General features: G+C 47.0%; 2 protein-coding genes across 4 annotated transcripts; one reads left to right on the top strand and one right to left on the bottom strand.

Annotated features, from left to right (window-relative positions):
- Window positions 1-7,617: 7,617 nt before the first annotated feature.
- On the bottom strand, window positions 7,618-8,661 carry LOC138267265 (solute carrier family 35 member G3-like). The gene has a single exon (XM_069216124.1). It carries the CDS (start codon window positions 8,659-8,661, stop codon window positions 7,618-7,620), a length of 1,044 nt encoding a protein of 347 aa, XP_069072225.1.
- Window positions 8,662-50,515: 41,854 nt separating this feature from the next.
- ZBTB4 (zinc finger and BTB domain containing 4) lies at window positions 50,516-110,562 on the top strand. 3 transcript variants are annotated; one of them, XM_069218732.1, is made up of 3 exons: window positions 50,516-50,745; window positions 53,627-53,695; window positions 95,348-110,562. In XM_069218732.1, exon 3 carries the CDS (start codon window positions 95,363-95,365, stop codon window positions 100,142-100,144), a length of 4,782 nt encoding a protein of 1,593 aa, XP_069074833.1. In that variant the 5' UTR covers window positions 50,516-50,745; window positions 53,627-53,695; window positions 95,348-95,362; the 3' UTR covers window positions 100,145-110,562. The 3 variants fall into 3 exon arrangements, with proteins under 3 accessions (XP_069074833.1, XP_069074831.1, XP_069074832.1); XM_069218730.1 differs by lacking the exon at window positions 50,516-50,745 and adding an exon at window positions 50,820-50,929; XM_069218731.1 differs by lacking the exon at window positions 50,516-50,745 and adding an exon at window positions 51,039-51,295.
- The last annotated feature ends 11,334 nt before the right edge of the window (window positions 110,563-121,896 follow it).

A 121,896-nucleotide genomic window follows, 5' to 3' on the forward strand; every position in this document is an offset into this window, starting at 1 on the left:
ATATTTATTTAGGTATATATGTACATATATAAAAAAAATATTTTTGGACAAGGCAGGATGTTGTGAACAACAGAAACTTTCATTTGAAGTTTGCCTACTTCAAAGACAAATTGGTATAAGTAGTGGATTTTCAGATTACGTCTGGAACCAAGAGAAACCTCTGCCAAGGAGAAGAGCTGAAGAGCTGGAGGAGTACTGCCCCTTTTCCCGTGACTGTGCTTTGCTGGGTTGGCCTGCTGTTGTTGCTTCTGCCTGAAAGAGGACAACCAGCTGGTTCTTTTGAACAGGACTTGGTATATGCTCTTGACTCAGAAGTGCGTCATACGGTTAATCAAGCTTTAGCTCAAGTTATCAAACCCATTAAGCACCACCTTTTGGGTTTTGCAGCGCAACAAGGCTGGGTAGCCCCGTCGGGCATTCAATCCATTATGGAACCTTCACTACCTGCGAATACCCAAGCCTCTAAAGCAGAGTACTAATATGCATTCCGCGGACTTTGAAAGCCTTATTAGGAATATGGCAAGGGAGCATGATTATAATTCAGGATCGCAAAAGAAAGCTGCAAGTGACCCAGCTTCTTCTTCTTCTGAACATTCCTCCGAGCAGGGAGATGACCCCCCTCGCAAGCGCAAAAAGAAGGCTCATCAACAGGAAGCTCCTACTCCTAGGGTCCTGACATTTGAGCCGGAAGACATTGTACACCCCAGGTCTTCACTTTGGCTACCACCTCCTGAAGTGGCAGATTATGTGGAATCCCACATTAGGCATAGCTTTGACAAGGAGGTTCGCTCCAGGCTGTGGTCGGAATGCCCCAGACTGGATTTCCCTTCCAAGGTGACTGAGACCCCCGAACTGGATCCTCCTCTTGTCACTTTCCTTAAAAAATCTGCCAAGGATCCAAAGAAAGGTATAGATCACGCCTGGCGTGGGTGTCAAGATAAGCTGTTGGACGTTTCCGGTCCACTAACAAAGATTTTAGACTTGGCTTTTTAAGCCAAGGAGTCGGGAGAGCCCATTAACCCTGACATTCTTGTGGGTTGGGCTCAACTAGCGCTTTGCTTCCTAGGCAATGCCAATTGCGCCATATCTTCAGAGCGTCTCCGCTCCGTTTTGATGAAGTTAGACCCCAAGTTGGCAGATCTGGCTACCTCTGAATCAGGCCCTGTGGCTCAGGGTTTACTGTTTGGTTCCCCCTTCATAAAGGAACTTTTGAAATTTGTTTCAACATACGCAAGTTTGGACAGGGCCCAAGGTTCAATAAGACGGGTGCTGCGTCCACTTTTTAGAGGGGCTGGACGCTACAGAGGGCGTGCCTTCGGCCGCTTCAACCAACAAGGCCCTCAACGTGGTTACTACCATCAAGGAAGAGGTGGTTTTCAGGAGTACGACTCCTCCTCTTCAACATTCTACCCATCACGTCCGAGGTCTGGTCGGTCCAGGTTCCGCAGAGGGAGATCCAAAGGCCATCAGTCTTTCTCCCAGGAGTCAGGATCCACAGGTGCAATTGATTGCAAGTTCACATGTAATGTTGGGGGGCAGAACTTAGAATTTTCTGCAAGCATGGGGTCTGATTACTTCAGATGCTTGGGTCTTAGAGGCTGTTCAGGGGTTCAAAATATCATTTTACGAGTCCCCGTCCCAGCTGTGCCCTCCTCGTCCAACATATTTTTCCCTTCAGGAACACAGTCTCATCTCCGCAGAAATCTCTGCGCTGATAACAAAAGGTGTCGTCATCAAGGTACCGAAACACCCTTCAGGGTTTATCAGTCCAGTGTTTCTAGTGGACAAAAAAGGGGGTGGTTCTCGTCTGGTTTTAAACTTAAAAGACTTCAACGGTTTTTTACTGTACCGTCATTTCAAGATGGAGGGCATTCACTTATTGAGAGACATTCTCCAAGAGGGAGACTGGATGGTCCGTTTAGATTTGAAGGACGCTTACCCGACCATTCCTATTTTTCCTCTGCATCGGAGATTTCTTCAATTCCTTTGGGAAGGCGAGTATTACAAGTACAAAGTTCTTCCCTTTGGCCTGTCTTCTGCCCCCTGGTGCTTCACGGAGGTGATGCGGCCATTTGTAGAGTTCCTTCGTTCTCAAGGGGTCCGTCTAATAATTTATCTAGACGACATTCTGATTGTGGCCCAGAATCAGGACCTTCTGCATTCCCACCTGGGGTGCACGGTGTCTCTACTTCAGAGCTTGGGTTTTATAATCAATGCCCAGAAATCCATTCTGTCCCCCTCACAACGGATGGACTTTCTGGATTTCCAGATAGACTCGGTTCGATCCCAATTGGCTCTTCCCCATGGGAAGATTCAGTCGATCAAGACTGAGTTGAGGTCTCTATTATCCAAACAGACTGTATCATTGAGGGCGATTGCCCGCATGGTGGGCCTGCTCTCTTCGATCCAAGCGATTTTTCCGGGTCCTCTACACTACCGAGCCCTTCAACGATTAAAGATCTCACATATTCAAAGGGGTCTCAGTTATGCGGACCAAGTTCTCCTCTCAGAGGAATCTCGTGCAGAGATGATTTGGTGATTAGAGCATATAGAGGCTTGGAACGGTAGAGCTATTTTCAGCTCGTCCCCGGATGTAGTGATAGAGTCTGATGCCAGTCATTGGGGCTGGGGAGCCCGTTACGGATCAGTCTCCACGGGAGGCAGATGGTCCCACACGGAGCTGAACCTTCCCATCAATTGTTTGGAGCTCCTAGCTGGCTCATTTGCGATCAAGAGTCTCTCCCCACCTCAAGGCGAACCGTTGTATCCTTATACGCATGGACAATATCTCAACGGTGAATTATGTCAACAAGTTGGGGGGAACTCGTTCCCGCATTTTAGCGGAGATCGCTAAGGAATTTTGGCACTTTTGCCTTCAGCACAGGATTTCAGTAGTCGCGGAGTACCTTCCAGGGACCAGCAACCTGGTGGTGGACTGGAACTCGCGACACCTGAGAGATTACAGCGATTGAAGACTGCACCCCAGAATTTTCCGGGCACTCTCTGCTCGGTGGGGCCCCTTCTCGATAGACTTGTTTGCGTCTCGCCTCAATCTGCAGATCAAACGTTTTATCAGTTGGAGGCCGGATCCGGAAGCAGCGAACACGGATGCTTTTCTTCAGAACTGGTCTCAAGAACAGGGGTACGCCTTTCCCCCCTTCTTGATGATCCCCAGGGTATTGGCCCAGATCAGACGTCAGCAAGCGGATCTGGTTCTGGTGACGCCTCTTTGGAGGTCACAGGCATGGTTTCCGTTGGCGATGGAGTTGAGTTGCGATCATCCGATCCTGCTTCCCTTCCAAGAGAATCTACTCCAGGACCCACTGGGTCTTCTGCATCCGTTGGTCCTGTCGGGTCAGTTTTCTCTGGTGGCGTGGCGTCTTTCAGGGAAAGATGGAGTATCCCAGGGCTTTCGCAGGAGTCTTCCGATTTCATTGCAGGTTCCTGGTCCTCCAGTACTCACAAGAGATACGCTTCGGCTTGGAAGCGCTGGAGTTCTTGGTGTGGTGCTAGGGGTGCGAATCCTTCTTCAGCAGATTGCTGTGTGGTCCTAAATTTTTATCTTCTTTAGCTGCATCAGGTCTAGCTTATCGAACTATTAATAATTATCGGTCTGCTATTTCGGCAGGTCATCTGCCTATTGAGGGCAAACCTATTGGAGAGTTTTCCATTGTTTGTAAATTAATGAGAGGTATCAGATTGGCCAATCCTCCTCGCCCTCGCTACTCTTCCCTTTGTGATGTGAACATTGTTCTTCGTTTTTTAGAGTCATGGCCTCCCAATAGATTTTTATCTAGGAAACAACTTTCAGCCAAACTCACGATGTTGTTATGTTTACTGTCGTGTAAGATAGTATCAGATGTTAGAGCGCTGGATTTAGCAGGGAGAGAGTTTTCCCCTGATGGAGTAACTTTTTCTATTTCACGTAGAATTAAATGTAATCTAAAGTCAGTTTCGTATCCCTGTTTTGTGGACAATCCCAAACTTTGTGTAGTACCGTGTCTTAGAGCTTATGAGGTGAGTACAGAAGAGTTTTGTTCTGATATGGGGGGTCAATTGCTCATTTCCTTGGTTAAGCCTTATCATCCTGTTTCATCGGCCACCCTGCCTAGATGGATGCGATGGTTCTTGAATGAAGCAGGTATTGATGTTTCTAAATTTGGTGCTCACTCTTCCAGAGGTGCTATGGCTTCAAAGGCTTTTGCTTTGGGTTCTCGTATGGAAGACAATCTAAGGGCGGCGGACTGGTCTTCCCCCTCTATGTTTAAAACTTTCTACTGTAAACCTATTGTGGATATTGCATCGGTGGTAGTGAATCAGCTTTAAACAAGCATAATCTGAGCCTCCTGGTCCTGACATAGAATAAAAAAATGTCTAGCATTTGCGTTAAGAATTTTTCAATTCTATTAAGGAAACGGAGGCGAGGATTATCCCACCGCACTGTATGTATATGTTATCTTGTTGTACATCATGTTAATATTAAGCTTATGTACAAATTGTACTGTATTTCAGTGCTACCCCACCCTATTTGGTAGTATATATAAGTATCATTTTATGATGATCAATTTTTATAGTCTGAATTTGACTTTTTTCCTAGGAAATGACAAGACGTAATTTCCAATTCGTTTGGTCTCCGTTCAAGTTTCCAGGAGGGTTGTAGCCATATTTTTCATTCTCCAGGTCATCTTCTTCCAGGATTGTGTTTTCAGGATTCATGTTTAAGACTGTGACTTTAATCTGTTGCGAATATTTGGCAAAGAAAGAGGAGTGGATGGGTGTGAAGCAACACTTTATAGGCGTCCTCCTCTATGGTTACCACGTGACATATCAGACTTTGGGATATGTAGTTTTTTGTTTTCCATGGTTTTGATTGGCTGCTGTTAAAATAAAGAGCATGGAAAGAGAAGCATAATCCTCGCCTCCTCCTTAATAGAATTGAAAAACTCTTAACGCAAATGCTAGAAAACAATTTTGGGACAGCTCTCCTCAAGGTGGAATTACAGTTGAGGCATTAAGGAATTAAATAAAATATATTTTTTAAACAGCATCAGTATCACACATGTTTATTGGATTGCTTTCTGGTAACACCTTCTAATTAGTGCTGCTTTGGAACACATCAAAACGTGGCCTTTTTGTTTTCAGTCACCACTTTCTGAAAACTGACCAAATTTGCTGAAATCTGCCAGGACAGCTTATGAAATACCAGGACTCTCCCAGGAAATTCGTGACGCCTGGTCACCTTAATTTTGTGTGTTTTCCCTCTCTTACTCTTGGGAAATGTCAGATGAGGGGGAAAAATTGCTGGTCCCCATAAATGAGTGCAATTGGGCCCAACAGGCAACTACGGGCAAGTACTGGCCCTCACTGTTCTTCTTTTTTTATAAAAGCAACATAATCAGTCTGTTAATGTGCTTTTATTTCGGTGTATTTCAGGAAGAGTTCTTTGTGGACACTTTTCATAGATATTTGTGACTTTACAGGATATATGTTCTCCCTGGCTCAAAGCATGTTCTCACCACACCGGATGGACAGAAATTTCAAACCTTTTGCTACATCAGACTCCAACTTTGGTCTTGCAGTGCCACCTGCAGGCTGTGAATAGGAGTGCTGGTACAGTATCAGTTACATTTGAAGGAGAATCGTGTCACCTGCGAGCCAGATATGGCAGTGCTGCTGAATTCACGACAAAAGTATTTCTGTAAATATTGAGAGTTGCTTGGTAGAGCTCGGAGTGTACCTGAGGAGGAAGAGTTAAACACTTCACTTACAACGGTCCCTGCAAGCCAGAGCGGGAGCACCTCTGAAATAAACATTTATCTAGCGATGACCCAAAGTGGCCATTGCTGAAAGTTCTTTCCCTCCCCTGAGGAAAGTGGAAATACAGGCACTGCTCATTCAGAGGCACCCGCTGACAGGGCTGGGAGTGTTGCTTAAAAAGCACATCCTGGGAGTACTGCTTCAATAGTGACACCTGCTGGACGGGGATAGGTATGTTTCTGAGTTCACAAAAAGAGACACAGGGGTCACTTACCGCTATCACTTCTGCTCTGGGCTGGCAGTGTTGCAGAATTAACAGTGCATTGTTAGTAGGAGCCAAGCATTGCTCCTACAGTGGCGCCTTCTGCACAGGGCTGGGGTTGCTGCTGTTGTAACAGCCCGGACACAGTCAGAATCAATGACTCCTCTTGCAGGCCCATCTGCTGTCCAATGCCAGGAGTGCAGCTGAAGCTGCACTGTGACTAGCAGCACTGTTGATGTGGATCAGCCAGAACAACTAGATGCATGAATAAGGGCCTCACTTAGATATTGATGAACAAGTTACTCCGTGCTGACGGATAGCTCGTTCGCAGAAACATAAGTCCCATTATATCGTATGGGATTTAGATTTCAGCTGACACAATATCTGTCACCGGTGTGATGGAGTAACTCGCCTGCCAATAACTAAATCAGGCCCTAGGTCACAAAGTGACACCTGTTAGTCTTTAGTGACATTTAAAGCTGAAGTAGCAAACCCTGGAAAGATCCGAGGAGTTGGAGACAAACACTGCACTTGGTACCCGTCACTCACTGGATAAAGAGCAATATAAGAACAAACCGATGACCAGGTATTGTGTAATAAAGACATAATAGATATATAAACGGTACAATAAATATTGGCCCTGGGGGCAGATGCATGCATGTAGTTTAGGCCTGTGGCACAGTGACAGCAGTTCGAGGTGCAAACTGTGCTGTAAGATGTATTTCTTGATTAGGTGAAGTTTGGAATGGTTCTAAATGCAAAATATACCAGCAACAAAAATGACACAATGTAACAAAGCAAAGAAAGTGTGAAAATCTATTTCAGTGGGAGACTGGGGGGCGGAGAAGAAGTGGGCAGTCGTGATCCATCCTATCTTCTTTCGGTGTTCTATCAGTTTCTTGTCCCTCCATCCTTAGGAGACTGTTTGATGCGGTCACTGCTGCCTTAGACTATTTTTTGTCACTACTGGAGATCTCCCACTGCTGCGACTAGACTCTCTGTGGTGCCGCTCAAAACTCCCCCCGCCCCAACTCTGCCCACTTCATGCTTCCATCGCAGGAGACCACCAGTGCTCCTGCTACACTTCATGATGTTCTTCTGGCACTTCCTGGTGCCCCGCCTGATGGCATCCTCGTCCTGCTTCTACAGACTTCCTGTAACAGCTGATGAAGACTTTCTCGTGCCCCTGTTGGACGTGGCTACCAGTGACGTTCCATTATTGTTGCAAGAGAATCCCTGTTACTGCTGATGCCTTTCTGTTGCTGTTGAATACTTCCGGCTTCTGCTGACGCCCTCCTGCTGCTGTGGAATACTTCCTGCTCCTTCTGATGCCTTCCTGCTGCTGTGTAACACGTCCTGCTCCTTCTGATGCCTTCCGGCTGCTGTGTAACACTTCCTGCTCCTTCTGATGCCTTCCTGCTGCTGGAGACTTCTTGCTGCTGCAGATGACTTGCTGCAGCTGCCGGAACATACTGTACCTCCACAGGAGACATGCTGGTACTTCACCTGATTGGGCACTCACTGATCTCTCACAGAGGTGGTGATGGTGATCACTACATTCCATAAAATGCAGGTGCAGAATGAGGCAGGTGTGGTGGTTATTCTTGTTCGTGGATGACCACATCCGTGTCACAGCTGATGTTCTGAGCTGTGATGATTGAGATGCTACCAATGATGACCCACGCCCCAACAATGTCATAGGGGGACACCTCCTCGCACAGCATGTAGTACTGGAAAGCCATGGTGACCACCACCTCGGAATGCAGCACGGCACAGACCAGAGCGGGGTGAGTCTTGGTGACAGCATAGCTGGCACAGATGAAGGACAACAGGGCCAGGAGGCTTATGCCCACCACGCAGGTCCAGGTGAGCGGGTCTCGTGGCAGGATGGGCCGTTGCATGATGAACATGAAGAGTCCACTAAGGATGCTGCCGACCACCCCGAACACGAAGGCAGCAGTCAGCAGCTTGGACTTGAATTCGAGCCTGCGGAACTTCACAAGGCCAAGGGCCAGGGAAAGACCCCCCAGGGAGGCCAGAATGTAGCCAACGATGTCATTAGCCCTGGTTTTTGCATCCATCTCCAACAAACTGGGCACCACAATGATCATCAGTCCCACCATACTGCCAAGAAGGCCAAAGCAGTTGAAACCGGTGAGCTTGTCCTTCTCAACTATCAGGGCTAACAGTGTAGAGGAGACCGTGGAGGAGCCCTTGCGTACTGTGGCAGCGTTGCCCGTGGGCACAACCATGAAGGACCAGTAGGCACAGCCAATAGAGATCACATTCACCACTGCATGAACAAAAACTTGCTTCCTGGCTCCAGGAGGCCCAAAGATGGGCAGTTTTTTGTAGCGCATGCATATTATGAAGGAGAGGTGGAAGAGGCAACGGAAGAGAAGAATTTCCAAGGACGGGATGTTAGAAGCACCGTTGGCCATCCGGGAAAATGGGGCCACCAAACCTGCTGGTACTCCCCCACCAAAGAGAGCCACAAGGAGTCCTTTCATGCTATCAGACAGGCGGCAGAGTCCCCTAATGCTCTCAGAGAATGGGTCCTTCCTAGAAATGTCATCACTCCTTTCTGTGCTTGATGGCAAGTCCAACAGTGCCACACCTGTCATCGAAGTGGTTTCAGCCATTATCCCTAGGTATTGTGCTTTGGTACGCTCTCTTCGCTCACACAACGGGCACCGAGTCACGCGAAAGTGATACCTTCAAGAAAGGAAAAGGAGAAGTAAGAATACTTGCAGAGTATTACATTACATAACAATGCCAATAAAACCAATCACTGACAGTCATCTTGTTTTAATTGGATCTATATCATCTAGAGACAGAGGTCAAATGTACAGACAGTGTTGGCATCAGCATTCCCCAAAGTTGTTTTTTCCTCATTAAAACAGTTTGTGTAGTTTTCCTGACATCTGAACTATTCTCAAACAGTCAGGCTAGAGTTACCCAGCATGGGGAGGATCAGAGGGGTGACCTCATGTACTGTTGTTTTCTAAGTGGACACAAAGTTAGGTGTGCTTGGTGTGGATAGGGATAAATGGTCAGGGATCGGAATACAGTACTGTAATAAATGTGATGCAGGGCATCAACAGCAACCAGAGGTTACTGGGCCCCAGTTGTATCAATGTGTGTTTTTTTACTGCTGGTCTCCTCGGTCCACCATACTACAGACCCTCAAACTTGAAACCAAGTACCCCTTTTACCACGTGACTATCAGGATTTTGAGACAAAGCAGTCCAAGGCTGTTGAAGAGGGGTGTTGTGGCAAGAAACCCAGAGCACTGAAGTGCAGAACATTAACACTAAACAAATTAATGTCCAGCCAGTGCTTTTACTTTTGAGAGTATTTTCATGTACACATAACTCAATACAACGCCACATTATACATATGTAAAATTTTCAGTGTGTTTAGAAGATTGGAACACTTCTACGGGAGCCTCTCAGAAACACTAGGGTGCCAAACACCTACCATAAAGATTTATCACCCCATCTCCTGCCTTTGTCTGTGAGGTTCTGTGTGGCAATTTATGTGCCAGCAGAGTTTAGAGTTAAAAACCAAAAAAACTCTCTTAAAGGTTATTAACCCCAGCAGTTGGCTTATTTGCTTTTAGAGGGTAGGTCAACAGAATCGAGTTTTACATAAAATAAGGATAATCACAACATTTATTTTGAATCACTCCAGAGAACAAAATACAATTGTAATAAAAATGTCTTTCTGGAACATATTTATTGTTCCTCTTCTCACATTCTATGAATTAATCTTCTTGTTTTTAATCTCTTTCTGCTTTGGACTCGTGTGTGATACCTCAGCCAACATATACTTCAGTCTGTAAAGGCGGAGAAGTCAAGGGCTTTTTTAAAGGCTCAAAATGTTACCGTAATAGCGCAATTAACAATCAGTGTTCGGGCAGAAGAATAGTAGAATACAAAACCATAAAATCTTTCTTTTTATTTATTGAAATTGACTCACTGACGAAACTCTAAGAAAGTAGAAGACAGCAACTGGAGAGACATCACCAAGATACATTATGAGATCCTGATTAGTCATTGGTAACTTTGAGGAAGATATTACAGAATCGATAAATCGGAATTTCAGGAGGGAGCAGTTGGGCTACCAACTAGGATGGGTATATACCGTACCAGAACAATCCATCATCCTTTCCATCATCGTCATCATCGCAATCAGACATTGGCTCAAAATGTAGTGCATTAGAGGAGGCTTTCACGTCAAAATCAAAAATCATAGTATTTTTTTTTTTTAAAGGAAGGCAGAAGACACCCACTTGGATACAGCACGTGTAACAAGCTAAACAGAAATATACCAGATACTGGAACAAATACTACATGCATAAACTGAATACAAAACCAGGGAGTAGAAACACAAACATCCAGGAAGTAAATGCAGAAAGATCAAACCTCACCTCAACTAAATTGTCAGTAAAGTTCTCAACAACAACTCTTAATGAAACTGAAATTGCTATCTCAAGAAGGGACTCTCAGTTTCCACCTGCACATTGGAAACTAACTGAATTAAGATTGATCTGTACACATTCATAAGAAAATACACATTACATTGAGTACAAACATAGAACAGCAACGCAGACTACCAAACCTTAAATACAACATTTAAAAAGAAACAAATTGACTAATCACCTTATGGTAACTGCCAAGAAAAAAAAGAGCATTAAAAGTAGTCAGTACTTTTTTTTAGGAGCAAGATGGTGGAGGGGTAGAGAGGACGCAGCCTTGCGGCCACGCCTACCCCGACTTTGGACGCCGGCGCGAGAGCACGGAGGAGCAAGGACGCGGCTACGGACGTGGAGAGCAGTGAGAGGGGAAGCCCCCCCTCTCTAGGAACTTCCAGGCTATGCCATGACCTGGGTCGGCTGAGAGGAGCGCGCCGGGGGCAGCCCCGAGGGCCTAATCGGAGCCGGAGAACGTTTCTCCGGCTGTTGGCCTCGATCTCTGGCATGACAAATCGCACAGAGTGAAAACTACATGGGGGGAAGCACCGGCCTCCCCCCAGGAATTTTTGGAAAGCAGGGGAAGACAAGTGGAAGTAGCCCTGACGGCTACCCCCAGTTAACTGCTCCCTGCAGTTTTATGCTGAATAATACACTTAGGAAAAGGAAAAGAAGTACCTAGAAAGAAAGGAGAAGCAGTCTGCCATCTTTGCCAGCCTGCTCTGCGCTTTCAACTATAGACTCTGCAAGAAGGAGGAGCAGTAACCTCAAGCAACCTCAAGTAAGCTAAGGGGGGGAGAGTGGTCTGAATGATTGACTGAGACTCCTGAAAATACGTTAGCTTAGACTCACTTCCCTTCTCAAATATATAAAAGGGGGGGGGGAAATAAAACCCTATCAGATTCTAAGGTATTTATGATTGTAGATCCGGATTACAGAGGGTCCATGGTGAGCGGCATCTGCAAACTAGGGCCCCCCCAATGTCATTAATCACGGAGGCGAATATTAATCACTCATGTACCCATTCCTGGACTACTAAGGGCATTATTAAAAGTGCGATTTACGACGCAGCATACAATTTGATAGCAGCAATAGTAGGGCTAGCCAGCTTGGTGAAATCATTCCCCCATTTTGTAAAAGTAAGGATGGCGCCTAAAATGCCTCGGAACCCTGGAGATAAGAATGACAATGCTAAAACATTGCGCTCAGGAAAAGATAAAGGGGACTTGGCCGGGGCAAACAGACGGCCCACCTCAATAGTGGGGAGGCAACCAGGGAGAGCGCTACTGGCCAAAGTAAAGATCTTAAATTGGATGATAACATAACCCTCCCTGCGGAAAATAGGGGGAAGAGCAAAACTCAGGCTACTATCACTTCTTTCTTGGCAGGAGTGGCACAAGAAAGTGAAACTACACTTTTAACTCCCATGTCGGGAAGGGAACAAATCTCTACAGAAAGTACACATGGGGGGGCCTTTAGCGAAAAGTCCGGAAAGGAAAGATCATCCCAACCGGGAATTATAAGGTCTGACAGTTGCATGATGGAGAAAAATCACGAACCTCCCCCGGCGCAGCAGCATGTGCCCGAAATAAAAGGAGGAGACTTGAGTAATATAAAGCAAACACGGGGCAGCGCAGAAGAGCAAGGCAGGCCGCAGAGTTTAAGAGAAAGTGATAAGAGCAGTGGGAAGGAGATGAAAATCTTGAACGGGTCGAAAGATGCTGGGGATACATTTTATTCATTAACAGAGGAATCGGAATTCAGAAGCGCTGAGGGGCACAGCCTTAGTGACTCTGGTAGCAGCATATCCTCGGAAGAGGGGAATGCTTCATCGAATAACGAACTCACAGTGTGGCAGAGGCGGCGCCAGCGCAAATGCACCAAAACAAGGTCTGGATCACAGGAGGGTACCGAATTCTCCGCATCTAGCGGGAACAGGACTTTGAAATGGGATTACTCCAGTATCAATTTAACAGATGTAGCCCGCACAACGAATAAGTCAAATATGGGCGATCAGCAGCTGCCGGGGGGTAACAACAGAGGAGATGATATTGAGGTTGCAAAGAGCGATATATGCGCAGCGAACGCAGACTCTGGGATGCTACAATCAATATTCAATTCAATCAAAGAATTTCAAACGGAAACTCGGATAGAAAGTCGTCGAGCCAGAGTGGCTACAAAACGGCTGCAAGGATCAGTGCGTAAGGTTGCAAAATCATGCACTAAGATAGAATCTAAGCTATGTACAATGGAAGGGAGGATAGTAGCAGTCGAAGAGGAAGTTGATACGCTGAAACAACAGAATGCTATGCAGGAAAGCCAAATGACTGACATGATGTGGAAACTGGAAGATTTGGAGAACCGGCATAGAAGGAATAATCTACGCTTTTTGGGCATAGAGGAAGGGCGGCAAGGAAATGACATTCGGGGCTACATGATCAAGCTTTTGCAGGGGGCTTTTCCCGAACTGAACCATTGGGATTGGAATAATGAGATTCAGCTGGTTCATAGATTTCCCCCGACCAGGAGGGAGGGGGCGCACCCAGCCCCCTCAAAATATCCTAGAGCCATTTTGGTGTTTTTTGGGAATTTTTTACTGCGTCAGGCAGTTTTTGATAAAGCACGCCCTAATACCCCGCAACAGGTGGAAGGGGTAACCTTTTTCACGCCACCAGACTTTTGTCATACAGCTGTGGAGCGGAGATGGCGGCTCCGACAGTTGATCAAACCCTTTGTCGATAAGGGAGGAGAGGCTTACTTGATTTCCCCCGCTCGGTTGAAAACAGTGGTTAATGGGAAAGTGAGGTGGTTTACGTCAGAGATTCAGGCAAAGGAATATTTGACGGAGTTGAAATAATGATGTATTTTTAGATTTAAATGAGTTCGGTGGTGGACAGGGCACCCTGCATCTACACTTCGCCAACACTTGGGCCAAGGGGGCTCGATTGCTCTACAAGAAAGGGGGGGGCTGGCTGAGAGGGGTGGCCCCCAGCCAGCCCTCGAGGGGAGGGAGGGGGGTAGATGGGTGTGTGGTGGGTGGGGGGGGGGCCTGGAGGGGATGAGAGGCGGGAAGGAGGGGGGGAAGGGGAAGGAAGGGGCTAAAAGATTGAAACAGAAACAGAATATAAGGACCAGAGAGAGGGAGAGGAAGCAAGGTCTGCGTAAGAGTATATACAGTTGGTGTAAAAGGCCAAACAGAAAGATTGGGAGGCGGAGAAAGTGGGGGGAGGGTAGAAAGAGCTAAAAATGACCAGACTCCGTATAGCTTCTATTAATATCTGTGGTCTAAATGATCCCTGGAAAAGAAGGAAAGTTATGGAAGAGCTAAAAACTCTCAGGGCAGATATCTTCTGTTTGCAGGAAACTCATGTAGAATATAGGAATCGAGGGATACTAGGGCCACTTGGCATGAAAGTGATAGTATGTTCAACACAAGAGGTGAAAACTAAAGGGGTGGCGATATTGGATCGGAGCAATAAAGTGAAATTTGCTAGGCAGAAGGTGGATAAGAATGGAAGATGGGTAATTGTAGAATGCCTATATAGGGAAGGTAGCTTTACGCTGTGTTCTATATATGGGGCAGTATTAGATGATCCAACGGTAATTGACACCATGGCTGTAGAATTAACTGGCTGGCCGACCCTGTATATTTTATGCGGACTTTAACTTTAATGGGTCCTGGGACGGTTTACAGGATCTCTTAGAGCCCGTAGTGAAGAAATATCAGGGGCGGAAGCCTCGAGTATTTAAGGCAATGGTGGGATTGCAAAAGGAGCTAGGTCTGGTGGATGCTTGGGCCGAGCAGCGCGATCCAGATCCGGGGTACACTTATTTTTCTGCCCCTCATGTGAAACTGGCCCGACTAGATTTTTTTCTGATAATTTCTGAATGGTTGTCGCAGGCTAGCATGGAGTTATATCCACGAGTCATGTCGGATCATAATCCACTGGTTTTGGACTTGGAATTAGATGGTCTAGAACATAAAACCAGGAGATGGACCTTTGAAATGGGGCTTCTCAATGACTCTGAATATATGAGGGACTGGATAGTGGAATTTCTAGAGATTAACAGAGGTTCTGCTCCTATAGAAATAGTATGGGATACTCTGAAAGCAGGGATACGGGGAGCAACCCTAAGCTTCAGTCTGAGTAAACAAGGAAAGGCCCAAAGGAAAATTAGAGATTCCCATCTGAAGCTTAGAGATCTAGAAATACAGCTGATTACAGTTATAGAGAGGGGGGAAGACACGAAGAACATCCAGTAGCGAATTGCTATAGCAAGAGCAGCAATAAACAAGGGTAATGCAGATAGAGTAGCTGGGAAATATCTTGCGCAACGATCTGAGAGGTACGAGTATGGTGAAAGAAATGGCCACCTGTTGGCAGTAAGGGCAAGCCATAAAGCCGCAGCAGGGGTGATCCGAGAGATTCAAGACCAACAGGGACAAATAGTGACAGATAATGACAGTATTAGGAAAGTGTTCCAGGGGTATTATACCGATCTATATAATGACACCGCTGGATTCTCGACAATAGAGATGCAGGAATTTCTTTGCCCCATCAGGTTTAATACAATCTAAGGAGAAGATAACTCGCAACTGGAGGGTCAGATCGGCAGTTTAGAAATAGATAAGGCATTTAGTGAACTAGCCGCCGGCAAAGCATCCGGCCCGATGCAATTCCATTAGAGTTCTACAAAATCTTTAAATTAGAGCTACACGCTCTGATGCTCAAGCTGTTTATTCAGGTACAGAGTGGTGGAAAGACCCCGCCCTCTTGGGGAATGGCTAATATGTTAGTTTTCCTTAAGAAAGGGATGGCCCCGCAGAATCCGGCCTCATATCGGCCGATAACATTAATTAATAGTGATGCCAAATTATATTCTAAAATATTTGCTGCACGCTTATCCTTAGTAATCAGGAATTGGTAATGCCCCGGCAACACAGATTTGTCCCTGGTAGAGATACGGCAGAATATATTCAAAGAGTTATTGCGCTGTTTGATGCAGCAGAAGTAGCGGAGGAACCTATGGCGGTGGCCCTACTTGACGCAGAGAAAGAATTTGACCGAGTCAGTTGGAAATACCTTTGGGAGGTCATGGGGAAATATGGCTTTCGAGAACAATTCATAGTGGCAATAAAGGCCATGTATAAGTCACCGGGAGTAAGAATCCAACTAATGGGAGGGCAGTCCGATTGCATCCAAGTAGGGAGAGGCACTACTCTACTCTGTTTGCTCTATATATAGACCCTCTGCTCAGACAGCTCGAAGAAAACAAGCAGATTATTCCAGTACAAAGATATGGGTGGGACACAAAAGTCCTGGCCTATGCAGATGATATTGCCATTATAAGTTCCAATCTGGATACGGCACTGAAAGAAATCGAAGAGATCACTACTAAGTTTGGGTCATTCTCTGGGTGTTTATTAAATAGGACCAAAACTCAGCTATTGGTTAATCAATTTACGAAATCACAGGACAATCGGAGGGTGGAGCAGGCAGTATACATTGGTATTAGTATTTCGCCAAGGGTTTGAGAAATTGTCAGCATGAATCTGGATCCAATAATGGTTAAAGCTAGAAACGATATGCACAGATGGAACAACTTGCACATGACCATAATAGGGAGGTGTAACATGGTCAAAATTATTTTGCTTCCCAAATTACTGTACCTATTCCGGACCATACCTCTGATCTTTACAAAAACTCGGTTTGAAGACCTAGAACGGATAATTATGAGATTCATCTGGGCATATGGCAAGTGCAGAAGGACGGCCAAGTTTATGTCCTTACCTCGCGAAAGGGGGGGTGGGCTTTGCCTAACTTGAAGCTATACCAATTGGCAACTGCATTCCAATATATGCGCCCACTATGGGGGGATAGACCAGGGGAGAGTAAGGGGGAAAGCACCCCCTATATCCCAAATATATACGAATTGCTTGTGGGCTCTGCCTCAAAGGGGTGCTTGCTGACTTTTCACGAACCAGGGTACTATAAGAAAACACGGTACAAGGTACTAGAGGTTGGCGGCCCTGGCGAACAAAGAATGGGCTTGGGAGATTTAACTACTATACCCTAATCAAGAATAACCCGTCACTCCCCGACATTTTTAAAGATAGCTATATGACAAAATGGGCCTCCAAAGGGGCAGCGAGGCTAGGGGACTTTTTTGATGATGCTGGAATCAAGACATTCACGAGTCTCCAAGAACGGTTTGCTTTAGAACAAAGGGATTTTTTTAAATTCTTACAGGTGCGAGACTTTCTGAGCAAGAAAACGGTTGGGCCACAAGGGTTTAAAAGCAATCAACTGTTAAAACACATTGTGGGAGAATCGAATCTGACTATCAAAGTAATTTACTCCTTGTTAATGGTAGAGCAACCTGATGATTTGGAGAAGCATAGTGAATGGTGGAGCGGAAAATTGGTTGATGGAAGTGTCAACTTTTTTAATTCACTCGAGTTAGGTCATACTGTGCTACTATCCTCGTCTCTACAGGCACAACATTATAAAACTGTGTTTAACTTGTATTATACACCAGCCCACCTTGCTAAGTGGGGGGGGGTCACGAGGAATCAATTGTCCAAGGTGTGGGGATCATGCAACAGATCTAATACATATGTTTGCCACCTGCAGAGAATTAAAGACACTGATAGATGGGATGCAACTTGTAATAAAATAAATTTTGGGGTACGAGGTGGTTCTTACCCCGGAAATTCTGGTTCTAGGGGCGGCAGAACAAACAAGGGGTCGACAGAGGGCATTCATTTTTCTTGCTATGGCAGTGTACCGTTTATGTATCTCCTCTGTATGGTTGAGCATATTACCACCATCTTGGCAGCAGTGTCTGGGCAGGTTAATATCCGTATATCATCTGGAGATCTCCCTGTATGAGCGGAAGGGAAAATTGGCCAGAAGGAAAGGGAATGTGGTCTGGGGTCAATTTCGGAACTGGCTCATGGCTAATGACTGATGTATTAAGTCAATATTCCCTTTTGTTATGATTCCTTGTGTAGGGACAAATGGAGGAAATGTATCTATCTTTCCAACTGAAGAAGGTCTAATTGTATATTGTATCTGTTTATTTGCTTTTGAAAACAATTTAAAAAAAAATAATACTCAGTACTAATCAGGACATCATTATGTGTAATTACACTTAATTGCATTTAATTTTTCTGAAATTTTGTGTAATTAAGCAAAAACAAGGTGAATTTCACACACCTCTATTATTAATCCTTTAAAAAAATCAGCTCTTGGGTCTGGCTACCACTACATCTTAGCTTATAAGATGCATACTTACCAACATGCTATATTTTGAATTAGGGACAAGACAGTCTCTTTCCTGATAAACCAGCCAAAGAACATTTGTTACCAGTGGCTATTCCTGTTGAACAATGATGGTGAGCTGTAGTGCAAGTTTTGTATTACGTTTATGTCAAGATCTGTGTGAGAAACTTCTTTATCAATTTCTATACATTGCTGTACTCATGACAAGATCAGTGATATTCTCAATTTTACATAAATTATTAATATTTTGGATTGCACTGTGTAACTTTTTTCTCATTTTTTTATTAAATTAATTATTCTGTTAGTTGTAAGATATTTTGTCTACTTTACTCAAGCTGAACATGTTGAATGACACCTTTAGCTATGTATTCTATCTCAAGCTTGTATTGTTTAGTGCCATTTAAAGATGGCTTACCCTGTATCTGTACTCTGTTAGATTCTAAGGCACAATTAAGCATGTGTTAGAAACAGACTTAGCCCAGCCTACAGCCTGTACTAACACGATGACAGGTCTAGAGTTTTATAGGACCTACGCCTAAGCTTATTTTTTGGCACAACATATTTTAGCTTGTTATTTTGTACTTTCAATATGGCCACTTCATGGACATGCAGCCTATGGTGACTCTCCATCCCATCCGCATACACTGTCCCCTGTACAAGTTAAAAAACGTGAGTCATAGATATGGACAGTAGACCACATGACCAAGCACACTGTCTCAAAATAACAGTCTGACGTTTTAGCTCACAGTAAACCCTGACATACCATGCCACATGCAGAACCCTGAAGACCTTTAGAGAGTGCCGTAGCTATGTATTAGTAATGTTTTCATCTAGACCTTAAAAGACACATCCACACACAATGATTTTATCACTGTCTCACCTTACCCAGATCACAGAACTGCCATGACCATGGCTTACGTCTCTACAGTCTGTCACCACATATGCATCATACTTTGAATGCACTCATGTTTGTCCAGTCAAAGGAAGGAAAGACTGGAGCTGGACAAGGAATGTCATTTGGTGAAATACTTTGCATCTTCGGAGGACAAAATATGCAACAGCAATGAGAATGAACGACATCCCCATGATTTCTGAACTTTCATCTTCTTCGGTAATAGCATTGGACATCTTTGATGTTGAGTTTAAGTTTCCTCATGTTCCATGGGGTCTTTACTAGGCAACCAAGATGTTTAGTTGACGCAAGCAGGATTTTGTTATTTGAAACCCACCACAACCTGAGAAGAGTTGTTTTCACTTACTCCTCACATTCTGGAACACATCACTATGTTCAGAGAAGCATTCTAAGTATGCAGTCATGTTAAGGAACTAACTTTGAACATTTAAATTCAGAGACAATTCGTTTTTAATGAGTTGTGAACTAGAAACAACACATTGCCCTAAAAAGCTAAAATTTGAATATATTTCCTATTAATGCTCAAAATTCTTAATCAGTGTAAGAAAATAAGTCAGGTATGTGAGTGAAACACAATCAGCAGCAGCCTGTCAATTGATTCTCCAGTGTACCACTGCAGCTTCACCATAGTCGTATAGTGAACAACTAGAAAGCTAATAACCTGGATATTATAAAATTGTGGCACACTTGAACACCATCTTGGTTAAATTGAAGCTGTAAAACTGGATGCATTTCCTTTAGAAATGAACATAACGAGGGGTTCATTTATGTTATAGAATTTATGTTTAGTGCCCTATAAGGCTAAAATCAAGATACATTTTCTTTAACTTCTCAAATAGCTTTTTTCATCAATTTCAGAAACAAGTGTGGTATGCCGAGTGACATATGTACTTCCAGCTGCAGCAGCAGCCTGTCAGTTGATTCCCCAGTGCTCTACTGCAGCTTCACCACAGTTCAGTAATGAACCACTAGCATAAAAAAAAATCTGTATTCAAGCCAAAACTGTGGCACACCTGGACGCCATCCTGATGGATTGAAATCTTTAAAACTCAAAGCATCTCTTTCTAGAGAACTGCAGTAAGGAAACAAAATGAGGGATGTTTAGGTAAAATCATTTCCTGCAACTTCTCAATTGTCTTCATCATCTCTGTCCGTAAAACATTCTGACGTGCAGAGTGAAACACGTACTTCCAACACCAGCAGCAGTCTGCCAGCTAACGTCTAGGGAACAGCTGAAACCTCACCACAAAGACCCAATGAGCAACTAGAGCCCTCACATTTTGTATTCAAGACAAAAGTGAGGCACTCATAAATGGGATTTTGTTAAATAGCAGCTGTTGAATGTCACGATTTCACGAAGAGCAGGCTGAAGTAATTGGGCATTCAGATGGTAATGCAGCAGGCATGGAACCAGTGTGATAAAAATGTGAGGGGATGCATACATTTTAGTCATTTGAGTCATAATGTTTTTTTTAAGAGGCTAAAAATAGACAAATGTCTACATAAGTACAGAATCCTCATCTGTTTACTCACCCGATCTATCTTTTCAGTGGTTTGACAGCTCTATAATTTTAATATAGTAAACTTTTGGTAAACGAACTTTGTGTGCAGTGGGAGTTGGCCAATGGCACAGGGTTGGGTGCTGGGCCTATTTAAAATATGATTAAAAAACCCAAAGATTTACTGAAAAAAGTGAAGTTAATGGTACTTTAGGTGCTAAGACCTTAACAAAAGAAAGAAACAACCCCTACAAATTCACAAAAAAGGTTAAAATGATGTTATAATTAGGTGCTGAATTGAGACTAGATTTAAGAATGAATGTTAAAAACCCAAAAACCACTGACGTATGCCAGTTGAAGTTTAGTCAACTAACTATAACCTTCATCCCATCATGTGAATCCACTGAGCTGTGGTTGTGGATACAGTGATACGTGGAAGCGTACCTCGCTCACATTGGATTCAAACAGCAGCATTAGTACTCTGACAAGATTCAAACTTTCCATCATCTGGTAAATTGAGGCTGCTCTTCTATAATCTCACGCCCTGGAATGGCTAGGGCTCAAATGGCGATGTCCATCACCTGCCCCTGTTTTTCCAAGATGAGAATGAGGGATGTATTTACCTATAATCTCTTTATATTCCTGTGATATAAAGTCCCCCTGCCTACTTTCTATACTTATAACTGATCAATAAAGGTACTACTTTATTCAGTTGTAAAGTAATATGGCAATGGATAAATTACGTGTGACTTTTAAGGAAAATAGAAGTTCTATATATCTTTGTAACATGTGCTTCATGCCTGCATCAATTTGTCTTCTGACAGATTCTGAGTGCCTCATGTTTGCTGCATTTCACCAGCATTAAAATCACAAGAAGTAAGATTTTATATTTAATTATTGCATTGTCCTAACCTCGTGAATGTTAATTGTCTTTTTGTTCGCTGATGTGCTTCAGCATAAACTTTTGGATTATCACAACATTCTGGTATTTCACACTCAACTATCTATGATTTCTACACCCTGGAGGGCCCAACTCATGCCACATAAGAATGCCCTTTACCACCAGATTAATTGCCTTTGGTAATAAGTATATTGTAGCATTACGTCTTGGGACCCTTAGTCTTACCTCTTACTGCAGAATTTGTAAGTTGTTTCACAATTCAAAAGAAAGTCTTTAAACCATGTTTTTAGTAGTTAGTAACACAAGACTACAGGCTTTAGCAAAAAGTTTAAGTCCCTTTCCAGAGAAATTTCAAGCAACACCAAGGTAGACTTAACACATTATGAAACATACATTTTCCTGTGGAGACCTAACCATTAAATTCAATTACACGTAATTTTTTGATTTAGGGCTCTCGCTCTGCAGCCTGCAAGCTGCCTTGTTTAGCGACTGCTTAGAAACCTGTAGAAATTAATTTGCTTAAAATGAAAATGAAAGATGTGCCCTCTGTCTATTTGAGTTATCTGTGTCAGTATTGCTTCACTTTTTCTTTCCCACTTAACACCTGCTTCAGTGGGAGTTCAATATTTTTCTCTCCCGGATGCCCATGTCTCCAGGGTTACCCATTAATACTCTTACCCGAGGCACAAGTGAGGCATTTTGCCTTGGTTCGTTGCCCCTGCCCAACTGTGAGGCACCCATGCACTTCACCACTCGATGATATATAAGGGCAACTTGCCTCTACAGTCAGGGGGTTGAGCAGTCTAACCTCCTCAGTTCTACTTTCCTTTTCTCCAAGCCCAGGGGGAGATGAGATGACAGGTGGTGGTTCCAGTGCTCGAGGGGAAACCCACAGGGGATCATGGAAAGCTGCAGGGCTTCCGCTGGGCAGTGAAGCCGTTCTTCAGGCCATACAGACCTCAGCGGCAGGTATACAGACATAGACCATGGCAGCACTCGCATGTACTATGGTCTCCCGGAGACACAGGCCACCTAGGGGAGGAGATCCCAGTGGCCATTCACAGCAGTGGCATTTTTTTCCCCACAACCCACTTGAAAAGGCCTTATCTCTTCAAATGCAATTGTGGATGTGATTTGATGAGGCCCGTGGCTCTCCTAAAGCTGCACGTGGTTGGCAAATTCAGACTACAATATCTTGTTTTTTTCTGGACCAAGTTGGGGTATTTGCCTGCAGCTTGAGGCCCTCTTGCCCACGAGATTACCTGAATCTTTTTCTCCATCCTCGCCACAGCCTCTAGCACCAGTATTTCCACATCCTGAAAGCAGCCGCTACACCATGAGGGCACTGTGCTTCACCTCTATGCCAGCTCTCATGATTTCCTGACCTGAAAGATCCCCCATTGCAGATCACCCACTTTTAACTACGTTTTTGAGGGAACTCCTTGACCCCTCGGACCAAGCCTTGTTCCTGTACACACGATGCCTGCACCACAAGAAATACTGGCACCCCTAGCAAGTACTGGGCACAGATTATGGTCAGAGGCTATGTCCTTTGCACTGTATCCTGCAAGGCTTGGCCTCACGTCCTACTCTGCCATAACTATCTCCAGAACCTGTGCCCCTACAGGCGTGGTTAACATATTGCATCGCCTGTGGCCATCTTCATTTGTACTTTCCATGCACAATCCAGGGACTTTGACCCTGTGCTCAGGGCCCTTCTAAATTGTTTATGATTTGCAATTTTGAATCTCAAATCATAGATCCATGTAGTATGTTGGCTCCCTCTAAATGTGAATGAGTGGTGCACTTGTACACATCTGACTGCAAGCTGAGTAAGGGGGGTTTAATTCTTCCTTTTTTGGCACAGAATGTCATTTTCTACATGTAGGGTGGGTGTGTCCTGAACCCACTTAGGGTGGGATGTGCTCTCCCTGCCTTCATATTGTCACAATATATTTTCAGGTCAATATCTGCAAATGCCAAAATGGCAAACATGCAGCTAATTAGATTCCAAGCTCAAATTTAAATTCAAACTCACAAACTGATTCAGAAATAAACCACCAAACCATCTATAATTTTGGTCCTTTTCTTTTTGATGTTATTTCAAGAAACCTTGTTCAGAAATTCCCCAAACCACAAAAACAAAAAAGCCTTGGACCAAACGCCAACTTGAGATCCAAGACATCAGACCATGTTCTATCTCAGTGAACTCATCATTGTGGAACTGGGGCCTTAGAGGTGCACTTGACTCTTTTAAGAGTACTTGTATTCTGCAGCCTGACTGATCATCAGAAACACAATAAAATCACTCCTAGTCCCAGAGTACTCCCCTATTTCCTGTATCCCATTCAAAACCAGCTGTGTTGCCTACATGGCCCTCAACCAGAGGCCACGCCATACACGCAGAGCCCACTGTCCACGGCAACAGGCTGTGCTTAAGAGACTCTCAGTGAGCAAGTCTTGTGCAAGAGACTGTACTCAATGGATACTTTGCCCAGGCACACCCAACAAAATCATTTAAAACATCTGCCTTAAGGAAAATTATACTTCTTTCTACACATCGTAAATATCATAAAAACATACAATTCCCCTATAACACTTCAGTTGAAGGGACATTAGGATCACAATAAAAAATGTAAAAACCAATGAAGATGACAGGTTATGGTGATCTGAGCAACCATGATCCGAATGCATGGCCTCACACATGACATCAATGATGACATCCCATAAGACATCAGATACATCTTTGGTGATATATCACCGTTGACATACTTGATAAAATCACTGAAGCTTTAAATTTTAATTGTGGCTGCCTCTGTAGTATTGGACCTTAAATGTAGCCTAATGTCAATGTGTGCACCCCTCGAGTAACAGATGTATCAAACGTAATAAACTGAAATCTTTTTTATATCCTTTAGGACATATAATTATGTATCTTTGCGAACAATCTTTCTTTATCCATTGAGAATGATTCCATTGGGACACAGGCCTGATGATATCATTGGAAAGTAGGAACTGAAATCATTGGAAGGAGATAACATTGGCATTTGTGTGAGTTTTACGGTCACATTTGTGGTTGATTTCATTGAGTTGTCCTCTTTGATTTTTGTGTCAAGATATATGTTACAGAGTCACGAAGTTTCTGAGGCTGACTGTCTCTGGGTCTTGGAGTTTGGTCATTATTTTTTGAAGTTTCTTTGATGGGCAGGCGGCTTCTGAGATGCACCAAAAGTAACAGGATTTCTTTTGCATTTTTGGTTTATTGTCATTTGGATACATCTGAATACTCACTAAATGAATAAAAAAGCTTGTTTGTAAAGATAAAGCGAGACATGTATGAAATAATCTTTAAATATGTACCTTAGTTTATTTCCTTTGATTCATCTGTTACTCTAGCTTGGTGATCAGTACCGCGTGGGAGGCTAAGGGGCTCAGTCGCAGGGGACCCCGGGTTAGCCAAGGCTGATCTTCATATTAGGTCATAACTGCAGGAACTTTGGAAAATGTTTCTGAGTAGGATGCAGTCAAAGTGTATTGTCCCGAATGGTGCTCGCCTACGCACTCAGCACAGGAAGGCCTGGAGCACAGTGTTAATATATTTGCCGAATGCCCAGTGGTAAGCCCTGCCTTGCTCAAGGTGAGGACCTACACCCGGATGGCTGAGAGCTGAGGGAAGTAGTACTTGGCACAGCACCTCGCTGAAGGCTAAGTCCAGTGCTTAATTTGTTTTCCCAATACCAGCTGAGGGGATCTTTTTCTCATTCTCATCCTCTCTCCACTTTCAACATGTGGTTACTTTGTCACAAATGTTTTTAATTTGGAAATGTAACCAGGAGATATCTAATAACTATGTACCCAAGAGTCCACGTCATAACCACCTCTACCAATAGTCTTTTGTTTCTGTAGCCATCTGGCCACTAAAAAGATAGATGCTTGTATTCATCCGCTCGGCTCTTAAAAGAGTAAACAAACAGCAGATTCAAACTTTTACCACAATACCTTATTTCCCTTTTAAAAAACATTGCAAAGATGCTCATCAACAGAGCACATTTAATGACATTTTGAATTTTCAAAGCACATTATGGGGGTCATTCTGACCCTGGCGGCCGGCGGTATGTTGGCGGTAAAACCGCCAACAGGCTGGTGGTGTTCCGCCAGCAATTCTGACCGTGGCGGAAAAGCCACGGTCAGACTGCCGGCCCCTCCACTTTCCCGCCAGGCTTCCGCCTGGCGGGCATAATCCCCAGGGCAGCCCTGGGGATTATGAGTCCCCGACCGCCAGCCTGTCCGTGGCGGTAAACACCGCCATTGTAAGGCTGGGGGTAAGGGGACTGGGGGTGCCCCTGGGGGCCCCTGCACTGCCCATGCACTTTTCATGGGCAGTGCAGGGGCCCCCAGGCATAGCCCCATCGCGCATTTCACTGCCCGAATTTCGGGCAGTGAAATGCGCAACTGGTGCTAGTGCACCCACTGCACATCAACATTGCCGCCGGCTCTATTACGAGCCGGCGGCAATGTTGATGTGCCATTTCCGCTGGGCCAGCGGACGGTAACGCTGTTACCGTCCGCTGGCCCAGCGGAAATGTCGGAATAGGGAGGCATGAATACCGCCGGCAATGGCGGTATTCTGTCTCCCCCGGCCTCGGCGGTCTGAAGAAAAGACCGCCGAGGTCGGAATGACCACCTATGTCTGGTACATTGTCCAAAACCAATTATTTTTAAGGTACTTTCGCCAATAACCTATTGATTTTCAGAGACAATTTTGAGGTGGGTGTGATAGTCCCCTAGCACTTTTTTATGGAGAGCCTCCCCATGCCACCCAGTACGTTTCTCCATGCTATCCAATACCATGTCACCCATATTAATTGCTTATTTGTTGTACTCCACACAATTCTGTGCCGATTTGCCCTTTATACACATTCAACAGCACATGGCACTGGTGCCCAATTTAAAGGTACCCATTGTTTGTGCCTCTGAAGCTTGAAAGGCTGCCATGGTCCTCTTGGTACTTGAACTCAGAATCTGCTGGACACATACAGATATTTACTGCAAGTGCTTGACTCACTGAGGTGTCTTGCAGGCCTTCATTGGAGTAAAGGCCACTGAGGAAGGGTGTTTCAAGTCTGGAATTGGGTAACATACATCAAGGCAAAGGAATTCAGGCTGCCTGTTGGGTCTGAGTATCAAAATAGTGGGTGCACATCTGATGTTTTTTTACTATTTTTACTATTCGACTACTTTAAGAGAGTCCTTCACACCTCAGATTAGTTCACAGGACTATTTCTTTCTCACCATCTTCTACATTTGATGATACTGCACCACAGAAGATTTTGCATGTTTGCACCAAATAGTGTTTCCATGCCACTGCTGATGTTGCATCAAGGGAGACTTTGCAGATAAAGCAGTTTTTTGCTCTAAATAATTCACACATTGATGTTGCTCACGGGTTGATTTTGTACCTAAATATGTGTAGGAAAATGCCACTGTTGGCATATTCACCCCCCACTTTTTGCCTAGTGTTGATACCAGCTCTGCTAACCAGGCCCCAGCACCAGTGTTCTTTACCTAAAACTGTACCTTTGTCTCCACAATTGGTACAGCCATGGCACACAGTTAAGTCCCTTGTAAAAGGTACCCCTGGTACCAAGGGCCCTGTGGCCAGGAAAGGTCCCTAAGGGCTGCAGCATGTATTATGCCGCCCTAAGGGACCACTCACTCAGTGCATGCACACTGCTTTGTAGCTTGTGTGTGCTGGTGGGGAGAAAAGACAAAGTCGACATGGCACTCCCCTCAGAGTGCCATGCCCACAAACCAATGCCTTTGGCATAGGTAAGTCACCCCTCTAGCAGGCCTTACAGCCCTAAGGCAGGGTGCACTATACCACACCGGAGGGCATAGCTGCATGAGCACTATGCCCCTACAGTGTCTAAGTCAATTCTCAGACATACTGAGTGTATGGTCTGGGAGTTTGTCATTACGAACTCCACAGCACCATAATGGCTACACTGAATACTGGGAAGTTTGGTATCAAACTTCTCAGCACAATAAACCAACACTGATGCTAGTGTGGGGTGTATTGTAAAATGCACACAGAGGGCATCTTAGAAATGCCCCTGTATGTTAGCCCAACTGCCAGTGCAAGGCTGACCGGTCTGTGCCAGCCTGCCACTTCCAGACGGGGTGAGTGCCTTTGTGCACTCTGTGGTCAGAAACAAAGCTTGTCCTGGGTGGAGGTGCTTCACCCACCGCCCCCTCCCCGCCGGAACTATAACACCTGGCAGTGAGCCTCAAAGGCTCAAGCTTGGTGCTACAAGGCCCAAGGGCACTCTAGCTAGCAGAGATGCCCGTCCCCGGACGAATCCCCACTTTTGGATGCAAGTCCGGAGGGATAATGAGAAAAACAAGATGGAGTCACCCCCTCAGCCAGGTCCACCCCTAAGGTGACCAGAGCTGAAGTGACCCCCTCCTTCAGAAGTCCTCCATCTTGCTTTGGAGGATTAAGACCAATAGGGATAGGGATGTGCTCCCCTCCCCAGAGGGAGTGGGCACAGAGAGGGTGTAGCCACCCTCAGGGACAGTAGACATTGGCTACTGCCCTCTAACCCTAACACACCCCTAAATTTAGTATTTAGGGGTGACCCTAAACCCAGCTCTTCTGATTCCTGACAAACTCACAAGAAGAAGAAGAAGGACTACTGAGCTGAAAACCCCGCAGAGAAGAAAAGGAGCTGACAACTGACTTGGCCCCAGCCCGACCAGCCTGTCTCCTGCTTCAAAGACCCTGCAACCGAAAAGCGATGCGTTCTGCAGGACCAGCAACCACTGAAAAGCCTCCTGTGGACTGCCTGCATCGCCAAGGACCAAAAAGTCCTGTGGGCAGCGGCTCTGCTCAACCAGAAGAAAAGGCATCCATCTTTAAAGAGACTCCCACCTTACTCCAGAAGCGTGAGTTCCCACGACTCTGCACCCAAGATCCCCGGCCCGTGTCCAGAGAAACCAACTATCCAGAGAGGACCTCCAGATGACTCTGGCGACGTGGCCTCCCTGAGCTGACCTCCTAGCACCCCCATGACGATGCCTGCAGAGGGAATCCTGATGACCCCTCTGACCACGACTGCCCGGGACGAAGATATCTGACGCCTGGAGAAGCACTGCACCCCCAGGCCCTTGAGAAACCGGCCACCGGTGCAGCAACGACCAGCAGGCGGCCCTCACCCTTGACCAGTCGGTGGCTTGCCCAAGAGGCCTCCCAGTGCCTGGCCTGCAGCGCCTAAGTGACCCCGGGTCCCTCCAAAGAGTTCTGTTGAGAACTCAACTCCCTATCTGCACACTGCACCTGGCTGCCCCTGTGCCACTGAGGGTGTCGTTTGTGTACCTACTTGGGAACCCTTCAATACTCCTCCAAACACCCCTGGTCTGCGCTTCGACAACGCGGGTACTTACCCGCAAGCAGACTGGAACCAGAGTACCCCCTGTCTCCATAGGTGCCCACATTATTTTGGCTTCTGTTTGAACGCAGCACCTGACCGGCCCTTTGTTGCTGGTGCTGGGTGCTTGGGGTTGTCTTGAACCCCCAACGGTGGGCTACCTATGCTCCAGAGATTGAACCCGTAAGTGTGGTAGATACCTCTGAAACTGTACTGTACTTACCTCCCCAGGAACTGTTGAAAATTGCACAGTGTCCACTTTTAAAGTAGATTTTTGACATTCTAATGAAAACTGTGTACAATATTAAATCTATTCAAAGTCTCAACTATCACTATGCAAAGTCCCTTTCATTTAATGTGATTCGCTGGGCGGTGTTCTGTTGGCGTGGCGGTGCAGGTGGAGCAACCTCCACTTCCCCGCCTCCCGCCAGTATGGCTGTTGGCGGCTCTCCGTCCGTAAAAGGACAGAGAGCTGCCAACGGTCATAATAGGCCGAGCGGCAAACCAACTGGCAGTCTTCCGCACAGCGGTCCCTCAGCGGTCTTGTAAAAAGACTGCTGAGGTTGTAATGACCACCTATATCTCATGTTGATATAGTATATACAGAGGCTGCTTCCTGCAATAAGTTTTTCCTCCTAAATGTTATTTGTGCTTCTTCTTAAATGTGTTTTTGCATTCTTCTTGATTTTGCACTATGGGTGAGTTACACTTAAATGTGATTGTACACCTAAGTATTGTTTTTCTTCTGGGCACACTTTGCACTCCTAAACATGTTTCCACCCCTCTGCTAAGATTACATCAGGGGCCGTTTGCACTTTGCAACTAAATATAATTTTACACCAAAATGTTAGTTTGCTCCTAAATGTGATACTACAGCCTAGCTTACTTGACACCATGGAGGATTTTGAGCCTAAATTGAGTATCTAAATATAGTTTATTTTCCTCAAGGGTTTCCACACTCTTCTTGATTTTATATGGACGTTCGCTTTGCACTAAATGTGAATTTGCATCTAAATGTGATATTGCTCCTCAGTAATATCAGAATGCTGCTTACTTTGCAGAGAGAAACACTGTGGCTGCCAGGTGTTAGATTTCAGCTGTTGAAGTTTGAAAAAAGTAACAGAAGAGAAACTAGAATAAATACATTAATTGTGTGAATCTGGAATTTTGCATTGATAGTGACCCAAAAAAGTTAGTTGCTACCCCATTCAGTCCTGAAAAAGAAAGTCCCCAGGCCATCTCAGTTACTGAAAAGTCATAAAGACATGACTGCTGCCTCTCATGTCTGAACCTTGGAAAGCCACCATTCACTAACCAATGACTTATTAAGTGGGACGAAAGCTTTGCATAATGCTCCAGTGCAAGAGATATGAAGGGCATGCAAAAGAATATTCTCATCACAAGGACTGTCACAGGAGATGTAGTAATTAAAAAAAAAACACACCTCCTGTAACCTCACACTGCATAAATAGATCTAGGCACAGTGAGACGCTCAAAGCAACAAAAACAAAGCACCCCATAGGACCTCACACATAACACCCAACGCTTCCCACAGAGGAGATCATTTAACCACACACTCCATGAAATTTGAATACAAACCCCAGCTTGCGTCAAAATAAACAAGGACTAAACTGTCTGATGTGACTATGCGCTTGATGCACTAACATTAGGAATACCGATTTGGAGAGAATGACAATTAGGAAATTAGTATTTCTAATGTACGAAAATCCTTTGTTTCATTAGCGATTCCTAGTGGGTTGGAAATAGTCCTACCTCATTCATATTAATGAGGTAGGCCGCAATTTGCGTTCCATTAGGAATCAAAGCCATCACAGGGATGGTGGCCTGCTGAAGTCTGAAGACCACCATGTCTGTGCTCACTATTTCATAAAGCAATCTTTGTTTCTTTTAAATGCAGCCCATTTTCTTAAAGGGAACATGAGAGACGTTTAAGAAGAAAAAAGTGAAACTTTGCAGTTTCATTTTTTTAAGAGTAGGTGGTGGTCTGTGGGCCATTGCCTGATCTTAGAAAATATTTTTTATTACATTCTCAAGTGAGAAGGGGTCCCATGGGGACCACTGCCCCTTTGCCTATGGATTACCCCCAGTTTTAAACTGGTGGTAAACTATTATTGTTTTGTGACCAGAATTCATTTGCAAAACAGTAATGCATACCATACTGATTCATTATTTGCAAGGGATGCACTACACACGCCCTTTCTAAAACCAAATCACAAGTGCATTATGTGATTCGATAACAAGTTACCGGATTGCATTTAGCATTTTGTGTATTAGAAAAGGCATTTTTCTGGTTGTAAATAAGTTGATTCTATGAATTGAGCCGTTTGCAACCAGAAAAATGCTTTGTACATCTGGCCCTATATTGATTATACACTAACTGGAATTAATAAAAATTCCAAATACAACAATTATACATGACAATATCACCTCATTCTCATGGAATTTAAATCTTACTTCTATCCTGCTCATTGTGGTACTTGAATCTCTCCATTGCATCTACTCTCTCCTTGTGTTACTAAAATCTTTGTATTCATTTACACTCCCAGCTTTGGATAGGTCTATATCTTCAATCTCCCTGAGATACTTAGATGTTATATCTGTAACCCCCATCCCCGCTCCCTCTAATGCATCCTAGCCCTCCATAATGTCTCCTCTCTTCCTTACATATTTGAATGTCTCTTCTAACTCCATTCCCTCTCCTCTATTCTAGATTATACAGGAGCAAACCAGTCATGCTCTGAATCTAAGTATGTGGCGTTTATATAGAATGTTCCTAGTCAAAAGGCAGAGGAGCTCTGTAGAGGGTCATAGTTACGTATAAAGTCAATAAGTGATGGGAGAGGTAGATTCTGGTAGCAGAAGTGTACTATTACCGCATTGTGAATGGCATTCTTTAAAGAGGTGAGTTTTCAGCCAACTCTTTCCCGATTTGGAGCGCAGTCCTGGTGGATATGGGGATATTGTTCCAGATCCTTGATGCATAGATGCAAAAGGCATGCTGTCTTGTTTAAAAAATTTTAGACTCTAGTCTCCAGTCTGATGGTGTCCTGGCTGCATGTGTGCCGAATGCCACCAGAGATAGGGACTTTCGGCACTTGTATGCAAGATAACTGGGGGTGCTGGCTTTGTAAATGGCGCTGGTTGTTTTCAATATGCAGCAGGCCGACTGGGGAAGCCAGTGGAGTTCCATCAGGATGAGGGCGATGTTATTATGTTTCTTCTTCCCTGGATAAGAAGTGCTGCAGTGTGTACCTTTTCTTTGTGGGGCAGGGCATCACAATGTGGAGTTTGGGAAAATTAGTGCTTGAACTGGAGTTATGAAGTTATTTCCTGAAGAAACAGTCTCATTTTCTCTAGAAGAGAGATCTGGTGCCAAGATGTACTTGTTTTTGGCATTGTTTTTCCTTGAGGGTGAGTTGGACTTCAGAGAAAGTTGGAAATCGAAAAAGTCAAGGTTCATATGGAGCCAAGTTATTACTATGCATTGGGTGATCTTGGAAAATAACAAGGAGGCTGTCCGTTAGGGTTGAGTTTCAGGTAAGTGCTGGACATCCAGGTCCGCATGACATGCAGGCAGTGCTTGAGCATTGGCAGAGACTTTTTAAGGCATGGGCGAAGTGAGCACTGGCCCTGACCCAGCCTTTCACGGAGGCCCTGGATAGAGTTAGCTTTGTTCTGCAGAGAGTCTTGCAATGATGACCTTAAATAATTATTCAACAAATTGTTTTAAATACATTTTTCTTTTAATTTATTTTGAAGGTGGGTGATCTGTGGGAAATATTGTATTAATGTTTCATGCAACATAAAAAAACACAAATTAAATGTTTATTTTAGAGCAAAACAGCACCTTACATAGGAGAAATGGAAGGGGGGTCACATATATTATTTGTATTAATATTAGTGAGCTGTTACTGTGTTACAATATTGAAACCACATGTCACTATGTCTGAATTAGATGTAAATTTGGACATCTCTGCCTGTACATTGCTAGTGACCTCACCAAAGAGGGTATGAAAGAGCTGAAATTGGATAATAAATTCAAAGCTTTTCTGAACAAGGTCCCTAAAATATTTTTGGCCCAGGGCCCCACGAATACTTAAGATGTCCCTGGGCATTGACTTTCTGAAGTGAAGGAGATGTGTATCATTGGCATATTGGCAAATGTTGATGCTGCTATCTGTGAGCAGTGCCCCTAGAGACTCAATGTGGAGGTTGAAGATGACAAAGGACAGTATGAAACCCTGAGAACTCCACAGGTGATGGCAATCTTTGGGATCTAGAAGTGCCCTTGAATGATCTGGTGTCAGTTGGAAAGTTCGGAGTACCAGTGAAGGACATTGTCAGTAAACCTCATTTCAGACTCCATGAACTAGGTAAGGGTGGGATGGTCCACTATGTCGGAGAAGCTAGGAGTTGCATCAATATCAGGAGGGCATTACCTGTGATAAGTAAGGTAGCAGTCTTCATGCAGCAACATGATCAGAAGCAAGATCGGTAGTCATGCAGGAGATGGTTAGCACTGAAGTGATCTTGGATTTGAGCCTAGACTGATGATCTCGCCAATGAAAGGTAGGTCAGTGATGAGTGGTAGTTGCCCAGAAAATCACGGTCCAGCATAGGCATCTTTAGGAGTAGAAGGGTCTGGCCTGTCTTGGGATCTTCTGGGATGATGCCATGCGTGAGGATGGCATTGACAATGGTGAGTGGAGATGCGATTGCTTTCTTGGAGAGAGCGTTTATGACTAATGAGGGTAGGGCATCATCTTCATTGAGTGGCTTTGAGGGAGGTGAATATGTTGGCAATATCTGCAAGAGATAGGTCTATGACGGATGACAATTGCAGGATTCCACGTGAAGGGGTGTGTATGAAATGAGAAGCAGGCTTGGTGTTTGATGGTATTGTACTCGCCTTCAGAGTGTGGGATAAGAGAGATGGGCAGGGTGTTGATCCAGTGCTTCTTTACCTTGAAGAGTGTTCTGCTCCTGTTGGTGGCTTAATTGACTGTGATAGTATAGTACTTTGCTTTAGTTGATGCGATGGGCTGGCTGCATGTTGTGCAGAGGAGCTTCATTATCATGAGGTCATCTGGAGTTCTGTTTTTCCTCCATTTTCTTCCCTGTCTGCGACTGGTGTGTTTATTGTAAGAAATATCTTAAGAGTATTAGGGTGCTGAAGGTTCTGGCTTGCATCTGTGCATTTAGTGGGAGGGCAGATGTTCACATAGGGGTCAAAAGGGTGTTAGTGTCAAACGTAGAGTTGGCAGGGTGAGAGATGAGATTAACGTAGGTTGATGACGAAGGAGTCTTTGAAGAATCTTGAAGTTTGGTCTTCTATTTTTAGTTGACCTCAGTGTAGAGATGGTGAAGTGGGCAGTCCAATCGAGGGGTATGGTGGTTAGCATTGGATTGTTGGTGATGTTGAGAAGACTAGGTCGAGGATGAGACCTTTGGAGAATGTTGACTGGGCGATGTACTCTACCATTTTGACTGTGTTGGTGAGGTTGGAAGGGCATCTCTTGTTTTTTTTTTGTTGATGTTGGGTTTTTTTGTGGTTTTTTTTGCCTCTTGGGGGTAGAAGTTACCCTGGAGGGTGGTCTTGGTGTGTCAAGCAGATGAGGTGGCTAGGAGATCTGAGAATTCATCAAAGAAGTCGTTGTTCTACCCAGTGGCCTCTAGATGAAATGGAGGGTGGCAGTATTATTTGCAGAGTGAGTTGGGAGTCTGGAGTCCCATTAAAGTGGGTATCACTACCTTGCCCAGGATGCAGGAGCCAAAGGACTTATGAATGACAGTGAGGCCTTCTCCCTTTTGCTTTGCCTGGTCTACAAGTGTCTTACTTGTAGCCCAGGCCTGTGAGAAGAACAGTGAATAGGATGTGCACATGAACCATTTTTCTGTAACGAAGAGGACATCAAGCTTGTGAGAGATGATGAGATCTGTGATGTCAGGTGCACAGTGAGGCAGAGCAAGCATTAATGAGCATGATATGGAATGTGTGCTCTGTAAGTTGAAAGTGTGGTACTTGACAAGATGTGTGTGAGGTTGAGTCTGTATTGTGAGGAGACTACTTGATTGAGCTGCGTTTTTTTGTTTAGATCTTGGTGAGAATGTGGGGAGGGGTGGAAGTATGGGGAGCTAGGTGGTTAGGTTTCAGTGGAATTGGGGATCTAGCCCAAGGCCCTTGTAGGGCCAAACAGTCAATGCCCTTTCTGTGCCCACACTTTGCTGGGGATGCCCAGAAAGTGGGACAAGCAGTTTAAGGAAAAGGCAGGAGGTGATGTCACTTTCTGCACATTAGGATGCAGGGTAATGCTGTAAAGTCATTCCTTAATGAGATGGGTGCTAGTCATTTAGTTGCCCGACTTCTTTTAAAACTAGTTTCTGATGGATACAACTACCTGTGGATTCCTCACCTAAAGAATTTTCCCCTCGCGCCAGCTTTCGACGGAAATTTTCTTCTAGCTCTGCATGTCGACGATGACGTCACAGTTGCCCGACTCCACGCGACGCCGTATTACATCATCCAGGCAATAAGAAGCCCTCATCGACGTGCAGACGTCAGTTCCCTTTTTTCCGTGCCTTCCAGTAACGTTTTTTCTTCAAGGCTACCAGGGAGCTACAGTTTCACTTCGGTGTAACTATGTTGCAGCCGAGGAAGTCGGGTTTTAAACCCTGTAAGCAGTGCGGAGGTCGCATGTCGGTCACGGACTCACATGACAATTGTTTGTGGTGCCTTAGTTCCGACCATGAAGTCGAGTTGTGCGGTTCATGCCAAAGCATGAATCCTAAGGCCCTGAAAGAACGGGAGGCTACGTTGTTTCTTGCTCGATCCAAGAAGAGGAAGGAGAAGCATCATCATAGAGAGTCTTCTTCAAAATCCTCGAAGTCTCATCTGTGGCATCGGGACTCTCGGCGCCGGCATGGATCACTGCGCCGATCGAGCAGAGACAGCTCCCGTTCGAGGTCGCCATCGGCTCGGAGCCGACCGACGTGGGAGATCAGCCCAACTGTGAGGCCTCCACCTCCGATGACTCCAGTTTCACCGACGTCTCCACTATCGGTGTATGAAGTGGATCCGCATCAGGAGCCGAGGGCTTCTCCGGAGCAGGAGATGCCTGGGCCGTCATCGGCTTCACCTCCAGCACCCGCTCTACAAGGTTATCCGGCTTTCCCGGCACCGGGCACAGACCCTGCAGCATTTCTTAATGCTATGTTTAATATCTTTGCCACCATGGCGCCTGGAGGTGTGCATGCGGGCCGTCAGGTCCTTTGGCCTTTGACATGGGTGCACCCTTTATGCCCTTTCTTCCTTCGGGAAGTACCGCTTCAGCGCCGATGCCTTTGGCATCGCCCAGAAGACCAGTGACGCCGACGACGTCCACCGTCCCGGCGCCGATGGATTCCCCATGGATCCAGTCAACCTTGAAGATGCCTGTGGCGCCGGGGGATCACGCGTCGGATGGCTCCGAGGATCGACGCCATCGCAGGTCTTTGGCGTCGGCTTATGCCTTATCGACGCCAGGGATCGAGTCCAGGCTCCGCTCCAGGAAGTTGGCTCTGAGGCTTCTGGAAGAACAAGAATATGAGAAGCAGCACTTAGAGGAAGGAGAGATCACGGAGCCTTCAGGGGACCTGCAAGGCTTGGACACTGCAAGCGGCCTAGACACTTCCCCGGAATGGGACTTAGCATCTCCGGGGGAGTATACAGAGGAGGCTGCCTCTTTTCATGCTGTGGTGCGGAAGGCAGCAGACTTTTTGGACCTTCCACTTCCTGCTGTGGATGTGAAGACCAACATCCTTACTGAGGTGTTGCATCCAGCATCAGATGTGGCGGAGCCCCTTCTTCCTTTTAATGAGGCTCTTATGGACCCTATTAGGGAAGTTTGGAAGAAGCCAGTGACTTCGGCTGCCGTAAACAGAGCGGTGGCGAGACGCTATCGAGTGGCCCCAGGTGATCCAGACTTTTTGTCCAAGCACCCGACTCCGGAGAGTTTGGTCGTACAAGCGTCGTGCTCCTCCCGTTCTGCTCCTGGATCGTTTCCAGGAGTTCCAGCAGACAGGGAGTCTAAGAGAATGGACCAGTCAGCTAAAAAGGCCTTCTCGTCATGTAGCATGGCTTTGAAATCCACAAATGCTACTTGCATTTTGGGACGTTACATTTATGCCCTTATGGATGAGGGTAAGGGGCCACAGGAGGCCCGGGATTGCCACAGGAGGTGCTGAACCTTTTGTCGGACGCTCATGCGGCGACCCAGGTGATTCAATCTGGGCTGGACACCTCGGACTCTGTGGCCAGGGCTATGGGCACGTCCATAGCGACGAGGCGGCATGCCTGGCTGGGATCGTCAGGGTTCTCCCCTGATGTTCAGACCACTCTGCTTGACCTGCCATTTGATGGGGACAAACTTTTTGGATTGAAAGCCGTCTCTGCCTTGGAACGATGTAAGGAGAGTAGAGCCACGGCGAGATCCTTGGGACTGCAAGCAGCCACATCCTCTTCTTTGAGATCATTTAGAAGGTTTAGAGGATGTGGTTGTGGCGCTTCCTTTCGTGGCACACTCCATGTGGCAGGACAGCAATCTGCAGGAACTCTTCCTTTTAGATTCTTCAGGGGCAGGGGTAGAGTACGCACTAGAGGGGCCCGCCCAGCAGCACTCTGCCTCTTCCTCTTCCTCCGGAGGGGTGCAGCAGGGAAAGCAACCTTAGTTCTCCATTACTCCCTGTTCACATATCTCCTGTAGGGGGGAGGCTAACTCACTTTCTTTGCATGTGGGAGTCAATAACATCAGACTCCTGGGTCACCGATATTGTGGGGAAAAGGTATGCTCTTCCCTTTCGGGAGTTTCCTCCTCCCATCCATCCCCGCCCATCCTTCTGTTCAGACGACCATCTTCTGCAACAGGAGGTGATATCCCTTTTGTCAAAGGGCGCAGTGGAGTTGGTCCCGGAGCAGGAGAGGGGTCAGGGCTGCTATTCAAGATATGTCCTGATCCCCAAAAAGGATGGTCGGTTGAGGCTAATCCTTGACCTGAGGATTTTGAATTGGTACCTCAAGCAGGAAAAGTTCAAGATGCTGACCCTGTCACAGTTTCTTTTGGCGTTGAACGAAGGAGATTGGAAGGTGTCCGTCGACTTGCAGGATGCGTACTTCCATATTCCGATCCTCAAGTCGTACAGGAAGTATCTCCGGTTTGGCAGTACTGGACACAACATTGAATCAGGTCTTTCCTCCCCCGCAGCGGGTTCAGGACATTCAGGCGTTGATTCCAATGTTTCAAAATGGAGCGGTTGTTCCAGTCCTCAAGGTCCTTCGTCTGCTCGGTCTGTTTGCTTCTTGCATTCTGCTGGTCACTCATGCACACTGGCACATGAGGGCTCTTCAGTGGTGCGTCTGCAGGCAGTGGTTTCAACACAAAGGAGATCTCGATAAGGATCTCCAGAGACGCTGCAGCGGATCTTCAATGGTGGGCTGCGGTCGGTAGCCTGTCGCAAGGAAGGCCATTCTCGCTACCTCCGCCAGTGGCTACAGTTGTAACGGATGCTTCCACTCTAGGGTGGGGAGCTCATCTGGGGGACCTGGAGATCAAAGGTTGTTGGTCTCCATGAGAACAGAGGTTTCACATCAATCTGTTGGAGCTGAGGGCGATACGTCTGGCTCTCAATGCCTTCCTCCCTTCCCTTCGCGGTCAGTCAGTTCAGGTCCTGACGGACAATACTACTGCGATGTGGTATATAAACAAGCAGGGAGGAGTGGGGTCATATCTTCTCTGCAGAGAAGCTCTTCGGCTCTGGTCCTGGCTTCAGGACCAGCAGATTTGCTTGGTAGCAAATCATTTGGCCGGAGTTCTGAACATGCGTGCGGACAGTCTCAGTCGGCTCATCTCGACCGATCACGAGTGGCGTCTGCATCCCGATCTGGTCCTTTATATCTTCCAGAGGTGGGGATATTCACAGATAGATCTGTTTGCCACTCGGGAGAACACGCACTGCCTGTCGTTTTGCAGCCTCCAGTATCCGGTGCAAGGAGGTTTGGGGGACGCGTTTCAGATGTCCTGGAAGGGTCAGTTGCTTTACGCATTTCCTCCCATACCCTTGATTCCTCGGGTTTTGAGGTAGATCCGCCAAGACCGGGCACAAGTGATCTTAATAGCCCTGGATCGCCCAAGACGGGTGTGGTACTCGGATCTTCTCCAACTCTCTCTGTGACCTCCGCTCCATCTCCCGTACAGGGCAGACCTCCTCTCGCAGTCGCAGGGGCAGGTTTTACACCCCTACCTCCAGAGCCTGCACCTTCATGCCTGGAGATTGAACGGGGCAATCTGAGTTCCTTTTCTCTACCCCCGGAGGTGGTGGAAGTTATTTTATTGGCCAGGCGACACTCCACCAAATCGATCTATGCAAGCAGGTGGGGCACATTTGTCAGTTGGTATGGAGCGAACCAAATTTATCCCTTGAAGGCCCATTTGTCTGATGTATTGTTATTTGCTTTATTCTTGGCACAGGGTTGTGCAGTTGCCACAGTTAAGGGTTATTTATCAGCACTGTCGGCTTTTCTGTGCCATCCAGACCAACCCTCCTTGTTTAAGTCACCTCTTGTATTGAGGTTCATTAAGGGTCTCACTAATAAGTTTCTGCCCACTCCGTTTGTTATGCCACAGTGGGTTCTTAACTTGGTATTGAACTTTCTTATGGGATCGCCATTTGAGATGATGCACTCTTGTTCCTTGAGATTTTTAGTTTTGAAGACTGTTTTTCTAGTGGCCATAACGTCTGCTAGAACAGTGAGTGAGCTTCAGGCTGTTAGCGTAGAGACCCCATATATTTCCTTGTTCAGGGATAAAGTGGTGTTAAGGACCAAGGCGGCTTTCCTCCCTAAGGTTGTTACACCCTTTAATTTGGGACAGTCGATTACTCTCTCTTCCTTTTATCCTCCACCTCATCCCTCCAAGGAGGAAGAGAGGCTTCACCGGTTGGATCCAAGAAGAGCGTTGAGCTTCTTTGTCGACAGGACGAGGGAGTTCAGGCAAGACGATCAGCTCTTCGTTGGTTACGTGGGGAAGAGGAGAGGCAGAGCTGTCCACAAGAGAACGCTGTCCAGGTGGGTCGTTCTTAGCATCAAGCTATGTTATTCTTTAGCGAAGAAAGAACCTCCTGTAGGGCTCTGAGCCCATTCCACCAGGGCTAAGGCTGCTTCGTCTGCCTTGGCTAGGGGTGTACCTGTGGTTGACATCTGCAAAGCGGCAACTTGGGCATCCCTCCATACTTTTGTCAAACATTATTGTTTGGACTCTGAGGTCAGGAGGGATGGCCATTTCGCCCGCTCAGTGCTGCAGGATTTCTCGGTTTGACCATTCAGGCACCCACCTCCTGAGGTGGTACTGCTTTGGGACTCTTTTCTTTAGGTGAGGAATCCACAGGTAGTTGTATCCATCAGAAGAACAAGTTACTTACCTTCGGTAACGCCTTTTCTGGTGGATACACTAGCTATCTGTGGATTCCTCACGGTCCCACCCGCCTCCCCGTTGCCTGACTGGTCTTACCACGAATTCCTTTGGTGAGCACCTGTATATCGTACATATGTATATGATGATGCAATGTATATATATTTCTTTATATATGTATATATACAGAAGGAAACGTGTGGATATGTATATATATTAATATGCATAATTAGTGTTGTTGGTTCCATTAGTTTTGTTTCATATTATTGGAATAAAAGTTGGTATATAAGTTTGATTGATTTAATTATTTCACTTCTGTATTGTCAATGTTCACCTGTTTGCCTCAAAGGCAAGTAAAAAATGGTGATAACTTACGTCTGCACGTCGACGAGGGCTTCTTATTGCCTGGATGACATCATACGTCGTCACGTGGAGTCGGGCAATTGTGACGTCGATGTGCAGAGCTAGAAGAAAATTTCCATTGAAAGCTGGCTCGAGGGGAAAATTCTTTAGGTGAGGAATCCACAGGTAGCTAGTGTATCCACCAGAAAAGGCGTTACCGAAGGTAAGTAACTTGTTCTTTTGGCATAAAACCAGCGATGTCACTTCCTGTAGAGATGGATTATAGGGATTGAAGTCTGCTTCCCTGGTTTCAGTGGTGTCACCTCCTGTAAAGACAGATGCTGAGTAATGCAGGGATATCACTTCGGTGGAGATGGTTGATGGGGAATGATATTTCTTTGGTGACTTTGTATTATTTTGATATTGCTCCTCTGGCCTGTCTTCACCGTATACCTAAGCGTCTGAATAGATGATCTACAGAAATACAACTGAATATTTCAGACGTGGCCTAAATATTTTCACACTATCCTTTAATATTTCCCTCCATAATAAGGCACAATACTCCAATCATGCTCTCCAGAAAATATGTTTAATAATCCAGATGGAAACAGAGAGGACAGAAAAAAAACAATCTGGATGTGGTCTCCAAAAATACTGAGTATTCCAGATGTGACATTTAGAAATGGATAAAGCTCTCCGGATACGGCTTCCAGAAATACACTGCTAATGTGACCTTCAGAAATAGAAACTTTACACCAAACGTGGCAGGCGGCTCTGTACATAATATTGGTTATTGTACTATAGATGTTGCTCCAGAAAATAACAGTACTACAAACAATATCCCAATATAATAATAAGTTTATATAAAATGCTTCATATCATACTTCTGCCATGTCTATGCACTGGAAAAAAGGTATTTTGCTATTACTCAATGTGATGGTAATCCCGTGTTCAGCCCTGGAAAAGTGGAAGTCTCAGTTCACCCCACAGCAGCACTCAAACCCAGATGCGGACTACGCGATAGCATGAAATGCTGCAGAGGTGGCCTCCTGAACTGGAAGTACTCTTACAGGTTGATCAAATGTGCATAGCACAGATCACCCCCAAGGTGGTGTCTTGGCGCTAGTTTGATGAATGCACTGCAGACATAATTTGTGCTCTCAGTAGTTCTCACGAGAAGAATTTAGAAGTGGACACAAACCTCCCCATGTGGCATGCTGAACTATGCATAATGCAGCAGATGTGGCCTGCACACCATACCCTATATGAAGCCACTGCAGTAAGTCCATTCAAAGGAGCCTGGGTCCCACACAGCAGGACAAGGTATTACAAAGGTAGAGTTGGAGACCATGTAGGGGATGTGCATCCAAAGTAATCTGTACCAAGAAACCCTCCTCTGGTCCTCATCTCGATTGGGACTGTGAATAACGTAATTTGTGGCAATTCCTGATACCTCACATACCAAAATGTCAAGGTCTGCGGTCAGAGCTCCACACCTCCCATGCAAATATTCTGCCAAAATTAACCAGCGTGAAATGCCTGGTAAACACTGATACACGTGGAATGCAGTAATTACTGAATGAGGCGAGTGATTCCCCATTTTCTGAGGGTGAAATCTCGAAATAGGCAGCACTCACTGCACCATGTAAATACCACCCCCCACTGTGTATGCATTTACATGGTGCAGTAAACACGGTATGCGCCCGACTTGGGACCAAGGCCTAAATCCGAACATCCTTAACAGAGAATGGCGCAGTTCAGTGATGCTGTGCACTTGCTGCAAACTTGTTGGCGTTACCGGTAGGCCATGGGAATCGAATGAGGGCAATGCTAAACGTTTAGCCTTCCTAGGCAGCTAACATTAGTCCCACTCTAGAACGTAATAACATTACTTTGAGGCCTACTTAGGCGCGAGACGGGGGTAGGGGCACAGTATTACAGAGCAGCAAACACGAGCCAGTGACTCACCTTTCTCCGCCCTTTCACCAATAGGAGTTGTTTCTTGCACGAGCCCAAGCGCCACTGAATTTCTACAGCACCTCTGAAGGGCTGGGTCTGGCTGCAGGGAGAGCGGCAGGACTCCGATATCACACCTACTCCATTCCCTGCCCGACTGCCCCTGCTGACGTCCAGGCATGAGGCTTACTTGCTTATTGTGACTGAACATAGTGCAGGGATGTCACGGCATTCTCACCAATCAGGGCCCAAGGATCACTGGCACTGTGACGTCACCGCCGGCCCAGGGTCACATGGTGCTAGAAAATCAGAGAACTTGTTTCCACATAGCGCTTCATGGCAGATGCCTATGGCTTCACGCCACTAGAATTAACAGAGGACTATGATGATTCCATTTCGAGCGGGGTCATAATTCTAGGTAAAAAACTGGAGGATGAAAGATTGGTTTGAGTCGATACTGGGGAATCTCTACTTTTCTCAGAGACAAAGATGGACGAAGATCTGACCAGCACTCTCTGAAGACAGAGAGAGGTCGGCCTGCACTGTTCTGAGATAAAGAGGTAAGTATGGCCAGAACTCTTTGAGAAAGAGACAGGTCTGCCAGCACTCTTTTGAGATAAAGAGACAAGTCTGGCCAGAACTCTTTGAGAAAGAGACAGGTCTGCCAAGCACTCTTCTGAGAAAGAGACCGCCCTGGCCAGCACTCTCCTGATATAAAGAGCCAAGTCTGGCAACCACTCTTGGAGAAAGAGGCTGGTCTGCCAAGCACTCTTTTGAGAAAGAGACAAGTCTAGCTAGCACTCTTCTGAGATAAATAGACAGGTCTGACCAGCACTCTTCTGTGAAAAAGAGACAGGTCTGGCCAGCACTCTCCTGACATAAAGAGCCAAGACTGGCAACCACTCTTGGAGAAAGAGGCTGGTCTGCCAAGCACTCTTCGGAGAAAGAGACAAGTCTAGCTAGCACTTTTCTGAGATCAAGAGACAGGTCTGGGTAGCACTCTTCTGTGAAAAAGAGACAGGTCTGGCCAGCACTCTCCTGACATAAAGAGCCAAGTCTGGCAACCACTCTTGGAGAAAGAGGCTGGTCTGCCAAGCACTCTTCGGAGAAAGAGACAAGTCTAGCTAGCACTCTTCTGAGATAAAGAGACAGGTCTGGCCAGCACTCTTCTGAGATAAATAGAAGGGTCTGTAGCACTCTCTGGAGATAGACAGAGATTTGGATGCCACCCTAATGATACCCAGAGCACGGGCTGCCCAGCACTCGTGTGACAAAGAGACAGGTCTGGTCAGCACTCTTCTGAGATAAAGTAACAAGTCTGTCCAGGAGTCAGGGCTGCCAAGGACTTTTCTGAGACAAAAAGTGGATTGGACAGCACGCGGGTGAGAGACGTCTGAACAGTACTTTTTTAAGATAAAGAGGTGTTTTGCCCGCACACTCCTGACATCAGAAAAAGTAGTCTTGCCAACACTTTCCTGAGATAGGAGCCAAAGTGAGTGACAGTGGCATATCGAGGCTATATGAATAGAATGTCACTTTTTCCAATAATAAAATTGATTTTAGCAATATACTGGTACCCTGGAGATAAATAAATTGTACCTCGTTACCAAGCTGGCCATTCTATGCGACCCAAGAACATTTACAATGTTAATAAAATATAGGTATATTTTCTTAATTATACGTCTCTCGTGGTCCTATCCAAACATTATTGATACATTTCACATAGCACGGAATACCACAATAGGTGGGCTGTTGTTATACCCCAACCCTCCTTTTACACATAAATTAGCCTAAGGAGATGAAGCATGTCGCTCACAATCTGAGACTCCTAGTTCCATCACAATCAGTCCATCCACTATGCTGGTCTACTCCAATTCTGTGAGGAATGTAATCTGTCACTTGTAGAACCTCAGAGGTCTGATGGGGGTTTAGAAAGCCCCACGTGACTTCCAAATCCGTCTAGAAAACTCTCCCACACATTACTTTAAATGGGATGAAGAAGGTGGAGGGGGTCTCTAAGAGAGGTGTGGACAAAGAAGTGTGACTAGGAATCCTTTTCAAAATTAGTGGTCTATTTAATTAAAGGCATAGCTTAACGCACGTAAACTAAAATGTTATGGCTCAGGCAGCATACTCCCTGGCCTGTGTTTGGGTGGCTCTCTGTGAGATTTCTGTTCTTGGCAACCAGACAACAGCCAACATCTAAACAAAGACCTACTCGCATTGTCAGTGCTTGTTCGCTGTATCAGATAAATGAATAAGTAAATGGATTTTGTGTTGAGTAATTAGAATTTAAAATATTTTAATTCTGGATTATGAAACAAGATTATGGGCCTGCTTACGACCTTGGCGGATGGGATACTCCCTCACAAACGTGACTGATATCCCGCCCGCCGTTATGCGAGTTCCATAAGATATAGTAGAACTTGTAATATGGCGGACTGGATATCCGTCACCTTTGTGATTGAGTATCCAATTTGCCAAGGTTGTAATCACGCCCTAAGATCTGTGGAAGCGGTATAGGCCTTCAGAGTGCCCCGAACATTCCCATTCTCCTCTCCACACCACTCTTTCCTGTAGCTTCCCATTCTGTTAGTTTGTAACGTTTTTATTTTTTAGCTTTCTGAAATCCTCCATTTGCATATCTCACACTTTCCCACAATTACAATAGGCACATATGCAATTATCACTCAGTGCACCCTTGAGGGAGGACACTGATTAGCTGTGCATTTAGTGCGTGCATCCCTTATGACCCACTGACAGGCACTGTGAGAAACCTGCTCTGCCTTCATCTTCAGTGCTCTCCACTGTGGCACATCAAAAACAGTCATCCACGGCCTGAACTCACTCCGACATGTGGAGGTGGCTCAGTTTAAAGTTTGCTCTATGGTGCAGGAAAAAACACAGAAGCACATCAAAAGACAAATGCTCTTAGAGAATGCAAGATGGAGTAAAACAAGTGAAAAAAAAAATATGAGTTGCATTGATGAATGATTACCTTAAGCGATTTTTTTTACAGTTATGATTCAGAAATCAAGTAGCATTTTTGCAAATAGAGTTAAGGACATGAATAAGTCCGATAGGAACTGTTTCAAAGTTGTTTTTAATTTACTGAGCAGTCCGAGTCCCAGTAGGACCAGCTCCATTTAAGTGTTCCTCTTACCTCTTTGGATGGGCCTTTAATCTGTGCCACACTGATCAGTCAGCACACAAATCATATTTCTTTTGGTGTTTAGGCACTCAAACCAGAAGTGCTAGATTAATCGCTTGCAAATACCATCTCATTCATAGGACTTGAGCTAGGGTGACCTGATTTTGAAAAACAAAAACTGGGGCATTCCTCAAACAGAAGTAAGACTACAATTTTGCATTAACCAAAGGGACACAGAATTACTTAATAGACTGCGCTCACAAACATTGAAAACAGAGACTGAGGCACTAAGGGGAATTGAATGCAACTTTTACACACTCGTAATTAACCCTGCACTGGAACACTTGGAAACTTGCCTCCCCCTGTGTTGCATCAACTCTTTGTGAGAAGTAGGACATAGGCTAATGTATTGAAATTGCCCAGGAGAGGTGATGAAAAGCCAGGACTTTCCTTGCACAATCAGGATGCCTGGTCATCCTACCTTGACTGAAAAACACAGAGCTGTGGCTTTTAAATACGCATCCACTTTTCTTGTACTTTAGCACTTGTGACCTCAGAGCTTAATTTAAGTGGATACTTTCAAGTGCTAAGCATTGTCACTTAATTGTCAACACCAGCGCTTGTGACTCTGCCACATGAAGACTGCAGGAGGCTGGTCATCTATGTATTGTGCAAAGCTAGGCACACTGTGCAAGTGGTCCAGGCAACCACATGTCAGTTTGCAAAGCATTTGTAGTACTCACAGTATCAATCTTGAAACTCACACAGTCAAAGGAATAACTAGAGACCAATTTATAAAAAATACTTCAGATGTTTATGTAATTTTTAATTATCAAAATTGGTTAAGTACTTTTTGAGCTAGGGATTTTTGATGGTTAATAAAAATAGTCTTTCTGTGCATAATTATGCACCATAGGAATCAATGGAGTATCTCCTTTAAAAATACATATAAAATCGTACAGTTGGTTTTCCACGTTCTTCTTTTGCAGGTTGGTCGAGGTGATTGGTGGGCACATTGTGCCAGATGGAGCAGTTTGGGTGGTTCTCGATTGTGGCGGGAGCAGTGGTGAAAGGTCTCTGGTGCTTCCTCCTGGTCATATTTCAGCCCCAGGTGGGCTGGTTTTCTTGGTGTCAGATGTCAGCTGACCAATACCCAGGGTACTGGTACGGTTTGACCACCGTAGTGCGCAATGCCACCAAACTTTGTCCTCACGGTCGTTGGTGTGTCATCTGGTTCAGCTGCGACTTGCGATTCAGGAGCTAGTGGCTGGTCAGTGAAGTGACCCTCACTGGCTTGGTGGTTACTTGCTGTTGCAGAGAGGTACCTCCATAGTGGAGGGAGTGCTATGGCGATGTTCTAAGCCTGGAGGACCTCTTGGGTCCTTTTAGAGTTTTTCCAGTTGTGCAGCAGCTCCTCAGCGGCAATTGTCGGGTCCTGGGTGCAGCTGGCAGGGTTTGGCGTCTTTTCTTTGTTGCAGCAGGTCCACAGTTCTTGTGCCTCGGATCTTCTTTGTGCTGGTCTTGTTTTTTTATATCGAATCGGATTACCTGGTCTAGGGGTGCCCACTAAATACTGAATTAGTAGGCTGTTTAGGGGGAACCTGGTAGTGTCCAATGGGTCACCTACCTTTAGGTGGCTACACTCACTACAGTGTCCACTTACTGTGGGAAGGGTCACTTCCATATCCCTGATTGTCTATTTTCTTCTATCCAAGAGGAAAATTAAGTGCTCACATAGCACTTTGAAGCTCGCTGTCAGGGGCAGTGCCCATTCCCAAGGGAGGGGATTGTAGCACATCCACGCAGAAAGGGCATTGTTCTACAAACCAGAGAGACGGATCTGTACCCCAAGGTTTGTAGATTGGGTGTCTGGAGATGGCAGGCTGGATAGGACCACTCAGCAACCATGCCAGGGTGGTTAGCTTTTGCAGGGGTCATCTGTGAGGTGAGCCCTGGATACATTTAGGAATAAATCCAATACTGGTACCAGTTTGGATTTATCATTCTGAGTTGTTTGATACCAAACAACCCAGTGTTCATAGTGGCCATCATGTAGCTGAGAAACTGATGTTGACCAATGCCCAGCACATGCAATCAATCAATCAAGGGATGTGTAAAGTGCGGCTACTCACCTGTGAGGGTCTCATGGCGCTGGGGGAGGTTGGGGGAGGGAAGGGGGGTGCCGAGGATCAGTCAAAGAGCCACGTCTTGAGGTCCTTCCTGAACTGTGATAGGGTGGGAGATTGTCTGAGGTGGATGGGGATGGTGTTCCAGGTCTTGGCGGCGATGTGGGAGAAGGCGCTTCCTCGGCTGTGGTTTTAGGAATGTGGGGGACGATGGGGAGGGACTGGTCGGCAGAGCGGAGTTGTATGGCGGGAGTGTAGAAGGATAGTCTGTGGTTGAGGTAGGCTCTTCTGGCGTTGTGTACGGCCTTGTAGGTGTGGGTCAGGATCTTGAAGGTGATTCTTTTGTCGATAGGCAGCCAGTGTAGGTCTCTTAGAAGGGCGGAGGTATGGCTGTGTCATGGGGCGTTCTTGCTGAGAAGGACGGAGGCTTTCTGGATGCATTGCAGTCTTTTCCGGGTCTTGTCGGTGGTTCCGGCGTAGAGTGTATTGTTGTAATCAAGGCGGCTGCTGACAAGGGCCTGGGTGGGAATCCAGTAGTAGATTTTTCAAAGCATGCACAGAGTGTGGTATCAACCCGATGAGACAACACTCACCTGTCGATCTATTGAGAGTGATGAGTCTAAGATGACGCCGAGGTTGCGGGTGTGGCCTGTGGGGGCATTTCCAAGGGCAGTGGGCCACCAGGACTCGTTCCAGGCAGAGGGTGTGGAGGTGAGTATGAGGACTTCTGTTTTGTCTGAGTTCAGTTTGAGGTAACTATCCTTCATGCAGGCGGCGACAGCTTTCGTTCCTTTGTGGAAATTGTTATTGGCGGTGGTCGGGTTGTTGGTGACGGAGACTATCAGTTAGTGTCGTCGGCATAGGAGACGATGTTGAGTGCGTGGCTTCTGATTATGGCGACCAGTGGTGTCATGTAGAGGTTAAAGAGGGTGAGACCCAGCGAGAATGCTTGGGGGATGGTGCAGCTGATCTTGGTGGCTTCCGGTGCAAAAAGGGGGGTGGGAAGTCCGATTTTCTGTGTTCTGCCAGTGAGAAACGAGGAGAGTCATTGTAGTGCTGCGTCTTGGATGCAGGATTCGTGGAGACGAGTGCGTAGGGTGTCGTGTGAGACTGTGTCGAAGGCGGCAGAAAGGTCCAGAAGGATGAGGGTGATGGTTTCACCTTGGTCGAGGAGGGTGAGGATGTCGACTGTGGCAGAGAGGAGGGCCGTCTCAGTGCTATGGTTGCTTCTGAATCCTGAATGAGAGGGATCCAGGATTTTGTTGGCTTCCAGGAAGGTGGTGAGTTGTTTGTTGACTGTCTTCTCAATGACTGGCTGGAAAGGGGAGCAGGGAGAAGGGGCGGTAGTTCTTAAGGTCTGTTGGGTCGGTGGTGTGTTTCTTCAGTAGAATTAAAATGCATTAAAAAGGCTGCTCTGTTCACTGAATATGTCCTAGGTTTGGCGATGACACAGTTGGGGTATATTGCTCATGTATCTATGACCTCATATCATATAGTGCACCCTGCCTTCGGGTTGGAAAGCTGCCAGAGGCTTGTCCTACCCATACTTTATGCAGTTTATGGTGGACAGGGCATGCAGGCAGTGTGCCATATCGAGTTTGTGTTTGGAATAGGATACCCACCCTGCAATGGCAGTGCAGGGGGTATCTGGATGCATTGCCCTAGAGGGTGGGACAATCAGTGCTGCTGCCCTCAGGGGGCTACCCATAGTACCCCATGCCCTGGGTACCCAAGTAACTTTTACTAGGGACTTATAGTGGTAGTTAAAAGGTGTATCCAATCGTTGCAATGCATAACAACAGTTTTGGGGAAAGAGCTCTGGCCCAGGGAACCTGGTTAGCAGGGGCCCTGGGCACTACAATTTCTAGGCTACAACAGCTGGCAAAAAATGGGGGCTAACATTGTTAAAAAGAGGCCTTATAGCACAGTGGCGCTGTAACTAATTTAAAAATGGCCACAACAGTTAATTATTAATTCAATGTTCATAAAAAAAAAATAGTATTACCTACCGCCCAAGCCATTTCTACAGCTCTGGGGGCCTGGAATAGTCTGAACCGTCACACTTGTAGGAGTATGAGGGTTTTCTAGTTGTGTTGTAAATATCCCAGGCAGCATTGCAGGGGCACTGTGTGGCGCACGCTGCAGTGGCCTCCTGACCAGAGCCATGGTTCTTATTATTATATATTTTTTTAACAAATAAAGCTGTGTGTGGCCTATTCTAGAACCACGGCCAGTGTGACTTGAAACACATCACATGTTGCAAGAGGTTGGTTCACAAGCACCTTCACAACATTATTGCCATGGCCCTAGCCCTTATGAGCATCTCGATGTAATCCAGGTGCTGTGCTTGGGCTGCAAGATGCTCTGACCACAGACGTCTCGAACAATTAGTGCAATGGAAGAAGACAAAGACTATAAGACCCAGAATGCAACACTGTCAGGAAAGGCCAAGACTAGAAAGCGTTTATATTATCAGAGTGCGGCAGTCACCCTGACGAGGGTACACTCACTCTTCTGGGACTTGAACTCGGGTGATATCAGAGCAGTGGTTTGTAAATCAAGGCCCTTCGGTGAGATTTAAACCCACATCGGGTTAAAATAGCAAGTTGTGAATTTCCGGTTTCGTTTATTGGTCTTGAACCCGTGTTTCCTTATGCGCACATGTGCACAAGCCCCCCATTACTTTTATGGGACTGAGCCTTAGTCATATTTCCGCAGTGTTACATGTTATCCTCCTTAACTTGGCCTTGAAACCAGAAAACCTACCGGAATACATCCCTCCCAGCTCATCCTCCTTTGAAATGTGCGTCTATCCTCAGACATATTCTCTATCTATAAAACAAGCGTAAGTCCTCTTATAGACTTAAATCGGATAAACATCTAGGAAAATCTTTCTTGCCCTTAAAAAAATGTTTCCCGTTGCCATTGATGGCAAAGGGCTAACATTCCCAGCATTCTCTCAACACAAAAAAAAAAGGAAAAAAATGTTCAGGGGTATGCCTGGCTGCCATTTCTCCTCTCTGACTTGAACCTGTGCCCAGTTAGAGCATCCCTCCCTGTTAAGGGGCTTGAACCTGGGTCTTGTTGTCATGGTGAATTGGAAACCCATCTCTTTAGTGACACTTGAACCCGCGGCATGTCCGAGAGCGGAGGCTCATGGCTCCCCTGTCTGGACGTCGGAACTACAAGGTGCGTAGGCAGCACCGCTCCAACTTCTCGACTTCCCCCTCTCAGCACTGAATCCCACCGCACCGGCCTCCGTAGCCTCTCTCCGTAACCGGAACCATCCCCTCCCCTGTGCGCGCACGGACATGACACACTCCCTGGCGCCGGTGCAGCCCCCGGACCCCATCCATGGTCCTCCCGATGCAAGGTACCGGCCGGGGCGCCTCCTGCACCCACGCCCCCAGCAGCCGCCGTCGTTTCTGTGCCGTATTTTCCGTGCAGCCGTTATTAGGCCGGGAGGTGGGAGGGATGGAGAGAGGCTGCGGTGGGGGCGGCGCGCGTAGGGAGGGAGCGGGCCCTGCTGGCGCAGAGTGGACGCCTCCGGAGCTCCTCCAGGGGCCTGCGCCGCGCGCCATGGGCGCAAAGTTTGTGGCGACGAGGCTACCGGAGGCAGGGCCTGGCAGCGCGGCTGCTGCGCATCACAGCCCCCGAGCCCGCCGGCCGGCCCACGACTCCCACCCCGATGAGGCGGCCTCCATTTTAGGCACAGATTGGGAAAGCTTTGGACAGACAGGTATGGTACCCCCGGCCGCCCCTCGCTCCTCAGTAAGGGCCTGGTTGCCACAAATGTATCTTCGCCTTCGCCATGTTTTCCCGTAAACACCGGCGAGGGGACCGTTTATGTTTTCACAGACTGCGTAATTGTAGGTTTGATGACGCCACTGCTCCCCTTCTTGGTGGAGAAGGGGTGACTAGGTGGTATGGGAGGCGCAGGAGGTGCGCACAGGTAATGCTCCCCTCCCCTATACTGTAAGGCGGATGTTTCAGAAAGTCACCGAGTTCCGACTCCGTGATAATGCACTTTAGTTCTCCTGAGGGCCCCTTCTTTCCGGAGAGGAGAGAGACTTCGTGCGCATTACGCGGCACCTCTGCCATCTCCGGGTCAGTGTAGAGGGAAGATCGGCCACGGCTGCAAAACCAGGGGACAGGATACCTTCTATCCTTGCCAGTTGTGCCCCGGACTCTCCCGGTAGGTATTGGGGGGTGGTTGTCTATTTGTTAAATATCTTTGTGGCCCATTTCTTTACTTACAAGGACACGAAATTACCGCTGCGTACCTAGTGATAGACTAAAATAGTCCCCTCTTGCGGCCTTCCCTCTTCAAAGTGCTTATAGCAATCTCTTGGTGCAAAGCCATTCCTTCTCCTTTTTCCCGTATGAGCCCCAAGAGGCTCGCGTTTGAGTAAGGCGTTGGCGCGCTTCCAGTCAGAGCCCGTGTCTCAGGTGTGTAGGCCCTCCTGGCCGGGTTTGTTCTTTCTAAATTCCCAAACTGTGGAAGGGGCGTGGCGCAGCATTACCGAGTTCACAAGGCCATCTACTAGTGACGTACTATGGAGCTGAGGTCCTTGCGCACTGGCCATGGGTGACAAGAAGAATGGCTCGTGGCCTTGTATGCTATAGCTGTGTATTATCAGTTATTGCCTGCACATGTTGCTTTTGGAGAACAAGAAAAGAGAATAAACATATTTGCAACACCTAAGCAGGCGTGGCCCTGGAATAGCTTGAGGGTTTTGTGCTTTAGGGGTGTAATTGTCGGGCAGCTTAATGCCTTGATTTTTTTTTTTGGGGGGGGGGGGGAGGCATCATGGTCTGGTATTTGTTGAGAGCTGTCTCTCAAAGTGATAGACCCAGAGAGCATGGCCTAGGGCCTTTTGACTTTGGGGGTGTAAAGACCACTGCTGTGACCTACAGTGGATGATGCTTTTGCAGACAAACCTACGCGTTTTTGGGCCTGCTGTGGTTGGGCTCGGCATTAAGAATTTTTGGGTAGCTCCAGGGCACCCGGTTTTGCGATGCCTTGTTTACGCCTCCTAAAAAGATATATTGCCCTGGCGAGAGATCAGAGGAAGTAAAAGGGAGGTGTTGGGGGGGCGGCCAGTGAGACATTGATGGTCAGTGTAAGTCACGGACCCTGCACTGGGTTCAGCGGTGGTAAACAGCGACACCTATCGGCCACTGATTGAGCAGGGGTGGCAAATAGCATGGCCGTTTTATTTATGCGGTATTATATAGCGCGATTTTGACCCGAAGGTATCGGAGCGCTGTACAATAGCACCAGCGACGTGATACAAAGACATACATTTTTTTAGGTAGGCAGGGGAGTTTTAGGTGACTTGCTCAGAATCGCACGATGTTGAGCCGACGTCGGGACTCGAACCTGGTTCCTCAGCTGAAGAGTCGGCAACGCTGACCGGTAGGCCACATCCTCTAGCGGTGAGGCGAGCTAGGCTCTGCCTCGTTATGGGCTACCATGCACTTCTTTTCATTCTGGTAAGAAAGCTCTGCAGAGATTCAGTGGCCTCAGAATCAAGTCTGGGCGGGCTACCTCGGGCCTAGCGCCTAGAGCTGCCCACGTTAGCGCTGCGAACCAGGTTCCAATCCCGGTCACACCTCACCAGTGTCTAATTCTGGGCAGATCACTTAGCGCCCCGTGGCCGGGATGTAAGGTTATCTAATGCCATTAGCCCACGTTCACTTTATAAAATTGCAAACATAAATACGTTAGACTCCTGCCAGGATGGTTACAGCGTAGCACCAAACTGCAAAAATTACACATTTTAATTACGAGTTTCGATTTGTGCATCCATACCCTTCCTACATCCTTTAAAAATACTCAGTCAATTCAAAGTCAGTGTGTAGTTTGGTGCACATTGGTCAACATGGGCCGATGTTATTATCCGTAGAAAAAATACCAGTCGGTGTGATGACGAGGCCTAACCGCACATGGGGGAAGCAAGGGGCAAACACCTCATCTGAGCCTTACGTGTATGAGAGGAATTGTGCAACATAGATGACGTCATAGGACAAAACCCACTTAATGCAAAATGTCCCGTTTCATTTTCAGAATGCCATGGCGCCCATGAGCCTATATGAGGTCGTGACCCGGAAGGATTTCTGAAATCTCATTCTAGAGGTAAGATGGCTTCGTGTGCACCTTCTGGTCAACTGCCTATTGAGTAGGTTGTATAGCACACGGCGGTCCTTGGTGTTAGTTATAATTATTATATCGTATACATTTAATATGCAATTTTTTGTGATTTGTTATTACTACTTGCCTAATAAACATTCAGGGGAAAACTCACCCCTAAACTGCTATGACAGAGGAGGACGGCACCTGCACAATACTGCCAGGCAATGTGAAAGCTTGTAGAAATATTAATGTGCGGTACTGCAGTGACCTGTAGTAGTACTGTGCGGTAATGCAGAGACCTGTAGAAGTACTGTATGATAATACAGAGGCCTGTAGAAGTACTGTGCGGTAATGCAGAGGCCTGGATAAGTACTGTGTGTTAATGCAGACACCTGGAAAAGTACTGTGTGGCAATGCAGAGGCCTGCAGAAATACTGTGTGGTAATGCAGAGGCTGGAGAAGTACTGTGAGGCACTGCAGAGGCCTGCAGAAATACTGGGTGGTACTGCAGAGGCTGGAGAAGTACTGGGTGGCAATGCAGAGGCCTGCAGAAATACTGGGTGGCAATGCAGAGGCCTGCAGAAATACTGTGTGGTAATACAGAGGCTGGAGAAGTACTGTGTGGTAATGCAGAGAACTGAAGAAGTACTGTGCTATAATGATTAGGCCTGGAGAAGTACTATGCTGTAACGCAGAGGCCTGGAGGATGACGGTGTGGTAATGCAGAGACCTGGAGAAATACTGTGCTGTAGTCCAGAGGCTTGCTTAACTACTGTGGTTATGTGGAGTTCTGCTTAAATACTTTGCGGTAGTGCAGAGTCTTCGATAAATACTGGCGTTTAATGCAGAGGCCTGGGGGAATGCTGTGCGGTAATGCAGAAGCTTGCACAAAATATTGAGAGGTCATACTCTGCTTGGAGACATGCCGAAAGGCAATTCTGTGCCCTGCAGAAATTCTGTAAGGTAATGTTGGGACTGCACAAGCACCAGAGGTGGGGTGGAAGTAATGCTGAAACATGCAAACATTTCGAGAGGTATCTTATAGAAACCTGAGATAGCCGGGTAAAGGGGCACTGCTCGAATCTGCAATAAAATCGAAGGTAATGCTGAAATTCCTAGAAATGCTGGGAGGCCGTAATGCAGCCTGGCCCACAATTCCGGGGACCGCCAGCATGCTTAACGTTCATGCTGTCTTTCAGAAATACTGAGCTTTGATTTCTTGTCCAGTCCAAGTACTGGGAAGTAACCGCAGCCGCTTGTGAAAATAGGGAGACTCCGCGCAGAGCTTCGAAGCGCTACAGAAAATGTATTTCCGCAGTCGGACATTTTGCTAAATTGATAATGATACGAGTGCTGTGTGGCACACCCCGAAATAACTCCGAGCACCTACATAAATACAAGCTAGCGATGGTGTCATCCCGCTCCCTGGTGCATATTGTTCACACCTCGGAAGGATGAGAAGCCGAGTAGGTCTCCGCAGTTATGGACAGACCCCCCCCCCCCCCCCCCAACCAACGGACTCCCTTCCTCTGTCTGCAGAAGCGAACCACTGGCTCTCCTCGTCCCAGCCCTTCCGGTCTGTCTGGGACCTCTCTGCGCCGATTTACAGTTTGGTGTCAGGTGACCGTTGGGCACAAGGGTTATTGAAAGTTGGTTTTAGATCGTCCCTGGAGCTCTAAAAGAAGCCACATTATCAGAGGTGCCAGGTAGGATAACCCTGGTGCCGTCTGCTGCACTATTAGTCGGGCCACTGGAATTATGTGGCAGCACAGGGCCAAATTATACGTCAGGGGTAAGTGGAATTATGGGGCAAGAAACATCAAATTGCGTGGCAAAATGCGGCATATATTTTGTCATAGTGGTACTTCACTATTCCATGATTTTTAAACTTGGCAACACTCTGGGCATTGGCGGCACCTCATAAGTACCGGTTTCACATCCAGTTATAGCAATACGCCACAGAGAGGAGCTTCCACTGCGAGGCGACAAGTGTCATTGCATTTTTAGTAACTTTTGAACCGTTTGAGCTAGAAACACACTTTTTGGGGGTCAAATCTGCAGATTACTTGGCAAAGGCGAAAATCTGTATTTATGCAAAAATAACTGGGCCGCACAGTCACTTAACGCCAGTGGCCCTGCCTTTAGTATGTCCTGACTCTAAGCCAGCACTTTGCGTTTTGCACCTTGGTTACAGTGCAAATGGTGAAACTGCAAGGCCCAGATTGCAAAGTGGTGTTGGCAAAAAGTCAGGACAGGTTGAAGGTGCGCATGCCAGAGACCACTTGCCAGCGACATCTTGCAGTGCTGCATCATCTGTCTGTGTGTGTGTGTATTGTGTAAAATACATTCACTTTAATGTATAAAGCCCTTGTTGTGTTTCGTTTTTGTGATATGAATACAAAACATTGCAAACTACCTTTTAATGATACAGTCTTGTTCAACCCCGCGAACTTTTCCTGCCTTCCATTACTTTAATGCATGCTTCTCCGTTGCTGGTGCGTTACCCGGCGGAGCTGTCTTTCTAGGACGGCGTCATCGATCCGCGGGTTGCGGACAAAGACGTACGCTGGCCACTGAGCCAACTTAATGGTATTACAACTTGTGACTGCAGGTTGCAAACAGTTCTCTGCAGCAGGCAGCTATCTTATTGTGATTAGAAATGTGATCAGATGTGTTTACAGATTTCTGTACAGCAGATGAAACGGCCTGCTGAGCTATCTTTGGTTTGAGTTTTTGACATGGAACAATTAGAATTTGCGGCATTTTTTTCGCGTCAATAAGTGTTCTACTCTTGTCACGTCATAATCTGTTTTGTTTCACCTTTTTCAAAGACAATTTGCACACAGGTCGCAGTGCCGAACCCCACTCTGCGACCCTTAACGGCTCAACCCCCGCTATTGATTTGTGTGGGTCTTTTAAATCCATGATTTTCCCAAATAGTATAAATGAAGTGGTCTACAGGAGGAAACGAAAACCCCAAGTGTGTTAATGTCATTCACAAGGCGGGAAGGATTCCTTCGTTGTCCTGATTATTTTTTTGCTATTTAAACACGTGTATGCTGTCCCCAGAAAGTGTCCTCGAGGCGTTTTGTATTCTATATATATATATATATATATATATATAGTGCCCGCACGTGGGACACCGTCGGTGCATACCACCATGATGTACCGTTTCCTCGTGGCGGCTGCGCCATAGAAGGAGGTGCTTCCGGGTCACCGTTCAGTTCACACAGACATGTTTTAGAATATTGGAGAGTTGCCTCTAGGGTCGCCACCTGACCGGTTTTCTACTATGTTGTCTTGGCCAGTACAAAAATATCACTTCAAGCCAGTATTTCAAGCCTTTCTCTGTACATGCTTCGAACTGCAAAGATAAGCAGAAAACAACTTTTTAACGTGTTTTCGATTTCCCTTAATAATACACGACCAATAGTTACAGTAAACAAAGACAGAAAAGTCAAGTTACCATTAATCTATATGATTTTTTCTTTACATTCCTTTTAAGAATTACTGATCCGGCCGGCCTTTTGCAGAGTCTAAAAATAACAAACCGAATGGCTGGTATGTTCCCTCCTGGAAAGGTGGCAATCCTAGTTGTAGCCCAAAGTGTGTGGGGGGGAGGAGAGAGGGGACAATCTCGACACCACAAATCCTCCCTAAAAGATTCAACACTCACAAATGATGTGGTGGAATGGAACAAAGAGAGGGCCAGTTCGTCTACTCTGATTAGGGGGACCTGATGCTGAATTCCGGTGCCTTCTGGTAACGCTAGGTTCTCACAGGTTGAAATTTCCGTAATGGAAGAGGTGGTTTCACACACTTTTTGTGGCATGCTTCATCACTGACCCCACCCTGGTAGGACGATGCCACCAGGGTGGTCTCAACCTCTTGGTAACACCTGCACCAGAGGGAGTTCTTATAAACAAATTATAGGACAAGAAGGGAGATCCAGATAGTTAAAAATACCTCTTGGACTACCGGTACACTTTAACTTTATTAGTAGTGTCCGTGGCTATGGTTAAAAATGCTGGGACAGTACGAAGACCCCAATTACCATAACTGTCTGTGGAAGCCAACATGTTTCTGCCCTCACTTTGAGCCTGCATAGGTCTGGGGCATTCATCAGGGCTTGGGATCCCTAGTAATTTAACAATATGTTTATGACTAAAAAAAACCAAAAGTACTCACTCTGGTCCTACCTGAGTGAGGATCGAATCATGAGTACTTAGACAAGAGAGGGAAAAAAAAGGGAACGTGCTAAGTCCCGCTAATCCAGGCGGGTGTGATGTCCTCTCCATTAGGGCTTTCGAAGTATCTCCAAGTACACACGTGAGCCTGAAAAGTGAAAATCACTGCAAACCACAGCAAACGCTAGTGTGAAAAAAAAGTGCTGGAAAAAATTTGTTCTCAGGAGGACCATACGCCTAGATATCTTAAAGATTCATAATATACTGAATCACTCTTCTGCTGTGTAAATAGGTCTGACATTGAGGCAAAATCACCTTATTTAATTGCTATAATTGGAATAAAAACCTACCCTAAACTTAGGGGGTAGCAAGCTTCTGGTCTGGAGTAGTGGCAATGTCCTTCATAGTCACACACTAGAAGAACCATCAGCAGTAGGATCATATAAATCATGTTAAAAGTATTTTTTCACTGAGGATGATAAATGTGAACCCTTGTAACTTCCTAGCCGTTCCGAAAAGGAAGCTTTGGAAATATAGTAAAGGAAGTAAACACCAATTAAAATTGTTTGAGCATGTCTATCAGCTCTGTTGTTTTTATCCCGAAAGAAAGAAAAGAGGGGGCTCCAGGTAGGCTAGAAGGCAGTGTTGTAGGCAGAGATCAACAATTGTCTAGTGCTGGAGTATATGATTTGCCACACATAGAGAAGTATTTACAGCAAGTTCATAGACCTGCTGAGGCATCTTACTGCAAATGGATCATGTGGCTGCAGGAGGGAAGGTCTCTGCAACAGGAACGCAAACCTCATGCGCTATCTAATGTTATTCAATCCTGTGTCCTGCGGGTTACGCAGAGATGTGCCTGGAAAGTATACTAACCATCTGAGTTCTCTTGATAAGTCTGGAATCTGTAACCTATGGGTTGCACACTGTTTGGACCCCCAAAAGATCTCATACTGGACTGGAATCCGTGATGTATAGTTGGCACACAGTTTTCTTCAGCAGGCACACAACCCACTAATTTACCTTACTGGGATTGGCACAGTCGAAACAATATTTTTGGGTTACAAATAGTCTGCAAAGGAAGTTAGAGAAACAGAAGAAATTAAGAAAACTCCAGGAAATCCAGGTGTGTCACAATGATTTTATTTCCATTGGCGCCCCCCTCGCACACTTCACAGGCAGGAGGTTGTTGGAGGGGATCGGGGTGAGGAAGGAACAATAACATGTTTAATACTACATGCATCTACTTAAACCACTTTCAGTACAGAATTGAATACAATTTTTATGGGAGTAGGATATGGGAAGGTTGGAGATAGCTGATGCATAAGGGGAGCCTTTGAGTACACAGATCTTTGCAGTAGGAGCATTAACACGCCAAGCCAATAAAACCAGCTCAAACCTGGCAGGTGAAGTGTTAGAAATGGGGTTCCTGGTCAGCTATGGTAGGCACGTCAACCCAGCAGAGACCACCGCTCTAGTCAGGGCGAAAGAGCTACATTCCTAAGATAACCCCTGCTCACCCCCTTCGTAGCTTGGCACCAGCAGTCAGGCTTATCCCAGAGGCAATGTAAAGCGTTTGCACAACATACACAATCCAGTGACACAATAAGTACACCAAAAAGAAAACTCCACAACAAGTTATATAAAAATAAATTATGTTGTTCAAAACATCATTAGACTAACCACAACATGTATTAACAATACCGTGCTTCACAGGCAGTTGTCAGAACATCACACGTTACTACTACTCTGCAAAAGCAAGCAGTAGTCAGGTAAACACATACGTTATTACTATGCTGCCACACCAGCAGTAGTCGGGTCATCATTATCACCAAAAAGGCATGTTTTATCATGAAGGCTAAGCAGTCATCATCATGAATGCACATAGCATGAAAACATTCCCCTCTGCATATATCAAGGAGCCTGAGAGAATACACAACCCCCCCCCCCCCCCCAAACAAGGTAACCAGAACATACATCTCTACACCAGGGCACACTGGGAATAATGCAGAAACAAGGGCAGTAAATACTGTAGTAAAAACGCAGTACACACAATGAGGGTAAGAGTACCACTAGGAAATGTAACATTTACAAGAATCACCCCCAAGCACCTTCTATATGCAGGGAATTGCGCACCTTTGCTGCTTCTACACGATGGGTGGTATCACTCCACACCCCATCCAGCGCAGGAGCTCCTGCGCTCCTATCTTAAATAATGCAGTATTTTCTCTGTGATGTCCAGAGCAAACACCACTGTCTGTGTGTTAGGGCAGCTATGGTAAAGGTAGTGGTCCAGCGAAACTAAACCTCCCTGTCAGGACTCTGGTGGCAACTCCACTCCGAGCTGCCGTCACCCAGGTCCCTTACTTGTGGACATGCCCCCTGCACCCTCCACAGGTACTGCAAAAATAGAGGGAGGGAGAAAACACTGTAGAATAGGCACGAAGACCCTCTGGGTCCCCCGTGGGGGAAAAGCAATCCGACGCAGCTGCCCGTGGATGCGTGGTGCGCCTGCCTTCTTCTGCCCAGCTCAGCTTCCCTCCGCACCCTCCTGGTGGAAATGGTGTGACTCTCTCCGGGCGGGCTGAGTGCCGGGCAGGTCCACTGGGCAGTGTTTTCTCCAGCGCTGCTCGGCACAGCTGCAGCATTGCCCTGGCACTCACTCAGCTGGCGGGCTCTGGAGGATCCAGGAGTGGCCAACCCCCACAGGCTAAACCAGTGGGCCTTGGGAGAACACTGGGGAACATAGGCAAGGATGTAGGCAACAGACCAGCACAGTAGGGTCCTGATACTAAATTGGCAGTCTTTGGGCCAGCTTAACAGACCCCAGGCAGCACATTAGCAAGGCAGTCCTAATGGCTGTTCCTTGCGAGTCCTTCCGGCATCTAGTGTCTAGTCCTCATTGGGGTCCATCAGTGTCTCCCAATGTGGAGGACAGCCACTTGTACTTATACTCCTTTTTTGCAGCTTCATCAAAATGGGGAGATGAGGTTCCACCCAGCACTAACCAGTTCCAGGAGTGTCCCCTTTCTCCTCCAGCTCTGGCTTCAGTCATCAGTAGGGTGTAAATGAGTCCTTTGTGTGTGGCCAGGGCACAGCCTTTAGAGATGCATTTGTACCCCACCTATACCTCTCCCAGCCCAGGAAGACCATTCAGTATGCAGATGTACTCTTGTTACACCTTCACCCTCCCTGTGTACATGCTGTCTGAAAGGTATGCACAAAGCCCAGCTGTCAATCTACCCTAGATGTGCATTGGAGTCATGCTGCAAAAAAAACAGAGTTTTAAGCACAGAGCAATGCCCAGTTTCTAAAAGTGGTATTTCTACTATGGTAATAAAAAATCCACCTCCCCCAGTAAGCAGCATTTCTCACTACTATTCCAACCATACCAAACATGCCTGTGCCAGCCCTCATAGATCAGACAATACCACTTAGACATATGTTAGGGCATTTCCAATGCAATCCCGTGAGAGGAGCAGCACTCACGGTAGTGAGAAACTAAATAGGCGGTTTGTCACTTCTAGGACATGTAGCACATAAAGACATATGTCCTACCTTTTACATACATAGCACCCTGCCCTAGGGCTAGCTAGGGCCTACCTCAAGGGTGACTTATATGTTGTAAAAGGTGAGTTCCAGACCTGACAATTTAGATGCCAGGTCCCAGTGGCAGTAAACTGCGCATGCAGACCCTGCGGTGGCATGGCTGAGAAAGGTTCAAAAGGCTACTTCAGTGGATGGCACCAGCTGCGCTGCAGGCCCACTAGTAGCATTTAATTTACAGGCCCTGGGTATAAGGGTACCACTGCACAAGGGACGTACAGATGAATTAAATGTGCCAATCAGGTGGAAGCCAATCATACCAAGTTTAGAGGGGAGAGCACATGCACTTTAGCACTGATCACCAGTGATAAAGTGCTCAGAGTCCTGAAGCCAACAAAAAAGGGGTCAGAAAAATTGAAGGAGGAAGGCAAAAAGTTTGAGGATGACCCTGTAAAAATGACCAGGTCCAACATTGTCTCTGTTTTTTGGACTCTGGTAGCAAGGCAGTCCCATGCCAGACGGGAGGCCTCTAAAAGAGCAGTGGCACTGGGGAAGAGTCCATCTCAACTCAGCAGATACAAGGGCTTCTTTAAAGTCACTCGCATGTTAGGCTTGTATCTAATAAAGTCCTCTGGGGCTGGGGCTGAGTCCGTCTCAGCCCAGGAGCCCAGAGGGCTTCGGTAAAGTCACTTGCATGTCAGGCTGGTACCTTTCAAAGACAGAGGTGCTGGGGCAGAGACATTCTTATTTCAGAGTACTGCCTTCTGACCTGCTGTGGGCCAATCAAGTACATGTCGGGTCAATGATCCACAGAGGCGGTAAAAAAATAAAAATTACCAGCCGCCCCTGAAGCGAGCACACCTAAGGCATCTATAAGAATGGCAGTCATGAGGTAGAGCCAGTCAGCGCCCAGGCGGGGGCTTCTGTACTACTGGTAGACGTGTGGTTGTGTAAGTCACACTTCAGGCCGATATCAGAAAGGCAGGTAGAGCTGGGGCAGTGTCAGTCACCCCGAAGGCTAGTTAATCCAAATGGGTCGTAGGGCTGATGCTGAGGCGGCCACCTCGGAGGCTGGAGCCGGTTAAAGTCCGACGGGCCATTTTGGAAGAGCAATCATTTGTCAGGCCGGCCAGAAAGGGCTGGGGCAGAGTCATCACATCTCCAACTGACGTCTGTGTAAGGCCTGCGGGGCCTGGGAAGAGCCGCCAACTTATTCACAGAACAGTATCCAAGGCGGTGCGTTTGTGGGTGTCCACCTGTGACAAGTGCTGATAGAGTTTTTTTTAGAGCCCTTTTCCTGCAGAGATGGCGCTGTGCCGAGGCTGGTGTAAGCCTCCATGTAAGGAGATGTGCCCAGGCCGAGCACACGTCAGGTGATGACGTATGTTTGCCACTTCTCTCATTCTTTGGCAGCTCCCCTTGTCTCCACCAATCTCGCCCATTGCTTCTGTGTGCATTTCCGGACCTGGCACCGAGGTGCTCTTTGGTGATCACTGCGCGCCAGAACGCACCTGTGTGCTGACGTCACTGCCGGCCCTGGTGCGGACACCGTCGGTGCGTACAGCACCGGCGTCACGTGTAATGGATACAAAACTGCCCATCCTTCTCACTCAGGGCATTCTGTCTGTCTCTCTGGCCCTGGAGCATCTGGCTAAAGGACATTCTGTCTCTCCCTGGATCAGGGGCTTTCTGCCCTTCCTTCTGGATAAGGGACGTTGCCTGTCTCTCCCTAGATCGGGTGCATTCTGCCCACCCTCTGGCTCATGGGCTGTCTATCTATCTCTTTCAGGGTCATGGGCATTATACCCATTCCTCTGGTGAGTTAAATTATGTCCGTTGATCTGTGGCTCGCTGGTATTCTGCCCATATTTGTGGCTGAGGAACATTATTTCTCTCTGGCTCTGGAGCGTTCTGTCCACCCTTCTAGTGAGGGACATTTTGTCTGTCTCTCTGGCTCAGGGGCTTTTTGACCATACCTCTGGCGAGGGACATTCTATCTGTCTCTCGCTGGCTCAGGGGCATTCTGTCTGTCTCTCTGGCACAGGAGTGTCCTGGCCATCCTCCTAGCTTAGGGACATTCTCTCTCTCTCTGGCTGAGAGGCATTCTGCCCATTCGTCTGGTGAGGAACATTCTGTCTCTCTCTGGCTCATGGACATTCTGCCCATCTCTCTGGTCGAGCGACATTGTCTGCTGCTGTTTCATGGACATTCTGCCCAACCTTCTGGTGAGGGACATTCTGTCTGTCTCCCGCTGGCTCAGGGGCATTCTGTCTGTCTCACTGGCACAGGAGCGTTCTGCCCATCCTCCTAGCTTAGGGACATTCTCTCTCTCTCTGGCTGAGTGGCATTCTGCCCATCCTTCTGGCCGAGGTACCTTCTGTCTGTCTCAGGGGCATTCTGCCCATTCTTCTGGTGAGGAACGTTCTGTCTCTCTCTGGCTCATGGACATTCTGCCCATCCTCCTGGCAGAGGGACATTCTGTCTGTCTCTCCCTGGCTCGCGGCATTCAGCCCATCCTTCTGGCAGAGGGACATTCTGTCGGTCTCTGTCTGGCTGGAGGACAATCTGTCTGTCTCTGGCTCAGGGGCATTCTGCCCATCCTTCTAGTGAGGAACATTCTGTCTCTCACTGCCTCGTGGGCATTCTGCCCACCCTCCTGGCTGAGGGACATTCTGTCTGTCTCTCTCTTCCTGACTCATGGGCATTCTGCTCATCCTCCAGGCTAAGGAACATTCTGTCTGTCTCGACCTGGCTCAAGGGCATTTTGCCCATCCCTCTGGAAGAGGGTCATTGTCTTTTTCTGCCTCGGGGGGCATACCGCCCATTCTTCTGTAGAAGGACATTCTGTCCGTATCTCCCTGGCTCAGTAGCATTCTGCCCTTCTTGTGGCTGAGGGGCATTCTGTATGTCTCTTGCTCAGGGGCCTTCTACCCATACCTGAGGGACATTCTGTCTGTCTCAAGCGGAGAGATATCCACTATCTCTGACAGTGTGACATGCTGCTGCCGCTACAAATGAGGAGCTTTTCATTCTGGACACTTTTTCGTGCTGTTTATTAACCTTGTCATTGACATGTGGCCCGAACATAATGTACCACTGCGAGTCACTACATTAGACTAAACTAACATTTTAGGAGGCCACAGAAGGAAAGTTTAAAATGTTTCTGTTTAAGAGGCTGAGACAAATAAGGCTTGAACTATGTGATCGAGGGTACATGTAATATGTGACTTGGCTTAGAGACACACTGTCTCGTCACACATGTTACAGTTTCCAGCTGTAGACAGCAGAGCTTAATTGGGGTTATCAAGTGCTGAAAAAACTGCTTGATGTGGTTGTATTCTTAGCGAATGTGAGAAAGTAGCCTCTTTCTAGCCTTGTTATCCCCACTTTTGGCCTGTTTGTGAGTGTATGTCAGGGTGTTTTCACTGTCTCACTGGGATCCTGCTTACAGGGCCCAGTGCTCATAGTGAAAACCCTATGTTTTCAGTATGTTTGTTATGTGTCACTGGGACCCTGCTAGCCAGGACCCCAGTGCTCATAAGTTTGTGGCCTAGATGTATGTGTTCCCTGTGTGATGCCTACCTGTCTCACTGAGGCTCTGCTAACCAGAACCTCAGTGGTTATGCTCTCTCTGTACAAATTGTCACTAACAGGCTAGTAACCAATTTTACCAATTTACATTGGCATACTGGAACACCCTTATAATTCCCTAGTATATGGTACTGAGGTACCCAGGGTATTGGGGTTCCAGGAGATCCCTATGGGATGCAGCATTTCTTTTGCCACCCATAGGGAGCTCTGACAATTCTTACACAGGCTTGCCACTGCAGCCTGAGTGAAATAACGTCCATGTTATTTCACAGCCATTTACCACTGCACTTAAGTAACTTATAAGTCACCTATATGTCTAACCTTTACCTGGTAAAGTTTGGGTGCTAACTTACTTAGTGTGTGGGCACCCTGGCACTAGCCAAGGTGCCCCCACATTGTTCAGGGCCAATTTCCCGGACTTTGTGAGTGCGGGGACACCATTACACGCGTGCACTATACATAGGTCACTACCTATGTATAGCTTCACAATGGTAACTCCGAACATGGCCATGTAACATGACTAAGATCATGGAATTGCCCCCCCAATGCCTTCCTGGCATTGGTGAGACAATCCCATGATCCCCCGGGTCTCTAGCACAGACCCGGGTACTGCCAAAACTGCCTTTCCTGGGGTTTCGCTGCTGCCTACCCCTCAGACAGGTTTCGGCCCTCCTGGGGTCCAGCCAGGCTTGGCCCAGGAAGCCAGAACAAAGAACTTCCTCAGAGAGAGGGTGTTACACCCTCTCCCTTTGGAAAAAGTTGTCAGGGCTGGGGAGGAGTAGCCTCCCCCAGCCTCTGGAAATGCTTTCATGGGCACAGATGGTGTCCATTTCTGCATAAGCCAGTCTACACCGGTTCAGGGATCCCCCAGCCCTGCTCTGGCACGAAACTGGACAAAGGAAAGGGGAGTGACCACTCCCCTGACCTGCACCTCCCCTGGGAGGTGCCCAGAGCTGCTCCAGTGTGCTCCAGACCTCTGCCATCTTGGAAACAGAGGTGCTGCTGGCACACTGGACTGCTCTGAGTGGCCAGTGCCAGCAGGTGACGTCAGAGACTCCTTCTGATAGGCTCCTCCAGGTGTTGCTAGCCTATCCTCTCTCGTAAGTAGCCAAACCTCCTTTTCTGGCTATTTAGGGTCTCTTCTTTGGGGAATTCTTTAGATAAAGAATGCAAGAGCTCATCAGAGTTCCTCTGCATCTCTCTCTTCACCTTCTGCCAAGGAATCGACTGCTGACCGCGCTGGAAGCCTGCAAAACTGCAACAAAGTAGCAAAGACGACTACTGCGGCCTTGTAACGCTGATCCTGCCGCCTTCTCGACTGTTTTCCTGGTGGTGCATGCTGTGGGGTAGTCTGCCTCCTCTCTGCACTAGAAGCTCCGAAGAAATCTCCCGTGGGTCGACGGAATCTTCCCCCTGCAACCGCAGGCACCAAAGAACTGCATCACCGGTCCTCTGGGTCTCCTCTCAGCACGACGAGCGAGGTCCCTTGAACTCAGCAACTCTGTCCAAGTGACTCCCACAGTCCAGTGACTCTTCAGTCCAAGTTTGGTGGAGGTAAGTCCTTGCCTCCCCACGCTAGACTGCATTGCTGGGAACCGCGTGTTTTGCAGCTGCTCCGGCTCCTGTGCACTCTTCCAGGATTTCCTTTGTGCACAGCCAAGCCTGGGTCCCTGGCACTCTAACCTGCAGTGCACGACCTCCTGAGTTGTCCTCCGGCATCGTGGGACCTTCCTTTGTGACTTCGGGTGAGCTCCGGTTCACTCCACTTCGTAGTGCCTGTTCCGGCACTTCTGCGGGTGCTGCTTGCTTCTGAGTGGGCTCCTTGTCTTGCAGGGCGCCCCCTCTGTCTCCTCACGCAATTGGCGACATCCTGGTCCCTCCTGGGCCACAGCAGCATCCAAAAACCCTAACCGCGACCCTTGCAACTAGCAAGGCTTGTTTGCAGTCTTTTTGCACGGAAACACCTCTGCACGACTCTTCACGACGTGGGACATCCTTCCTCCAAAGGGGAAGTTTCTAGCCCTTGTCGTTTTTGCAGAATCCACAGCTTCTACCATCCGGTGGCAGCTTCTTTGCACCCACAGCTGGCATTTCCTGGGCATCTGCCCACTCCCAACTTGATCGTGACTTTTGGACTTAGTCCCCTTGTTCCACAGGTACTCTCGTCTGGAAATCCATCGTTGTTGCATTGCTGGTGTTGGTCTTTCTTGCAGAATTCCCCTATCACGACTTCTGTGCTCTCTGGGGAATTTAGGTGCACTTTGCACCCACTTTTCAGGGTCTTGGGGTGGGCTATTTTTCTAACCCTCACTGTTTTCTTACAGTCCCAGCGACCCTCTACGAGCTCACATAGGTTTGGGGTCCATTTGTGGTTCGCATTCCACTTCTAAAGTATATGGTTTGTGTTGCCCCTATCCCTATGTGCTCCCATTGCATTCTATTGTGACTATACATTGTTTGCACTGTTTTCTATTGCTATTACTGCTTATTTTGGTATTGTGTACATATATCTTGTGTATATTTGCTATCCTCATACTGAGGGTACTCACTGAGATACTTTGGCATATTGTCATAAAAATAAAGTACCTTTATTTTTAGTATATCTGTGTATTGTGTTTTCTTATGATATTGTGCATATGACACTAGTGGTACTCTAGGAGCTTCACTCGTCTCCTAGTTCAGCCTAAGCTGCTCTGCTAAGCTACCTTTTCTATCAGCCTAAGCTGCTAGACACCTCTTCTACACTAATAAGGGATAACTGGACCTGGTACGAAGTGTAAGTACCCCTTGGTACCCACTACAAGCCAGGCCAGCCTCCTACAGGGTACCAGATTGTATGAGACTAAATTAGCCAGAACTTTCTCTCAAGATCAGCTTTGTCCCCTGTCTGCAGGCTCCTGCTTTGATATGAGTTACCTTTTGGATTACGGAGATTGTACGGGCTCAGGCTTCGGACAGCTGACACAGCCCTCAGGTTACCCAGATGCTACTGGCTCAAGCCTCAGACAGAGCTGTCTTCAGGTATCCTGGGTCCTGCGGGCTCTGATACCCATTCCACAGGCCTCGGACAGCCGAGCTGCTGTTTGTGTCCTGCTCTCACATCAGACATCGGAGCTACCCTTTGGGTTACACAGTTCGTACAGGCTCAGGCCTCAGACAGCCGAGGTAGTCCTCAAGATACTGAGATATTACATGCTCAGGCCTCAACCAGAGCGATCCTTAGAGTAATATGGATCCTACAGGTTAAGGCTCTCGCATCCGACATCAGAACTATCCTTTGGGTTACAAAGTCTGTACAGGCTGAAGCCTCAGTTCCTCAGGTTTCCCACATCCTTCAGGTTTAGGCCTTGAACAGAGCTATACCTTTAGGCAATCTGGATCCTACAGGCTCTGATAATCATTCTTCAGGCTCTCACGTCCGACGTCAGATCTACCCTTTACATTACACAGATGGTACAGGGTCATGCCTCAGAAGGCTGAGCTACTCCTCCGGTTCCCCAGCTGTTACAGGCTCAGGCCCCAGACAGAGCTGTCTTTAGGTTATCTGGGTCCTACTGGTTTCTACAGGCTCTGACCTGATGCAGTGCTGCAACCCAGGCTACATCTTATATGCCTTGGGTAGACAGGTTAACACGACTATTGGAGAGTTCTTTTCAAGTGATTACAATCCACAAATTCATGTTCGAATTCCCACTCTAATAGCTTTAAATGCGAACATCTGGAGTCAATGTCTGGTGAAAGAAAAGCACACCACAGCAGGTGATGTTGTCCTGTGCCTGCATGGTTGGAGCAGTATGCTAAAGAAATGATCAGGAGGTCTTCAGTAATCACCACCCTACTGAGACTGCAGGGGTCATGCTGATGGCCTGAGTGGTTGCCATGAATGCAGGTCTTTAGTTCTGAGACTCCAGCTTAGATTGTGTCCTTGAGATTGTCAGATACAAACTTTTATGAAGGTCCTGATTGCTTACCGTTAATCTTCATTATTCTGAGTCTTACATTTCCTCGTCATTACAGAAATATCACCACATTGGTGTTAACAATCACAGTGGGCGATAAATTTAGCGACCGCCACGTGGTGGAGTTTTTTTTTTCTTGCACTCGGCTTGCCAACTGTAAGAAGGAACAGCAAGAACTGGTATACTATACCACCCTTCTCGGGTGGAACAAGCTCCCTGCGCTAAAAAATCAGCACTGGCAGCAGTCTGTGCCAATTTTCCCCCGTTGGCGGAACTCCACGGCATCTCTTGAAGTTTTTGTGTAACTCAGTGGAATTCTGTGGAGTGAAATTCAGTGACTTCTGCCCACCATTGGGTGGAATCAACACCCAATGGGGCAATATTTTTGTAAACGATAATTAGGACAATATTTGTGTCAGATGATATGTCTGCCTGTGATATTTTGACATAGACCTGTAGAAGTAGCGCTTCTCGAAGATGATAGTTAAATCAACTGAAAAACAAAGTTAATTATTTCCTTATTTTATTTTGAAATCACTGCTGAGTCAAGAGCCACAAAACATCCAGTTCCGTCACACTTTGAGAAGTCATTAATATTAAACAGGAAAAAACATAATAAACAGGAAATTCACAAGTGTTTGCAGTGAGCATAAGTTGTTGGTAAATTGTATCTGTACTGCACAGCAAAATGACTGAATTGCAGCTGACGTGAAATTAGCATTGCGCACCTTCTTCTGGTGGTATCACATCCACCACACATGCCTCAACTCGTGGCACTCTTTTAGGCTTGGATTACCAGATGTTTCCAGCTGATATATATATCCTGCTTCGAAGCCTATCCTGTACGTTGCTGGGGTCCAGACAGTGCACTGGACAGGAAACAAGAGAGGTGATTATGTTTGCACGGGAGTTGTAATTACAAGATGTGCGGAATTTACCACACTGGTAATTACCAGGTGCGATATAGTCTGCGCCCCCTCTATTTTACCCAGTTAGATAGTAGTAGGTCAAACCTACTGATGGATACCATGGGATATTGCCCAGAAAATATTGAGACATGCAGGTTTTGGTGCAGAAAGCACAATAATCTGGATTTTATGCCCCATGTTGTAATTCAGAATAGGTGATAATTATTACATCAGTTAAATTCCAAAACCTGACATATCAAATTTTAAAACATCCGATAATCCTAATTTTGGCAAGTATATTCTTAATCAAGGCAAAAGTATAAAGTGGATGAAATCATTTATTTATATAAATATATAATAATGTCTCTCTCTCTCTCTCTCTCTCTCTCTCTTTTATATATATATATATATATATATATAATAATATTTAACTCCTGGATCAAAAAACTAGGTTAAAACGTCTAGTGAAAGAAGCAAACAACCTACAGGGACATAGTAGACATGTCTCATGGCTGCCAGAACCAACTATCAAACCAAGAATACATTTAAGAGGTGTCACAGCCTGTTGAAGGAACACTTCTGCCCATCCCACCTAGACTTGGTAGTTCTCCCTGGAATTTATGACTACAGTCACATACAACACAAAGGCCCTGCAATCACTTATTTTAAATGTATTGTCACTGTACACAATCTGCTTTGTCTCTGCTACAAGAAGCCTCGGTGATAGAGTTGTCAAATTGGTGCATGTGAGCAGTGCTCCATGCTCTACTCCTTGCCTTTTATGAATCATTTTATCAAGTGAGTGAAGGCCCCGTGTACTAAGCCCGAGTCGCAAATGGAGGAGGGTGCGCTGGCAATTAATCGGGTGAGCCGAGTCATGGGTTTGGCTTGGCTCTGAGTCCGTGCATGAGCTGAGCTGTAAAAAAACTTTGGCATGTATATCCTGCAACAAATATAATGCAAACATGTCTTAAAAAATGTAAAAAGTAATATTTTAACACACTGAAGCATTTTCACCATAGTGCATTGATTATATCACTGCATTGACAGGCATTTATTAAAAGTTTTTAGGATAGTTAGTTGTTTGGCACCAAAAGAGAATGCCATTAGTAAACTAAGAGGCAAGCCAGTAGTCATGTAAACCCTAAACCTGGACTAGACTATAATTATTATTATAGATGGAACAGCATTGTAGTCTGTTATCTCTTAAATCATACAACGTGCTTGTGCAGCACACATCCTGAACTTAAGTATTTTGAAATGCACTCATATGTGATAACAAAGAAAAAGGAAGTTCTGCAAATTATTTTCCTAGGACCAGTTAATATGGACAAACACGGAAGCAGGTATTGAATTCAAGTTCTCTGTCACATTTTCAAATTTAGCCAACAGATGGGCATCTCTCTGTCTTTCTCCCATTTACTTCAAAGTCAATGTTTTGCCTTTCGTTCTTGGCTCGTGATGAGAAAAACAAACACAAAGGATGCAGACAGGCTCTGGCCCCCATACCCCACTGCTGAGGGAGAAGGCATTTATTTGGGAGGGGAGTCACACCCTAAACACCCGTCCCCCAAAGCCACAACCCCTTGTTCCCTAATTTTGCCACATAGTGCACCGGTTCTTAAACATTTGACTTCTGTGGCCCCACAAAGAATGATTAAAGGAATCCGAGGACCATCACCCGAAGCTCGGGTCCCAGCGCTAAGCAATTTGTAGAATTTGGCCTTGAAAACAATGCATAAAAATGCCAAAACATGTTTAGATTAAACAATCGTACAAATGATGACATATTTTATTTATTCTAGAAACAAATATAGAAATGGAAAGGTTGGAGTTTTTCACAATTTGCTCTTTCCTCACATGAGCAGGCAAGCAGCATACTATTCAACATATTCTGTTTACTCATACAGACCTATTCTTTAATTGTGGTCTCAGATCCTGCAGTGATTTTCTTTTTTGAAGTATATTTTGCCTCTGAAAAAATGTATGCAAAGTAATTTAATATTACCAAAACAATGTTAAAGGCAACATATTGACCAGATAAAGTTGCCAAACCAGTTCAGTAAAAAAGAAAACAAATGATTGAAACCCATCCACCTAAATGCTAACAAAAAGGTAAAAGAAATCAGGAGTAATGAATTATGACAGAAAAGGCAAAATGTATTTGCAGGAAACAAAGGCAATCTAAAGTCAACGTTACCCAAAGAGGATGTGCTTTTCAAAACCGCCACTAGGGGACAGAAGTATATACCTTTTCAGCACTGAAACAAACTAAAATTCCTATCCAGTAGTCTTAAGCGGTTCCATTTTTTCAATGTCGAGGCTACAAGTGCATGCACCAGCGTCTTGTTTGCAAGACTCTACTGTATACCCTAAAGGGCTTGGAGCCTGCCTGTCGCTTACAATTTGTTGGCTTATGTGGCATTCTTCTTTAAAGCATCATAATAGGTCAAACCTCATTTCTGTCTCTCTGTGTGAAGCAAGGACCAAGCACTGATTGATTCAACTTAATTGTAGGAAAGTGCCATCTTTCTGGCATAGTTACCCACGCTTTTTGCCTGATGTCAGTCTGTTTCGACTGTAGTTCACTAAGATCCTGCTAACCAGGACCCCGGTGATTGTGCTCTCACCGCTGAATATAGTTACTGGTAACTTTTTTTACACCCACAATTTGCATACTGGTGGACCGATGTAAGTCCCTAGTAAATAGTACCTAGGTATCCTGGCAATGGTACACCAGGGGTCACCCATGGGCTGTGGCATGCATTGTGCCACCCATTGGAGCCCATGCAAACTGTGACTGCAGGCCTGCCATTGCAGCCTGCTTGCAGTGGTGCATTCACCTTTTCATCACCAAACCTGACCACTGCACTTAGACATTGTCACCCCTCTGGGAGGCGCTCCAGCCCAAAGGCAGAGTGCATGCCTCGAAGTGTGAGGGTTCTCCTGCACGAACAGGGTGCCCCTACATACCCCAGGCCAATTCCTGTACTCTGTAAGTAGGGGGGGAAACCATCTTAAGGTGTGTAGTGGACACTGGTCAACAGGAGTGGTCCAGCTACATAATGGCTACTCCGAACCTAGGCGTGTTTGGTATCAAGCCTGCTGGAATCATGCAACTGCACCAATTCCAATGTTAGTTGCATGACACAATGTACTCTGGGGGTTCCCTTTAGGATTCCCCAGTTGTGCCTGGGCAGCCTTACAGAGTCTAGCTGCCAGCCCACGCTGCTGCTGAACCCAGACACTGTTCTGCCCCCCCTGCTAGTGAGCCAGGCTCTGGCCAGAGAAGCAGAACAAAGGAAGTCTTGCAAGGGAGAGGTGTGACCACCTCCCCCTGTGTATTAGGTGTCTAAGGGATGGGTGGGTTGGCCTCTGAGCGCCACAAGACTGCTTTGAAGGGCACATTTTGGTGCCCTCCTTGCATAATCCAGTTTGCTCCAGTTGAAGAACCCCATGGTTCCGGCTCTGGCACAAAACTACACAAAGGAAAGGGGAATAACCAGCCCCTCACCCAGGGAGGTGCACATAGCTCTGCCAGGTGGCCACTTGATTCTGCCGTCATGAAAATAAGATGGGCAGAGGCCCCAGGGAGCATCTGACTGGTTAGACCAGGTAGATGACGTCCCTGACCCCCTCTGATAGGTGGGTCACTGCAGAGAGTGACCAATCACCTTTTATGGTTACTTAAGGGCTCCCTTGAATGGGAGTCCTCTGACTGAGTAAGACTCTCCAAGGATCTCTGCAAGACAACTTCTGCTCCTGGTCTCTGGAACCGCTGCTGGTCGTTCTTGGAACTGATCAAGTCTGCTTCTGGTGGGAAGGCTCCCATTACAACATTGTTTCTCCAGATTCTGTAAGACTTCTGCAACATCCAAGGCTGTGCATCCTCCAGAGTCACAAGGACTCTCTTTGCACCAGGAAGCACAAAGGAATCTCCCTTGGAGTCCCTTCCCTGGAACCGCAGGCACCTCAAGACACTGTCGACTGGCTGGTAGGGTCTGGTGTGCACGGACATCTGAAGATCCTGCAACACAGGTGGTGAGTCTGTGGCCTCTTCTGGGTTTTGCTTGTCTTCTAACCAACTTGGGAGACACTGGGCCCCTGCTCCTGCCAGGAACGACTGTTGCACTTGCCAAGGCATGTTGACTCTTCCTCCGGGAGATCTTCAGGCTCCAAGAAGCCCCGGCCTGCAGCTCTCTGCAAACCGAAGATCAGCCCCTGTCCTGCAACTCATGCGATGTGGGAGGTCTGTCTTGTCGGCTGGTAAGACCTCCTTGTGACTCCGTGCGTCCAGCACCAGTGGATCCCTCGTGAGGGCTCCATCGACTTCTGTTGGCCTTCCTGTGTGCTGAGGACCAGCTCTGACTCTTTTCCTGGGTAGAGTCTCCTGGACCTTGCTGGTCCCCATAATTTAGAAAACTCTTCTTCAGCTCCTGCTTGCATTTGCGTGTGCTTATTGGTAATCTGGCTAGTCACTGACCCTCCTGCAATCCGGCAACCATCAAAGCACAGCTCCTAGGCAACTCCTGGGATTTTCTGCAGCTCCTGGACGACGCAGCTAGACTTATTCTTCCACTGACTTGCAGGAACTTCTCCTTCAGGAGGGTGGGCTTTGGCCCCTTTTTTTGCAGATCCTCCACTTCTGAAATCCGTTTCTGGGTTCTTTCGGCCTGGTACACAGGTCTTGACAGCAGCTGGGCAATCTGAGGCATCCACTGACTTAAGAGAGGGCCCTTTCTCCTCTCTGCATCCAGATCCCTGGTGTAGGGACTCCGGTCTTCTGGGTATCCTGGGGCAGGGGCACTGTTCATCCATCCTCTTGTGTGCTGGTTTCCTCAGGGTCCTGAATTCCACAAACTCCAGCCACTACTCTCTGTGTTAGTCTAAAGGACAACTGGGTGGGTAACTGCCTTACTCCTGGTTGTTGGGGTCACTTACTGTACTTACCTTATGGTGTTCCTAACTGCCCCTACACAACTACCACACTTACTTGGTTGAGTTCACTGTTTCACATTCCACTTTATTATGGTTTGACCCCTCAAAGGGCCTTTAGTATTTGTATGCAATTTCTGTTGATTATTCTGTGTATAGATTGTGTGTTCATATCTCCAAAGGGAGATATACCAATACTAGTTTAGTAGTAGTGCTGTAATAAACTATACCTTATTTTTGCAACACTTGTGGTGTTCTTTCTTGTAAGAGTTACTGTCTTACTACTGTGTTATTGCATGTGCTTTACATTCCTCCCGGACACGCTCACCTCAGCTACCCCTAAAGAGCTATTGCTATCTGGACACCTATTCACTATCACTGAGGGTTCCCTGGACTCAGTATAGGGTGCCACACCATAGGTGTACACCATAAACTGAGCCAGCCTCCTACATTAACCAGTGCCGGACCGCTGCTCCCGACGTGATTGAGGTACTATTTTGTTCTTTTTAACTTCTAGCACCTTGCAAACAGAAGGCTTGTAACTGGAGAAGACATTCGTGCCCAGCAGAACAAACACAATTGCAAAATATTCTTTTTATAGCTAACTTTCTTTTGTTGTCTTATTTTCCAACCTTGCACTCGTGTTTTCTTTTTGTTTTTGATCGTAGGCACTGTTCTTAAAAGTTCTTGTTCTAAATATTGCAAAGCGGCATTGTTTCTTTACTATGTGTAATTTCTGAAGCTAATCTTTAACTCCTTGTGCAGTACACCCTAATCCACCCCACACCAACTCACCACACCATTCCAAACTTCCCAGCCTGCTCCAATCTAATCTGCCCCACTCCACACCAAAACAATCTGCACAACTGCAACACAATCTGCCCCATTGTAATCCAAAAAAATCTGCCTCACTCCGACCCAAAACAATCTGCTCTTCTCCAGTCTGCCCCACTCCAATCTAAAATAATCAACCACACTCCAATCTGCCCCACTCCAATCCAAATCAATGCACCACGGTCCAATTTATCCATTTCAATCTTTCCCACTCTAATCCAGAAACTGTGCCCCACTCCAATCTAAAACTATCCTCCTCACTCCAATCCGCCCTACTTCAGTCCAAACAATCTGCCCCACTTCAATCCCAAACAAACCACTCCACTCCAAAACAGTTCACCCCACTTCAATCCAGTCCACGTCACCTGAATCCAATCCACCCCACTTCAGCCCAATTCACTCCACTACAGTTCAGTTCACCCCACACCAATCCACTCCACCCCGGTGCAGTTCACCCAGTGCAGATCCAATCCACCCCACCCCTATCTATCCAAACCACCCAGCCCAATCTCCCCCACTCCAAATCAGTACACCTCACCCCAATCCAGTCCACCCACCCACTCCAGTTCAGTCCACCCACTCCAATCCAACCCCACTCCCAATTCATCCACCTCCACTCCAATCCAACCCACCCTACTACAATCCAACTCACCCCACTCCAATCAAGTCCACTGCTACCGAATCCTCCTGCAGCCGAGTCCACTAACAGCACCCCAATCCATCCCACTCCAATAGAAGCTACTGTAATACACCCCACTCCAGTCCACAGTAACCCACCCAACTCCAGTCCATTCTACTCCAAACCACCATTATCTTTCCCACACCAATCCATTCTGCCCACACCAATCCAAGCCAGCCAACTCTAGTCCACTCCACCCCGGTCCATTCCACCCCACTCCCAATTCATCCCACTCCAATCCACCACACTCTATCCAGTCCTCCCCACTCAATCCAGTCCACCACACTCCAGTTGATCAACCTCAGTCTGCTCTACTCCACTCCAATCCATCTCACCTCAACGCAATCCACCCCACTCCAATCCATTACATCTCACCCCACTCCAATCCAGTCCATCCCACTGCAGCCCATCACACCCGGGTCCAAGCAGTGCACTCCATTTTGTTCCACCCTACTCCATTCCAATTGACTCCACTCCACCCCACCTCATTCCACTCCACCCAACTCACTCCAGTCCACTCCACTCTATCCCTAGTCCAATCCACCTCACCCCACCCCAGACCTCACCTCACCTCACTCCAATCTATCCCACTCCACTCAATCCAATCCTCCCTACTCCAATTAATTCCACACCATTCCAGTCCAATCTAATCCACTCCAAGCCAATCTACCCACCCAAAACCACCCTACCCACTCAAACCCACCCCAGTCCAATTCACCTCACCCCATTTCAATGTACTCCACTCCAATTCACCCCACTCTAATCCACTCAATCCACCCCAATCCAATCCCTCACTCTACTCCAATACAATCCTCCCCACTACCTCAGTCCACTCCAACCCACTTCGCCATATTCCACCCCTCTCCACTCTGACACTGTCTGCCACTGAACCATTGACCTCTACTCAACTCTACGACACTCTGCTCCCCCTACTCACTCTACAACACTCTATCCAATCAACTCTACGACATTCTACTCCCCTGCTCCACTGACACTCAACGTCACTAACTTTTAGCCATGCTGAACACCAGCCATACTAGTTTACAACATGGCAAAACACATTACCAAATCCAATATCTCTGGATCCTGGTATGAGCACGCCCCCACCCCCTTCTGTATTCTGAGCAACCGGGATCTCCTCCAGCTGTGTGAAGTACTATACTCAGTATATATCAAAATATATAGTCGTACACCATTCATCAATATCACACTTGTAACCCTGGTCGTGATGTGCCCTTCACGCTCCAATGGTGATGGTCCTGCTGTGCTCTGCTGCCTCCTTTGCTCAGTGGTCGTGCTGTGCTCTACAGTTGTGCTGTGTGCTGCTTGCACAAGTGCTCTGTGGTCCTGCTGTGCTCTGCTGACGCTTGTGTTTGGTGGTCGTGCTGCGCTCTGCTGGCTCATATGCTGCTTTGCTAATGCGTGTGGTTTTGTTTGCGGTGGGCTCTGCTGACCCCCGTGCTCAGTGGTCGTGCTTTGCCCCGCTGACTTGTGGTCGTGCTGTGCTCTGCTTGCTTGAGTGCTGACTGGTTGTGCTGTGTTCCGCTTGCTCATGTGCTCTATGGCCCTGCTGTGCGCTGCTGATCTTGTGCTCAGAGGGCGTGCTGTGCTGGCTCAAATACTGCTTTGCGATTGCCTGTGCTTTATGGTTATACTGTACTCTGCTGACTCCATTGCTCTGTGGTCATGTACTGATTTGCTGCTGCCTGTGCTCGATGGCTGTGCTGTACTCGCTCCTGTACTCCATTGAAATCCTTTCCATGTTTCAGCGCTTGATTGCTGTTCTGTGCAGCCAGCTGCAGTCCTTGACAGTTGTGCTGTGCTTTGCTTGCTGCACTGCTCAGCGGTGGTTCTGTGCTTTGTCTCCTACTCTTACGCAGCACTGCACTGGCTCTAGTGGTTGATAGTCTTGCTGTGCTTGATTCATTGCCAAATGGTGTGCTGTCCTATGCTCGTCCTGCACTCAATGGTAGTGCTGTGCCTTTTCCAGTGTCCAGTAGTCGTGCTGTGCTCTGCTGGCTCCAGTACATGGTGACCGTGCTGTTCCGGTTCATGTGCGCATTAATCGTACTGCACTACTGGTTCCAGTAGTCGTGCTGTGTTCTGCTGGCTCCTCAGCTTGGAGCCAGTGCTGTTGTGGTTGCTGTGCTCATTAATCGTGCTGCACTGCTGGTTCAAGTAGTTGTGCTGTGTTATACTGCCTCCTGTGCCTTGTGACAGTGCTGGTAGGGTTCATGTACTTGGGGATAGTGCTGTTGTGGTTGCTGTGCTCATTAATGGTGCTGCGTTTCTGGTTTCAGTGGTCATGGTGTGTTGTGCTGCCTCCTGTCCTTGATAACAGTGCTGTTCTGGTTACTGTGCGAATTAATGATAATGCAATGTCGGTTCCAGTAGTCGTGCTGTGTTCCGCTGGCTCCTTTCTTTGGTGGCAGTACGCTCCTGCATGCTGACAGTGCTGTTTCGTTTCATGTGCTCATTAATCCTGCTGCACAGCTGGTTCCAGTAGTCGTGCATGTTCTGCTAGTTCCTGAGCCAGGCAACAGTGCTGCTCTGGTTTCTGTGCTCGTTAATCGTGCTGTTCTGCTGGTACCAATAGTTATGCGTGTTCTGCTAGCTTCTGTGCTTGGTGGTAGTGCTGTTCCGGTTCATCTGCTTGTTAACCGTGCTGCACTGCTGGTTCAAGTACTCGTGCTGTGTTGTGCTGGATTGTGTGCTTGCTGACAGTGCTGTCCTGGTTCTTAGGTTCATTAATCCTGCTGCACTGCTGGTTCCAGTAGTCGTGCTGTGCTGGCTCCTCAGCTTGATGCCAGTGCTGTTCTGGTTCCTGTACTTGTTAATCTTGCTGCACTGCTAGATCCAGTAGCCGTGCTGTGTGCTTGGTGACAGCGCTGCTCTGGTTTCCATGCTTGTTGTTCGTACTGCACTGCTGGTTCCATTAGTCGTGCTGTGTTCTGCTGGGTCCTGTGCTTGGCGACAGTGCTGCTCTGGTTTCCATGCTCGTTAATCATGCTGCACTGCTGGTTGCAGTAGTTGCACTGTGCTCTGGCTCCTGTGCTTGGTGACAGTGCTGCTCTGGTTCCTGTGCTCGTTGATCATGCTGCACTGCTGGTTCCAGTAGTTGTGCTGTATTCTGGTGCCTGTTGTCACGGTGCTGCTCTGGCTCCTGTGCTTCTCAGTTGTGCTGCATTGCTGGTTCCAGTAGTTGTGCTGTATTCTGGTGCCTGTTGTCACGGTGCTGCTCTTGCTCCTGTGCTTCTCAGTTGTGCTGCATTGCTGGTTCCAGTAGTTGTGCTGTATTCTGGTGCCTGTTGTCACAGTGCTGCTCTGGCTCCTGTGCTTCTCGGTTGTGCTGCATTGCTGGTTCCAGTAGTTGTGCTGTGTTCTGCTGGCTCCTGTGCTTGGTGACAGTGCTGCTCTGGTTCCTGTGCTCGTTGATCATGCTGCACTGCTGGTTCCAGTAGTTGTGCTGTATTCTGGTGCCTGTTGTCACAGTGCTGCTCTGGCTCCTGTGCTTCTCGGTTGTGCTGCATTGCTGGTTCCAGTAGTCGTGCATGTTCTGCTCGCTCCTGTGCTTGGTGACGGTGCTGCTCTGGTTCCTGTGTTCATTAATTGTGCTGAAATATGGATCCAGTAACCGTGCTGTGTTCTGGCTCCTGTGCTTGGTGACGGTGCTGCTCTGGTTCCTGTGTTCATTAATTGTGCTGCACTATGGATCCAGTAACCGTGCTGTGTTCTGGCTCCTGTGCTCGGTGACAGTGCTGCTCTGGTTCCTGTGCTCATTGATCATGCTGCACTGCTGGTTCCAGTAGTTGTGCTGTATTCTGGTGCCTGTTGTCACGGTGCTGCTCTGGCTCCTGTGCTTCTCAGTTGTGCTGCATTGCTGGTTCCAGTAGTTGTGCTGTATTCTGGTGCCTGTTGTCACGGTGCTGCTCTGGCTCCTGTGCTTCTCAGTTGTGCTGCATTGCTGGTTCCAGTAGTTGTGCTGTGTTCTGCTGGCTCCTGTGCTTGGTGACAGTGCTGCTCTGGTTCCTGTGCTCGTTGATCATGCTGCACTGCTGGTTCCAGTAGTTGTGCTGTATTCTGGTGCCTGTTGTCACGGTGCTGCTCTGGCTCCTGTGCTTCTCAGTTGTGCTGCATTGCTGGTTCCAGTAGTTGTGCTGTATTCTGGTGCCTGTTGTCACGGTGCTGCTCTTGCTCCTGTGCTTCTCAGTTGTGCTGCATTGCTGGTTCCAGTAGTTGTGCTGTATTCTGGTGCCTGTTGTCACAGTGCTGCTCTGGCTCCTGTGCTTCTCGGTTGTGCTGCATTGCTGGTTCCAGTAGTCGTGCATGTTCTGCTCGCTCCTGTGCTTGGTGACGGTGCTGCTCTGGTTCCTGTGTTCATTAATTGTGCTGCACTATGGATCCAGTAACCGTGCTGTGTTCTGGCTCCTGTGCTTGGTGACGGTGCTGCTCTGGTTCCTGTGTTCATTAATTGTGCTGCACTATGGATCCAGTAACCGTGCTGTGTTCTGGCTCCTGTGCTCGGTGACAGTGCTGCTCTGGTTCCTGTGCTCATTGATCATGCTGCACTGCTGGTTCCAGTAGTTGTGCTGTATTCTGGTGCCTGTTGTCACGGTGCTGCTCTTGCTCCTGTGCTTCTCAGTTGTGCTGCATTGCTGGTTCCAGTAGTTGTGCTGTATTCTGGTGCCTGTTGTCACGGTGCTGCTCTGGCTCCTGTGCTTCTCAGTTGTGTTGCATTGCTGGTTCCAGTAGGCGTGCTGTGTTCTGCTGGCTCCTCTGCCTGGTGACAGTGCTGCCCTGCCTCCCATGCTCCTTAGTACAGCTGCTGTTCTGGTTCCAGTAGTGTCGCTGCAGGCCTCAAAATCTATGAGTCGTATTTTTATCAGGCGCAGCTAAACGTAGAACCTACTCGCCCTCTGGCGAGGTGACAAAGAACAGGTGTTCTGCTCACTTTGGAAGCAGAGTCACCATAAAATGCTTTTAAATCTTCTTTTTAGCTTGTCACGTTTGCTATGTGTTCAGAGAAAGCGGTCAGAAGTCAGTTGACTTCTCTAACTGCAGAGTTCAAGGTTTTTGTAAAGTAAACTCTGACCTGCTGTACAAAGAGTGTGAAATGAGTGTCAGATGTTTACTAACACAACATTTAAATAACTAAGTCAACTGCACAAACATTTCAAAATATATTTCAGTAGTTGTGAAAGCCCATTTTTGTACTTATGTGGGATGAAATAAATATGTTAATAGGCTAAAGACAAATCAGAACACTTTACTTGGTATATGTAAATGATAAATGTTGTTCACAGACATTTTTAATTCACTATATAGTTTTATAAGTAAAGCTGCACGTTTGTGGGTACGTTTATGGCCATTTAAATGGGAAATTTACTGCGTGTAAATGACAGTGCACTACCACATCATGCTTTAGTAACTTATTTATTACAAGTGAGTGTTTAAACATTAACGGAGAAGCACTCCTGCCCTGATGGCAATGCCATTAAACTAAGAGGCAAGTTATGGATCATGTGTATCCTATATGTGGGCTAGATTTTATATTGTACATGGAGTAAACGTTTAGTGTATTTAATCAAAAGATTTTTTTGTACAGCAGAAATGCTGAACTCACATATTTGAAGGTGCATTTCTGGTTCCAGTAGTCATGCTGTGTCATGCTGGCTCCTGTTCTTGTTGACAGTACTGCTCTGATTCATGTGCTCGTTAACCGTGCTGCACAGCTGCTTCCAGTAGTCGTGCTGTATTCTGCTCGCTCCTGTGCTCGGTGACAGTACAGTTCTGGTTCCTGTGCTGGTTCCAGTAGTCGTGCTGTGTTCTGTTCGCTCCTGTGCTCGGTGACGTTCTGGTTCCTGTGCTTGTTCCAGTAGTCGTGCTGTGTTCTGCTCGCTCCTGTGCTCGGTGACAGTACAGTTCTGGTTCCTGTGCTGGTTCCAGTAGTCGTGCTGTGTTCTGCTCGCTCCTGTGCTCGGTGACAGTACAGTTCTGGTTCCTGTGCTGGTTCCAGTAGTCGTGCTGTGTTCTGCTCGCTCCTGTGCTCGGTGACAGTACAGTTCTGGTTCCTGTGCTGGTTCCAGTAGACGTGCTGTGTTCTGCTCGCTCCTGTGCTCGGTGACACTACAGTTCTGGTTCCTGTGCTGGTTCCAGTAGTCGTGCTGTGTTCTGCTCGCTCCTGTGCTCGGTGACAGTACAGTTCTGGTTCCCGTGCTGGTTCCAGTAGACGTGCTGTGTTCTGCTCGCTCCTGTGCTCGGTGACAGTACAGTTCTGGTTCCCGTGCTGGTTCCAGTAGTCGTGCTGTCTTCTGCTCGCTCCTGTGCTCGGTGACAGTACAGTTCTGGTTCCCGTGCTGGTTCCAGTAGTCGTGCTGTGTTCTGCTCGCTCCTGTGCTCGGTGACAGTACAGTTCTGGTTCCCGTGCTGGTTCCAGTAGTCGTGCTGTGTTCTGCTCGCTCCTGTGCTCGGTGACAGTACAGTTCTGGTTCCCGTGCTGGTTCCAGTAGTCGTGCTGTGTTCTGCTCGCTCCTGTGCTCGGTGACACTACAGTTCTGGTTCCCGTGCTGGTTCCAGTAGACGCGCTGTGTTCTGCTCGCTCCTGTGCTCGGTGACACTACAGTTCTGGTTCCCGTGCTGGTTCCAGTAGACGCGCTGTGTTCTGCTCGCTCCTGTGCTCGGTGACACTACAGTTCTGGTTCCCGTGCTGGTTCCAGTAGACGCGCTGTGTTCTGCTCACTCCTGTGCTCGGTGACACTACAGTTCTGGTTCCCGTGCTGGTTCCAGTAGTCGTGCTGTATTCTGCTCGCTCCTGTGCTCGGTGACACTACAGTTCTGGTTCCCGTGCTCATTAGTCGTGTTGCACTGCTGCTTCCAGTAGTCGTGCTGTGTTCTGCTGCTCCTGTGCTCTGTGACACTACAGTTCTGGTTCCCGTGCTGGTTCCAGTAGACGCGCTGTGTTCTGCTCGCTCCTGTGCTCGGTGACACTACAGTTCTGGTTCCCGTGCTGGTTCCAGTAGACGTGCTGTGTTCTGCTCGCTCCTGTGCTCGGTGACACTACAGTTCTGGTTCCCGTGCTGGTTCCAGTAGTCGTGCTGTGTTCTGCTCGCTCCTGTGCTCGGTGACAGTACAGTTCTGGTTCCCGTGCTGGTTCCAGTAGACGTGCTGTGTTCTGCTCACTCCTGTGCTCGGTGACACTACAGTTCTGGTTCCCGTGCTGGTTCCAGTAGTCGTGCTGTATTCTGCTCGCTCCTGTGCTCGGTGACACTACAGTTCTGGTTCCCGTGCTCATTAGTCGTGTTGCACTGCTGCTTCCAGTAGTCGTGCTGTGTTCTGCTGCTCCTGTGCTTGGTGACAGTGCAGTTCTGGTTCCCGTGCTCGTTAACTGTGCTGCACAGCTGCTTCCAGTAGTCGTGCTGTATTCTGCTCGCTCCTGTGCTCGGTGACAGTACAGGTCTGGTTCCTGTGCTGGTTCCAGTAGTCGTGCTGTGTTCTGTTCGCTCCTGTGCTCGGTGACGTTCTGGTTCCTGTGCTGGTTCCAGTAGTCGTGCTGTGTTCTGCTCGCTCCTGTGCTCGGTGACAGTACAGTTCTGGTTCCTGTGCTGGTTCCAGTAGACGTGCTGTGTTCTGCTCGCTCCTGTGCTCGGTGACACTACAGTTCTGGTTCCTGTGCTGGTTCCAGTAGACGTGCTGTGTTCTGCTCGCTCCTGTGCTCGGTGACACTACAGTTCTGGTTCCCGTGCTGGTTCCAGTAGACGTGCTGTGTTCTGCTCGCTCCTGTGCTCGGTGTCACTACAGTTCTGGTTCCTGAGCTGGTTCCAGTAGTCGTGCTGTGTTCTGCTCGCTCCTGTGCTCGGTGACAGTACAGTTCTGGTTTCCTGTGCTGGTTCCAGTAGAGGTGCTGTGTTCTGCTCGCTCCTGTGCTCGGTGACACTACAGTTCTGGTTCCCGTGCTGGTTCCAGTAGTCGTGCTGTATTCTGTTCGCTCCTGTGCTCGGTGACACTACAGTTCTGGTTCCCGTGCTCATTAGTCGTGTTGCACTGCTGCTTCCAGTAGTCGTGCTGTGTTCTGCTGCTCCTGTGCTTGGTGACAGTGCAGTTCTGGTTCCTGTGCTCATTAGTCGTGTTGCACAGCTGCTTCCAGTAGTCGTGCTGTGTTCTGCTGGCTCCTGTCCTTGGTGACAGTGCTGCTCTGATTCCTGTGCTGGTTAACCGTGCTGCACAGCTGCTTCCAGTAGTCGTGCTGTGTTCTGCTGTGTCCTGTGCTTGGTGACAGTGCTGCTGTGGTTCCCGTGCTGCACAGCTGCTTCCAGTAGTCGTGCTGTGTTCTGCTGTCTCCTGTGCTTGGTGACAGTGCTGCTGTGGTTCCCGTGCTGCACAGCTGCTTCCAGTAGTCGTGCTGTGTTCTGCTGCTCCTGTGCTTGGTGACAGTGCAGTTCTGGTTCCCGTGCTCATTAGTCGTGTTGCACAGCTGCTTCCAGTAGTCGTGCTGTGTTCTGCTGGCTCCTGTGCTCATTGTCGCCATTTAAATCAACTTTTAGTGGTGACCCGTTTGCAGTTATCACTTTCAGCCACTTGGAGGTGCTGAAGGGTGCTGTGTGTTGTAAATCTGCTGCTGTGCTCTGCCAGTGCTCCCAAAATGAAACTGGGACAATTCTAGGACCGACTGCTTCCAGTGTGATATATTTATCGTAGTTTATTCATGTGGATGTGTCCAGCCTCGTCTCCTGGAAGACACTGGAGGTATGTAGACATGCTAACATAACAATACTCCTTCGAGCAGAGGTCATCAAACTGGGGGCGGGCCCCCCTTGGGGGGCCACAAGTGATCCCAGGGGGGGCGCCAAACTCTGGCTAAAAAAAATATTATGCAGATAACATGCCTTTGTTTTAAGCAGAAGCATGTTATTGCAGTTTTAAAAAGGTAACAGTACTTAACTGCAATGTTTAAATAGGTTTAGACCTATTTAAACAGTGCCATCTTTCTAAAATAATTGTGAACAATTCTGAGAGGGGGCCCAATGTTTTTTTTAGTTTTTTTGTTTTTTTCAACTGGGGGGGCGCAGCATTAAAAAGACCACTGCCTTAGACTGATTGTGGCTTTACGCCAGAGTTGTGTGCAGCACCACCGCAGAAGACCACAAGAGGACGCCAGAGAGCAACAAATAAGCTATAAATGGCGTTGTTGCTGCCGAATAGGGAGTGCCCAATAGGCAAGCCGTTGTTTACCCGAGCCTCTGAAAATGCTTGCACTGGGCTGCCTGGAGTTCGTGTTAATCAATTTCGGTAAGGCCCCCACTCTGCTCGCAACATACAACCTGTTTCAAGCCTTCTTGCACTGTCGGGCTTAAATAACATGTTTTTGTCCAGTTTTGGACAATTACATATATGCTACACAATATGATTGTCGTTATCTCGCATGAAATGTTTCTGTAGGGGGCAAAAGGGGGCAACATTGCATAACGCGCAGTTTCGCATTATTCCAATGTCGTGAATTAGCCATTTTATGAGTGCAATTGCAATTTCACTTTTGGCTTTCCGAAGGATACATTGATGATTTCAGAGGCGAGTGCTTGAGGCATTAGTACTCTGAGGGTTCAGAGGCCCAAACTCACGGCGCTTTAAAAGGTGCCGGGCTATTTGGGGACAGCAAAGTCCTAGCCCTCGCCCACACCCGCCAAGGTCTGTTAATGCCTGTTCAGTGGGTGTAAACCGTGCGCGCGTGGAGGGCCTTGCAAGCCCGCTCAGCCATTGCATCCTGGGAGTGCCAGCTCGCGCTCAGATCGCCGAGAGGCCTAGGCGAGCTTTGAAGGTCACTGCCCAGCTAGCCGCCCCGCTGTGGCTGCGTGGTGACGTCTGGCGCACCTGAACTCGCTCCCAGCGGCGCCGCCAGCGCCCTGTGTGAAATGTGCCAAGCCCTCCCCGTTCACCCGTTCCCCTCTACAGCTTGTCGTCGGGATCCGGCCTCTTCTAGAAATGCCCCACACACATGCGAGTGGCCACTCCAGTCCCGAGGGTGCTGTATCCTAGAGAAGTGCTGGGCGGAAGTCTCAGCAGCTGTCCCTGGCATGTTGGTACCAAGGCCAGTGCCCTTGCCATCCTGGTCTTGGGGGTCGTTCATGTAGCAAAAGCACCGCCCCTAAGGGCCATGTTCACTTTCTGCAGTTGCCAATATTTGCCCCTGTCCTCCGCCTCATCAGTAAACAGGAAGCTGTTGGTCTCGCTTTGAGGCCAGGGGTCAACGGTGATTACTTGTGGGGTGGGGGTGGAGGGTCAAAGGTTGCGTGATGTCACTGTTGCTTCTGCTGCTGTTTCAGGTCTGTTGAAACCTGTGAAGTTGAGGGCAGTTGCACCTTTGTTACACAACAGTGGAATTTGAACAGAAATGCGTCGGATTACCAAACCACCCTCCAGGACCCCGAGGGTGCAGCACAGTGGCTGTGCCCTGGGGGTACTGTGGCTGGCCCCGTCGCACGCAGTGCGACGATAAGGGGGACAGCTTTCTAGCGTCGCTCCCCTGCCTGCCCAAAAGGTGGTCCGGAGAGGCCTCTGTAGTGGAGAGGGTGGTCCCCAGCTGGTTTATGGCCTCCTAGGTGTTAGAAGGGAGGAGTGAGGCCGGAAGGTCTCTTAAGGGGAGACTTGGCAAGGCTGGGCCTCTTTGGGGTTCACGGCGTCGAAGTCCTACCCACCCACCCTACAGAAGGAGAATAGAAGGCAGGGAAGCGTGCATAGTGGAAAGAAAGGTCGGGATAGTGGTAACAGGAGGATAACATGCTTTTCTTTACAGGAAATTACAAACGTCGCAATGCGGAGTTACAGGGCGATCCTAAAGCTTAAAAAATAGTTAAAAGGCCTCCAGATGGTGATTCCTGGAGCCAAAAGATATTCCTCAGGGCCCTGGGAGCCTTTACGGCGGGGTCCTGGGATGACGCGACGGCGCTCCTCAATCCCGCAAGGGACAGTTGGAATCCTGAGCAACTGTGGAGACTGGCCTGGGTCTCGCTCTCTTAGTTTGTCATGCTCCTGACAAGTCAAAGTGGTAAACCACGATAAAGGAACGAGCTGTAAGATGCTAAACATGTTGGTGCAGAGAACACCAGACGTAACAGCTCTAGCTTTCTCAGGATGGGTGTCGGCCAATATTAATAAACTCATCTCCGACACCGGGATCGCCCGTAAGCTAACCCTACCTGTGAAATCAATAAATTGCGACATATTATACCCACAAACTTTGTCCTGGCATTATTACGTGCATGCATGGTATTGTGATAAACACTAATAGTACTTACCTGAAAGAGCTAGGGGTAGCAGCGCTATGTGCTGGTGCCCTGCGGGGGCGAAAGTCCTGTCTCCTGCGTCCTCCTCTGCCCCATCGAGAGCTCCTATTGGTAACAGTTTTCACTTGCCCACCCCTGAATCTCACACAGACCAGATTCCAGTGCTAATCTTACACCAGACAGCACGAGACTGCAAAGTCGAGAACCCCCTCCTGACGCTCGTCCTTTCATCACCCGGGGACCCAGACTCCCTGGTGAGTAATGCCTAACCCACTGTTCATGGCATGACTGACTGAAGATCGTGTGGGTACAAAGGTTTCCCTGTACTCGTTACAAATCTTCCCCAGTATTTTCAGTGTCGCCCCCACCCCCCCAGCACTGACAGACGCTGACATGGTCCACGCCCATGAAATCACCTACTCCGCCTGGAAGTGGACAGTTAGCAGGCAGGCACAAATCGTCTCCTTTGAGCAGGACATTGAAAGCACAGTCTTATCTCTGTAAAGCTCTTTCAGCCCCGACCCGCTGTAAAATCCTCTATCTGAGGCTCCTTACCTTACCAAGTGTGGATTTTACCCCGAGCTGGGCCTGCGGTGGGAAGACCGTCGCCTGCAGGGTCTGTAACTACCAAAACGAATCATGGGATCACCTTAGGGCAGAGGTCTCCAAACTTTTTAATGCCGCGCCCCCCCAGTTGAAAAATAAAAATCATTGGGCCCCCCTCAGAATTTTTCACAATTATTTTATAAACATGGCAATGTTTAAATATGTCTAAACCTATTTAAACATTGCAGTTAAGTACTGTTACCTTTTTAAAACTGCAATAACATGCTTGTGCTTAAAACAAAGGCCTGTTATCTGTATAATGTTTATTTTGGCCAGAGTCTGGGGCCCCCCCTGGGATCACTTCAGGCCCCCCTGGGGGGGCCCGCCCCCCAGTTTGAAGACCTCTGCCTTAGGGTGACCAGACGTCCCGGATTTCCCCGGACAGCTCAGTTTTTAGAGGAGTGTCCCGACACTTCTGTTAGTTTTAAATAGATGTCCAGGTTTTTGGGACAAAGGTCAGCTCATGTAGGGAAGCATAAGTAAAGTATGAAATGATTAAAGTAATTTATCTGTTACTGTCAGGCAATACAGTCCCCTGTCTGCTTCCAGCAGAGAGACGAGTGGGCAGCAGAGAGAGGTGGGTGGGGGCAGGTTGGGGGTGCAGGGTGGGTGGTAAAGCCGTAGCTAATTTTATATAAGGAGTCTTGTAAATGTGTGTGTGTATATATATATATATATATATATATATATATATATATATATATATATATATATATATATATAAACACACACATATGTATAGGCACACATTCACAAAGCTACACAAAAAACACCACAGGCCAGAAATAAAAGTGACAGTACAGTCTTTAGTCCTTCTTTTATGTCTGACCTGTCCCGGTTTTTGCTCCTCAAAATCTGGTCACCCTATATCACCTGCTCTGTTGCCGTCGCAGATTTGGTGAAGCGAGACGGCTTCTGCTTGCTCCTCTGTTCCGCCTGAAAGATGGCGCTGTAGGGAGGCCTCAGATCTGTGCTTTACGGAATCTTTCCCTGGGTCGATGTGCTGGACTAGGGCCATTTATGCACATTATCCGACAATCACTCCCTAATACTTGCTATTGTCAACTTTTAATCTGATCAAGTATCATAGTAGCAGGCTCTTGTTCTCATTATCGTAAGGGCCACACAGGGAGCTTTGTTGTTTTGGTGCTATTTTGACAGCTATTTTTATCATCTGACACCCACTCCGAAGCTGATGTCTTTATTTTAGTGTTTTATCAATGTCTTTCGGCTGCACTATTTATTGTCATGGCATGCTTCTCACGTGCATGTAATGATTTTAATTAATCACGCATGAATTACATAAACCCTTTCGCCCCACTACTGCTCCTTTTCTCCACAGTGTAAGTTTTGGAAGCACTGTGGGGCCATTGCACACTGGGAGTACATTGAGGTATGCATGAGACACCAATGTATACCCCATTGCAGGGCTACTGCTCCCCACTGTGACTCTGCGGTGTGGTTTCTCCCAGGCTCTGATTTTGCTCCTTTTGTCATGCACCATTCCCAACAATTCGCTCCCAGCATGTGTTCCTCTGCAAGTCTGGCTCCTGGGGCTGAATCCACAAAATGTGCTACGTCAATCACTTCCTGCTCAAACCAGTTTTCTGTGTTGTCCGCTCCGGTAAAGCAAGAAAACATTTCTCTGTCATTGCCCCCTCCCTGCTGGATTTTCTCTCTTTTTTTTTGTTTTTTTTGTTTGTTTTTTTTTTTGTTTTTTTTCTTATTCTTTTTTAGGTCTGTTATTTGATAGTGCAGCTTTCAAAGAGATACACTGCTTACAGTGTACATATAGTGGTATTTAGGTGTGATCCTTTCAACCATTGACTTTCTTTAACCAGTTGCTTTCTGCCAATGGATAGGGACTTTGTCTAAGTCTTGTCCCGGCCCAGTGGAGTATTCATCTCACACCTAATGCCATTGGCTTACTGGGTGTATCCTTCCGCCTCCACTCAAGTGCTTGTATGGATGCTCTACAAGGGACTATGTTACAACCATTAGTCCTCTTTATCCACTCCTGTTGGCTCCGTCTTGCTCTAATGTACTAATGCCGCATGTGTTAGCACATTAAAACCCAACCTATTGGCCTTGCCAGTGCTAGTTGTTTTGTTTTTACTATTCCCCCTAATACTAGGAGCTCACATTATGTTTTCAGGCAATAAGCTTTAATCGACATTGCTCAAGTCCATGTCGAGGTTGGGACCTCCCGGCCCCAGGATCTTCTAATCAAGGCTCATCAACAAGCATACCACCATTTGGCTTTACTGGATGAAATGCTGCAGGAATAAATCAGTGCACTATCCCCTCAGTGCCATCTATGAGTTAACACAAGTACAACGTGCAATCTCTGGGTATCACCTGTGATGTAATAGAAGGTGGCATGAGAGGTCATAAGCGGTGCATAGCGGGGGCGCAAGGTATAGTTAGCTCGGCTATCTATAACTGGTGAATTCCTGTTCTTTCTGAGTTTGAAACGTTAATGTTGGGACCGACATACTCACCTAACTATAATGTCACCTTAACCTTTGTTTTTTCAGTGAATTTATAAGTTTTTTTTTTTTTTTTTTTAACCTAAAACGATAATTTCATCACACCTAACTATAATGTTACTTTAAGCTTGTTTTTTTTCTTCAAAACTACATATATATTGTGTATGCAGATGTTCAGATTAAAATGTTATTTATTACCATTGTTAAATATGGGTAGGGGCCATGTAGTGAAGTAAAACCACATTGAGGAGGCCACCTGGTGATAAGCTGGGGTGTTTTCTTGCGTACAGTAGGTACTTGTAATCTATAAGGCATCAAGCATGTTTTTACTATGTCAGTTCTGATGTACAGTGGTAATGAGCAGCAAATTAACCAGTGCCCGATAGTAATAAATGTGCAGATGTGTGTTTAATATTGCAGTTCCTCTAAATATTAAGCCACAGATTTATTTATCTTGATTTGACTTTTTCAAGTAGATAGGTTTCATTTCCCATGAAATAACATGTTGCCTGGCACGCATTATTTTAAGTGTAGAAATGGAAGGGTATCATGCAAGTTAGACTTAGATGTAAATACTCAAATTCACTAAGAAATGTGTATTGTCTGATGAAAGCATTTAAAATAGCTGATGGTCTTGCTGCAGGCCACACCTTCTAAAAGGAGTGAAGAGCACACTGCACCTTTCATCCTTCCCAAATGAATAAAGGGCAGCCAAAGAGAAATGTATGATTAACTTTCATTTACAGTGCTTAGAAGCACTAAAATGACACATTCTACTTAAGGTACTCTGTAAGAGGCCATCGCCTGATGTCTTTGTCCTCACAACCCCATGGCGCCAAGGCCGTGGGAACGGCCCTGCCAAAACCACCAGACTTTGGAATCTGCCAAAGAGTGCAGCGTCCAAGCTGGTACAGGACGGGGCCTCTGCCAGTATGTGACATGTTAACCCAGGCAACTGCAACCCAAGGGAGCTGTGTCTTAGTCTGCCTGTACAATGTCTCATGTTGACATGGTGCGTTTGTGGTGATGGCCATTTTGTTATGTTATCTCATGCAGATTTGAAGCACGCACTATCACATAGGAGGGTGTTCTGATGCTGAGCAGGTGGGTCTAAGCACATCCAGGGCCTAGTGGGACTGCTCAAAAAGCCAGGTCTTCAGCTTCATGTGGAATTTTAGATGTGTGGAGGAGGCTCTTCTGTGTAGCATTAGGTCTTTTCATGCTTTTAGGAGTGATGTAGGAGAATGCTCAACCACCAGATCTGATTTTCCATATGCGTGGCATTTGTGCAAGTTGAAGTCCTGGACCAGTGTAAGTGTCTGGAATGTTTGTGAAAACAGGTGCAATTCTTGAGGTATGCTGGACCAGTGTTATGTAGTGCCTTGAAAGTGTGAGTGAGGAGTTTGTGTTGTGCTCATTTGTTAATAAGGAGCCAGTGGGGCTCCTTCAGGTGTGGTGTGACGTAAGTGTGGTGTGGGAGGTTGTGAGTGAGTCTGGCCGCTGAGTTATGAATAGTCTGCAGCCTTCTGGTGAGTTTGTTGTTGATCCCGGCATAGAGGGTGTTCCCTTAGTCCAACTTGCCTGAGACCAGCGCTTGTGTGACAGATTTCTAGGTGCTGATTGGGCGCTGTTTGAAAATCTTCCATAGCATCTCCAGAGTATGGAAGCATGTGGCAGTGCTGCCATTGACCAGGGCCATCATGTCCAGTTTGATGTCGATGATTATCCTGTGGTTCGTGGTGAGTGTGGGTGTCAGTCCCAGCTCTGTTGGCCACCAGGTGAAGTCCCACATTAATGTGCTTTACCCAAAGTTCACAATTTCGGTCTTGTCAGTGTTCAGCTGTGGCGTGACATGCAGTGGCGTAGAGTGCAGTGGATAGAGTGGAATAACATTGAGTGGCGTAAAATGGAGTGACATATAAATGATTTCCCTTACCTATCACCACTTTAATAAAGTGGTAATAGGCATGGAAAAACATATAAACTCTACTAGTTACCTTTATCTAAGGCCCTAACCCAGAACACAGCCAGAGTGTGGGGAAAAAACAACATGGCTGTCCTTTACGTTTGTAAAGGCAGTCATAGCCAATCATATTCTGCCTTGTTATCGGCAAGAATGGCAAAATTACTGTGATATACTGTGGCCTGAGATGTTACTATGTTTTATTGCCTTATAACTTTAAAAATACTTACCTTGCTAACCTCTGCTACCAAAAAAATCATCTACACACCATAAACTATTTGCCTGCCTAATTTAATTCAAATCTGACTGCACGTTTTCCCGCTACCCCAACTACAAAGTCTATGGAAAATGCAGCTTCTGTGTTTTTTTTTTTTTTCTTCGCTTTCATGCAGCTACTATACTAGTCCATCCCCTTCTTTCAGCCAGTATACTAGTCCAGCCTCTGCCTTCGGCTGGTATACTAGGCCGCCCCTTCTTCCCGCTGGTATGCTAGTCCAGCTCCATCATCAGATGCAGACCAACTTCATTTAAATTGTGCAGCTGCTGTATTATTCCTCCCATTGGTGGAGGTCCTTCACTAGTCCAACCTTTTTTTCTGTTGCTGTACTAGCCCAGCAATTCAGCTTCTGTACTAGTCCAGACCCTTCTTACTGCTGCTGTACGAGTCCAGACCCTTCTTACAGCTGCTATACTAGTCGGGCCCATTCTTTTGGCTTCTGTACTAGTCCGGCCCTTTTATTTCAGCTTCTGTACTGGTCCAGCCCCTTCTTTAAGCTGCGCTACTAGTCCAGTCCCTTCTTTCAGCTGGTATACTAGTCCACCCCCTTCTTTCAGCTGGTATACTAGTCCACCCCCTTCTTTCAGCTGGTATACTAGTCCACCCCCTTCTTTCAGCTGGTATACTAGTCCACCCCCTTCTTTCAGCTGGTATACTAGTGCAGTCCCTTCTTTCAGCTGGTATACTAGTCCAGTCCCTTCTTTCAGCTGGTATACTAGTCCATCCCCTTCTTCCCACTGGTATACTAGTCCATCCCCTTCTTCCCACTGGTATACTAGTCCAGTCCCTTCTTCCAGCTGGTATACTAGTCCAGTCCCTTCTTCCCGCTGGTATACTAGTCCAGTCCCTTCTTCCAGCTGGTATACTAGTCCAGTCCCTTCTTCCAGCTGGTATACTAGTCCAGTCCCTTCTTCCAGCTGGTATACTAGCGCAGTCCCTTCTTCCAGCTGGTATACTAGTCCAGTCCCTTCTTCCAGCTGGTATACTAGCCCAGTCCCTTCTTCCCGCTGGTATACTAGTCCAGTCCCTTCTTCCCGCTGGTATACTAGTCCAGTCCCTTCTTCCCGCTGGTATACTAGTCCACTCCCTTCTTCCCGCTGGTATACTAGTCCAGTCCCTTCTTCCAGCTCGTATACTAGTCCAGTCCCTTCTTCCAGCTGGTATACTAGCCCAGTCCCTTCTTCCAGCTGGTATACTAGTGCAGCCCCTTTTTTCAGCTGGTATACTAGTCCAGTCCCTTTTTTCAGCTGGTATACTAGTCCATCCCCTTCTTACCGCTGGTATACTAGTCCATCCCCTTCTTCCCGCTGGTATACTAGTCCATCCCCTTCTTCCCGCTGGCATACTAGTCCATCCCCTTCTTCCAGCTGGTATAATAGTCAAGTCCCTTCTTCCAGCTGGTATACTAGCCCAGTCCCTTCTTCCAGCTGGTATACTAGTCCATCCCCTTCTTTCAGCTGCTGTACTTGCCAGGCTCCTCCTTTCAGCTGCAGAACCAGTCCGGTCCGTGTTCTCAGCTGCTGTACCTGTCCAACTAGTCCTTTGAGCAGCTATACTAGTTCGGCCCCTTCTTTCAGCCACTGTACTAGTCTGACATCTTTTTGCAGCTGGCAGACTAGTCCGTCCCCTACTTCCATCTGCTGTTCTAATCCGGCCTCTTCTTTCAGCGAATGTCTGTCCGGCCCCTTCCTTCATCTGCTGTACTAGTTCAGTTCCTTCACCCTGCCACGGCTCTGGCTGCTCTCCTTCCTGACCCTTTTCATAGTCCACCCCCTACTATTCCAACCTCTGATCCTGCTCTTACATTTACCCCTTCCTGATACTGGACCCGTCTTCATCCCAGCCATCTTCCCTCTCCAGGTTTATAATTCCAACCATGAAATTGCGTTGGAGTGTACTGAAATGGTTGGCGCAGGGCCTGTGGGTCGGAGTTTAGATCTTGTTGTACGTCTACAGTCTGAGAAACTCCACATTCTGGTTTTTCCGTCCACAACATTTAAACAAAAAAAGGACCAGTATTGTTTTTGTTTAGAATAATCGGACACTCGAGTTCACAACCTTCCTGGAAAGTCTTGATTGCATGTCCTGATGGAACTGTCCGTCGTGGCAGAGGGAGACGTGCCTCTTGGAATATTGGGGAGGTTTCTAGTTGTCTTTGAAAGGCTACAAAGGTTGTGGCAGATTTTGCCCATATCTTGTAAGCTTGCTGTCAATGTCCCTAAAATGTTTATTGCACTGAATATACTGTTGGCTGGTAGATAGTTGGAACACGCATAGATTGCTATACAGTTGGAGAATGCAGGGGTGACCAGATGGCAGTGTTGCATCTTAGAGTACAGTGAGTTGTGGCACATGTATGTTGCTGGATGGTGACATTGACCCTGTCCCTTTCTTCTTTGTTACAGGCCTTAACCACCGCAATGGCTTCCATCATGGAGGTGCTGGACTCCAACCATCCCAGCTCTGTGCTTGAGAAGCTCAACGAGCAGCGACTCCAGGGCCTGTTCTGTGACATCACAGTCGTGGTGGAGGATACCAAGTTCAAGGCCCATAAAAATGTCCTAGCGGCTTCCAGCACTTACTTCAAGGCTGCCCTCTCCAGAAGAGCTTCCTGCTTCCCGGACTCTGTCCTAGAGCTTCCTGATGTGCCGGCTGAAGTGTTCGCCAACATAGTCAGCCTCATCTACAACTCCAGAGTGTCTGTGCAGAGTGCAGATGTGGCCAAGGAGATGACCGCTGTGGGGAAGCAGCTGGGTATATTGTGCTTAGAAAGTCTTGGTGAAGTGGCACATGTGCAGAGGACACAAGCACACTCCCCTGGAGAATCTTCCACAACTTATGGCACAGATGTTGCCACAAATCCCCAAGGGACCAAAGAAGGCAGCCGGTGTGGCCCTGACAAAGTGCATCAGCAGGAAGTCCAGGCCTTTGACGCACCTTGTACTCTAAGCCCCTCAGTTGCTTCCCAATCAGCATTGGTTCTCACTCCAGCCGTAGACCTGTCATCTCAGCCCATTGACTCAGACTGCACCCCAAACCCTCATTTCTCTCAGAGTCCTTGTCTCCAGCAAGACACAGCTCAGAATGATCCACCAACCTTTCCTCCCGTCAATCCGCCTGTCCAGGAGCAATGCACACTTGATAATGGCAACCGTGCAGAAATTCAAACGCTTTTGCCAGTCCAATCCAATGCCAGTAGCATCCCTGTATCAGCTGTGGACCTGGAAGCAGAGGCTGAAAAGTCAGCAGCGAGGATACTGTACACATTGGGTACCGTGCAAGCTAATTCTGGCAGTTTTAGTGACACCGAGCATGACGCATTGCTTAAGGACAACTCTGATTGGGAGGCTGAAGACTCTGCTGAGGATACTAGCGAACCAGAAAATTCACTGGACAATCCAAGGAAAGCAGGTAGACCTTCCGTCTTCCCCGACACTTTATTTACTTGTACCATCTGCAGCAGGTCATTTAGCTCCTCTACCGCTCTCGGCCTCCATGCTAAGTTGCACAGGTCAAGAAAGATCTTTTCCTGCAGCTACTGCAACAAGACTTTCATGCACATCAAGCGCCTGCAGACTCATGAAGTACTGTGCAAACAGACCAGTGGTTTTCCTGTGGAGGACAATGATGGCGCAGGCTTAGGAGTGCCTGATGGCATGGCAACGTCCCTCTCAACAGAGCTTCAGGGCCTGCAGCCACCGAAGCACTTGCCAGTCAAGAAGGGCCACGCCGGCCTCCTCTTCCGTCATCGGAGCTTCCAAAGGTTGGAACTTGGATCTGAGCAGGACCACTTTGTGAAGGTGGTTGACGGCCACATCATCTATTTTTGCAGCATCTGTGAGCGGTCTTACATGACACTCTCCAGCCTAAAGCGGCACTCCAATGTACACTCCTGGCGCCGGAGGTACCCTTGCCACTACTGCGAAAAGGTCTTTGCTCTTGCTGAATATAGGACCAAGCACGAAGTGTGGCACACAGGTGAACGGCGCTACCAGTGCATTTTCTGCTGGGAAACATTTGTGACATATTATAACCTTAAGACACATCAAAAAGCCTCCCATGGAATCAGCCCCGGACTCATATCTAGTGAGAAGACCCCCAATGGAGGCTACAAACCCAAATTGAATGCCCTAAAACTCTACAGACTGTTACCCATGAGGTCAGAGAAGCGACCCTATAAGACATACAGCCAGTCCATTACTGGGAACCTGTTGATGCCCAGCCCGTCTCTTCCCATGGATATAGGAAACTTGAAAAGTAACTTGGCACCAGCAATGACCATTACTGAAAGCACCTCTGCTGCATTGGGTAGCGTGGCATCTTCTCTCGACATGCCGGACGCCGATGGACATCTGTTGCAATCAGAGATGCCTCTTTCTTCGCAGGACAGCCAGCAGGTGTCCAACATGAGCCAAGAGGCTTTGGGGCTGCACTGTCTGAGCAGTGAGATTCAAACTAGAAAGCCTTTGCCGAGTATCATCGAGTCACCCCTTGAAGACCTTTTGCCACAAGACCAGACTGCCCAGATGGCTGCTCAACGAGGTTGCAGTGACGGGGCCATTCCAAGTGTCATTGCCTTTGGGCACTCGTCCTCTTCTGTGATTGTAAGCAGCGCCACCGCGTCTTCGGCAGCGGCCCCCAGTACGCAAGGGCCATCGGTCATTGCGTACAACAGCAAGTCCACTTCAAAGAATCCACCCATGTCACCTGCATCACTGTCTGTACCAATCCACCCAGCAAAGAAACCAAGTGTTAAGGACTGCAAGCAGACCAAGTTGTCCCCGTTGTCATCGGACCAAAGCTCTGATGAAACCGAGAGTGAGGAGGAGACAGACAGCGACCAAACCCCTGTGCACACCAAAGGAAAAACCATGACGTACACAGCCAAACCAGCCTATGTGGGGAATGCATCTGAGAGTCGAAATGCCACCCTGTGTCAGATAACGGTTCGGATTGGGGAAGAGGCCATTGTGAAAAGGAGGATCTCCGAGACTGATCTCATGAGAGACAAGAGCCCCAGCAGAAAACTCAAGAAGTTTAACTTGGGGAGTGACCACAGCCGGGGAGAAAAGCGTGGCAGAAAAGGAGGGAGGAAAGCCAGCTTCTCCCAAGCCCGGGAACTAGAACCCTGCAACGATAGTGACCATGACGGGGAGGACCAGCTCTGGCGACCCTACTACTCTTACAAGCCAAAGCGCAAAGCCTGCAACGTGCAGAACATGAAGTCCAGTTGGCGAAAGAAGCTCCATCACAAGCGATCATTGAAGAGGATGAAGAGGGTGAAGAAGGTGGCCAGTGACTCATGCATAGTAGAAGACCTGCCTGGCTTGACGGAGTCTGGGAACGACACCCCTGAGCAGGAGAGAGCAGATCTGACACCCTCACCCCAGCCCATTAGCCCGAAACGTCATAAGAGCAGTCGACTGTCGGATTGGAGATATGAGTGTACCACCTGCGGAAAGCGATTTTCAGCCCTCAGGAAGTTTCGGAAGCATGAGCAGACCCACAGGGCCACAGCCATGTTTCCCTGTGACCTGTGCATGAAAAAGTTCCCCTCACACCAGCTAGCTATAGAGCATCTAGAGACTCATAGCTCTGAGGCGGGAGAAGACTTCTTGTCTTCAAAGCCGGACCACCCTAGTTGCTCCGAGCTGGTCCCCTCTTTCAAAGTGTCTGCTGCCCGAGTGGGGAGGAAACCACTGGTGAAGCACAATTGCTCCTGCTGCACCAAGGTCTGTAAAACTGCAGCAGCCCTCACCCGTCACATGAAGCGCCACGAAGCAGAGAGGCAGAGCATGTCTGAAGCAGATGGTGAAGAGGGAAGTCAGGGAGCTGAAGATGGTCTGGACAGTAGTCTTGGTCAGCCTTCTCTCACTTCTGTCATTGCATTTTCCAGGTCCAATGATCAGCAAAGCCTCGGGACCCCACCACAGACAGTGACGGTGGAGGAGCCCCCCGACAAGGAATCTGACTACGCCCCAAATAGCCCTGCACTTCTTCCTGTCAAGGAAGAAGACCCACAGGAGATGCAGGTCTCTTCTTCCAGTGGGGAGCCCACTCTGGTTGGAGATGCTGAGGCTGAACTTAGCCCACCCTGTCTTTCTCCAATTAGTGGTACCGTCTATTCTCCCTGTGGACCAGGGGTGCCAGTGCCACACCGGCTAACACCTGTGGCCCTAGAAGACCCTAGTGCTTCCATATCTACGGCTCATGAATTGAAACACACAATGTGTGAGGAGGCGGAGGAAGAAGAACCAATGATCACTTGCCACACTATCGAAATCCCGAAAGAAGACTGTCCGAATGATTGGCTGCCTAGAAGCTCTCGTGATCCAGTGCTGAAAGGTGGTGACCCACAAAGGCCTCCATCCAGCCATCAACTAGAGCTAGTCAGACCTCTGGGTGTAATGGTCCAAGCTGCAGAGGGGCTTCCTCGGGAGGAAACACGCCTTCCTGCTATGAACATTGAAATGGTCCCATCCCCACAATTTGACATTCCCCATCCCTGTGCAGAAGACTCCTTTATGCGGCAGAGGAAAGCGTTGTCTACCACTAATGGTACCCCAGCCCACCAAGATGATCCAGAGTCTCCCAGGGGCACTCCTTCCCACAAATTGCATCTTGAGTCTGCTAAGGACCTATCTCTTCAAGACCCTCTGATTTCCCACACTGGGGCGCGGAGTGGCCAAACCCTTACTCACAAGCACTTGCCTTCCAAAATGGCGGAGGATTTCCAAGAGTCAATGCGACACAACATCCTTCTGGAACCCAGCTACCCTGTTCAAGAGTACCCGCTGCCCCTGCTTACACCAGGCAGTTGGAGAACCAGGGCAGAAATGGAAGAGAAGACCCTCTTGTCCTACCCTGCTCCTCTGCCATTCAGTGCCATGAGCAAAGCAGCCGAGGAAGCCACAAGCAAAATGGCCTTCTTCCCTGAGCCCTACCCATTTATGTACGGGCATCAGCTTCTTGCATACCCGTATAGTTTCACTAACCTGGCCACTCTTCCAGTCGCCTTTAACATGGTGATCCCAGATGACAAGGGCCAGCCCCTGCCTTTCCTGCCCAGCATGTTCGGCTACTCAGTCAACCCCTGTCGAACCGAAGTGCAGGAACCACCCACGCTGATAAATGGAAGGCCACATCATGGGAAGGCCACAGCAGCCAATCAGGAAAGGCTAAAGAAGGGGCGCATTCTCTGAGCACATGGACTCATTGCTCCGACTCCGCCTTCAAAAGCAACAAGTAGAAAAAACATGAGAAGCGCACATCTCTGTACAGTTAATGATGTTAAACTTGGGCCCTTCCCTTTTGACCCTTTCACACACCATTTTACCACACTTTTGCTGAAAACTCCAGAATTTGGTCCACGTGGTTCATGGAAGTATCTGCCAGAATCACTTCCCTGCCTATGGCTGGTGTCCACATTGATTCATGAAAACTCTTGGATGCTGTTAGCCATAACACACTGTCTTTGCTAGACACCAAGAGGACCACTTTCCCGGCTATGTCCAAGTTTGACACATAAGTCCACAAAGGCGTCTTTTTCAGGATTGTGCACCTTAATTCATTAGTTCTGAGAAGTTGTCTTTGTTGGCACTCTTAAAATTCTTCAAGGGAAGAACGGGCCAGATTGGACCTGCCCAAGGGGTTTATCCACCACCATCTAGTGTCAGGTCTTTGAAAATACTGATGGGCCACAAATTAGCTGGTTTTGTAGTGCCCCAGCATTCCAAGTTGCACTAGGAGCCCATCTTTCTTCCGTTTCAGGGATACAGGGTTCACGATGCGTGCGCTCTTTAACCTAGTGAGTTAGTTAGAACCTATCCTGTGATACTCCAAAGCCTCACCAGGCATGCACTCTTAGTAGCCGAGTCCCAGGCCTCCCCAGGAATGCACATTGGTACACAGCCACACTGTGTTCTACTCCAGCATACCAGGAAGCGCAAGGAGCATGCATATGCCTTCCACACACTCCCCTAAACTTTATGCATTGCTGGTCTCTTCATGTCTCTTACCTTGCTTACCAGTGCGCACCGGTAATCTCCAGGAGAGTGCGCACTCCTGCTCCTTGATACCCCAAATATTCCAAAATCCAAAGGTCTACTAAACCCATGCCAATGCATGCGCACCTTACAGCGCGTCAACAATCCCATTGACCAGGTATATGTGCACAGTGGGAAAGCACATATGCCTAGTTCAAGATCCCTCAATTGTCCTCCAGCTCAAGTGTCCTGAGGCTCATCCTCTTGCACACAGCCATTACTGTGCATTAGCAATCAGGGAGACACCAAGGTTCCTCCCATACGCATTCCCCACAAATATCTAAATGTATCAGGGTCCCACAGTTCTCCATGCCCCTGATCTTGGATGTGCACTTTACAACGCCAGGCTAAGCACATGCACGTATTAAGTTGCAGTTGTTCCAAAGTCTGTGTCCAGGAGGCTTGTGCTCTTGCACAGCACCTTATTGTGCTCCACAAATCATAAAGCACACACGTGTGCTTGCCCCCAATCACCTGATATGTGCGGCAAACTCTGGTGGGTCTGCCCTCTTGCACCACGCACCTTACTACTTACTAGGAATTGGTAGGGGAGTGTCCTGCAGTGCCCCAAACATTCCACATTAAGTCTGCATTTTTTGCACCTTAATAACTTCCAGTGTTCCAGCAATCATCTGGTGGGCGCCCATGTGCCCTGCTCGATGGTGGTCCAAAGATTCCTGTGTGTGAGGATTACCCAGGACTGGATGTGTCCTTACTTGCTCCTCACGACATTCAAATGTTCTGTAACTCACCAATCCTGCGTTCTTACCCCTAGGACTACAGGTGTTACGTGGCCTACGCTGTTGACCAGAGGCAATGGTCATACATGGAACGCTCCGTTAAACCCATGTATTCAAGATTCTCCGACTGTGCGCTCTTATGCGATCTGGACAGTCTTGTCCGCTGCCCACAAACATAGACTACAGTAGTTTCAGGTTTTATGTTGTTTCCTGCATTATGTAACCATCCTAGTGCTACATTATGCAGAGCTTCTTGTTAACACAAAATGGCGCCTGTAGAGTTCCCCTTGCCCTCTGATCCCTGGAGCCAGTCCTAATTGTGCAGCCTAGAGGCGACCAGAGCTGGAAGAGGTGTCCAGTGGCTCCACTTGGGAAAGAAACAACGCCACCTTGAGTGCACCAGAGGTCAGTGCCCGTAAAATAGCTGAGAGATCTTTGGGAAAGGACCACAAGTCCTTTGATTCGCCGCCCAGTCCACATTGTACTTTGGCAGTAACTCCAGGTGAGTGTGAGGGTCCTGCTTAGGTATACTTGGTTCACTAGAAAGGTGATAAGTATAGGGGCATGTCACCGGAGTAGCCATGTTTGTTTGGGAACAGTGATGCAATGCATCCTCAAGTTAGAGCTGGAAAGACAGGGGAGCGATGGCTACCCGGTGAGAAATACGAGCAAGGGGAGAGGCTGGGAATGTGAGGTGCAACATTTTAAAGGTGTGTTGGCTGCTGATCCCGCTAAATGGTGACCACCAACGAACCAGAGTGTGCAAGAGTTAATGGACCAGAAGTGTAATAACTGGGAGTGTTCGTCTAGTATAGGGACCAGGAGTGAGAGTTCTGAGGAATTACAAATAGATGCGCAGTGAGAGCAGGAATGTGAGAACTACGAGAACCCAGGGAAAAAGAATGACAGCTGTAGGGTGAAGAGTGTGAGACCGGCTGAGATTTCATGAGTGTGAGTTGAGTGGCACGGAAAGTGCTGGGTATGAGGCAGCTACAGCGTCAGAGGTGAGATCTGGAGTGTAATGGGCGAGTAATGATTGATGGGAGAGCCAGAGAGTGCAAGCCCATGGAGAAGACATGTGAATCTGACGAGAGTCTAGAGGTGTAGTAAACTACGAAGGATCAGGAGTGTGTGAGGGGAGAGTGCTGAATGGAAGAATGTGTGAAGGGATGGAGCATCAACCTGGTGGTAGAGAGACTGGAGTGCAAGAGGTGAGGTGTGCAGGTGTACATTCTCTAGGCCCGTAACGGTGGCAGGCGAGGGACTGAAAGTGTGCAAGTTTAGGGGCCAGAGTGGGGGAACCAAGAGTGTGAGGGTTCTGAGACCACAAGGGTGAGAGTTGGGAGGCCAGGGGTGTAGGAGCCGAGCTAGCAAGATTGTGAGCATGTTGGTAATGGCCCTTTTTGCAGGGTCATCCCCAGTCTTTTTGCCTCCTTTCTCCTATTTGGTCTGACCTGTTTTTGTTGGCTTTAGGACTCTGAGCACTTTACTACTGCTAACTAGTGCTAAAGTGCATATGCCGTCTGTGTAAAGTGTACTGTTGATTGGTTTATCCATGATTGGCAGCATATGAAACATGAGTGTGAGAGCTGAGCCAGCAAAATTGTGAGCATAGAAAACATGAGTGTAAGAGCTGAGCTTGCAAGATTGTGAGCATAGAAAACATACGTGTGACAGTTGAGGTACCAGGAGTGTGGAAACGTGCTGCCAGGTGTGTTTGAGCTGAGGGAGCAGAGGTGTGACAGTTGGGTGTGCAGGAGTGTGGAAACGGTGCATCCAGGTGTGCTTGAGCTGAGAGAGCAGAGGTGTGACAGTTGGGTGTGCAGGAGTGTGGAAACGGAGCAGCCAGGTGTGCTTGAGCGGAGAGCAGAGGTGTGAGAGTTGAGGTGCCAGGAGTGTGGAAACGAAGCAGCCAGGTGCGCTTGAGCTGAGAGAGCAGATGTGTGACAGTTGGGTGTGCAGGAGTGTGGAAACGGAGCAGCCAGGTCTGCTTGAGCTGAGAGAGCAGAGGTGTGACTGTTGGGTGTGCAGGAGTGTGGAAACGGAGCAGCCAGGTGTGCTTGAGCGGAGAGAGCAGAGGTGTGACAGTTGGGTGTGCAGGAGTGTGGAAACGGAGCAGCCAGGTGTGCTTGAGCAGAGAGAGCGGAGGTGTGACAGTTGAGGTGCCAGGAGTGTGGCAACGGAGCAGCCAGGTGTGCTTGAGCGGAGAGAGCAGAGGTGTGTCAGTTTAGGTGCCAGGAGTATGGAAACGGTGCAGCCAGGTGTGCTTGAGCTGAGGGAGCAGAGGTGTGACAGTTGAGGTGCCAGGAGTGTGACCGATGAGGAAGCAGAAGTGTGAGATTAGAAACCAGTAGTGTGATGGTAGTGGGGCTAGGGGAGTGAGGGACTAGGAGAGGGAGGGCCAATGGACCAAGAGCGTGAGGGCCAAGGGGCGAAGAATGTGAAAAATTAAGAACACGGAGTGCAAGAGCTCACAACTGTGAGAGATGGGAGGCCAGGAGTGTGAGAGAAGAGGAAGGAGAAACATGACCCTAGAAACCAACAGTGTGAGAGTTGAGGGAGTGAGTATGTGAAAACCGATAATAAGGAGTGCTGGAGCTGAGAGTGTGAGAGTTGAAAGAGCAGGAGTCTAACACATTAGAAACCGGGAGTGTGAAAGATGGAGGACTAGGTGAGCGCCAAGAGGCCGTGATGGGCCAAACAGTGAGCTATGATTCCATAACTCCCTGTGCTGTGGATCTGTCACTCTTAGGCACTTTATGCCCATGGTGTCCCCCACCTCAGTCCAACATGAAAGGACCCCAGCCCCTTTTGAGTGGCCTAGCCAGAATCTGGGAGGCTGTGAGAGATTTTCTCTGATTCTTGTTTGAGTAAACCTTCCATGTGATCTTAGCAGCTTTATTGAAAATGTAGGTTATCCCAAGCTGTAGTTTGAAGAAAGCCTTGATTTTTTTTAATTAAAGACAGAAAGTAGAATATTATGCTTCCGTCTTCCCTTAAGTGTAGTTGTCAAATTTAAGAAAGAAAATACTATGCTACCCGGGGATGATTGGGTCAAAAACAATAAATGCAAACTCCAATATGCAACCTGGAAGTCACACTTAGTGTATGCTCGATTAGCAACAGCAACATCTCTTGTCGGCTGTGTCCAATAGCGGAAACGAGAACATTAAGACTCCACCCTGCAGTTTCAAAGCACCATCAGGCGTTGCCGTTGACTATTGAGCGCGAAGGCGAGAGAGAGGATATTTATGAATGCACGTGGAGGGTATTGCATACCAAGAGCAGTACACAGGTGGAATACTATTTGCCTCTGTGGATTTTAAAGATATGTGGACTTTTCCTGTGCAGCCAGTTAGGACACTCCCCCTTTTATGGCAGGACCAGAGTCTCCTAGTATCCTTGCTTGAAGGACATTGACGACCCCCTAGAGGCCTGTGCCAGGGGCTTGTAATAGAGTGCAGAAAGTACAGCCATGGGAGCAGCTTGCTGACCTGAGAATGTCCTCTAACTTAGCTGGTGTCTGGAAGGCCATAGCCACTGTTGGTCCTCAGGTACAATGAGCCTTGAACCTGCCAGAGTGAGCATCCTTCGGACCCATCTGCAGGAGACGGAGATCACGCAGAGCTATGGAAGTTGACAGAAGATATCTGTGTGTCCATGAGAGGGCACAGAGGATTCATGCGGAGTCACAGGCTTTCAGACATTTTCTAAAAGCTTTGGTGGTCAGGAAAGCATGGATATGCCACACTCTGTGTACCAGTTTTTGCACTTTGGAACATTTTGAAACAAGCCCACGTAAGACACAATGGTGCAGCTGAAAAATCAAGTGCTCTGATGTCAAATGGAATTTTGACAGTCATTGAAATATAAAATGATAGTGTGTTTTATTTACACTTTCAACCATAGGCCTTTCGTGACAGCTTATTAAAGAACGAGATGGGAGTGATGAGAGGGAGGGAAGATAAGAATGAAGGATGAAGTAATTCAATAGAGGAAATAGGAATCAGTTTGGAAAAAAAACTGAAAAGAATAGGTTTCATTTTTTTCGTGTTGATTATCCCTTCTACTTAGATTTTGATTAGTGCGGCTTTCTGTTCTCCTTTGAGCAGGGGTACTTTTGTTGCAGTGGTCCTGCTTTTTCGTTGCTCTCCAGCTGACTCTCAAGGCTTCTACTAGAAAGGGCTCCATTCCTATGATGCTTTCTTCATTATCCTGAGCCTGAAGGATAACCAAGGTTAAAATTAGCCTCAGTCCTTCCTTCGGAATTAGGGCCATATTGTACGTTTGCAGATTTAGTGGTAAGTTCTGCAAAGTGGAAGGACGTGGTTAGGGAGCCTAGTCTGCAGCCAGAGCTTGGGCATGCTGATGATTTTACGTGGGAAGTTTTGACCATAAATTCATTAGCAGGAAGGCTATCTGTCGCTGCGTGCAATGAACAGTAGCCTTTTTTCTGATTGTGATATTTGTGGAGAGATAGTTGGCCCATGCTTTGATAAAAGTGAAGAATTCTGGATGGGGAACTCTTTTTTTCCATTTCAGTGGTGGCGCCATTTCTTGAGCAATCTTCTCCCATAGTTGTTGATTCAGTAGTGCGTTAGCACTGGTTTTTGCTGGTTTTTGTACAGTCTAAAAGGGGCCACAAATTCTTAAAGTTTTGAACAAGTGAGAACTTTACCTGGGTAGTTCCTGTGGGATTCTTGTTAGGATCTTCGTGCATGCTCTGTCAGTCAAATAATTGGACTTGCAGAGTTTTCTCTTGGAGGTATGCTACAGAGAGGTACTGGCTGCTCTGTCTTTCATTGGCTAGGTCTACCTTCAGCTGTGCCTTTGACTGGTGGGGAGATCCATAACTTTTTACACCAGCACCTCGCTAGCTTGCTGTCTGCAAATTTCAGCTCTGTAGCGTATCATTCCTTGCCAATATTGCAACACGGTCGCATCCAGGTGCTTGTAGGTTGTACCAAAGACAGATATGTGCGGCTTTCCTATGGTTGTTGGTTTGCATAACTCCCTTTTATCACATGCACCCCAAATCTGGTATTCTGTTTTGTCAACTGATCTTGAGATGGCGGTCATCGCAATATTTTTCCGCCTTGTTTCATTGGACTCGAATGGTACTTCATGTCCTCACCAGAAGAATAGAAGAATGAGGTCATCAGTTTTTCGGAATTTTTTTGTTTTCTGGGTTTTCATCTGTGTGTATTTTTGGTAGTTCAGCTCATCTCGTAAGAGATGCTTTGATCTGCTAAAGAGCAGGCATTACAGGACTTCGGAAACTGCTCACGACAAAAGGACACCCGTCCTTTAAAAGAAACCCTAAAAGGGAACTACTTCTGGCATTCAGATGTTTACACTTGCCATATACATGAAAACAATTTGTAAAAGAACTTATCCTTAAGAATATATGAAGAGTTACAGGGAGAGGCAGAATTTAGCCATCAACTTGACTGCAAGCAGCAAGAACAGAGGCATTGCTTCTCGTAGGGGACTGCACTCTATTCCGTACAGTTGGTTTTTGCGGCTGCTGGAGAGTCTGCTTATTGGTAGTTTCCCCCCCTCGAATCTGTGGGAATTGTAGTTTTATCTTTCATAATCTTCACTCCTATTCCTAATAAAGGCACAAAATAAATCCTATTGGGATTCTCCAGGATTGTCTTAAAATACTACTTGCTCAACACATCCCGGAGAGGGACTGATGCTTTCTCTTCCTTAAAGTAAGCTTCCAACCTACACTGTGTAGCTCCCACAGATGCGCTGTACTTCCCTTTAAAGATAATTTGCCCAGGAGAGAGCTCTCCACCATCAGATTTAGGGCCTCGATAGGTTTGCCACGTTATTTGCTACGGTAATATCTGTTGGACACCGGAATGTTGAGAGTGCCATTGAAGACAATTGAGTGGCTGAAGACCAATAATGGCTGGAATGGGACTTCTGCTCCAACATTCCAATGCTTGTCTTTTTGTTTCTCCCGTTTTAATTTTGAACATTCTATCCTGAGCGGAATGTTTTAATAGCCTTATAACTCTTCTACCTCTATCGATTGGATACATATCGGTGAGTTATGGCTGCACATTGGCTTGTACGCTCCGAAAACACGGCTATGAGAGTGATGGAAAGGAACACCTCGGAAGCACAGACTGCCCTCAGTGAATTTTGGGCCATAAGCCGTTGTTGCACCAAAGGCAGAGAGTGGGACAAATCTCTACCGGCCACCTCTAGTTGTTGAGGGTGTGGACATGTTATCGGGGGCTAACGCCCTCTGCGTCATAGAACACACAGGCAGGGTAGAGACTGAAACAGGGGGAGGCAAAGCACAGCTGCCCTGGGATCCCATAGGTTTGGCTCCTCCAGACAAAAGGTACCTCAGATGTTGGGATTTGTAGTCCCATGCTTACCATAGGAAACGTGAAACTGCTAATTTTAAAACACAAAGTGGTGTTGGCTGAAAGTTTCACACATGACATAGGACTACTTAACAGCACTGGGCAAAGCAAGGTTGGGTCTAGTATAAATATCTCCGTGATACAGAAGGCTGCTTACAAATGTACCTTTCTGTTCTGCATATGGGGTCCTGGTCACCCTGAAGTGAATGTTTGCCACTGCCCCGTCATCTCATGTCCCAAATGTGAGCCCTGTCCTTGCACTGCTCACCATGTCCTATATGTCAGACATGCAACTGCGATCCTTGGGTAATGAGTGACCCTGTCAGACAAAATGCACTATGAATGAGTCCCATCCTTACCATAGGAAAGGTGAAATTGCTGAGTGAGTTATTGTCTTCACACAGCTCACCATGTCCTGAATGGGAGAAACTAGTTTGCAGCTTTTTAACATGTTCTGAATGTCTGCTACGAACTTCACCGAGTCCCTAGTGTGAGACACTATCCTCACTCTGCTTACCTGTCCTAAATGTGCAGTGTTCTCATCTCCCTCACCCTGTCCTGAATGTAAACCACTGTCCTTACATCTGGCAATATCTGCTGCCTCTAATGATCGGCAAGTGAAAAAAGTGCAAGTTATGCCTTCTACGTAGGGCCATGATGTGGCTCTTGCTGTAATGCAGGCCTGGTGAACAAGGCAGTGATGGAGGACAGGTTAGAGGCCTACCCCTTGTAATAGAGGCTGGGATATGCTTTTTTAATCCGGACAGGTGATGAGGGCCACAGCTATAATGTGGGGCACATCTATGCCATTACAAATAAATCATTCACAGAGAAACCACTACAGAGGACAGCTACTACAGAGAAATTAATGGGAAAAAAAACACTACAGCGAAGGAATGTTACAGAGGTACAGGTATAAAGAAACAACTAGAGCAAAAAGATGTTACAGAGATAAGTTTTTTAAAGAAGCCACTGGACAAAATCTGAACCAATACTTTTATGGATATTAGAAGTGGGTAGTAAAAACTGCTGCAACAAACTCCTTTACAGGAAGCCTGTATTTAATTCACCATCTTCCAAGTCTACCATGAATGTAAACTGAACTATAATGCTAACCATTTCCTCTAACCTAACTTAACCTTGAAACTTACACTGACCCTTATTCTAAAACAAATCCTTCTAAATCAAAACTGAAAGCCTAACCTTATCCCTTGGACTAACCTTCACTTTATATCTTAGTAGAAAGTTTAACTTTTTTGTTTAAAATGAAGATTTATTATTTTTTAACAAATATCAAAAATATATTTTGTTTAGTAAGTTTAGTTTGTGTGGTTTTTAAATGTTTTTCCTTTCCTTTGGAATATTTTCCTTTGCAGAGAGGATTTCCCCCTCACCCTTCCCCCTCCTTAAAAAGGGACCACTTTCCTCAAATAAGGAAGAACTGACAGTATTTAGAAGTGTGTTCTATACCTGGGGAGAGATGTGAGCCTCGGCAGTGATGGTAAATGACAGAAGCTGGGCATGTGCCTGGTTTAGGAGGATGAGTGAGTGAAGTAAGTGCCTGTAGAGTGGGACAGGTGTGAAAAGTAAAAGATGTGCCTTATAAATGATGTCTGGAGTGGCGAATGCTTTGCGGTGAGGACCAAGTGATAAAAGGGAGCTATTTTAACTGAAGGGGACCAGGTGCGCGTGGTGCCTGTGTGATGAGGAAGAGAGATAAATTAACCAACCTGCTTTGTAAGTAAAGTGTTTGCATCTCATTCAACAAGGTACAGGTGATTGAGCACCTCTCGCATTGAGACAAAGGTAAAGAGCTAGCCACCTTTTGTGGATCTGTTTCTTTTCCCTGGTTTCAGCTCCCTACATTTCTAGTGGCAGAATGTCCCATTGTGACCCCTCCCCTTAGTACTACAGAGGGGAGGGAAGAGAGGAAGTAATGAGGAGAGGGCTTTTCATTAGCTCCGCCTCTGGCAGTCTGAGTGACATGACCATAGAGAGAGTGCAGAGCACCTCTTCTTTAGAAGGGAAGCCTGTTGAGCAGACAGAGAGGATCCTGGTCGATAGACTGTACGAGCCCAAGTATTGGGGCACTGTAGGGAACCATGGAGTGACACTGACTGTTGGAAGTTGACTAAGGAGGGCATGAGGGAGGGAGATTCTAGGTAACGAGAGGTAATGAGGTGGGGGCCGCCGACATGTACATAGGCCACCCACCTTGTCTGACTTTGCACTTTTTCCAGGGCGTCCTGCGAGAGCCACCCTTTGCTGCTGAATGTTCTTGTCCAGTTCCAGAGGCACCTTCTGTTAGTCATTTGCACTTTAGAGAAGCTGTATCGCAGTCTTTTTACCGCGTGACAGTGTGGAAAATCTGTACGTAGAGATATTTATCTTTCTGCATCTGTGTGTACCTATAACTTCAAAAATAAAGATCGCAGTATGTTCCACTGAACTGCCTGTGTTTTTTTTTTTTCCTGCAACTGAATTTGCCAAAGAGCGTGAACTACCACCAGTACTAATGAGACTGACATTGTGATCTCCCACAGTCACTGAACCATGGGTCACAGTATTTTGGGAGCTCCCTAACAAAAAACTAGAAACCATTGTTGATTTACTAGTCACACCAGCAGCTAAAAAAAAACGTACATTTAAAAAAAAATTTAAAAAAAAAACTCCTTAACATGAAAACATCCTTAAGAAGCAGAGAATAAGTCACCCCAAAGGCACCCGGAAAGAATAAAAAAAAAAATCCTTCCTTGCTACTAGTGAATCCTTTTTTTTTTTTTTGTCCCTCCTTTTTGTGTTTTGTTTCCTCCCCACAGGGCTTCACCCAAGTACTGTATCTTTACGCATTGGTTGTTTATGTTTTGTTTTGTGAGACTACTTTTTCATGGTTTCTGATTGGGTTACTGTTTGCCTGTCTTCGGTGGGTGCGTGCATTCGCCTCTAGTGCCGTTTCTTCTGGAATTCAAAAACTGAGATCAAATGTCAGACTCGCTCCTAGCTTCATCTCTGTTGTTTTCTTTGGATTCCTGTCTGCTCTGTCTTCCCCTGTTGGCACTGTTAATGCTACGTTGCTTGTAATTCCTTGTCCATGTTTTCTGAAATTGTGCGTTTACATTGCTGGCACACTGCCTCAGATACAGTTGTGTGTTATACTGAGCATGGGTTATAAAGTGTACTCGGCCTGCTGGCCATCGCCCTGCTCCTCCAGTGGCCCCTGCCCTGCGCCACCACAGACAGCAGACCTCATCCGCTTGTTTTTGTTCGAGTTGCAGCCTAAAGTCCTGAAGGGACAAAAGCGGTGAGTTTATTGTGTGCTTTTGTGTGCCTCATGTTCTATTAGCGATCCGAAGAAGTAACGTCAGGGGCATGAGATGGATATGATGTGATTTAACCCATATTGCACAATGTGGTGATACGTTAAAGACAAAATTACAGCCCAAATCCTGGGGATCTAGGACCCACAAATGGCCGGTAGACATTTTTTCTATACTTGTAAGAGTGCAAGTGCATTTGAATATTTCCCTGGGGTCAACTTATAGCCATTTCTTCAGAAATGGCTGGTGTGCATTCTTCGCTTTTGTGGCCCGCAATGGTGACTCTAGTCCGCATGATGGCAAATGCTTTTGCTCTGGCAGATTTGATGTTCCTTTTCTATGTCAGTAAACCTGCTTCTGTAAAAAAAAAAAAAAATCCCCTATTTGCTTTCATCCATGTAACTGCAGGTTTCATGCCTATTTTTTTGGCAAACCTGCGTTCTGGTCATTCGTTGAAAGGTCTTCCTGCGATGCGTCTTGGCTGCTGTCGTTTTTTTTTTGTGTGGCTGGGGACAGCAGTCTGCGATACCTGCTGCACTGAAGAAGGGGGAGACCCTTCTTTTGATTTTTCCTACCTTCCATTCTTATTTAAAATATGTTTAGCGGCTCATTTTTTTTCCTACCTCTGGGTTTTAGTCCTTATTCTTTTTGCCCAGATACCAACAATACATTTTTTTTGCCTTCTGTACAGCAAGATCATTGGCTACAGCGGCCACCTCAGCTGCCAATATTTTACTGGGATATTTTTCCGGCCCTGAAGGGTATTCTGTTTCGCAAGCTGGATGTGTTTGTTGCTTATCTTTGTTGCAATGCGATCCTGTGTTTATATACTTGCATCATCCTGTTCAAGTAGATCACATATTTAAAAAATGTGTTGAAAAAAAGATCACCTCTCGTGGATGTTCAGTAGTGCGGGGAATGTTGTGTATCCACTGTTAAGATTGGTAAAATGAGATTGCACAACGGGAAACCTAGCAGGTTTGGGCAGCTTGTATTGTGTTGTATTGTAATCGTATTTATATAGCGCTTACTACTCCTGACGAGGCGTCGAAGCGCTTTTCGGTGAGTAGCACGCTACTCTGGAACCCAACAAGAATTAGTGATGGATTAGTATCGGGGAAATAATGAGTAGAGTTTTAGTATTATTATGAGTTAATTTGAGCCGCGGATATGAGAGTTTGTTAGTTAGATTGACTGGAGTAATGGAGGGGTGGAGGTGGAAGGAATCCAGAAGTGTTAATTGGGAGTATATCCTTCATTTACTCAACCCAAAGCTTTGGGATGAGTAAAGGGGGATGGAGGAGGGAAGAGTATGTGGAAGGGTTAGGGAGAGCATAGTAGCAGGGTGAGATGAATGCAGGAGAATTTAGTAGGGTTGTGTGGGAGGTCACAGAGGTAGAGTGAGGTTTGGTGAGTTAGATGTGGAAGGGAGGGAAGAGCTTAGGCAGAGTTATTTAGGAGATGAAAGTAGTAGAATGGATTTGGGATGGGTCAGAGCGAGAATGGAGGATAGTTTGATAGACACATGATATATGATGATGGGTAGATAAATGTGATAAGATGAGAGCAGGAATTCATAGATATCTAGAATAACAACCCACCCAGGAGTCATGCAATGACCCACGAACATGCCAAGCACAGAAACAACATATACCCATACATACATATATACACACACACACACACACACACACACACATGAATACACACATGCACATACAATACACAATTAGAATGTATGTGTGTAAATGTGCTGGTGCCAGTCTGATACTGCTTATTTTTCCTCTGTGTTTAATGGAAAAACCTGTTGCTACAGCCTGGTGCTACAGTTTATTATGTGTGCTCTGTGGGGGTGCGTGGCCGGTAGGGTCTCCCTCCCAGACCAGGGCTGGAGCCCCGGACCTCGCTATTTGTTCCGGTGAATCCCTCGTTGTTGTGTGTTCAGCGTTGTTCTCCGGGCTTTGTATTTCAGGCTAACTATGGAGGTGCCATGCTGTGCTTTTCTGTACTGAAATCTTCCAGTAAGCTGAAAATATCCAGGCATCGTTGTATGTTCTGTAAACACACACTGATCCACTTTACAATTTTAGAAATTGAGGTGTTTGGAGTTATAAAGATGTGCACGAGCGGTGCACGAACTCCACACAATTAAAGTTTGACTTACATTGTGTGCTCTTGGCTAATAGACACTAACATTGACAAAACCAATACCTCTCGCGTCGCCGAGACCAATTTTGCTTTGCCAATGCTTGTTTAGAGTGTGTCAACGTAGGCTTGAAATAAGTCAAAATGGCTGACTTTTCATGCACAGCACTGGAACCTCCCAGAGAACCACTGGCAGGAAAATTAGTTTTCAGACTGCACCAGCTGGCCAATATTTCCGGAAGCGAGAGAGAACGACTTTCTCTCCCACTGAGCCCTTCCTGAGTTGGGTGCTAAAATCAACAACTGTTATGGAAGGACGACTGCCTTAATATTTCAGGTGTAGACGTCCATTCATTGTATTACGTCTCCCTCTCGAGGGTAGCAGATGACATTCGGAAGCAGGGGCTTAGCTTGGTCAGTAAGATTAGGGTGGTGTGATCTTCAAATATTCCAGTAATCAGCTATTCATTATATGAGGAGGAGGGCACGAGAGGGGCTTAAAGAACAGTGGGAAGGTAGAAAAGTGTGGATTGTTAGAGGTAATTAATTACTCAATATTTTGTAAAATAATCATTTTTTAAGACCTTAAAAACTGACAGTGTGGGTGTTTTTGTCTGTGTGTATTTTAAAAATCCCAAGTGAAATTCGACAAACGCCTCACCATACTGAACTTTAAAACCCATGTAGCCAAAAATGTTAATTAGTAAATACATATCTTTGGGGGCGGGGGTGTAACAACCCAAACACTAGCCATGAAACTACACACCTGTTTGGAGGAGCCGTATGCTCCCACATCGCAACTCAAAACCAAGTGAGCTGTCTTATCATGTAATGCACATGCCCAGCTAAAAAATAAAAAACTTCTTCATATGTATAGAGTACTTTTGTACCACACTTCTTACATTTCTAAGTGCTATGAATAACACATTTTATAGTGCTTCTCGCCACAATTCTTCATTTTCTGAGTGCTTGCAAATAATAGATGTTACTATCACCCAACTTAATGTTATAGACATTTGAAGAATGTAAGGATGAAACTGCCTTGCCTGGATTCAAACTTCTGAGAGCCCGCATGCAAGTATACCGCAGTTCCTCACTAACGTCGTCAAAGATTTTTCCCTATTGTTTGTATGTACCTTCTTTAGTTGACATGAAGCATTGAAAGGGAGGAAACATCAAAGAATATATTTTCTATCTTGTGAAGCCAATGTGAATCCACAATATGGGCCAGGAATTAATTACTTTTTTTTTTATTTTAACATTTTTTTTTTTTATTGGCTTTTTGTTTGAAAACAAATACAGACACAAGCAACGTCTTGATTGAACTACCCACCCCTGTTTCTCTCCTCCCTGTATCTGCTCCACCTCCTGTTTTCTCCGCGCTGGCTCTTTCGGGATCCCCTGGATTGACTGTTTGAGTTCAGAGGCAAAGTCTTTCATTACTATTCCGGTCGTGCTCCTCATCGCTGTGGGGCTCACTTGAGGGAGAGGGCAGGTCCCCTGCCTCGGTGTCTGGTTCTTTTAAACATTCTAGCAAATAGTCCCATTTCCTTGCTGTTTCTATTGAGCCGCAACCCCTTGCTGCTTGTTGGTGTTGGGCTCGTCCTTCCGCCTCGGCCCATTTTATTAATATTTCCCGCCATCTATTTAAGTGTGGTCCCCCTGGGTCTTTCCAATGTAGCATGATTTCTCTTTTAGCCAATATCAGTGCCAGGTCAATATATTTATTTGTAATTTTTTTTGGCGCTAGGGTGGGGAAACTCTCCTAGTAGGACCGTCACTGGGGAGGCCTGAAGCCTTTGTTCTGTTACTTCAGTAATGCTCTGGAACACTCCCTCCCAATAGTGCCCAATTCTTGCACATTCCCACAGCATATGTGTGAGTCCTGCTTCCTGTACAGTGCAGCGGGGACATCCACTAGCCATATTTTCAAACATCTTGGCTAGCTTGTGGGGGGTGTAGTATGCCCTACGGAATGTGTAGAAATTAGTTGGAAGCAGGCATTTCTAGATACCGTGTACATATGTGCTGTGATTCTGGTCCACTGTTGTTCATCTATGGGTGCCCCTATGTCCCCCTGCCATTCGTAACTTGTCCAACGGGAGTAGGGTGTCTTTCCTTAATGCTTTGTATAGTGTAGATACAGCTTTCCCCTGCCCGCCTACTGTGCAGACGGCCTGACATCCTGTGTGTGTGGGCGGTTCACGCAGCCCTTGTTTCCAGTGGCGTTGTATGAGGGCTACCAGTGATCTGTGCTTAAGAAACAGCCCTGAGGGGACCTCGATTTGTTCTATTAGGGCGTCAAAGGTCAGTAACTCCCCGTTGCTGAATAGATCCCCCATTTTAGTAATGGTGTGCTCTGCTACTCTTGATATCCCCGTTATGGCCTGACTACCCGGGAGCGCAGTTAGCCCGCTTAGTGTCATGTCTGGTGTATATGGTGAGGCGGTTCTTGTGCGTTGTAAAGTGTGAGTAAACCTGGCTGGTTCAATGTGCATTGTCCTCTGGGCTTCAGTAGGACCCCAAAGAGGTCTTTAATAGAGTGCTTTGTTCGATGTTCGAGCCGGACGTTGCTGTGTGTATTTCCTTTGCAAGCCATTGTAACTGGCATGCCAGATAATAGAGTTCCACATCCGGTGCTGACATCCCCCCTTCGTCTGTGGGTCGTTGGAGCTTATTCATTGCTATCCTGCGTCTGCCCGTCCACCAAATGAAACCGATCATAATGAAGTTGATTTCCCGGAATAAGGAGGGAGGAATGATTATGGTAGGGTTGAGAAATAGTACATTAATCTAGGTAGGGCCACCATTTTCATTAGCGCAATTCGCCATGCCACAGATAATGGAAGTGTTTACCAAAACAGGACATCCGCCCTCAATCTCTGGATCACCCAGCCCACATTACCCTCAAGTAGTTCCTCAGGTGTGTGGTATATCTGTACTCCCAGATATCGAAAGGTGGAAGTTATCCACCCAAGACCTTGTGTATTTCCCACCTGTGTAGCCCCCCTCCTCGGGGAAAATGTGGGATTTCTGCCAGTTAATCCGTAGCCCTGACAAGTCCCCAAACGTCTCCAGGAGAGCCATTGCACCCAGCAATTCTTTTTCTGCATTGCTTAAGAAGAGTATCATATCATCCGTGTATAACGCGATTCGGTGAGTTTGCCCCCTAATGCATAACCCCTGGTAGTAGGCACCTGTTCTTGCCGCCTGTGCCAGTGGTTCAAATAATGACTGTAGTTAACAAGAATTTATTTCAAATTATTGATCGGTCCAGTGTATATACACATGCCAGGAATATGTTAAAAAGATATAGCAATACAGCTGGCAAGCTAAAATATCTTTAAGATTCAGCCATAGCAAGATAAGGTACAGAATAGACAAAGGCACAGCAATATGGAAGCTGAGAATAAGGAATGCGTGTCCCATAAATAAATTTCTGTTTTCTCTCCTAAATATAGGATACCTATAGAATCATCTAATCGGTGCTTTAATTACGCAATTAGGACTTTTTAGGAAGATTTAGGAAGGTGTCAGCATAGCAAAGAATTAAGTAGAAGCCTGCAAGTAAAATAATAAGTGTTTAGCGTGAAGCTTCACACTTGAAAGAATAAATGAAAGCAGAAAGGTTGGAACCCCTCTAAGTCTCAGGGAATGTGTTATAACTAATAACTGTGTGAACACCAGTTAAAAGCAACAGAAGCTTCAGTAACCGTCATATATTTTCCCTCCCTACAAGGAACCAATCAATTCATTACTCATGATGTGCATTTGCAACATCACTTAGGTTTCCCATTCCTGCTAAACCTAGACATTTACTGCAACCTTGAACATTTCTTCATCCTGGGACACGATGAACAGGAGGTTTTTCTGTTTAAGTCTCCAGGCTCCTTGTCAAGTTCCCTCTTCCCAAGCCTCACTAGCAGTAATCTAATACGTATAATTCTCTTTTCTCTAGCTAACAAAAATCATGAGAATGCGCCTGCAAAGAAAGAACATGTTGAGAAAGCAAAACTATGCTTCAGTATGAGGCCTGTAGTCTGGCTAACTTTACCTATGCATTTTGAATACCTGATTATACATGCACATGTGTAACTTTCAAAATAAATGCAAAACGAATAAAATATATAGTTTTACATATGCAAATATAACTTGGGTGTAAGTGTAAAATCTAAATAAAGAATCCAAGCTAATATATTTCAACTGAACATTAGTACACATACAGAAATCTTAGTCTTTGCAGTGATTATATTTCATTAATGGGTTAAAATGCTTCACACATTAATATGATCAAGGTACACCATTAGTATAATGTCAAATATAAATTCAAAATGGTTCAAAGGTGATGTGCAAAGGATGGAGGATGAACTACTTCACAACTGACCTTCAGATCACTGCAAATTTCATTTGCAAGTGTTAAGACACTAAGCCATCTTGATGATGGTTTCTCATAAAGGCTTCTATCTAAATAATTCCTCACCGTTTGAATATTCCCCAGGCGTCAAACTGGATTGGGAAATGTTTTCAGCAGTAGCTCTGCACACCAGTATGTGAAACCATGCTCCAGAAACGGCATGTAGAGCCTTTATAGATGCCACTAGCACACAGTGACGTTGTTTCCTTTCTTTCAACGCCACCAGTAATGCATCTGGAACTACCCTTGTCTCTTAGAGACCCTTTTTTTTCTCCAAAAAGTACAGGGTGCAGGGGAAATGACTACTAGATTTTAAACCTTGTAAGGAGTGTCACAAGCAAATTCTATGTCCGTTCACTATCAGGTTTGCCTGTGGTTGAATCAGAACTCTAAGGCCTGCAGTGACTCCACTGTGATGAACCTGAAGAGCATATGGGAACTTAAGTAAAACCTATATGTTGCCAAGCACTGGGAGACTTCATGTCGAGATCGTTCCAAATCTTGGTCCAGGTCCTGAAGTCGCAGGAGTCAATCCCAAGGTAGAACATCATCACACTCTAAATCTTTGAGTAAGTCAAATATAAATCCAAGTGAGATTCGGCTCCTTCCCACCTATCTCATAACCATGAGAAAGTACAAAGGCATCACCATGCCTCTCAATCTCACTCCTGAAGTGGGTCGATGTCTGAGCCTATCCTGGAAATTGGCGCGAAAAGAATTTAAGTTTCCATGGCTGCCTGCAGCACCGAGGCAGAGCCAAGAGTTCGATGAGGCCATGCTCTGACTCTTGGGACCCCTTTTGACTCCCTCTGGCATGCCTGCAGGCCCCAAGGAGCTGAGAGGCCCTCTGTCAGGGATACCAAAGGTTGGTGCGATCTTGGTACCAGTTGGACCATTCAAACCCACCACTGGGCCGTCATTGGCTCCTGTACTGGCTGCACCTCTGACTCCACGACCCATGTCATTCCCCGTGTGGTGACACCGACTCCATCTATGCCAGAGGACGAGGTGATCGTTGTGCTCTTTGACTTAGAGTCTGCACTGATCTGCTCTCGTCTGAGGACGTGCTTGGTTTTCACTGAACCTCAGTCTGACCCACCTAATGTTTCACCTCCACAAGGCAGACCTCATACATTGCATTCCTTGTTCGCAACAGATTATGACTATGATTCGGGTGATTACATTGGCCAACCCTGCCAAGAGGAAAATTGCCATTCTGAACTTTCAGAGGACAGTGACCTTGACACCTGTCCTGATTCTGATCTTCTCCCTGCCCCCAGGCCCTGCTACTAAAGAAAACGCTTGTTTTGTTGTGGTCAGGCTGAGGGCGGCCAAAGTTCTCGACTTCCAGCTCTACATATTAGAGTTCACAACAAATGTCCTGACTGAAATACTTCAGCAAGGACAAACCTCTGCTGAGCCTCTACTGCCTTTCAATGAGGCACTCACTGATAGTCTGATAGGGGCCTGGGCCAAAGCTTGCTCTGGTCCCCGTCTCGGTTGCCAAATTGAGAGAAGCTCAGCCTGTACTGACAAGCCCTCCTTTTTTTCCCCCAACATCCCTCACCTGAGAGCTTAGTGGTGTAGGCTTCCACCAGTCAGATAAATCTAAGTATAATAGGGAATACAAGAGAGTTGAGACCTTTGGAGAGAGGGTATTTTCCCTGCTGGATCGCTATTCCTACACTCTTTGATTGCTCAAGCCCTCCCAGGTGTCCCAGAAGACATTCGCCCTGTCCTTACCCAAGCCATACAGGACTGCAGTGACTGCCAAATTCACAATTCGTTGTTGCCTACATACCACTGATTGTGTTGGGTGAGCCATTGGCACTAGTGTCTCCATTCACCGCCATGCCTGGCTGAGGTTGACTGCTTTTTGGGGTGATGTCCAGTTGTCCCTTATAGACATGCCTTTTGACAGGACTCACTTCTTTGAGGACCAGGCAGTCTCTACTCTGGAATGATTCAAAGAAGGCATGGCTACAACATGCTCCCTAGGCTTATTTGCCATGCTTAACCAGCTTCATCAATCCTTCTGTTCCTTTTGCAGTTTTGGCTGAGGTACCCCAATCCGACAGCCACTTTAGCCTCAACAAGATGCCCAGCAGATTTGAGGTCTTATGCATCACACCAAGCAGTTAACACCCCCCCGGCCCTACCTACCAAACCCTTTAGTTTGCCTTTAGCAGAGCACAACCACAAACAGTGCAGGAGGTATCACAGACCCTGTGACAGGAGGCACTATGCCTCTCTATATGGCTGGCCCATCATTACATTTTCCTGGTCGTAAACCACCTAGAAGGCCACATCAGATTTATTGCCCAAAAGCAATTATCCTTCTTTGCCACTCCGCTGCACTTTCCTCTGTTCTTGGACCGACTGACAGAGGATTATCGGTCTGTATTACCACAAAGAGTGTTCGCTATTTTGACCATAGCAGTTATTGATAGGGCCCCTTCATCAGAAGTGGGTCACAGTTGATATTCTCTCCCCTTTCTTTTGCCAAAGAAGAGAAGAGGTCTTTGTCCTATTTTAGACCTTTGGAGTAACAAATTTAAAATGCTTGCTCTGGCCTAGGTCTTGTCTGCCCGAGACCATGGAAATTGGATAGTGGTGTAGTTCTATATACCTGTCTACAAGCCACTTGGAACTACATGCGGTTTGTGGTAGGACAGGAGCATTTTCAGTTCACTGGGATTCCCTTTGGTCTCCCCAGTGGCCGTCAGGTGTTCACAAAAGTGATGGCAGTGGTGTCCGCACACCTTCAGAGGTCGGGGTCACAGTCTTTCCCTACCTTGACGGCTGGTTGTTGAAAGCTACGACAAACTTGTCATCTTTGGGGTCAACTATTAATGTGCCGAAATCACCTCTGACTCCCTCTCAGATGCTACCCTTCATCGGAGGCATTCTGGACTTAGTTTTCATGTCTTTCCACCGGAAAGGAGCCTCCAGGACATTCAAGCTATGAGCCTGATATTTTAGCCTGTATTCTGGAATTCAGTGAGGTTGACTCAGAGGCTGCAGGGACTGATGGCCTCTTGCATCCATCTGGAGCTGAGGGTCATTCACTTGGCATTGAAAGCCTTCCTTCCATCCAGTGAGGGGAGGTTGATACAGGTGCTTACGGCCAATACCATCCGGACGGGTTTGGGAGCATGGACCCCATGACAGGAGGCACTATGCCTCTGTATATGTTTGGACCATCATTGACTTTTCCTGGTCATTAACCACCTGGTAGGATCTTTGAATGCTAGGTCAGACGAGCTCAACGGCTGATGCCTAGTGCATCACAAATGGTAATTGCACCCAGAACGCTCAGTGTCAGCAGTTCTTCATATTGGGGTTTCCACAGTGCCTCTCACTAGGACTCATTCCACCAAAGGTGGAAATCTGGATTCCTGTATGCCTTCCCTCAATACCTCTTCTGCCTCAAGTTCTGAGGAAGATCAGGATCGATTGGGCACAAGTCTTCCTTGTAGTTCCGTATTGGCCAAGGAGAGTGTGGTATCCAGCATTGTGTGTGTGTGTGTGTGTGTGTGGCATGAGCATTTGTCTTCTGATCAGGCTGCCCCTCTGGCTGGGAGGATTTGCCGTTGCAGCAACAGAGCCTTCAAAATCTTCATGTTTGGAGATTGAGTGGCAATAGATGAACATTTTCAACCTTTCTCCCTAGGTGGTTGGTGCCATCTTGGCAGCCTGCTGTCCTTTGACAAAGACAGTATACATCTGAAACTGGGGCATATATGTGGGTTGGTGCGGCACAAGGCAGATAGACCCCCTCCAGGCCGAGTTATCTGACATTTTGTTGGTTTTGTCCCTCTCCTGGCAAGACGTTGCTCGAGGGACATATAAAGGGTACATTTTCTCTTCTTGCCTTTTTTTTTTTTTAATTTTTAATTTATTTTTT

Source organism: Pleurodeles waltl, chromosome 12, assembly GCF_031143425.1.
Source record: "Pleurodeles waltl isolate 20211129_DDA chromosome 12, aPleWal1.hap1.20221129, whole genome shotgun sequence".
NCBI lineage: Eukaryota > Metazoa > Chordata > Amphibia > Caudata > Salamandridae > Pleurodeles > Pleurodeles waltl.

What these genes read in the sequence shown, in the direction of transcription:
- ZBTB4 (XM_069218732.1), top strand. Translation starts at nt 95,363, where the DNA reads ATGGCTTCCATCATGGAGGTGCTGGACTCCAACCATCCCAGCTCTGTG.
- LOC138267265 (XM_069216124.1), bottom strand. Translation starts at nt 8,661, where the DNA reads ATGGCTGAAACCACTTCGATGACAGGTGTGGCACTGTTGGACTTGCCA.